Source organism: Phragmites australis, chromosome 4 (assembly GCF_958298935.1).
Source record: "Phragmites australis chromosome 4, lpPhrAust1.1, whole genome shotgun sequence".
Lineage (NCBI taxonomy): Eukaryota > Viridiplantae > Streptophyta > Magnoliopsida > Poales > Poaceae > Phragmites > Phragmites australis.
The window spans coordinates 1,878,159-1,985,529 of NC_084924.1; the positions used below are offsets into that span (position 1 = coordinate 1,878,159).

General features: G+C 43.2%; 14 protein-coding genes and 1 non-coding gene across 23 annotated transcripts; 10 read left to right on the top strand and 5 right to left on the bottom strand.

The window, feature by feature from the left end:
• Positions 1–1,842: 1,842 nt before the first annotated feature.
• Positions 1,843–5,347, bottom strand: LOC133915104 (uncharacterized). 3 transcript variants are annotated; one of them, XM_062358123.1, is made up of 7 exons: positions 4,906–5,346; positions 4,224–4,402; positions 3,338–3,659; positions 3,130–3,231; positions 2,435–2,583; positions 2,262–2,331; positions 1,843–2,074 (listed from the first exon to the last, which is right to left on the bottom strand). In XM_062358123.1, the coding sequence occupies exons 1-4, from the start codon at positions 5,314–5,316 to the stop codon at positions 3,130–3,132; spliced, it is 1,014 nt and encodes a 337-aa protein (XP_062214107.1). In that variant the 5' UTR covers positions 5,317–5,346; the 3' UTR covers positions 1,843–2,074; positions 2,262–2,331; positions 2,435–2,583. The 3 variants fall into 3 exon arrangements, with proteins under 3 accessions (XP_062214107.1, XP_062214106.1, XP_062214108.1); XM_062358122.1 differs by lacking the exon at positions 1,843–2,074 and having other exon boundaries at positions 2,088–2,331; XM_062358124.1 differs by lacking the exons at positions 1,843–2,074; positions 3,130–3,231 and having other exon boundaries at positions 2,088–2,331; positions 2,435–2,582; positions 4,906–5,347.
• A 99-nt stretch (positions 5,348–5,446) lies between these two features.
• LOC133915106 (mitochondrial import inner membrane translocase subunit TIM10-like) lies at positions 5,447–8,735 on the top strand. The gene is made up of 6 exons (XM_062358125.1): positions 5,447–5,604; positions 5,718–5,772; positions 5,852–5,904; positions 6,920–6,958; positions 7,248–7,317; positions 8,426–8,735. Exons 2-6 carry the CDS (start codon positions 5,731–5,733, stop codon positions 8,471–8,473), a joined length of 252 nt encoding a protein of 83 aa, XP_062214109.1. The 5' UTR covers positions 5,447–5,604; positions 5,718–5,730; the 3' UTR covers positions 8,474–8,735.
• Positions 8,736–9,275: 540 nt separating this feature from the next.
• Positions 9,276–14,893, bottom strand: LOC133915107 (serine/threonine-protein kinase BSK5-like). Its single transcript, XM_062358126.1, has 10 exons — positions 14,675–14,893; positions 13,938–14,164; positions 13,709–13,844; positions 12,981–13,114; positions 12,792–12,897; positions 12,596–12,681; positions 12,081–12,269; positions 11,473–11,634; positions 10,569–10,682; positions 9,276–9,852 (listed from the first exon to the last, which is right to left on the bottom strand). Exons 1-10 carry the CDS (start codon positions 14,739–14,741, stop codon positions 9,598–9,600), a joined length of 1,476 nt encoding a protein of 491 aa, XP_062214110.1. The 5' UTR covers positions 14,742–14,893; the 3' UTR covers positions 9,276–9,597.
• A 10,773-nt stretch (positions 14,894–25,666) lies between these two features.
• Positions 25,667–27,337, bottom strand: LOC133914060 (DIMBOA UDP-glucosyltransferase BX9-like). The gene is made up of 2 exons (XM_062357220.1): positions 26,770–27,337; positions 25,667–26,677 (listed from the first exon to the last, which is right to left on the bottom strand). Exons 1-2 carry the CDS (start codon positions 27,299–27,301, stop codon positions 25,806–25,808), a joined length of 1,404 nt encoding a protein of 467 aa, XP_062213204.1. The 5' UTR covers positions 27,302–27,337; the 3' UTR covers positions 25,667–25,805.
• Positions 27,338–34,537: 7,200 nt separating this feature from the next.
• On the bottom strand, positions 34,538–37,259 carry LOC133915108 (dolichol-phosphate mannosyltransferase subunit 1-like). 2 transcript variants are annotated; one of them, XM_062358129.1, is made up of 8 exons: positions 36,916–37,259; positions 35,990–36,089; positions 35,831–35,864; positions 35,674–35,750; positions 35,534–35,559; positions 35,116–35,280; positions 34,918–34,984; positions 34,538–34,820 (listed from the first exon to the last, which is right to left on the bottom strand). In XM_062358129.1, the coding sequence occupies exons 1-8, from the start codon at positions 37,020–37,022 to the stop codon at positions 34,716–34,718; spliced, it is 681 nt and encodes a 226-aa protein (XP_062214113.1). In that variant the 5' UTR covers positions 37,023–37,259; the 3' UTR covers positions 34,538–34,715. The 2 variants fall into 2 exon arrangements, with proteins under 2 accessions (XP_062214113.1, XP_062214111.1); XM_062358127.1 differs by having other exon boundaries at positions 34,918–35,032; positions 36,916–37,255.
• Positions 37,260–40,085: 2,826 nt separating this feature from the next.
• Positions 40,086–43,256, bottom strand: LOC133915111 (uncharacterized). The gene is made up of 2 exons (XM_062358135.1): positions 43,031–43,256; positions 40,086–41,187 (listed from the first exon to the last, which is right to left on the bottom strand). The coding sequence occupies exons 1-2, from the start codon at positions 43,118–43,120 to the stop codon at positions 40,438–40,440; spliced, it is 840 nt and encodes a 279-aa protein (XP_062214119.1). The 5' UTR covers positions 43,121–43,256; the 3' UTR covers positions 40,086–40,437.
• A 39-nt stretch (positions 43,257–43,295) lies between these two features.
• Positions 43,296–48,574, top strand: LOC133915110 (pentatricopeptide repeat-containing protein At1g74850, chloroplastic-like). Of its 2 annotated transcripts, XR_009909294.1 has the most exons (6): positions 43,296–44,850; positions 44,941–45,356; positions 46,227–46,541; positions 46,640–46,747; positions 47,150–47,707; positions 48,210–48,574. XR_009909294.1 is itself a non-coding variant. In XM_062358134.1 (5 exons), the coding sequence occupies exons 1-5, from the start codon at positions 43,435–43,437 to the stop codon at positions 47,484–47,486; spliced, it is 2,592 nt and encodes an 863-aa protein (XP_062214118.1). In that variant the 5' UTR covers positions 43,296–43,434; the 3' UTR covers positions 47,487–48,574. The 2 variants fall into 2 exon arrangements, 1 of the variants encoding a protein (XP_062214118.1); XM_062358134.1 differs by having other exon boundaries at positions 47,150–48,574.
• A 4,367-nt stretch (positions 48,575–52,941) lies between these two features.
• LOC133915112 (mitotic-spindle organizing protein 1A-like) lies at positions 52,942–54,999 on the top strand. Its single transcript, XM_062358136.1, has 2 exons — positions 52,942–53,313; positions 54,628–54,999. Exon 1 carries the CDS (start codon positions 53,028–53,030, stop codon positions 53,310–53,312), a length of 285 nt encoding a protein of 94 aa, XP_062214120.1. The 5' UTR covers positions 52,942–53,027; the 3' UTR covers position 53,313; positions 54,628–54,999.
• Positions 55,000–55,311: 312 nt separating this feature from the next.
• On the top strand, positions 55,312–62,798 carry LOC133915109 (calmodulin-binding protein 60 A-like). Of its 4 annotated transcripts, none has more exons than XM_062358131.1 (7): positions 57,357–57,919; positions 58,030–58,105; positions 60,082–60,134; positions 60,235–60,722; positions 61,038–61,198; positions 61,620–61,820; positions 61,934–62,798. In XM_062358131.1, the coding sequence occupies exons 1-7, from the start codon at positions 57,780–57,782 to the stop codon at positions 62,519–62,521; spliced, it is 1,707 nt and encodes a 568-aa protein (XP_062214115.1). In that variant the 5' UTR covers positions 57,357–57,779; the 3' UTR covers positions 62,522–62,798. The 4 variants fall into 4 exon arrangements, with proteins under 4 accessions (XP_062214116.1, XP_062214117.1, XP_062214115.1 ...); XM_062358130.1 differs by having other exon boundaries at positions 57,358–57,919; positions 60,232–60,722; XM_062358132.1 differs by lacking the exons at positions 57,357–57,919; positions 58,030–58,105 and adding an exon at positions 55,312–55,460 and having other exon boundaries at positions 60,232–60,722.
• A 1,826-nt stretch (positions 62,799–64,624) lies between these two features.
• On the top strand, positions 64,625–69,053 carry LOC133915114 (nucleobase-ascorbate transporter 6-like). Its single transcript, XM_062358137.1, has 14 exons — positions 64,625–64,998; positions 65,128–65,225; positions 65,372–65,548; positions 65,631–65,731; positions 65,854–65,929; positions 66,006–66,065; positions 66,148–66,332; positions 66,475–66,571; positions 66,666–66,752; positions 66,858–66,916; positions 67,015–67,106; positions 67,610–67,687; positions 67,779–67,939; positions 68,548–69,053. Exons 1-14 carry the CDS (start codon positions 64,899–64,901, stop codon positions 68,764–68,766), a joined length of 1,590 nt encoding a protein of 529 aa, XP_062214121.1. The 5' UTR covers positions 64,625–64,898; the 3' UTR covers positions 68,767–69,053.
• Positions 69,054–70,060: 1,007 nt separating this feature from the next.
• On the top strand, positions 70,061–75,954 carry LOC133915115 (ras-related protein RABA2b-like). Its single transcript, XM_062358138.1, has 3 exons — positions 70,061–70,220; positions 70,342–70,537; positions 75,153–75,954. Exons 2-3 carry the CDS (start codon positions 70,373–70,375, stop codon positions 75,633–75,635), a joined length of 648 nt encoding a protein of 215 aa, XP_062214122.1. The 5' UTR covers positions 70,061–70,220; positions 70,342–70,372; the 3' UTR covers positions 75,636–75,954.
• Positions 75,955–89,929: 13,975 nt separating this feature from the next.
• On the top strand, positions 89,930–92,533 carry LOC133915116 (protein NRT1/ PTR FAMILY 5.7-like). The gene is made up of 4 exons (XM_062358139.1): positions 89,930–90,205; positions 90,347–90,564; positions 90,689–91,212; positions 91,445–92,533. The coding sequence occupies exons 1-4, from the start codon at positions 90,073–90,075 to the stop codon at positions 92,292–92,294; spliced, it is 1,725 nt and encodes a 574-aa protein (XP_062214123.1). The 5' UTR covers positions 89,930–90,072; the 3' UTR covers positions 92,295–92,533.
• Positions 92,534–94,798: 2,265 nt separating this feature from the next.
• On the top strand, positions 94,799–95,706 carry LOC133915117 (Bowman-Birk type trypsin inhibitor-like). Of its 2 annotated transcripts, none has more exons than XM_062358140.1 (2): positions 94,799–95,012; positions 95,158–95,706. In XM_062358140.1, the coding sequence occupies exons 1-2, from the start codon at positions 94,913–94,915 to the stop codon at positions 95,421–95,423; spliced, it is 366 nt and encodes a 121-aa protein (XP_062214124.1). In that variant the 5' UTR covers positions 94,799–94,912; the 3' UTR covers positions 95,424–95,706. The 2 variants fall into 2 exon arrangements, with proteins under 2 accessions (XP_062214124.1, XP_062214125.1); XM_062358141.1 differs by having other exon boundaries at positions 94,809–95,012; positions 95,106–95,706.
• A 357-nt stretch (positions 95,707–96,063) lies between these two features.
• Positions 96,064–96,223, top strand: LOC133917232 (U1 spliceosomal RNA). The gene has a single exon (XR_009909636.1). It is a non-coding gene; the product is annotated as a U1 spliceosomal RNA (small nuclear RNA).
• Positions 96,224–97,510: 1,287 nt separating this feature from the next.
• Positions 97,511–103,972, top strand: LOC133915118 (D-xylose-proton symporter-like 3, chloroplastic). Its single transcript, XM_062358142.1, has 14 exons — positions 97,511–97,795; positions 97,917–98,014; positions 98,490–98,568; positions 98,648–98,707; positions 98,810–98,876; positions 98,966–99,090; positions 99,897–99,998; positions 100,073–100,450; positions 100,703–100,750; positions 100,891–100,953; positions 101,098–101,178; positions 101,436–101,534; positions 101,612–101,749; positions 103,511–103,972. Exons 1-14 carry the CDS (start codon positions 97,586–97,588, stop codon positions 103,643–103,645), a joined length of 1,683 nt encoding a protein of 560 aa, XP_062214126.1. The 5' UTR covers positions 97,511–97,585; the 3' UTR covers positions 103,646–103,972.
• The last annotated feature ends 3,399 nt before the right edge of the window (positions 103,973–107,371 follow it).

A 107,371-nucleotide genomic window follows, 5' to 3' on the forward strand; every position in this document is an offset into this window, starting at 1 on the left:
CTAGGGTACTGCTGTAATTATGTGATTATGCTCATTTGTACCATAATGCCCCTAGATATTTCGAGAATGTAGCAGGTGAGGGGGTATGATTTGTAAACAACACCTGTGATTGCCAGGTACGGGCTATAAATAGAGCCACAGTGCAACCGGAAGAGGTATCAAAAACCGTTCCGTCTCCAACACGTGTCGTTCTGAGTGCCATTCGATATCCCCGTATCCGAAGGCTCACCTTATCTAGGAACTCAGTCCCAAAAATAATATTAGTGATTTTTTCAGATTTTTGAAATTTTATTTGAGACCCTAACAATTGTTAGAAGTTATAAAAGTAGTATTTTTTTAGAGAATTTTAGTTTAAATTCTGCACATGCTTTTTGAGTGAATCTAATTAAAATGGGTTGCACATGGATTATGAAATACGTAAAAAAAGTTCTAAAATTTTGGAGCAACAAAAGACTAATATTTTATACAGAGAAGACAGAACAAAAAAATACTCATATGAACAGTATTGTTGGCGATATACTGTTCTAGCGGGAGGTGGTAAGAGAGGACGGTAAGGGTCTATTTTTAAAATCTTTTTATTTAAAATACATTTATTTAATTATTTATGTTAAAAAATATAAAAAAAACTTATTTAGTGTTGGCATATGTGGTTGGTGGAGCGGCCTGGAGGCAGCCCGTGGGCGTTGTGGCGCATGGAACGGCGGCTCGTGTGTTGATGGTGCACCAGGTGGGCTGCTGGAGCGTGCATGGTGGCCTAAGCAGGCAACGCACGGGCAAGAAGGCAGTTCGGACCTTATGTGCGTAGGGAAATTTGATGACACAAGGGGGTTCAGTGACCAACCTGGATAGATAATTCACAACTAGGGTGAATAGTCTGATGTTCTGTGAGATGGTATCGTAGTTTCGATCAAGCGCTGGATAGATTGACGTACAGGTGACAAGATATGTCATGCGGATGTGCATGAGATGCGTAGGTATTAAATTGTGACATAAGGTCACAAACACGAGGTGCGCAGGTGCCGAAGCGTGACAAGAGCTCACAAATACCGATGAATTTTCCAACAGGCGAAAGAGATGAGGCAGTCGGCTGTTTGACCAGACCTTAGATTGCTATTGTGATATTCGATGATGTGCATGGACTATCAATGGTGCATGATCGTGATGTGCATTGCGACTAATAAGAGTCCGATAGTAGTTGTCGAACAGTTTGCAGGTACATAACAGACAGTCCAGGGAAGATTGACAGACAATTCACTTGGAGGGTGAACATATGTTGGTGCAGGGTGGATAGATTAGTGACGACAAGCCAATCATACTACGATTGCAGAGATAAAGAGACTGACAACAACGACATAGGAGTGTGAGAGCCGGTGGTGGTTATTCTGTGTGGTGTGGCAACATGTGACGCGAGCTCAGGATGCAGGATGGCATTGGAGATGGCTTGCGTGCTTTCAAATCAGCAAGGGCACGAATCGTTTTGAGTTGTATGTACGTATTTTTGAAGTGTGGTTCGATGAGTGTGAAGAAGCTTCAAGGGCTAAATTGGAATAAAGTAGAGGTTATGGAGATCGTTACTTACAGCTGGAGTTAGTTACATATAGACCTTTGTGTTGTATTAGCGGTATATGTCAGAATTCTAATAGAACTCTAGGTGAAATCTTAATAGGATTGCTGCAATTAGATATTCTCGTAAATATGAGAAGAGGACCGTTGTTTATAACCATAACAACGTACCGATAGGTTCGTAGGGGGCAGCAAGTCTACCGAGAAACCTGAAAAACGACCGATATTGCTAGTTGGAAAGGAGCACCCGTAGTCATATCCCCAGATATAGGCTTTGACTGAAACTTATTAACAAACATCGTATCTCTGATGTCGTCTGTGATTATATGCATTATCTCGATAGATAAATCTGTTCCCACTGATAGCTAATTTCCTAACATGTTCGAAGCTTTTGGCCTAAGCAACACAATTGAGTTGGATCTCTTTCTACAAAGTCATCTCTGTCTGTCATCGTTCAGAAACCGAAGCAAGCCAGCACCCTCCAGATTGCTACATGCACACTTTGAAGTCACTGAAGATCCAGATACCCAAAAAACAACCTCTGATAAATTATGAGTTCTATTTCCATTTCAATTTGTTTAAAAATGAAGATAATGATAATAAAAATATGAAATAAATAGCCTACAAAACTGACAATGGCAACCTAAAAGTTGAAATATTGCTTTCTACATGGCAGAGTTAAGCGAAATGCAAGCAACCTAGTTGAAGTCGGTGATATCCCCAGTTCAATATCCTCAATATTTATAAACAGTTACGTTCCAGTAACTCCTGTCAAAAAAGGAAAAGGGAACACTTATTTGAATAGAATAAGGCCATTAAAATCCCACGTCCTCCTCTGCTAGCAGTAGACAAAAGTGGACGCAGAACTTACCGCTTAATTTTGAAAGCAGCTCATAGGCTAACTGTTTGTATTGCTGGTAACTCGGTCTTCAACAGCCTACCCACTGAAGTGCCTGCTTCATTCACTCAGGCCCCAGCTGAAGTATTGATAAAAGCTATTGATACTGCGATACACAAGCCTGCTCAGACATGAAACACAAAGTGAGAAACTATAGCAGGATGCCAAAAATCTTAAATTTCCTACACTGCAGCTAAAGTTTTGAGGAGCTAAAAAAGAATGAAAAATATCACGCAGAGAGGCAAACTAACATAAGATGGGAGTCCTGATATTTTCAGAAACAACAGCAAAATTCCTTATCGTACGATCGATCGTAAATAGACTTGGTTTACTCAAATGGGGGAGCACAAATCAGTGCAGTGCAATTATAAGGAATGCATGTTCCACCATATAATCAGGTGCGAAAATTGCATACTCCAGATATATCATTTCTTTTGCCGTCCTATTTATGTATGAAAAACGTCTAACTTCCTAAGTCAGAGTGTCAGACGTCCTTTTCTGATCACCCGATGCAATCAGAATAGGCTATAGTAGATATTAAAGATTAGTGTGCTCATGTCCCGGGATTCTTGAAATAATTAGTTCATGATGCTATTATCCACAGCAACCAAAACATGTTTGCCAACGTCAGAAAATTACGATTTAGAATAGTGTTCAGACCTCATAAGTCATAAGTTACTATCATTGCCGTCCGCTTCAACCACCTCAATTTGATCAAAATCTAGATCAACAAAGCTCTCTTTCCCAAAAAGTGTCAACCGAACAGTGGCCTATGAGAGGTTATACTTCTTAGATAACCAAATAATACCAGAAGAAAAGGTATTGAAAAATAATTACACAATTAGTTCAGTAAGATGAAGCTGTCACCAGACAAACCTTCTTATTTTTGTGATTGACTTCCAGAAGGGATCCGTTGAAGCTTGCGAAAGGCCCGGAGAGAACATGAACACTAGCACCAGGTGTAACAGCGCTGCTGCTGGTGCTACCTTTTGAGGGTGATTTCTTAAACTGTTTTTTTATCTTATTAATCAACATAAGTTCAGAATCTTGAACAGGTTTACTGAAAGACTCGGCATTTCCCATGTTCTCCATTTCTTCAAATTCTTTGTCAGCTTTCTCTTGTTCCTCCTTTTCTTCACTAATAATTGATTCAACTTCTTCAACTGGAATAGGTTTTGGCTTTTTAATCTGCCTCTTGCTGCACAGTAAGAATATTACTATGAAGACAGGTACAAGCAGTGCAAATCGGCAAAACTGAATAAAAGATCATAGAAGAGACTATGAGGATATATGATCTGCTGTAGCAGTATATATGTGTTTTGATTTGGATACTTCGTATACCATAATTCATACTTGTTACAATTACAGCAAGCAAATTATTGTGATAATCATTTTTCTTGCAAAAGAATATCATGTTCATCAAAGAAATATCTTATTGTTGTCAGGAAACACTTAGTGTGCATGTTGGTCACTTGATGTTAAAGGATGATTGTGCAATGACGGATGGCATATATTTGCTTCGACATAGTTACCATATCCATAGCAACCACTATGTTTTCGAGTCTGCCTAAATTTTTTTACAAGATGAGATGCTATCAAAGGTTAAGTACTCTGGTGTATAATCAACAATTTAATAATTCCGAAAAATAATATGAAAGTAGCTATCCACCTAAAAACAATAACCATAACAATGGTAATGAACAATATGTAAACAAAAAAGAACAGAAGGCAATGAATGGAATGAACTCAGGGATGTGCTCACATAGAACCAACTGTAGCTCCAATAAAGCCATAACAGCCCTCTGTGTCTCTGATGAAGTCATGAAGCTCCTTGTTTAAGGTGCAATGCAGAAAGACCAACCCAGGATGCAATGGCTTTGATTTGACACTGATTGAGCCACTTTTCAATCTCCTCTTGACTTGGATGGATGGATTATAAATCTGCAAATAACTTTTGTGAGAAATACAGTGCTAAAAATCATGATATGCAAGTGAAGTCATTCAGGTGGACTTGCACTAAGCCGTTTCCTATTAGGAATGATAAATCGGAGAACTTACAGGGTCAGCACGATCGGATTCATACCAGATCCTAGTAATCCAAATCTCACCACAATTAAGTGTTTACAGTAACATAAATCACAGACTAGAATTAATATAGATTTTCACAGTGACTATATTATCCAACTAGAAGAGTCACAATTTTAGAGTTTCGCATGCTAGATGTGAAATTCTAACAGTCGCACGATTACCGCACCATGATATTGCTCACAGCTTAATTGGCAATATCTCACGAACGTGATGTAACAGCCTACGAATGGACATCAATTCAGTAGAGTGTGTTCTTCAATAATCTTATTGGTCGCATCACGCTCACGCCAAGCGTTCGGCAAAAATGCTCGCGAGAGCCGTGCTTAATTAACGAGCCAGGAGGAAGCGAGGGAGACCTTGAATGAGACTTCCGGGTGCCGGCGGTAGATGGCCTTGGTGAGGAGGTCGACGTAGTCGGTGCCGGGCGCCATGGAGACGCGCACGAGCCACCACTGCGGTCCGAGCTCAGCAAGGAGGTCGAGGTTGAGCTCCTCACGCCACGTACGCTTCGGCGGCTTCTTCCTCCGCCGCGCCGGCTCGTGGATGAGCCGGTCCTGCACCTCCTCCTTCCAGTCCGTCGCCCGCAGCTCCCGCCGCTCCCTCCGCTGCTGCCGCCTCTCCCGTGGCGTCAGCTCGCCCCCACCCCCAACGCCTCCATCCGCGGAGGCCAAAGCCGATATGGTGACCGACACGGGAAGCGGAGACGGCGACGCCGCCGCGAGGGAGCAGCGGCACGGGAAGCGGAGGAGCGGATAAGCCAAGCTCATGGCGTCGTCCAGGGAGACCGGAAGGCGAGCAGCTCGGAACAAGACGATTAAAACGTACTGGGCTTACAGGTGGGTCCATGGTGTCAGTGGATACCTTTCGGGCCAGGAGGCCCATTAGGATGCGGCCCATAGGAGAAGGCGTGCTCTCCTCTCTGTTTCCTTCCGCCTCCCCCGACGGAAGCATAGCACAACCCTAGTCGGCGAGGGACGCTGGAGGCGCGCTGCTCTTCGCGTCTGGACATCCCAACGCCGCCTCCCAAGGATCTCCGGCCGTCGTTCTCCTGCCTTGTAAGTATATGCTTCCTCGTATCACTTCGCTGCTCTCCTCCCCCTACTTCTTGTTTGGATGGTTTGTTAATTGGTTCAGCTTTGCGTTTCTTGGTGCGTCCTGTTTTTTGCAGGTTAGGCGTAGCAATGGCTGAGAAAGGCGGGCCGACCAATTTGGAGAAGGAGCAGGTATATACATTCACCTTGATGCCTTTTTTGCTTCTATTTTCAGATTTATTGCTCATCCTGAGTGTCTTTGACTGAACAGATGTTTGGGATGGCGGAGAAGGAGATGGAGTACAGAGTTGACCTTTTCAATAGGTGAGCGATATGCTTCTTGCTTGCCTGATATCACTAATGTTACAAGAAGTATACCAATGCCAGCTGTTGTCTTTGTAGTTTCAAATTAGTACTAAATTAGAGATCATCATTACCTGGAAAAAGCAAAAGATTTGCTTGCACTTGAATTGCAGTGTTCGCCCAGCCTCCTACCGTCGCAAACTGTTATCGCTAGCATAATTCACCAATATTTGTTCACGCCCACCATTGCGTACAAACCAAGAAATACTGAAATCGAGTGAAAAAATATAGTGAGATGACCATGCTAACCCTAATCAATGCGAGGATGAGAGTAAGTAATTCACTAATGTTGGAGTAAATGCATGATGCACTCAAGGGCATAGCAGGAAAATGAACCATAAAACATCCTTAGTTACTGCAATGGACAAACAATTTGAGACAGATACTCCCGAGGCCATAGGCAAACATTGCGAAACGGAGGAAGTATTGTAGTAAGTTGTGAGCCAGATGATGTTTAATGCTTCCTTCAGACTGTCTTGCAAACTAGTCTGTCTTACATATGTCTAGTGGTTGCAAATGCTCTCCCTTGATTTCTTGGCAATACCAATTGTCATCAACAAATATGCATAGAAAAGAGAGAGATGCTGTATTTATTACCACCTAGCGGTTCCAGCAATAAATAAAAGAAAGATCATAATAAATCAGTATGCTGTTAGCACTCAGCACAGAGATGCTTCTCATAATTAATGATACTTTAATAACATCTTAACGAAGTAATTGAAATATGGTGACTTTTTCTACCAAGTGATATCTGCCTCAAGCGGTTAAGCTTGCATCCTTCAAACACACTCAAATATAGATAATGCATAGTTTTCATGCTCTTCTGAAAGTCTGCATGCTTATAGTAATAAACATTAAACATCACTACTCTTATATCACTCCTCTCAATCCAGTCCTTTTACAGGAGGAATAATTTTGATTGCCACTTAATATATGCTTGTTCTGAATTCTGATAGTGTCCTTGTGCCTTATGCAGGCTGACACAGACTTGTTTCGACAAGTGCATTGAGAAAAGGTATAGAAATAATCTGCTTATATTTTGCATCACTAGAAATCTTCAAATCGTTGTTTTATGGACTTGTTAGCACATCCTTATTTCAGTTTTAGTGAATAGCACATCCTTATTCTATGTTGATATATGAGGATAATCATATAATTCAACTAAGGTGGACAAGATATTGAATTAGAATGCATTACATTTCAAGCATGGAACTCGTTTTGGCACTTGTTAGTGACAACCAGGAAGGATTTATCATCTGTTAGATTTAACTATGCCCTTTTCTCTGGGGATTTTATTTCATCAGGTATAAAGAAGCTGAGCTCAATATGGGTGAGAACAGTTGCATCGATCGATGTGTTTCAAAGTACTGGCAGGCAAGTTTGTTGATACTTTTTCTCTTTGCTGATTCATTTTTGTGCTCATTTGGTTGCATAAAGTGTGTATAGCTAAACTTAGAGTATATTATACATGGCCATGCACTCATTAAATTTGTGAAATTTTTCCTTGATGGTGTCTTGCCTACTCTCTGATTTAGGTTGGAACAAAACTATGTAGTGCATCTGCTTATTGCGAACTAAGATAGTTTGTGATCTCCCTTTTTGGGAGATTCCACGATTTGCCACTAAATATCTTGTCATGTTCCTTATATGCAATTGTTGTGTCGATGACATGTGGGTCCAGGTCCCACATGTCATCCTCACAATGGATGGCATATTAGGGATTAGACAGTTATTCGGTGGCATATTGTGGATTTGTCCCCCTTTTTTACCACGATAGTTTTTGTGATCCACAAGCCAGAACCATGACTTAGGCTATTGGTTTCCTTTTACCTTTATTACTATCACTAATACCCTAACTTGTTTGGGACTAAAAGTCTTTGTTGTTGTTGTTGTTGATAGTTCTAATGCAGTAGCCTTCACTCTAAATCTACTTCAGAAATACGCGGCTCTTTTATATATCTGCTTGAGCCTTTGAAATATGGAGACAGGTTAAGATAGGCATTTGTTTGGTTTTATGTCTAAGGTTGTCATGCCTAACATTAGTCATGCTATAGTTACTTAGGTAAGTGTTTGATTGATTCACACAATCGTGGCTGCCAACTTTCTTATCATGGTTGCCACACTTTCTTATTGTGGTTGCCACACTTTCTCAGCCATATGGCTTACGTGCCATATACACATTTTCCTCCTAACTTTGACACACTTGCAGTGAGCATTTTCTTCGCCACCCTTTTTGTAGCGTGCCACACTTCACCTAACTTAAATGGCAAAAATAGGCATCAACCAAACAGGCTCCGAGATACAAGCATAGCGCAATAGTTTCCTTAATCCCTATTGCGCCACTTACTTGCATGTCAATAAGTTGGCTATAGTTTCCGCATTTGATTTGAGATACTTGCTGGTTTGTTTCTATGAATTCATCAATTGCTACTAATTTATGTTTCACCATTTGTAATCCCTATCTTTTGGGCATTCTTTTCAGGTGACGAATTTAGTCGGCCAACTGCTTGGGAACCGGCCTCAGATGTGAACTAAGCAGCACTAGTTGCATTTTGCAGCAGAATTTTGTCCCTCTGTTTCTCCATTTTGGTTGGTTTTAGAGTGTTCCCATTTGCTACACCAATACAGCACCTGTGACTTGCTTGCTAGTCATGGACCGCTCAAAAGGAAATCCCATCTCCTTCCCTTCCCAGTGACGTGCCTTGTCTATGAATCATGAACAGGGAACATGCATGTCATAATTTGATACAGCTTGAGAGAATAATTCTGTTGTGAAAGCTGGTCTTGTTTCATAGTGAACTGTATGGATGTCTTTCTGCTGACATAAGTTCTGGACTATTCGCAACTTTTGCTTGCTTGAGTGCCCAAGGGCCCATTATAGACTCAACAATCCAGGGTAATCAGAGTGCATTGTTCTCATTGATGTATTCTTCACCTGTTCTGTTAGTGCATCAGGGCACCTTATACGCATGGCATAGATAAGGTGCGATATTATGGTGTATTGCCTGCGGTAAAAAAAATGTACATTCATACAATATCCAACACAATTTTGATCATTTATTTCCGTTAAAAATATATATTTAATTCCAAATCAAAGAATAATTTTCACTCTCTTAGCATATGCGTAAGAGCACCTTGCACCAGAGATGCCCTCAGGCCTCAGGGATTAACCATAGTTGACGGGTATCTCCTGCCCGATACTCTGCTAACTAGTCTTAACCATACATGCACTTTGCTCATGGCTATGGAATAATTTTTAAGATTTAACTATCAAGCACAAAACAAATACTTCCGCAATATTATGTCATGAAGACTCCAGGTATGCCTGGTTGATCAAATAATTCAAAGTTTTTAAGTCTGAGGAAAATTTGGAAGTTTGTATATACATGAATTTTTTAAAATAAGATGAAAATTGTCACTTTACAATCTCGCATCAACAGAATGCTATGCGATACTAGTGCCCATTTCTGTATTCATGGATATATTGGAGGTGTAATAGCAGCCAACGTAGTAGGAGCTTCTTGACTTGTAGAACCACTGGAATACCGAAACAAGTTAGGGAATACCAAAAACAGCCCTACTGGTGGCAAGCATTGGAGTAGACCCAAAATGCAGGCGATCTAGGTACAAGCAGAGAAGGCATCACATTTAGGACTATACAGTTCTAGCTCTACTATTTCTTTCAGCTTCCAAAGCAGTGCCTTTCTTTAGTGCTTCATGGCTTTCTGTCTCCCTTCCCAGGCCAAGAAGTGCCATCGCCTGCAGGTAGCATCCAATCGGCCATCCGGGTGCAATGTCCTCAGACTTCTTTGCATCCTCTAGGCCTTCCTGCAGCTTGCCAACCACCATGTATGCGAAGCATCGTCGCGCCAGCATAGTTGGAGACACCAGTGCCCCTGAATCGAGAAACTGCCAAATATCCAATGACATAGATCAATAGCCTGAAGGTAGTTATATTCGATTCAATGACATAGATCAACTGCCAAATAACCATACCATAGAAGACATAGATCAATAGCAAAACACACTATGCCTTGCTACTATATTTTAGCATGCAGGTACAAAGCGATACATCCAGTGTTCAGAGTTTGAAGTTTAGGTCATCATTAGTGGAGTTGGAAACAAACCTGGGCATTGGTTACAACCAAATTGAATCCACCTATAAGATAGCATCCCGAATCATGAACAAACCGAAACTACCTAAAACCTGTCTTGGTAACAAGCATTTTGGGCTCCAACTTAGGAGGCAGAAATTTGGCCTATATGTTAGATTCAATTCAAGCCAATGGTTTGGGACTACTTCACATCTCACTTTCATGTCAATAAGACAGCTATTTCCTAAACATAAGCACAACAGTGCTAATAGACATGTCATCGCAATTTAGTCACAAAGCCACCTGACTCAAACCTCAATACAGTTCACTGTAACGCATATTAATTTACTGGCATATAGCGACCCATTAGAGAACAACAATCAGGTATATTACTTCTTAAACCTATTCACACGCCTTGTTAGAGGAAAAGTAACCTAAAAGTGACTGAAAAGATTGAAGAATTGAAATCGGACAAAAAGTACATATACAGGAAGGAGAATAATATTAATGCATCACATGATATAAACATACCCTTGAGTAACACTCGAGTGCAGTTACAAAATCCTTGGACTGAAAGGCATTGTCAGCATGCCTCTTAACAACAAAACTCTCAGATAGTTGGCCAATCCATGACTGGAGAGATATCTGCAAATTCCAACATTCCAAATGCATATGTAAGACATAACACCATCAAGTACGCTTTCCCTAAGTTCTCATTCAAAGCAACACTTCAGAAACAATTTCAGAAAACGACATTCTTGGTTTATAGCCAAAACTGGAAACGAGGCGAACATCAACCAGCCAGAATGGTGTGTTGTGGAACAATCTGTCTTGAAAAGATACAGCAAAAGTTCTCTTATAATTCTAGGGCTACAACATTTAAAATTGGCATGATTAATTAGTTGAAATTTACATGTAAGCTCAAAGTTCTGTCTCATGCAGAATGTGATGAGCACATGGATGGCATTGTAATTTCATGCATCCAGGATCAGTAATGTTTTATTAATTCATAGCAAGTGTCCAAAATTAAGCAAACCGGAGAAAGATAATGCATATTTATCACATTGGTGATCGGTGAAAATCCCCATCATATATCTATTTATCACATCAAAGCAGTATAAAACAGACTAAGATAACATCTACTTATTTTTTCTGTTTATCACAGACAAAAACAGTAAATATAAGGAAAGAAGCAGTATATAACACAGTTTGACAATGCAGAACCGTTGATGACAACCCCCACTATATATCTAATGATCATATAGCTTGGGAATCAAACTGGACTTGTTGCTTTCCATCTTATATCTCAAATTAAGTGGGTTCTCTTACTTTCGTCTAGCATAACTGGAATGATACTAGCTGAAAAATGTAAAGCACAATAGTGTCACAGCAACGAGTGTCCTAGGAGTAAGGTTTACTAGCAAATAGTTTTTACCTCAGAATTCGCCATGTCGTCCTCATTATATCCGTCATCCTGCAATATCTCATGTACCACGTTCAGGTCCGCTCTGGCAAAAGCTTTCCCAATAACAGATAACGAAGCTTGTTCTGAGTTTTCCTTATCATGTTGGATGCCCAACAAAGTGTGTGAAGGAGTCTGCATCAAAATTCAGTTAGCACTATTAAGCAAACAAAGCTATATAACTAATGCAATAAGTCAACCTGTTAGCACTATCAAAATTCAGTTAGCACTATTAAGCAAACAAAGCTAGCACAACCTTTGCGAAGGAGTCTGCATAAAAATTCAGTTAGCACCATTAAGCAAACAAAGCTATATAACTAATGCAATAAGTCAACCTGTTAGATAATGTCAAAAGAAAAGCCAACATAAAATGTATGGCACACAAGACCACCCTTTGTGTTCTGAACACATAGACTAAAGTATTTGCTTGCAAAATAACATCATATGTACTAGTTGGAATTTGCAATAGAAACAAATTTAATAGGAGACATTTGCAGCATCAATAATCAATGTTATATTGTTATATGAATCCAAGGTATAGGCATTAGACGGTGAAAAACAGCAGCAAGAAAGAACATTACAGAAGCTTCTTTCTGGAGACTTGCAAGACCAGACACTACTGCTTTCAGATTTGGCCTGTCACGTGCTTCATATTGCAAGCAACGGGATGCTAATCGCATCAAGTCAGTTCCATCAGAGTTGGAGACATGACCTTCCAAGCAAGAATCCATCAGCACCAGGAAATTCTTTCCTCTTACAAGGTCAAGTGCCTACAGAAAAGCAAAGCTAAAATCAATATTTACCTTGGATAAAATAGATCAATGGCAGCAGCTACAAACTAAGTGTCGACACAAGGAAAAAACATTAAGGCAACCAAAGGTTAGGGTAGAATGTTATTGAAAATTCAGCGATGTAGTTTCCCATTAGAAGAGCATTTCCTGTCAACTGAAGAGTAAATGCATACAAGGGTTACACTACAACGCTCACGTCTTATCTTTGGAGCACGCATTTAAAGCATACAGTCAGAACATATACATACACACACACTAAAGGAAACATGGAAAAACAGCACCCAACAGTGAGCAGAACAACTTACATGGCTTGGTGGAATGTGCTTTCCACTTAGGAGATCAAGCAAGATAGTACCAAAACTGTAGACCACACTCTCTGGACTTACTCTGCCTGTATAACAGATATCAGTTAAGAAACCTATAAAAGCCCGATTCCCTAAAGCTTTCATTTCATAGCAATAGTAAGAGTTGGCAAACTTGATATGTGTGTGAGACACTTACCTGTCTTAAGGTACTCCGGAGGTGTGAACGCTAAATTGGTACTGTAACTCTTTCCATCCCTGCTGTTCTTCATCAGACCAAAACACGATAGTCTGGGATTACCATCCTACAATTCACCATAAAAAATCAAAAGGATTAATGCTTTTGTATGAAAGGCCTGAGAGAAACTAAGGCGAAGTAGAGACTCACCACATCAAAGACGACCCTGTATGCATGCAGGTCATGATACAGAGCTCTCCCTTTGCTACTGCAGTAGTCCAACGCCTGTGCCACATAAAGTGCAGCCCTCATCCTCATTGCCCAGCTCAGTGGGTTTGTCTCCCCTGCCACGCATAACCACATGAGGGCAAAATGCAGCTATCATATTCAAAATGCAGCCAATTATAGAAAATCAACATGCTAAAAGCTCATAACCGCCAAACTCGCACATGCAAACCGCAATGAAAAGGTCATACAATGTAAACCCTTCCCGATAAGTACCATTCGTCCAAACCAACATATGCAAGTTAGATGCAATTAAGCTATAAATATCCTCTAGAAAAGGCGTAGAAAAATAATGACATGGATGCCTACCACTGTACCTCCAAACAAAACACTGTCTAGAAGCATTTATAGAAAATCAATGTGTTGATTTCCAGTTAGTATAATGTACAGAAATATCGCCAGACAAAACAAACAACTAAAGGATTGTGCAGCTGAAATTGCTTCAACCCTCTCCAATGGAAAACAACAATTCCACACTGGATATAGTATGTGACAAGCACACATCCTTAAATAAGGGTCCCGATCTTAACACCTTGATGCTACATTCGTACTACTAGTCTACTATCAAATCAGAAAAATCCCCAGCAGAGCCCAAATATACTGATTGCAGGTATTGTAAGAGGACAGCATGTAAGCAAAAAAACCAAACATACAGTGGAAGAGATGCTTTGCCAAGGTCTCATGAGGCATGAACTCGGCGACGAGCAGCCGCTCGCCACTCTCGCAGCAGCAGCCAATCAGGTTGGCCAGCCGGCCACCCCTCAGCTGACCAACAGCCCTCGCCTCCTCCTGCATCCACAGACATACAGCCATTCAATCAAACGCCACAAAGACTAGAGACAAACAAGAAATGATCCATGACACGAAGCAAGCTACACGGACCAAGAACTGGCGGGAGTCCGGCCAGGCGGAACGGCCGAAGCGCTTGATGGCGACGGTGCGGCCGGAGCTGAAGAGCGTGCCCCGGTAGACCACATTGGGCGCCTTCTCGCCGTGCTCCGACACGATGCGGTCGGGAGCGAAGCCGTCGGTGGCCGCCCTGAGCTCGTCGAGGCTGTACTCGGCGAACACAGGCACGCCGCTGCCATCGTCCTCGGCGGCGCCATTCTCTGCACAGGAAATCAACACCGGCGTCGGATCAGGACCAAGAACGCGAGCAGACACAGCAGCACACCTCAGAGCCAAGAGCATACACTTGTGATTAGCTACACATTGCTCTCCATCACGAGATTATCTGAAGACACGCAGAAAACTAAACGCGATTGAGTCCAAAATCTCGCGAGAATAGCCGAATTCATCGAACCAAGGAGAGAAATGTGTCGAATCAGCGATGAGCAGGTCGAGCAAAATAAGATTCGGATCGCTCTTCCAAACAAAACAACCGCATGGATCGGGGCCACACGCAACGAATTCCAGCGAGATCGACGGGGCCACCACCACAAACCAAAGCACGAAATGACGCCGCAGAAACGAACAACAAAAACAAAAGAGCGAACCCCAAATGCCGGACCAACGCCACCCCCAAGAAATAAACAGAAGCAGCAAGAGAAATAAACCATGACACCGAGAACAGAGTAATCCTCGCGAGACAGGGGTGGCAATGTGCGGTAGGTGGGTACCAAGCATCGGCGATTTGAAGTGGGGAGGCCACCAGCAGACGTAGAGCTTGGAGCAGCGAGCACCCATGGCCGCGTCCACCTAGATCTCGCGCGGCTCCTCGCAGCAAGCGACGGCTCCTTCCGCTCCACCACCACCGCCACCTCTCGCTCGCCTGCTACTGGTCGTAGGACTCGAATGGAGTAAGACTATAATACTTGAGAAGTGCGAAAAGAGGAGTGTGAGAGAGAGAGAGAGAGGGGGGGGGGGGGGGAGGGGAAATAAATTTTATAGGATGAGTTCTTATAAAAGATTTTATTTTTATGATGATTTTTTTTTCTTCTAATTATTAGATCAGAGAATATACGATTAAAATAAAATCTTATAAAGATTTTTCGTAGAAAGTTCCTATAAAATTTATTTAATTTATTTGCGAGAGGGAAAGAAAAAAGAATGATCGGGTGGAAGTTTGAGTTGTGGATCCAAGGAAGGTGATGGGCTTTTTGGTCTTCTCTGCTTTTAGCCCGTTGTTATCTGCAGCCTACTAATTTTACTCAACCTTTCTCCTCCACTTTATATACTCGCAAATTCTTAACTTTTTCATTGGAATACCGGAGTTTGCTCATCTTTTAAAATCATCAGTTACTATGGCTTGGTAATTGAAAGTTGGAATTCTTTGCAGGGATGAATTCCCGTGAATATATATATGTTACAATTATAGAAATTTATCTTATGGGAGTGTTAGTGTTTATATACTTTTACTAGTATTTGTGTGTGAGTTTGTGGAGTGTCATGCCACACATTATACATGCCACAAATTCTTAGACGTGTGTTTGATTCAACGTTATAATTGTGGGTATAAATTGATGATTTGCTACAAGTGTGGAGGACATTTTACTTGCCACAACTTTTGTGGCGGCCACACTTTGCGATAAAATGTGACTAACAACCGAACTTGCCTTGATTCCGCGTGATTGGTTAATTGACATAATATTTTAAGTTGTTATTGAATGGCATTTACATGCTACCAAATCAGTAATCATTTGTTGATTGGAGAAGAGCGCATGAGTGGGCATTTGTCGCACATGAATATTAGTAGCATGCGCTATTCGGAAGTGTTGACGTATGATATATTATGTTATTAAATCTAAATAGTCACTAGTATGTTTTGTGTTACATATATCAAGATTATGTCGTTGCAATCATGTAGAGGATTATAGTTTATCCACGTGTGAATGATAACACTGCAACCGCTATATGCATGATATTATCTTTGTGGAGTTTAAGCGTGCACATGATCGTGGTCTACCAATGACCATTGTTGTAGATAAGTGACCTCTAAATGGAAACCTTAGAAGTTAGAACCATGTGTACTTGTAACTGATATGTTTTCATTCTAAAATTCTCCATTGCCCAGAAGAAATAATATAGTAATAGCTTTGTATAAAAGATCGTCCAGGGCTCACTTAGTTGTTTACACTCCCATCACTCACTATATTTTTCTTCATCACATCATCACTCACTCCAGTCACCAAATCCATAGGCATCGTCAGCAGCCACATGACCACACTAACCTCTCGTCTCTTGATTCCCCTCCATCGAACCTACCCCTCCCGCCGTCCACTGCCACCATCAAACCGGATTGCCTCTCACCACCCCAGGGACACGGTGAACCCCCCTAGCCCTAACTCCCAACTTAAAACCCTAACCCTAACTTGGCAGATGGGTTTATTGTTGCTGGAGAAGAAGGGTTGGCCGGAGCACCAATCTTAAAGCCAATCGTGAGGTGCAAAAATCCGGTACGGAGGAGGCTAGAATCAATCAAGTGAGTTAATAGCAAATCCATTTTTATAAGTTCCATGTATATTTATTGGAACCCATATGAAATAATGTACTTCAAGGTTGTCAGAGTTGTGAAATTACCTTTTTAAATATTACCTTTTTAACTTAAAACCCTAACCCTAACTCAACAGATGAGTTTATTGTCGCTGGAGAAGAAGGGTCGACCGGAGCGCCAGTCTTGAAGCCAATCGTGAGGCTAGAATCAATCAAGTGAGTTAATAGCAAACCCATTTTTATAAGTTCCATGTATATTTATTGGACCCATATGAAATAATGTACTTCAAGGTTGAATGTGTCATAAGCATTTGATTCTATTTGGTATATACTTGAGACAAGATTGTAGGCTTCTTCGTGCTATCTAAGAATTAATGTGTAAATCTATCATAATTCAAGGAATTTTGGTAGTACCATGTCCACTACTCTGTTCTGTGTAAAACTAGCACATTTAGATATGCAGCGTAGTGGATACTAAGAAACTGATGCTAAAATTTATCATTTGAGTTAGCTGACGTGTATATTGGTGATAACTCTGATTCATATGAGTAGGTTCATATTTTAGTACTTATTAATTTCCACATGACGATAACCCTGATTCAAAAGGAGTAAACATTTGGTTTAGCAGTAACTAATTTCCTCATATGATTTCTCTTTCCATTCAATTTCTTCCTAAAATAGATGATCCGTGGTAACTTGCTGCTAGAGTGCTGACCATAGCTCCGGTTCAAAAGGAGTATGTTTGGTTTTAGCAGTTATTAACTTCCTTCCGCTACCTTCTTTTCCATTTGATTACTTTCTAGAATAGTTGATTTGCAGTACCAACGCAATGTGTGCGGTTGTTACCTTCCGTGCCGCTGGTATGTCGTGATCCCCTAACTTTACTAGGCGAACCTATGTGTTCAGCCGGTGGAGGAGCCATCGAAGATGGATGAAGGTTAGCATATAAGTGGTCTCTAATAGTAGTTCTGATTACTATTTAGTTCATTTTTTAATCTAATTTAGCAAAAGTGAATTTTTAGTTTATTATTTTTTAGTTTTAGGTTGACCAATGACTGAAAATACAAATCTTGCATTTCTAATGGAGGTGGCCGTTATCTCTTGGCAGTTTTCCTGTCGTTTCGTTAAAAAATTAGACGGAGGGATGTGAAATTCCGGAGGCGTAAGGGACGGTGGACAAATAGATACGATGTTTTCAGAAAAAGAAAACAGTGGCTACATTGGATAATTTAATTTGATATAGCCTGTCACAAACATACGCTTTCTCACTCATAAAACAGGTTCGGCAGTGTGAACCAGAGGGAATTGAGATCGATGAAGTCGCATGCAGCAGGCGCGTTCTCCAGCCAGATAGTCGTTGGGCACATCTGTGCAAGCACTCGGAGGAAGTCGCTGTCAGAATATGATACAAGTCGTCGTTAGTTAATCACTGTAACAGATGTCAGATGAACATCATGATCGTTTGGACCAGGACCGGACCAGTGGTAAAGACGACGATTCAGTATATGTTCAGCCCAGTCATAAATACATATTCTTTTAATAAGACATGATATCTAATATATAGCGTGACTAATATTTTTATTAAAATTTATTTATAAAATTTATGATATTATAAAATTATTTTCAAAATAAATCTATTCATACGACTTTAAAATTTCCAAAATAAATATTTTGAAAGATATTGTTAGTTAAAATTTTAAAAATTTGATTGAATTTTTTTACAAAACGTGGTGTATTTATAACTAGAGAGTATACCATTAGCAAAGCATCCACGACGCTATCGCCTTCGGCTACAAATAAGGTCGACCAGCTTGGCTAACTCAGTGGATAGACAGGCTTAAAGCAGCTGGGAAAGTCGATGCAGAACCGGCGAGTAAACAAATGGGAACCGATGCAGTTGCTTGTGACCAAACTGGTGCGTAAAGGGAGCGATCTCGCAGGGGTATAAGGAAACGATAGATGATTTTTGCATGAAGTCCACAGGTAATTAACAGGGAATTCGTTCACGCATCAACTAGCCCATGACAGTCGGTAAACACTTGCACTAGTTCGGTTAACAAATCCGGGAAGAATTACTAGTCTACTTTTTTAGTGCTGGATCACATGAGCACATTCCTTGTTATGAAACTCCGTGGACACTTCAAGCACTGATTGATTCCGCATGCATCTACACGTAGTTCATTTTAAGTTTATAGATTAAGATAATATAATTTAAGTATATATTTTTAGATTAAAATAAAAATAAAATGACTCAATCAATCAACATCGATATACCTATAACTTAGCTTATAATTTTATAAAATTATAGTATATTTAATAGAGCTATAGCGCCAAAAAAAAATTGAAACAGTATATTTCTAGCTCTAAAACTTGAGCTAAAGACGGTAGTATATTAAAGATGTTTAAGTGAATCATCTCATTTAAACTAATATAGATATTTAAACTATTTTTAATTAACTTATAAACATCAGGTTAAGATGAAGTTGAGAGCTAGAGCTCTATCGATCGTGATCGTGGGAATACCCCGGCTCAAAAACTGAATTTAAAGCTGTGCAGAATATACCCGTATTTTAAGATCAAATGCAGGAGCTAGCTTTTTGTTACCACCTTCGTGCCTTGGGGTCCGTTTGGTTGGGAGACAAAGTGGGATGGGATAGGGCCATCCCTGTTTTTAGGGATGGGATGATCCTGTTTTTTATTTGATTGGTTGGATGGGATGAGTCTCATTTTTGTTTGGTTGGAAGGACGAGGACGGATGAGGATGAGAATCATCAACTAATTATATTTTTTAATTTTAAATAATAATTATTAATAATACATTAATCAACATGCACCAACATGTATTAACGTTACTCTTGCCATAATCATTACTAATTAACAATAAAATATACTAATTAACCATAATCATACTCTAATTAGCTCATTAATTAGCAATAATTAGTACATTAACCTTACAAATTCTAATCTCGTAGTAATATGTACTTAATAAGTAATACAAGTATACTAATATCATTAATCATTTTACTAATGTGTATGATTAGCAAAGGTGGATGCCTTTATCCCATATATTTTGAGGGATATCTTCATCCAGCATATTGAGAGAATATTCCTCAGGAGGGATCATCCCATCCCTGCTGCCCCTGAACCAAACAACACAAAAACAGGGATCGCCCCATCCCATCCCACCTCATCCCTTGATTGGACGACAGAGAGGATGAGCAGGGCCCCGCGAGCCGAACACCGAGCATGGCCAGCAACAGGACTGCAGGAGCAAACAACCATCAGTCCAGCGATCCAGTCCATGACTCGCCGAGCCCAGGAGACCGCCCGCACGTACGCACAGTGGCACGGGCCCCTCGTGAGCCGCGCCGATTCGATCTCCCTTCTCGCTTCGCCCGAGACAACAGTATCACAGCGCAGCGGCGCATCCATGCTACAGCGTCCGTGCGTGCGGCCGCTGGGGCCGGAAGCCTTTTCTCTTTCCCCGTGCACGTACGAGAGCAGCAAATCTTTTGCCCCTGCTGCTGCTCCGCTACCGCTCGGCTCGGTGCTCGATCGACATGACCGGAGGCGTAAATGCCCGACCGACCGGCCGGCCGGCCGCACACGCTCACGTGCGTACGAAGCGACCGCGCGCTCGGGAGTTGTGCCTCCGATTCAATCCTTCCGCTCCGCACGCACGCTGGCACGCACGCACGCACGCACGACGGGGGCTCATCACTCGTGTGCGCCGTGGCCTGGCCTCGCTTTCAATCCCCTGCTAGCTTTCAACGGACGCAGCCCGTAGCTAGCAACGGCAGTTGACATTGCTGCATGAGCATGCAGCTTCCAAGCAGGCATGGATAAATGCTCGTCGATTCGGTCGCATTCCTGAGTCGTACTGGTACGTAGTACTGCTTCACCAACAACCAAACACCTGTTTCTGTACTGTTACCACCTCATAATCTGTCTCAGGCAGTGTTTTGCTCTGTTGATGAGCAGCACCAGATGACCAGAGCTCAGAGCTGTAAACCAATGAGCTCAGGAACAAACTGTACGCCCGTTATCCCGTACGAATGAACACAAGACAGATTGCGCGTCGGAGCGCTCCAGCTCGTGCAAGAACCCTTCGGTTCTTCACACCCGTCCGTCCATTTCTCCGTGATGTGTCGATCCTAGACCTCGACCTGTAGGCCTATCATATCCCGTACGTCCCGACACGGCGTTGATTTCGAGCCGAACCATGAATCTCACCTACTGCTGCGCTAACCGTACTAGCTCTGCTACAGTGCATGATCTCGCTGACTCAGGGCAAATCCGTCGGACAAGGCAGGGGCGTTGCGCACGGCACGGCGGCATGGAATTCGATCTCTTCGGCGCGCGTCACATCGTCATCGAAGCATAGCCGTGCGTCGGTGCATGCATGCAGCAGCTAGCTGAGCTAGGTGGGCGGGAGGGTGCAGCAGAGCAGGCTGACGCCGCGTCCGGCCAGCCTGCCTGCCTGCCTGCCAGCGCGCGCCGCTGGACTCGTGCCATGGAGCGGTTGGTTCGACTGCAATGCTACGTTGCATGGCATTGGCAGGCATGTTTGCGCGGGCTGCGCCAGCACGACAGGCACGCCGCCCCGGACGGGCGGGGCGGGCAGGGGATTCGATCGAATTCTCCATCCGCGCACGCAACAGCGACGTACGCACGCGGCCTGGGAAGTTGGATCGGTTGCGTCTGCTGCGTCCCGGTGAGGTGAGGTGGAACAAAGTGAGGCTGGGTTTGGGTTGGTGGCAATCATGGCCGGGGGGAAAGGCAGACCGCGCTGCAACCACTGGCATGTCGCTCTGCTCTCGATGTCCTGCTGCCCTGTCCTGTATATTCCGTCTCGTCGCAAGCACACAATATTCTACTACGACAACTTGGTGTTCTGATATCTCATGATGCGGTTAGATATGTTCGTGACCTAGGTAGCTGTAGAATCGGATCACAAGGCGGCGGCTGCTGCTGCTGCTGCTTTTTTTATTTGCATTTTTTTAAAACGAAATCAATGGTCTTTATCAGTATTTTGTTTCAGAATTTAGGACATGTCTGGGAAGGCGCTGGTTTTGTACTGGTCCTTGTTTTCGATGTGCCATCATTAGACATCTTATTGTGTATCAATGACATTTTGGTTTTTATTAACAATTTTACCATCAGTCTACCTAAAATCCGTTCACTTAACATTTTTTTTTAAAAAAAGAGCCCGGCCAATGATAGAGATATCCCATCATGCACACCGGACTAAGTGTCTGTTTGATTGAGTTGATGCTTTTGGAAAGCTGGTAGATGGCTTTTTACTCTAGAGAGACTGTTTTTGAAAAGCTATGAATGTTTGACAATATTGCTTTTCAATGGTCTGGCTGATGGCTTTTGAGCTGATTGGAGTGTACAATATCTGTAATACCTTTAACTGTTTTGAGTGTTTTTTTCTATAATAATGTTTTAATGAGTGTTCTTGATGTTCAGGCATCAAAACTGGCACATATAATATGTATGTACAAGAAATAGTATTATTGGAACACATACATAGTGATTATCCATATTTTCCGAGCTATTCAAAATAAACATTAGTCCTAAAATATGTTCTAATCATTCTCTTGATTACATAAACACAACACGATGACAAGGAAGTACATATAGCCTATCCTCTCATGTTCATAAAAGCATTGGTGATACTATCACGAAATGCAGTCGTGTCTTTTTCTTCATCTCCTTGGATTCTTCGTTCAGATGGTGTTGCTTGATCAACAGTAGGCATGTAGTTTTCATTCGTATCACATATATCAAAGAGATCATCTCTCAAAGCACTTTCTCGAATAAAATTGTGAAGCACCGTGCATGCATGGATAATCTTTGATTGCTTCCACATTGGATAACTTGGTAATTTTTATAGTATTCTCCACTTCATCTTTAGAACACCGAATGATCTCTCAATCACGTTGTGAAGCGATGAATGAAAATGGTTGAACACCTATTTTTTACACCTTGGACCTGGGCCTTGTCGAAATTCAGGTAAATGGTACTTCTCACCTTTATATGGAGAAAGGAACCCCTCCCGATTTGGATACCACGAATCAACAAGATAATATTTGCCTACAAATGAGATAAGTAGCTTTAAGTATTGAAGTGATGGCAACGATGAAATGAAAACAATTTTCAAGCAAATTTTATACCCTTAGGAGGAAATGGGAACTTGGTAGCATATTTCTCTAATGCAGCATTGAAGACCCTTGTGTCATGCAGCGAACCTGGCCATCCAACCACAATAAAAGTGAATCTCATGTCGAAATCACACACAACCAACATATTTTGAGTTGTATATCGATATCGACCAATATGTGCAGCCATCTCAGAAGAAGGCACAACAACAAGAATATAAGTGCTATCTATTGCTCCTATACGATCATTAAAGTGCGATGAAAAGCGATTATCTTCAAGTCTAGGATGCAATGCTCTAAACTCTGGATCTCTTGGTTTGACAATATCAACATCAAGATCATCCACACAGCACAACACATATGTCAACTTTCTACTAATTGTTTCAGTAGATGTTTGAAAATGATTCTCAACTTGGCTAATTGACTGTGGACCACCAAGAGTCCATAACAACATAGCCAATGATTTAGTATAACTCATACCTGTGGTTGACTTCAAACCATAATTTGACACCAATGTATTTTGTAGACTATCAAGCACATGCCTTGTCTTCCTGAACATTTTGTAACAAGCCTTAGGATTATTCAAAGTCTTGATCACTAAATCATATCATGTTTCATCTGTTTGTCTATAAGCATCTTTGTTTAAAAAAGTTTTACCATACAATAAGGTTACATATGATGCATGCATGCATTGCTGAATCATTTTATGTTGTTTCATAACAATCTCCAATGTTGCTGCATCATCATCATCAGAGGATGCAACTTCGGAATTATCATTTGAACTCATCTACAACTAAATACAAGTACAGGTTACACACTGCAAATAATGATAGAACAAGTATTATGCATGCAGGATATGACACAGTGGTAGAACAAGTCTCATGAGATATATTACACACTGAGTGTCAAGATTCAAAGTTATTACACACTGATAAATAGAAGGTCAAACAAGATTACAAACAAAGTTGAAGGCCACATTTCATGATAGGATAAATAGGATACAATAACATCTCTTCAACCAACTTCCAGGATAACTACTTCTTCTTTTCTTCATAGCATCTCCTTAACCAATTCAGCCTGCCGTCATTAGTCTCAAATATGAGGAATATTGCATGATTTTCAGCTTTAACAAAACCTTTGTAGTCATAAAATGCTCATCACTCCCTTCAGCATCCCCAAACTCTTTGGCTAAATTCATCACTTCCTTAATAGCCTCGAGATTCAAGTCACCTAGCAATGCCTTCGAGGTTACAGAATTAGAAGTGATCACATCATCTACCATACGGGTAAACTGCTTAACCATAAATTTTCCCCCTTTCTTGTGTGGGCTAGGAGATTTTCCCTTTCTCTTCAATTGCCTCCTAGCAATCACCTTCTTTTTAGTTCCTTCCTTGACCAATTCTTCATCATTCTCATCCTCATCTTCCAAATTGATGGCACCACTGTCCAGTTCTTCACCAGGAATGCATGCGGACAAACCAGAGACTTTGCTCTTATCAAATATGACTCAAGCTCCTCAAGATTTGCTGGTGGACCAAATTTAAGTGCCTTCTTCTCTCTATTTTTCTGAAATAACACAAAACAAAATGAGTTCAATGTGGCACGTAAAAGAAAGAAATTGAATTACACAACCGAAGCACATAATCGAAGTACCTGCGTGTTTCGTTCCCACCATTCATCCCTAGCTGTTATTGTCCCAAATTTTTTATCCCACCCAAGTCTAGTGTCTTGGAGGCATTGAAACCAAAAGTTGTACAAAATCTTCAAATTGTCCTAACGGTTTTTCAGCTGCTTAGTAGTGTAATCTCTCCCTATCCTAGTTCTAAACTTCTCAACTGCGCTGGCATAGCCTTTTGAGTTCAAAGACCCGAGAGGTTTGTTACCAGCCGTGATCTCCTAAACACAGATTTTGCAAAAGGTTATTGTGACATAGGGATCCCAATAGGCTACGCATTTTGCCTTCTCAACCATTTACATGAAATGAACAACTAGAATATGCTGCAACTACAAATGGTGATGAAAAAGGCACTGCATATACAGGACAATATGGACACATTACATGAAGAACAATTGCATCTAACACACACTAACACATTGTAATATGCCAGATATGCAAGCAATACTAGAGGCATAAAATTCGTATACACACGCTTTTGTGATAGGATCTTAATTCTCTTGCCTCTAGACATCAACTTTGAGAGTTTTGTTGTTCGGTGTTCATCTTTTCTTGTGTTTTTACAAGTTGTGATCTTTCGAGTGCTAAGATATATAGATTGATCTTAAATGAAACTTATAGTTCATATATCATCTATGGAGTCGTGTTGTCTCGATTTTTTCTTGTTAAAACTTTTTTCTATTTTTACTTCCGCTTGAATTTTGAGGTACGTTAGGTGATTCAAATAGAAAAAAAAATATCGATTTCACAAAAAATTTATTAAAATATCTATTCACCTCTCTCTAATCAACAAGCCTCCGATTATCATTATACACGTCCATATGCCTGCCTAATGATACATACTCTGTTCTAGGAGTACTCCCATCCATATGTCGCCACCGAGGCGACGGAGCGGCGACCGCCGACCGGCGACGCGGCTGATTCGAGAGAGACAGAGAGAGAAATGGCTGCCGGCCTAGTCAAAGGAGAAAGGAAGCGGGCCGGGGGAGCTTTTTCCAAATGGGCCGGAATTACACCAAGGGTTGGACCGTTGGACGGCCGTAATCTGTTTTCTGTGCTGTGACTCGTGGGCTACTTCTACTTATGCTAGCACACGCTATTGGCGATGGCGAGACGCCTGCGAATTTACAGGAGAGAGCATCCCGAATCCTGGCTCGCGTCCGATTTGAGAATTGAAATCATGTACGAGTAAATATGAATACTGCCTTTAAAATAGGCATGTGCATGCCTAATTGGTTATATATGAAACACAATAATTACAATGTTTTCAGCTAGTTTCAAGCAAGTTTTCAGCCGATTTTCAGAATTGAAGTTCATGATTCGGAACTAAAAGTTGGCCGGCACATTGAATTTCAGGCAAGTTTCATACTGAAGTTTCGCGTCCTGAAAGAGTTTCAGATGAGTATCATACGAAATTCATGCTTCGAGCAGAGTTCAAACACAAAAAATCACAAGGAACAGTAGGACGAAATGCTGCTTTTACAGGGACATCATGTGCATGACCAGCTTATCAATGGCCTGGCACGAGGATCCGCCCTTGCCGGTGCACTCCGCCGTTGCCTTCTTCAGCTCGCCGGCCCTCGCCCTCATCTCGGCTCCGCCCCTGTCCGCCATGAGCCGCCGGATGGCCGCCTCCACGCTGCCCCTCTCGAGCTCGCCGCCCACCTCGAACCCCACCCTCCACACGTGCTCCACGTACCTCGCGTTCCCCATCTGGTCGCCGAAGTACGGGCGGCACAGCATCGGCACCCCTTCGCAGACGCTCTCCGTCGTCGAGTTCCACCCGTTGTGCGTCCAGAACCCGCCCACGGCGCGGTGGCGCAGCACCTCCTCCTGCGGCGCCCACGCCACCACCATCCCGCGCCCACGCGTCGCCACCTCGAACCCCTCCGGCAGCTGGTGCGCGCACCCGCGGACCAGGCCCGGCCGGACCACCCAGAGGAAGGGCACGCCGCTGCCGGCGATGCCCCACGCCGTCTCCACCAGATCCCGCAGGCTCATGCAGGCCAGGCTGCCGAAGCTCACGTACAGCACCGACTCCGGCGGCTGCGTATCCAGCCATTCTAGGCAGCTCCGGTCCTGGCGCAGCAGGCTGCTCTCGGCGGCGGGGGAGAACTTGTGGAGCGGGCCGATATCGAAAACCGGCACGGCGAGGTTCCGCCGGATGTCCATCAGCTCCTGGCGCTCGAGCGCGTCGAACGTGTTGAGTATGAGGCCCGAGGAGGACTTCACGGCCGCCACGGCGCGGGCCAGAAGCTCGCACAGCACGCCCTGTCCGTCCTTGCCGATGTACATCAGGTCGCGCACTCGGTACGGCGGCAGCTCGCTCACCGGCGTGTCACGCTGCGACTCTGCACTGACCAAACGCGCACACATTGATCCAAGAAACATGGGGATGCATCACACATGAGCAAGCTAGAAGGGCATGGACAGGAGGATGTGCCTTGCACAGGGAGGTAGCCTTTCTCGCAGAGCATCGGGTGGGCGACGAAGCATGCGAAGGAGGCGGCGCTGCCGGTGCGCAGCGCGAGCGTGGGCACGGAGAGCCGCGTGGCCACCTCGACAATCGGCAGCAGGTGCGTGTCGGCGACGAGGCACGCGACGGCGTCCCTGGAGTACTCCTCCAGGACCGCGGCTAAGCGGTCCCGGAAGGGGGCCTCGCACGCGACGCTGAGAGTGGAGATTTGAACGACGACGTCCTCGATGGCGACCGGGGCCGGGCCAGACATGCCGTCAGGGACGGGGACGAAGCGGTAGTCCGGGTGGCGCGCCGGGTCCGGGGCGTTGAAGTGGGTGTGGAAGACGGTGATGGCGAAGCCGCGGGAGTGGAGCACGCCGGCGAGCCGGAACATGGGGTTGATGTGGCCCTGGAACGGGAGCGGGAACAGGAGCACGTGGCGACGGCGATGTCCTCCGTGGACGGCGGCGGCCCCGTTGCTCTCTGCAGCCATGGTTGGTGCCGGTGGTGGCGTCATGGCTTTGCAGCGTGCAGTCCTGGCAAAGATTGCTTGTGTTGGAGTAGCAACCAACCGGCCAATGCCGTCGGGTTACGATGAGACGCATATGACTCGGTGGACGAGTCACCTCTTCACTCCTCTGGATGCCCGCTGGCGTCACGTTGTCTCGTCCGTTCCAGTGGCCGGATGCAGCCCGATCGGTGAGACGCAAGTTTTATACTGAAATTTTTATTCTTAAAAATACAATTATAGTATCCCTATCACTTTTACGGTATTCTTTATTTTTTCATCTCCAATAGCTACTCCATTTCCTACATCTACTCCTCTTTTTCTCTCTCCAACCCCACCGTCAGCCTTTGTAAACAGTACTGCTACAGTAACCCGAACCGTGTTTTCCTATTCCGGACCACAGCCATTCTCTGTGAACAGTACTGCTACTGTAGTTACGGGTGCTACAGTAGCTCCCCAAATATGCAGCATCGTACTCCTCCGTAGCACTGTAGCACTCGATACCGATTTTGCTTGAGATACTGCAAATTTGGAGCACTTGCTGGAGTTGATCTTATTTGTTTCCTTAGCTGGTTCGATGAGACACAACATCGAGCGGCACAGGCTACTTGACAAAAACCGAAATTTTTTAAATTAAAAATTGTAAATATATGCACTAGTTCGAAGAATTATAAAGCTAGATTCCTATTGTCCGTTAAAAACATGCTTAAAAAAATTGCGTTTAAGTGCTCTCAAAATTTAAAATATTGTCTAAATAGTTATGAAAAATTATATGTTATATAGGATGCTATCTAGAACTATGCAAATCTACACCGAACTGAATTTACTATGCCAAAAATACCAAACGGTACCGATTAACTCGATTTGATTGATATTTGTTATTTGGTACGATCTTAAAAAAGAGCAATTTCAGGTGTCCGGTTATATCAGGAGAAACCAGTCACGCACTGAAAATACCAAAACAACCGATGCCTAGGCTAGTTGCCCCTCTGCTCGTAGCCTCGTAGCCCATCTCATCAGTAGTCTATGATCCAATACACCAATAGTCTGGCCCAACAGGCTAACACTCCACCAGGGTTCAGGAAGGTGAAGCATCATACAACACCAATTCGAGTACTCGACTGTTCGTGTCTCGCTCTGGCAGATCGCAACAGTGCCACTGCCGAACCCTAGCATGTGATGTGCGCTCCGTTCTGCACTGTGCTCTCTGCTCTGGTGCGCCATGCTGCCAAGCAGGCGCTCGTGCGCCGCGCTACCCAGCGGCCAACTTCGAGCTGCCGACTGGCCTGCACAAGGTGACGTCCAGTACTCTCCTACTCTTACTCTCCATCTATACTTAATACAACAAAGTCCATATATAAGATCGTGTAAATTTCTTGTTCCTTCGCTACGTTGTGCTGTTCAATAATTATTCCTACTTTGCTGTGAGCGTGACTTACTAACTTGTCACTTGTTCTCTGATTGTTTTGGCACTCCAGATGTCCGAGGCTGATGCTAGCTATCCTTCCTTCTGGGGCTGTGGCCAGTGATGGAGTTTTAACCCCCCAATGAAGGTGCAGCAGGTCATGAAACACCAATGGGTACCACCCAGATCAGAAATGTGAAAGCACCTCACACGGCTGGAAGATGTGCCAAGTGCAACTATTATTCTCAATTCACGTAAACTTAGGTAAATATGACATTTACCGATACCACATCAAAATACATTGGTATTAACCGAAACCATACCGTTAAAAAAAATACTACCGTACGTACCCAACAAATAACTCCGTATTAACCGAGCTATCGTATTTTCCGAAACAAAAATGGAAAAACCGAACGAATAGTCCTAATGCTATCATATAGCTCTAAAAAAAATTCAACTCAAACAATTACTTATGCAAGAGAAACAATTAATAAATAAATTTTAGGTTTCCTTAAAATTTGTTTTTTTTATACAAATCATATTTTTGTCTGAAACTTTTTGGATACCTACTCTCTCCAGTCTAAAATAAGTGACGTTTTGGGTTATATACAGTTAACTGTTTCAAACTTTAACTACAAATTATTTTTTTATGTATTGAGTTTGGATACTTGAAAATGATACGGGTAGATTTATCTCGAAAAGTAGTTTCAAAATAGTATACTTTTACTATATTTTATTAATATATTACAACAAAAATAGTGACCAAAGTTGTATTTTAGAGACCGTATCGATGTCCGGAACGACACTTATATTCAGACTGAAGGGAGTAAATGATATCATCATCTACAATACATAATTTTTTTTAGAATTTTTCATGACAATTTTGATAGTATTTTGAATTTTGGTATCATTGGAATCCATTTTTTATTTTTAAACCTTAATCTAGATTTGTAATTTTTCAAATCAGACGAATATATTTGCAATTTTTATTTCAAAAATATAAAAATATTTTTTTTTCCAAAACCAGCGTCGGCCGTGCACACGAGAAGAGGACGGCTGTGCTAGGCCGGGCCGCTCGTTGGCCCAGCAAGCCTCGGTAACGACGAGGCCCACCTACCTACCTCGGACCTGAGAGCGGAGAGGCCCTCCTGCAGAATCCCCATTCGGCAAGCGAGGGTTTGGGTGCTCCGGACGCGAGGAAGAGAAGAGACGAGAAGCGGCGCGACGGCGAGATGGCGGTGGGGGACCTGGCGTTCAAGGCGCTCACGGCGGGGCTGGGCGTGGCCACGCTCTACCTCGCCGCCACCTTCTCCGTCAACGTCTACCGCGGCCTCTCATGGCACTCCGAGCAATCCGTAAGCAAACCCCCATCCACACCCACACCCCGCTACGCCTACCTCCCCTCCCATCTCGCCCGAGCCCCTGTTTCCTCGTCGCTGGCGAGCCCTGGATTCGGAGTCTCCCAGCCCCTGGTCGACCAATTTTCACGCCTACCTATGCCGAATTCAAACACACTGATCCGCATGTTGCAGAATTAGTGACATGATGCGTGGGTCGGTTGGTGCCGAAGTGGGTGGCCGCGTGAGTGCTAGTAGCGTGATTGTTTGTTGTGTCGCTTGGTTGGTTTCCATTCCATTGTTGGTATGAACCAATACGACCGCGCTGATTCGTGTTCCGAACGGATGGGAAGAAACTGTCTTCCTCCGTGCATCTGTACCGCTGCTTCGCGAGTGTTAACATGCTCCTTCCATGATCCCATTGGGCGTAACTTGTTTTTGCTAGCTGCCTAGCTGTTTTTTTATACAAGCAAAGCAATCCGTGTTACTATTGCTTATTTCATTTCTCACTTAAGTTAGTTAGCATTGTTTTTTGGCATCAATGCTGGGTGGTGTTGAGTTGTTGTGGGTTACAGTAATGAACTACTTCGGATGTTGGACTTAGAAAGTAGTTCTCCATAAAATTTGTTAGTGCTCCAAGAATATGTACATTCGACATATTTATATTTACTCAACTAGTGATATAATACGGGTAGACCCCGATATGTATGAATGATCAAGTATCGAGTGCAGAGGTGATGTTATAGGTTGGGTACAATGTTAAGCTTTTTAACAAAGAAATTGTTGATTCTTGATGAATCTAAACACAACATAACCTTTGCTGTACGGATATTGGTGATATGGGGTAGTTATCTATTTTGGTGCAGTATATCATTCAAACACGTTATTGGCTAATAGAAATACTTGCAATGACAAATGGATGCTGGATAACTAGTCTGCTTTTCTTCAGAAGTGTGAAATCTGAGCGATAACTTTGGGCTACCTTAGTCAAGGTCTGTGTTTTTAAACATACCCTGAACTCCTGTGGTAGCATCTTGTGTTTGTCCCAATCTTCAAGGTGGTTTTCACTCTATTACATACTTCATTTCGCTATGTTGTTTCTTCTGAGCTTTGTGCTAACTCTTTTATTGCTGTACATTACAGAAGCTAGAAAAGGAGAAAACCAAAGGTTGAAAAGGATCGGCAATCTATTTTAGATGGCAGACACAATCAACCAAAAGGACCAACCAAAAATAGGGGGAAGGGGTCTTTTTTTATGACGGGTGATTATTTGTGCTTATTTTATTTACTGGTTTTGTAGACCTTTCAAGATTTCCAGACCGTTATTTCTATGTGATGTAAAATTCAATAAGCTTTATGGGATGATTACTCATCTTTACACACACATCGTTTTAGCTTTAGCAAATTTGTATCAACATGAGGGCATTATGAATGCCTTCTTCCCATAAAATATTCACTTTGGAACTGCTGAAAGAGCTGGTGTTAAGGTTCTATTTGAGCTCTATACCCAAAGTAAGAATTGGTTAACTACAGGAAATGCGTGTGTATTTAATTTTTATTTGCTTCTTTTCCCAGCATTGGTGCCAACTTTCCCGACGACTACTCTGTCTACTATAGCAGTAGTGTTATAGTGTGTTCACCTTAAACCAAAGACAGCCCTTCGAACATTTTGATTGCTTCGGAAAGCAGACGTCTGGCGTCCCATGACATCTCATTCACATTCAGATAATAGATGCAGCAAGTTCTGCCTTCGTAATCTCACTGGAAGCCTCGATTTGTCTGAAGGATATGTTGTCCATAACATGCTAAGTGAATGCATCTTGTCATTCAGATCACATGATTTCAATACTATTGTTACACAAATCTCCCCTGTAATGTAATGATTGACGAAAGATGTATGCCATTCTACTCGTCCCTAATTACTCTTTCCAGAAGCTTTAGACAAAAGCTCTATAGAGTTAACACGAAGACAACATCAAGTGGCAGCATTTAGTTATTCACTAAACGCTCTGCTTTTCCTTTTTCTTTCTTTCTTTTTCTTTTGAAAATTCTCACGCTTGGTCTGCTTTCAAAATTATCAGGATCTTGAAAATCATCTCATACTTCTTTCAAATTAGTTGCATGGCATTCTTTAGTAGCATGTGGGAAGCTGAACTGAACTAAAGCCATGGAAACTGAGCTGAAGCTCCGGAAGTCCGGAGTCCTACGTATGGCACTTCCGAATGCAATCCCGACCACAAGCCATCGGCCATCAACCGGTTCATGGCACGGACGCTGTTGCGCTGCTGGATCCGCCTCCAGTGACGGGAGCTTTTGGGGATGGAAGAACGCGAGGGTGCTCTTGCCGCGGGGCATGGGGGCGGTCTGGTCTGAGCACCGAGGCGGGTCCGCGGTGGCTGGAGCCGCCATGGCCGTGGTCGAAGCTAGAGCTTTAAAGATGTGAGTGTAAACTTTAACGTATCAATGTTTAGATAGTGCATATTTTTATAATTACGTGGTGCATAAGAGATGAAATTAAATTGTTGATAGCTGATATTTAATTTTTTTAATACCAGTGTACTCGGTTGTAGTACTGTAGCTTCACACATGGCCACGGTGACTGGCGAGGTCGTGGCGGCGACGGGGCCACAAACCGGGCGGCACAGTTCGGATCCAACGGCAGCAGGTTGCCCGCCTGAGTGTCGAATGTTGTTGACAACTTTACACGATGCCCCTTCGAATGTTTTTCATAAAACTTATTGTGACAAAAGATCTATTTGGCAGAGCTCATCTCTAAGAATTCTTAGAGCTATGTATTTTTTACTTTAAAAATTCGTAGTGTCGTAGTTATACGTACACTAAAAGTATGTAGATGAATCTTGTTTGTATTATAGACTAAAAATAATAACTTAAACCGTTTTATTATGCTCGTTTCTATTATAGATTAAAAATAGTAACTTAAAACACTTTATTATAACTTGCAACATTAAAATCTGACGTGAAGTTAAAAGCTAGAACTCTACGAAACAGGATCTAATAATCATGATCCAATATTTTGTAGAAACCTCCCTAATTTGGATCACGAACTAGCGCATACCTCCCGGTGCCGGTGACAAAGCAGTGGTCAGGGCTTGGATGCTCAGCGGCGGATGACTGATGTAGAGGGTGGCCAACCGGCACATTCAATGAGCGTCGGGTGTGAAGGAAATACGACGGCCTCCGTCGGTCCGTCTTGCATCATTGTTCGTCGTGGCCACTGCAGGGGCGGACCCACGGGGTAGTCCTGGTAGGCCCAGGACTACCCTGTCCAGCCCAAAGCCCGTTGAGGAAACCGGAGAGATCTTCGCTGGGGAATTTGGAGTGCGTTGGTCGATTGGTCGCGATTCCTGGGGAACTGAAGGAAGGAGGGGCGCTGCTTTGCTGAGAAGGAGGTGTTGTTTTTTTTTGGATTTTGCTCGGGCTCCGGTCGAGGAGGTAAACTCTCCGTTCTTCTCGTCGGTGGCCGACTCGTTTTCTTGGTGCTTCGATTTGGGGGAGATTTGGCTGGAACAGGGCGGGGAGCAGTAGAATCTGATGGTGTCAGGTTACGGTTCAAGGTTTGAGGGGAAAAGGAGGGATTTTTCTTGGAGGTTATGGTTCGAGGTTTCGTTCGTTTGGTTTGATTTCTTTTCGTGCGTTGTTGATTTTTGTTTGTTTTACGAGGTTGATTTGAAGGAAGCTTTCTGGATTAATTGAGAATTTGGTGAGTCGTTGGGTGGTTTTGGTGTGTGGATTTGGGTTTTAGGAAGCTTTTTGCCCCCTTTCTTGATGGTCTATGATGTCTATCTTCGTTTGCTCTAGCTGGGAGATAGTTGTGTAGTACTGTGGGTAAAACATTTTGTACAGGTTTTATCTGTATTATCTTTTACGATGCAACATTTATAATATTATACCGAATTATCGAATTTGTATTATCTTTTGTTAAATTTTATACTTTTTTTTATCGAATTTATAATCTTAAAAATTCGGATACCTACACTACGAAAAAAATCCTGGTCCGCCACTGGGCCACTGGCCACCTCTTCCGTGCTGTGCAGTGCTGATTCAGATAAAAATACCTAGCTCAACTCTCTCTATCATTTGTGTTTTGTGTTCCCTCGAAAGTTCAGTAGCCACGCATGTCTGATTGGTCTCGTTTTAACAAGGAAATTTTTGTTGCCAATCAATCCCATCTCTCAGGCTTGTATCGGCAAAAGACTGGTCTCTCCCATGCAAATCTTGGAATAATCTTTGTTCCTTCTTTGCCTCTTTGATGTACTAGCACTCAAGTGAATGAAGAGAAGCAGGTCGTAAGCTCAATTGTTCATCGAATGTAAAACTAAAATAAAAGAACAGCTCATCAAGAGGATCGAATACCCTGCCTCTGCAATCATGCACTGTTCATCTATCTGATCATGCGACATGAGTAGGAATGTAGAATCAACACATTCAACAACACTTCAGAACGCATACAGGGGATAAGACATAAATGACTGCACGGTTCCCTAATTTGCATAACATGTGTTAAATAAGGTACTGACAATCCAAAACTTGTGTACAATAACCCATTCGCAAGTTGAAACAATGTACTTTCATACAACTCAAGCTGAAAGCAATACATCAGTGAACTTCTCTATAACATGGGTTGTCCACGAAAAGTTAGACGCCTGCTGTATCTCTTCCCTTAAGTCGTGAGCAACAGATAGACGAGGCCTTTCAAATATTCAACTATCTCAGACCCACCAAGTTTTGAAACCCCAAAGACTCTGTCGACAAAAGTTATTGGAACCTGGAGAGGGGATGGCAATAGAAATTTCATTAACAGAAGACATTAGATGAATACAATCTTACACGAATGAAAAAAGGGACAGCAAACAGTGGCTTACCTCTTCAATGTGATAGCCTTTCCTAGTAGCCCTTACAATCATCTCCATCTGGAACACATAGCCCTTGCTGACACATGAAGAAATTAAATCTACCAGGACATCTCGCTTATATAACCTATTATGAAATTGATATTCATCAAGAAACAGTAATTGAAATTTTGTAAGGCGTTTATTTTGTTTGAGTAAAAGAAGGCACACCTGAATGATCCAGTCAAATCGGAAGCTCCAGGCTGTAGTAATGTCTGTGCAAGAACATTTGCTCCCCTGCTAGTCAGCTTGCGCATGAGATTCCAACCATGGACACCACCGTTCTTAACATAACGTGTGCCAGTTACAATGTCAGCGCCCGTTTCCTTTTGCTTCCTGGTTAAGGAAAGAACATGATTAAAAAGATAGATTTTTCTAAACCATTTCATTTCACTAGGCTTGGTGAAGGACCCAACAAGACCAACTGAGAAGCTTTGCTTCAATGTAATTTCAGTTAAATACAACCACTGTGACACTAATATCTTTTTATCATTAAAGAAATCTTCCGATCAATCAGACTGGGTAATATTTGTACAATACAAAAATCTAGATAATGGATGTGGACTAATATCTTCAAAGATATGCTTACCTAATGAAGCTTGGCAAGTACTTTGGCTGTTCAGAATGGTGGGGAAAAAATGTAGTTAGCAAACTAGGAGAAAATACTCTGAATAGCAAAACAATGTCAAATAACTAATAACAGAAATAAGAAAAGATGAAGATTTATACATGGTGAGATAGGTCCGCATCCATGATGACAACAAATTCCCCGGAGGCATGCTTTAACCCATGTAAATACGCGGTACCTGAATGTTTCCAGTTGCTAGTTTACACAAAAGGAAAGTGTAAATTCACTCAAAAACTTAAATGGGAGTTCTAAACTCACCAAGTCCTAGCTTCCTCGGCCTAGCTCGCAGTAGCTGGCATTATGTCAGGTCAAAGACATTGCAGTAAGCCATGGCACCGAATGAAGTCAATAAACAATACCACACCACATACACACAAACTTCTAGCTGAACGGGAGCATGTTTTTTAAGATACTTACAACACGATCTTCACCATATACTTGCTGCAATTGTTTTACAATGTCTTGAGTTCCATCTGGGCTACCATCATCCACAATAATGATCTCAAAGCTGACATCCCTAAAGTAAAATAAATAAATAAATCAACTTCAGGTTTCATAATATGAAAGAATTTGGAAATGTAATTATACAAATACAACAGCCTTGCCGTTCCACAACAGCAGTAAACGTTCCAGCAAACAATAGGATAGTCAATTGATGCTGATGGAATTCTAAGAACAGGGATACACAAATAGCCAAGACTTGCAAGACCTCGTGGAGATTAGTGCATCTGATCTCCAATCAGGAGGGCTTCTCATCACCCATTTGATATAGCTGATGAATTAATAACATGTTTTTCTAGTTTTCATCGTTGCAATCGAGCAAATTAGCCACACCCAGCACTAGGATGAAGGGTTTCTAGGACCTGAATGCTCCAAAACATGCAAATAGCAAGAGAATTGCTAATGGAAATCAGCTCTGGATTATAACAGGACATACCATCACCCTGAGAATGAGAATAACCGCTAACGTTTTAATTGCAAAAAAGTGATAATATAAAGGTGTTCTATGTGAATGACTGAATGTACAAGTGGAACTGTGGAACAATTAAGTGATCGTATTCTTTCTGCTCCGCATGGGCCTTCGGTTGGATCTCAGTGCAAGTAACATCTAAACAAATATGGGGTAGTTCCATCCACATAATCAGATCAGATCGACTCCTGTTAAGTGTTAATCCAATTTGTTCCGAGTTTAAGCACACAGAACCGAATCGCACCTAACGAATTCAAATCCGACGAGGTTCTCCAGCAAGCACCGAAGACGATGTGGCAATAACCATAACAGCAAAGCCGCACGGAGAAGCACAGATCAACAGTGCACGGGAGACGGGAGGGGTGGTGCTTACGGAAGGTGCTTGAAGATGAGGTAGACGATGAGGGCGACGTTGAGGCGCTCGTTGTAGGTGGGCACGATGATGCTGTACGCGCGTTTGCCGCCCGCCACCGCCTCCATCGCCGTCCGACTTGAACGCGGTGGATCTCTCCCTAGGGCGAGCCGCTCCGCCGGGATCCTGCCACAGGCTGGGAGCGGTGGAGCCACTGGCTGCGGAGGCGACTCCCCTAGTCACCGCAGCCGCTGTTGGGGAGGAGGACGAGGCCGGCGAGCTGAACGAGTCCAGACTTCGCCGGTGCGAACGATTTCCTTCGTGTTTTTTTCCCTTCCTTTTTTTGCGAGGAACGATTTGCTATGAATGAGCTTAAGGCCTGCGTCGCCTTTCTGGCCCAGGCCAATAGGGCAATAGCCCACAAAAGTATGCAACAACTACAGTTTTTTTCCCGATTCGATCCTAAAAAAAACTACAGATTTGATTGCAGCTGTATTATCCTTTACTCTAACTAATTAGAATATATCACATCAGTAGAGATAAAACTCATCTAAAAATCAGTAAAGATTAAACTCATCCAAAACAGAGTTGGTTTAGTCCAACATTTTTTTCGCTGATAAACTCATCCAAATTTAAGAGAATATTCCTCGAAAGTGGCCACTCACCAATGTCTATCCTTAAACTAAGGGTTCGACTGTTTTTCACTCGACTGAAGTCAGGATTTTTTTCAATCGATGTTGTGGACCGCACGATCGAAATCCAACGATGCTCGTTCTTTCTTCCTCCTCTCGGCCACCGTGTTGCTTTCTCCCTCACGTCGTCCTACGCTCCCCCGCTCCCCCGCCTCGCTCCCTCCTCTAACCATCTCTAGTGACGTCCCCACCACTGGGTCTGTCTCCACCTCCCTCACCACGCTAACCGAGGTGGATGTGATGCCCCCGCCCCAGCCTGGCCCACTGGAAGTCCATCGCTCGCCCGCGATCAGCAACATCCCTGCCGCCTCGCCGTGCTGCCCCTGCCCCCGCCTCCTCCACCTGGTCTGCTTTCCTCTTCAAAACCTATTTTCTAAGCCCACCGACCATTAGAGACCCATCGGCAACCCTCTACCCCGAAACCCTAACAATGGTCGGGCCGGCGCCTCGAGCTCACACGGTCGACTAAAATCGATTGAGATTTCAATCGATCAATGTGTAGTAAATACGTTAAACTAAACATCTTCGAAAACTGGATGGTCATATCTCATCCAAGGATATCCCATGAACCAAACACACCCATAGAGTCCGTGTTGGCCATTTTAAAGTTGAAATTCAATATCATTTGCAAGATAAAAAAGGATAAAGTTCAGGTGTAATCACTACATGACAAATCTTTGTCCTTTAGCGTTATTGTATATGTGAGGCGTCCAAAATACACATAATATTTTAGTAGGTTTTCAATGTCAAATTCACTCATATGCCTCTCTCCAACCTACACTTTTATTGTAAATGTTGCGTAAAACCCAATAACCATTATATCATATTAGTATAAGTTTCTATTTGTTTTCATGCAGTATAAAGGTGGTATGGAACTCCCATGGATAAACCACGATACAGTGAGTCAAAAGTTGAAGTCAATTTGGAGGAGTTACAGATATCTAATTTGCCACCTAAATCTTAAATCAATTATTTGGGCATCTTAAAGATCTCAAATGAAGAAAAATATAATTATAAAGTTGCAAATTTCATCGAGAGCTTCAATTTCCATATAAGGATGTCTCTATCCAAATTCGTATGAATTTTATATAATTTTCCAAAGATGAAATGTGCATTATGGGAAACAAAAACTGTTGACAGTACCACTTATTAGAAGATCTTGAGGAGCATATCTAGAAGGTATTTTGGAGGAGTAAACCATCAATCAACACACAGATTGGATATGCATGAGTCAGAAGGTTGGGAGGCTGTCATCATGTCTATTTAATGCCTCCAATTGCCACGGCTGGCCTAGCTCGTGCCATACAGGGGGGTAACATCAAAAGGTCCTCCACGATCCATCTCCATGCCGCCACAATAGAGGAGGATGCCCTAGGGTTCTGCCCTGGCCACCGCCATCGCCAGCGCCTTCACCATGTTGTCGCGGTCCTCCATCATCTCTATCACCACGAGCACTTCATCTTGTAACTAGAGAGTCCGTGGGCATCATCATTGGATTGTGTTCTTGTCATTTGTTGCTTCATACATTTGAGTCTTGAGTCCTCTGGTAGATTGTAAAACATTGTTACTGTGATTTACATGTTATTGTTGAGCCTTTTATCAGTGTTCAATTACATTTAGCTAAACATGCTCACTCTTCATTCCTGCATTTAAGAAATCCTCCATGGGTGAGATGCCATAGCTTCTTATGTTTTAAACATTACTAACTAAATGCACGTACATTGCAACAAAAATACAAAATATTAAACGTGATAACATCAAGTATAAACTCAAAGTATGGAGATGAGGATACGTCATAGAAGCATTACCGAACGAATATATTAAGCTATGCCGTAGTTTAATTTCAGATGGGATCCAAAAAAGAGGAGAAGATTATCCGCTATTTTTTCTCTTATTTTCTTCATTTATTTTTGTTAGTAAAATATATCTTATATTTGTAGCCGGTAACGAGTCAGGGAGGCTAGATAACAAAGGCGAATGACAAAAATAGATAAATTATTCAAATTTTAAGAGATTTTATTAGATGAGAGGAGAGTAGGAGAATATGTAATATGAAAACTAATTCGTGTTTTATATAGTAAAAATTATGTTGTAAAAAAGTTCTTGAAAAGTAATAATCATTTATTGATAACAATCTGACAAGTTTGTTGGAGGAAATTTTCAATTTACCACTGGACATGGCTTGGGCAATTCAGCGAGGGAGCCCACTGGCAAAAATAAAGATATTCTGTGATTTTTGTGTAAATGTTGTGACTTGTGAGGATAGTGGGAATGCTTGTGATGACGACAATAAATATGTGTGGAATCCAGCAATAACAATATAAATGGTCCAATCCTTTTTCTCAATTCTTTGACATCCATTTTAATGTTTAACATATTGAATAATTTGGTATTCCTATTTAAGTACTATGAATCTATGACGTTGATTCCACGTGCGCACTTTAATGTAAGCTAAAACCAGAACAACATTACACACAATTCAACAAATACATCTGATGCTGTTATTTCTGTAACTGATCTTGCACCGTTCAAGAAACTGTCCAAATATTCTTTTCCTCTAATATTGATATAATGAACTAAAAGCAGTAAATCCATACGGAAACAGAAATTACAAATGCAGGAGATAAGAATCCATACTAGCATATACACACACGACAGGAACGTAAGATGACAATTTCAGCTACCAAAATAAGAATGTTTGGTACTTTGTGTGCTAAGGTCCTGTTTGGTTCGGGCCTTAAACCAACCAGTAACATCTCTTTCAAACACATCTTGAGATACTGCCATCTCAATTTTGTGAAGGATTTCTAGCTATATTTTAAAGACTTGAAATTGATGAGGCCGAGAACTGCTATGAACTCTTGTGCCAAAGGGATCTGAAAGGCAACTGAGAAAACCACGACTCAGAGCCTGAAGATTTAGGAGAAGCATTTGTACCAGCGTGAGCATCTCGCCAAAACTTGAGAACATAAAGGCTCTCCTCCTCAGTACATCTCTTCAAGACAACACGTGATGCATACCCCATCTCGCTCATCAAATGACATATATCCAAAGGATCATTGTCTTCTAGGGCTATCATGTACAGCCACCCTCTTTCTGATAGCACCTCATGCACAGCAGGAAGAATCCTATCTATCACTTGGCGCCCATTCAACCCTCCAGCCCAAGACGATGTAATGCCCTTGCACCCAATTTCTTCCTGAGGTGTTGGCACATAAGGAGGATTAACAACTACCACATCAACCATACCAGCCAGATGTTTTTCAAGACCTGACACGATATCAGTAGCAATCAGATCTGCGTGCACGCCATGGGCTTCAAGGGTCACTTGAGTTGTCTCGACAGCATGTTGGTTGATGTCAGTTGCTAGGTACTGGGTTCCAGAGCCCAATTGCCTGAGCATGATTGCAAGAGAGGTGATGACATAACCACTCCCACACCCCACCTCCATACATAACCTCGGCTGTAGTGTCAAAAGTTGTGCTTTATCTGAGAGTAGTGCATCAACAAGGGCAAAGGAATCATCACATGGCTCATACACCTCTGGATGGCTCGCGACAAGCGGAATCTGTGCGGTGTTTAATGTCCTTCCTGACAAAGCCTGCAAGAACAAGTTATTGTCATGCAAACTAGAACCAACATTCTCTAAAATAAATATTGATAAAACACACATACATTTTTATCTGTTGAAAGCAAGCATAATCATTAGCAAAATGAAACAACCCAGTACATGACAAAACAAAATGGATAACTAGCTTTTTAGCGCTCCAACAGTGAACAGTTAAAAGGGCACCTTTAGCTAAATGTCACATAGTTCAGAACTAATTTTTGAGTAAGATCGCTAACTGCCCTAAACTGAAGGGGGACACCGTGGAACATATCTCTGTGTCGACCTCATGTTCACTGCAACACTAAAATCCCACACTTTGGGGGGAAAACATTTGGATAATATTTTACCATTTGTTTCTTGAAAAAATATTTTGGCAATCGAACGGTCCCTCCCCTACACCAAGAACACCGAGCAATGAAATCTATGTGTGTCGAGGGTTAGTCCTTGATAATGATTCTGAGGTGTACCGATTGATGGGCGCATGCGCAACGCTTGCGGTGTGTGTGTATTTTTGAGGAACGCAAAGAACACAAGGGTTATCCAGGTTCAGGCCTCCCGAAGGATAATAGCTCTGCGTCATATGCATTTTGTTATCAGTGTTTGTGAACTGGTTCCAGATGAGTCCCTCCTCCAATCCTAGACCCGTTCCTCTCTGTCCTCTACCAACCGGATCTTCTCCTCTTTATATACAAGAGGAGAACTTACAAGTGGGCCACTTTCAGTAGACCCATACCTAACTAGATATTCTTTTCTCAGGCTATCAACACACGGAGCATGCGTGCTGCACATTACGCTGGTGGTACTGCGTGGCCCATCCCATTCTCTTGGATACCTCCACTTTTACTTTACCTTGGTAGCCTTGCTTGTCCTCTCGCCGTGAACTGCAAGCTTATCTTCCAAGCCGTTCCGTCCCAGTATTCCATGAGCCCGCATGTGAACTCATCCACTTGTCTGGACGTTATGCAGACCCTGTCCTATCTGTCGCGCGACGTCAAGTAGATCCACAAAACCTCACTCCGTAGTATTTAATGCTACGGGGCGAGACACTACCCATCCGCGCCGGCCGTGACTTTGTTCGCTGAAGGAGATGCCTCGGGAGGGAAAACACTTAAGTAGAAATTAATAAATACGATTAGACATGTTAGGTATGGACGTTCCGCGACCAGCAAGGACCGGTCGCGGGATCACAATATATCGCAAGGAGGCTGGTCGCGCAAGCCTCGCGCTGGTCGAGCGAGCCTTGACCTAGTCGCGCGATGAGTCAGAGTTCGGGAAATATCTCCCGCCGGTCGCCATATCTCTTGTGGAGCCCATTAGCCAGGACACCCCTTACTCAACACTCCGACAATGGGAAAAAGCTTAAGCAACACATTGATGGCTACATGAGACAGTTCAACATGGTAAGGATGTGCAATAGTTATAACACACTATAGTCCAGCGTGCTGAGCACTGGTGAGACGCCTAACTAAACTAGCCATTGCAGCCGTCTCGTCTCCTATATTTGCCTAATCCCGATTGGTGTAAACCACCTCAGTAGTTACCGAGAAGGTCGCATACATGATTGATTCAGGGTTCAAATTTCCGAACCAAATCCTACTTTAGTAGGTCAGCCGGTTGGGGGCACCCGAATGCGAATGGGGATCAGAGCCGCCCTACAGGGGAACTACCTTGCCGGCGGTGCAGCAGCCATGGCAACGGGATACACAAACGAGCTCGATCCTAAATCCCACCACCTCCGCTAGGTTTCAACTGGTGAGATACGAGGGCTCATGTCCCGTTCCCAATCCTCTCGTGTCCCAATCTCGAACCAAAAATTTTAGTGGGAAGTGCTCACCTTGCCCCTGATGGGAGGCCCCTTCTCCTCTACGCTCGCGGGTAGCTCCGTGAGCTTCCCCAGCACCGCCGCACTGTCGCCGTCCGCCATGGAGCAAGGAACCGGAGCCTCGAGGGCGAGAGAGAGAGAGAGAGGGGCTGCCGCGAGATTTTGCGGCGGCGTGTCGAGGGAGAAGAGAACAGGGAGAGGTGCGAGGGCGACTCGCGAGTGGGCTGAGCCTGACCCGTCCGAGCGCGTCGGTCGGTTTGGCTCCCCTCCACACAAGCTCGGGCACGGGCGCGGCGCGACCCTTCTGCTGTGACCGACTCGACTCTATCCACATCGGAGGCAAAAATCTCTCCCCCAAAATCTAGGCGAGCCGTGGTGGAATCCTAAACCCGCCGCCGCGGTCGCCGCATGCTGGCATGGCGCTCGTGTCCACGGCTACCGTCGCGTCGTCGTCCTACCACTGCGATCTCCTCCTCTTCCCGACGACCAGGAGGAGCTGGCACGGGCCGAGGAACCGCGCGGGCGCGGGAGCGAGGCTCGCGGTGGTGGCGCGGGCGGGCGCCACCGCGAGAAGGGAGGAGGTGGTCCCCGCGGCGGAGGGGGGCAGAAACTCGTACGAGGTGGAGTCTCTGATCGACCGGCTGAGCAACCTGCCGCCGCGGGGCTCCATCGCGCGCTGCCTCGAGACGGCGCGGCACCGGCTCACCCTGCAGGACTTCGCGGCCGTGTACCGCGAGTTCTCCCGGCGGGGCGACTGGCAGCGCTCCCTCCGGCTCTTCAAGTACATGCAGCGCCAGTCGTGGTGCCGCCCCGACGAGCACATCCACGCCATCGTCGTCGGCGTGCTCGGCCGCCAGGGCCCCGCGCTGCTCGAGAAATGTCTCGAGGTCTTCGAAGACCTCCCCGCCGAGTCGCGCACCGCGCTCTCCTACACCTCCCTCATCGCCGCCTACGCGCGCAACGCGCTGCACGAGGACGCCCGCGCCCTGCTCGACCAGATGAAGGCCGCGGGGGTCGCGCCCACCGCCGCCACCTACAACACCGTCCTCGCCGCCTGCGCCCGCGCCACCGATCCTCCCGTCCCCTTCGACATGCTCCTCGGCCTCTTCGCTGAGATGCGGCACGACGTGTCACCCGCCGTGCGCCCGGACCTCACCACCTACAACACCCTCCTCGCCGCTGCCACCGTGCGCTCCCTCGCTGATCAATCTGAAATGCTGCTGCGCACCATGCTTGAGGCTGGCGTCTCCCCGGATACTGTGTCTTATGGTCACATTGTGGATGCCTTTGCCAGCGCCCGTAACCTCTCTCACGTAGCCAAGCTGTTCTCCGAGATGGCAGCCACGGGGCACACACCCGATGCCTCCGCGTATCTGGGGCTCATGGAGGCACATACCCGTGTCGACGCAACAGCTGAAGCGGTGGCCGTGCTGCGGCAGATGCAGGCTGATGGCTGCACGCCGACGGCCGCCACATACCGTGTCCTGCTCGATCTCTACGGGAGACAGGGGCGGTTTGACGGTGTGCGTGAGCTCTTCCGCGAGATGAGAATGGCTGTACCACCAGACACGGCCACATATAATGTGCTCTTCCGTGTATTCAAGGATGGTGGCTTCTTCAAGGAGGTGGTAGAGCTCTTCCAGGATATGCTTCGCACTGGGGTAGAGCCTGATATGGGGACCTGCGAAGGTGTCATGGCTGCATGCGGTCGCGGTGGGCTCCATGAGGATGCAAGAGAAGTTCTTGAATATATGACCAGAGAAGGAATGGTGCCTACTGCAGAGGCCTACACTGGCCTGGTTGAAGCTCTTGGCCATGCGGCTATGTATGAGGTCAGGATACGAACCCCAATATTGATAGCATGATCCTAAGATATCCCTTTTCCGATGAAATATTTTATTGGTGATCTTTTTGGTATGCAGGAAGCCTACGTTGCTTTCAACATGATGACTGAAATTGGTAGCTTACCAACTATAGAGACCTACAATGCTCTTGCAAATGCGTATGCCAAGGGTGGGCTCTTCCAGGAGGCTGAGGCCATTTTTTCTCGGATGAGTAACAATGCTGGCATTCAGAAAAACAAGGATTCATTTGATGCCCTCATTGAAGCATATTGCCAGGGTGCACAATTGGATTGTGCAGTGAAGGCATACATGGAGATGCGCAAGTCCAGGTTTAATCCAGATGAGCGCTCCCTTGAGGGAGTACTCAATGCCTACTGCATAGCAGGGGTCATAGATGAGAGCAAAGAGCAGTTTGAAGAACTTCAATCTAGTGTGACTGAGCCCAGCATCATTGCTTATTGCATGATGTTGTCACTATATGCTAGGAACGATAGGTAATGGTGAAGGACCTGTTGTCTTAATATTCTAAAATATCATGTTCTCTCTTGAAGATTGCTCATGGTTTTAAAATGAAAACATTAATGTTGACAAATAAGGCAGCATTATATTAGCAATGTGTTATTAGTTTCCTCATCAAACTAATTGGGTGTTTTCGAGGAAATAGGAATAGAGAGATTTACGAACTTCAGTCAGGTGTGCCAGTCATCTACTTTTGATATTGCTAATCAAAGTTGAAACAAGCAATTGTTAAATAAATTACCAATTTGAACAACCGACCCTTGGCCACTAAAGAAGGCCTAGTGGGACTGGGAGCACCGATCCATATGCTGGTAAAATTCCAGAAAATTTGGGTGAGAATTTATCAGATCAGGGGCCCTGATTCTTCTTCACCCCAATTAATACGATTATGCACTCATTTGGGTGAGAATTTTCAGAAGCTTACGATACTATTGGAGTTCTTTTGATGTGTTGATTCACACTTATGATACTATCAGTTTGAATTCGTAATTATTTAATGTTGTGGGCTTGGTTTCTTCCTTTTTATTTTGTGCGCCCCTTCTGATGCTTAGCATTCTTAAACTGGTCAGGGATGTTGATCTAGGTATGGCCTAGCCTACATTATTCTGGATTTCAGGCAACATTGATAATGGACAATGTCAAAAACATGTATTATCAGCTTAAATCGAACAATTGTCAAGGAAACAGTCAATATTTTGGATACAAGCATACTTGTGTTTATATAACTTAGAAGACACCAAAAATATGATCTTGTTTGGTGCTAGTTATAAGATTAATGTGCACAGCGCGTTCTCAATTTCTATGCGATGTGACAGGATTGCATCGTAATCAATGTGCATTTTCAGGTGGACTGATGCATATGATCTGCTGGAAGAAATGAAAACAAATCGTACTAGCAATACACATCGAGTAATTGCTTCCCTTATCAAAGGGGAGTACGATGATAGCTCCAACTGGCAAATGGTTGAATATGCCCTGGAAAACAGTACATTGGAAGGCTGCCACTATAGTTTACGATTCTTTAATGCTCTCCTTGATGTGCTTTGGTGGTTTGGTCAGAAGGCTCGAGCTGCGAGAGTTCTGGATCAAGCTGTAAAATGTGGGCTCTTCCCTGAATTATTTCGTGACACCAAGCTGGTCTGGTCTGTAGATGTGCATAGGTAATGCTATATTTCTCATTTGTAGACTTGTAGTATTTACCTTAAGCAAGCATATTTTCTATTTTCCGGGATTTACTCAATTTCAGTTTGCATATCAGGATGTCGGTTGGTGGAGCACTGGTGGCTGTGTCAGTATGGCTCAATAAGCTTTATGACAGACTAAAAGGAGGTGAAGATCTTCCCCCCTTGGCGTCTGTTGTTGTACTGTAAGCATTCAACCTATGACTTAAATATTCCTTTCGTATTATTGTCTTCTGTTGTTATGTTATGGTATATTCTTGAATTGCCTCTATAATCAGTTACTCGGTTGTTTTGATTGATACACAGAAGTACTTCTTGACTTTAAGCTACTGCAATAGTGTTGTTTGAACTTTAGATGAAAAGGGGGCTGTTGATAACTGGGATATATTGAAGCACAAATATTTGCAAAGCATAACAGCGCTTCATAGGAATTATTTCATTTTTATTCTAATAGAGTAATATACCATTGTTCCCACAATTAAATTTTGTGTTTCACTTGCATATAATTATCTATTTTAGTGAAAACATGCTTGGAATATTTTGCTTCTAGCCTGCTTTGGTCTGTCTGACAGTTCTTTGGTTACCAGGAGGGGAGAAATGGAGAAAAGCACGATTACGAGAGGACTGCCAATTGCAAAAGTTCTGTACTCCTTTCTAAATGATACACTGTCAGCATCCTTCCATTATCCGAAATGGAATAAGGGGCGAATCATATGCCTGAAGTCCCAATTGAAAAAGCTGCAGTCAGCCACAGATTCGTCAAATGGATGTGCCATAGTTGGTTTTGTCCCCATGACAAACTTACAATTGCCGTCTCCCGGCTCTAAAATATATACTAGAGAGTCCCAATCTGATAACGGTACTGCCCATTTGCCTGACGAACCATTGGTAGAGGAAAAGGAGTCAGAGCTTCTTGCATTGTGAGTTTGCCGATGTGATGGTATCTTTCTGAACTAAGGAAGACAGATGCAGAATAACGGTAACAAATTTGGAGTTTGGGCATTCAGATCTTCTTGTGCTATGGCATGGCCATATGCATATTTGCAGCGTGTGCTTTGCTTCAATTATACATGGCCCTCGCGAAAAAAAGAGGTTCAATTATACACAGTGAATACCACTGCAGATTCACATCTTGCCCGAAATTGGTGAGCCGCTGGTTCCTGCTAGCTTGATAAACAATTGATTATAAACTTCGAGTTGCATTTCAGGATCTAGCCTGATTGGTTTGCCACCTAACCTTGCCATGACTAAGATTAAGCATGCCACACTTAGGCTGCTACATATTGTTAGTCAAGTTTCAGAGTCTTTGCCCTATAAATTTTCGCCGCACTTGTGGCGGGAAAAAAGATTGTCATGGGCTTGCGGCGTGCCACAACGCAAAATATTCCCCACCCTATCATTAAAGTCACATTCTTTCTCTTTCGTTCTCACATTTCTTACCATAATCATCAGCACATGAGTCTCGTTCATGGTGGGAGCTCCGTAGATTCCTGGTCACCACGTTCTTTCCAGGTCCCTCTCTCTATGCCTTTCCTCTCATCTTGAGTCCTCCACCATCCCCTCCTCACGTTCTATTTATGCATAGATCTGAACCTTCACCCTTTGTAGCAATAGTAGCAACTCTTCTGATCCTTTTCTGTTTAGCAGTAGCAGCAACTCTTCTGATCCCTTTTCGTATAGTAGCAGCTCTCGACTCCTACCTCAAGTTCAGAAGTGCAGCTCATATAGAAGAGAAAAGGTGATGCCTTACCGGGTAGCTTGTGGATATTTGTCCTTATCTTTTAGTTCTGTTGGTTGTTCCTGTTAAAATTATTAGTGTTTTGCATGCTCCTTTTGAAATAATTGGCGTCTTGCATGCTCCTTTTATCTTCTCTGATGTTTTTTGCTTGAAGAAAGTGCTTGCATTAGTAATATATAAGTTAATTACTGATGATGGTTTACTTGTACCTCTTTATTAATTTGTTTTAAAATGTAAACACAACTTATGTTAGAAATGGGTGGTTTGTTTGTTCTGTGGATTTTTCTCCTATATTTTGTTTATCCCTATCATACATGTACTAGTATAGTAAAACTTTGATAAATTTTTTTTCTAGATGGGTGAGAGGAATTTGTATTTACACAATATTATATGAATCACTACTGTATGTGAAGGAGAAGATTGATTGTTGCTGTTACTTTGTGCTTAGCCATATACTGGTATATGATTCACATTCAGAAAAATAGGAGAAACCTGTTAAATATGCTCCCATATTGAATAGAGATATTAGACGGGAGTCACAGTTGAACCGCTTGTATAATGGAACTGAGGCACATTGCACCAATGAGTTGCGTATGCGAAAATTAGTTTTTCACAGCTCATATGCTCATATTAGATCACTTGGTTTATTAATGGACACATTGAATGTCACAGTGGAGGAACAAGTTGCAATGTTCATTTATGCTGTGGATCAAAATTGATCAAACAGATTAATTGACTTTGAATTCAATCGATCGAGAGAGACGGTTAGTAGGTACTTCAATACAGTTTTAGACGCCCTATGTCTACTTGCATGTGATCTCACTCGCATCACATCAACGGAGACACATATCAAGATAATAAGTAGTCCAGTCAGATTTTACCCTTACTTTGAGGTATGACTAAGGTGTTCGTCCATTAGTTTTCCAAGTATTGTTATAGGTTATGTCTCCATTTAATTATTCAACACTTGTGTCTTTTTTTGGGATATATAGGAGTCTTGGATGGTACTAATATACCAGCATCGGTCTCTATCCTTATGCAAGATAGGTTTAGGGGTAGAAAATCTATTCCTACCCAAAATATATTAGCAGCTGTTGATTTTGATCTACGGTTCATCTATGTTCTTGCTAGATGAGAGGGTTCAGTCTACGACTCTTATGTGCTTTAAGATGTACTATCACGTCCCACTGACCTTAAAATACTAGAAGGTAGCACTATTACACATGGCTCACATGTCAAAACTTGTTTCAGTTTTTACCTAATTGTAGCACACATATTCATGATGTAGGTAAATTTTTCCTAGCCGATGATGGATACGTAGCAAGGATGGGCATACTACCTCATATTGTGGTGTCTGCTATCACTTAAAAGAATATAGGGGTGATAGAGAGCTAGAATGCCTGAAGGAGTTGTTCAATCATTGCCACTCTTCGCTTAGAACAACCATTGAAAGAGTGTTTGGTACATTAAAGGATCGTTTTAAGATCTTTGTGAGCCAGCCATTCTTCCATTTGAAAACTTAAGTCAAAATTGTTATTGCTTGCTGTGCGTTGCATAATTGGATCCTAAAGGATGGTCCAGATGAATATGTATATGATGATGTTGCTTGGTATTTAGCCCTACCAAGGAGTAGGAGGGTCCATTGTGATTTGCAACAGGAGAGTCGGGAATGAACACGTAAACGAGATGCGGTAGCACAAAAGATGTGGGAAGATAAAGTAGGACAACTTATAGCTGAAGGTGTATCTAATATGTAGAAGTTTGATATATGGTGACTGCTTTTGTTTCCTGTTTGATCTTCCAGTTTGCTATGTATGTGTACACTTTGAGACATTAAGTTGTTCTATTATTTGCACTGCATAATTATTTTTTAATTTTTTATGTTCTATGCTGATTCAACTGGGATGACGGTCAGAGTAAGTTCATGTTGGATTCGTGCATTGATTACATGAAAGATCAACATGATGGATTTAAGTTTAAGAAGCAACATCATATGAAATATGTTAATGCCTTAAACAAAGAGTTTGCTATGGGGTGACAGTTGCTCAAGTTGATCGTCACTTTAGGTACTATAAATAAAATTAGAAGTATGTCTCGAAGGCTTTGAGCAGCAGTAACAACGTGTTTGATGCCACTAGATGCATGGTGATTATTTTAGATTCTGAAAAAGCTAATATCAATGTATGTGCAATTTTATTTTCTCTATAAAAGCAATTGCAAAAATGTATATGGCAAGGTTAGGTAGCAAACCAAATATATCCTAACTCTTTTTTACATGAAATGTATGATAGGGCTAGGCGCTTGCTCTGTAAGCACATTAAATTCTTCCATGAGATGCATGAGTTATTGATAGGCAATAATGCTGATGGTTCTCTTGCCATTGATCAAGATACTTGTATGAATGACTGTGATGACTCAGAGAGTGGTGATTCAAAGGGTTGAATGACATGAGTGGATATGCACTTCCTGAAGATTTAGATGGTGATGATTTTGATACTTTGCCATTACCATTATCTCATATAGCTGGTGGAGAAAAAAAACTCATCTAGCACTAGTCAAGCTGGTGCCAAGCGTTTAAGAGGCGTCAAGTCACCTTCTAATAAGCCAAAAAAGTCTAAGAGCCATTTCTCAGAGTTCACTGAATAAATTAATTCCACATTGCTATCACTCTAGAAATTTCTCAATACTCTTGCTCCTTAAGTGCCCCAACCTCCTAACCCTCATGCTAGATTGTGGGAGAGGCTAGAGGCAAAGACAATTACCAATGATGATAAAATAGTAGTTAGTCAGTATCTTGCTCATAAAAAAAGAAAACATCTTAAAGTATAATATTTACTACCATTGTCTGATGAATTATATCCAGACTTTGCTTGTAATTTTACATCTATGTGTGTAGTGTCATTTGAATGTCTATTATTTTCTTTGCAGAGTAATGATGCATTTGGAATGACATTGTATTTCGTTATCCTACATGTATTTGTTGAAAGTTAAAACAAGTTCAAACGTGTAACAGCAGCAACATAACATCAAGAGAGGGTACCAAATGTGAAGACAATAGCTCGCCTAACACTTATAAGCTGGTACCAAGCGTTCAAGAGGCGTCAAGTCCTCCTCCAAGAAGTTACCATACACGCATATATATTGTAAGAGTAGTTATCGTACAAACACACATGATATAATAATTTGTAATAGTAGTTACCACACGAGCATATGTGTTGTAAGAATAGTTACCACATAAGGACACACATTTTAAGAATATTTATCACACAACACACACATTATAATAATTTATAAGAGCAGTTACCACACAATTACACACGTTGTAAAAGCAGTATCACATAAACACATATATTGTAAGAACAGTTACCACACAAGCACGTATATTGTAAGAATTTTTAAGATTAATTACCACACAAGCACACGTGTTGTAACAGCAGTTACCACATAAACACACACGTTATAAAAATTTAGAAGAGCAGTTACCACACAAGCGTACATGTTGTAATAGCAGTTACCATACAATAAATGTTAAGAGAAGATATTCTTATCACTCTAATTTGTTTGGATGACTAAACCCACCGTTGAGTATAAACCAAACACTGCCATAAATTTTTGCCAAATAATTATGTACCAATCCAAACATGTGTCACACAATATTTACCATAACTAATATGTGGCATGACTACAAACTAAACACTCCTATTTTACCATAAAATTAGTCAAGCCGCAAGTGTGACTAACATATAACCTTAGGTATGGAAAATTTAGTGGCAAACCAAACAAACCCTTAGATTATGTATGTTGTTGTTAGTTGCTCACTTGCTCTGTATCTATGACATTCTTGTCCGAACTCACTTGGTGCACCGCAACTCTGTAAAACATGATAGCCTCTTTAGCCTGATAAGTCACTATTAGTGGAACATTTCTACTGTTGATATGCTCTGAATCCTAATGAAAATAGTGAGACATATCTACTGTTTTATTTTTACAAGGGTCATCCTCATGCCAGATCTTTCCACGCAAATTGCCACTTGAAAAAAAATGATGTTGTATGTATGGTGTTGATGTTTACCAGATATGTGAGGGTCCGGTTGGAATGGTGGGACTTGGGCGGTGGCAATGCCAAACACTGGAAGGGAAGAAGGGTTGGGCGATATATCCCACCCATAACATATTATGAGTGGCGAATATATTAGCATATTAGGTTGGGAACAGGATTGTACGGGGAGGCAACAGTGAGTGTAGGAGCTATGCTAGGTAGGCGCGAAGGGTGTGCATGAAACTCTACCATGGATTGGTGGGATTTAGGCGACGCCGAATGCCGGAAAGGGAAGAAGGGAGGGGTGACATGGATGATGAATATATTAACATGGTGAGCTAACATACTAGATCGGAGGTATGATTGTATGGAGGGTAACAGTGAGTGCAGTAAGAATGCTAGATAGGGGTGCTGTAGAGGGAAAAGATGATGGCTAGTAAAGAAATGGGTTAAGCCTTTATAGCAACCTGCATATTCAAGTGAGCTTCACAAAGAATTCCACATTCAGACCAGGAAGATCCGGCTAAATACTGAATGTGGGGTCACCCACCGGACGAAGCCACTGGCATGTGGGGCCGTCAGTCAAACAAGGCTCTCAGCCTCTCATCAGCCATCGTGCTACCGCGCGCAGTACTCAAACCAGAGAGCAACTACCTACCAGAGGCCGGAAGCGACGGCGCCGCCGGAGATGGAAACGGAGGCGGCGGCGGCGAGGCAGGCGAAAGAGTCGCTGGAGCTGGCGTTCCAGATGTCCCAGATCCTCGACACCGGCCTCGACCGCCACACCCTGTCGCTGCTCATGGCCCTCTGCGACCGAGGCGCCAACCCCGAGGCCCTCGCCGCTCTCGTCCGCGAGCTCTCGTCCGCTGCTCCCCCTACCGCCGCCGCGGCACCCGCGCCCGTGAACAACGGCACCGCGGTACCGACCCCGACAACTGCGTCGCTGTTCCCCTCCGGCTTGCGCCATCCCTAGGGTTTGTGAGCTCCCTTCTTCCCCGATGAGATTTCTTACCAGTTATCACTAGATCTCACGATATGCACTTAGGCATTTCTGAAGACTAAATATAGGATGTAACATTTCCTTCTGTTGAGTAATTTTTCTTCGGCCACAGCGGCTTCCTGGTTTGTGATCTGCAAGGGGATAATGCATGTACGTTGTGTAAATAATTCCTACATTTAGGTCATGGATTTGATTCAGATAAAATGTGCATTTTCGTATGACGTGACTGCAGATATGGGTTGACTGTAAGATTCAGACTTAATGTCTCTGTTTTGTTCAAGTAGGGACTAGGGATAATTGTTAGTTTGATGAACTGTGGAGATCGTCGGTTGTTGTTTATGTGCAATAAGGACAGTTACACTGATTTCTGTCTCAATGTTCCTTGTTCTAGAGGCTGCCCTCTTAGCCAATCTTTCTTGAGCAGTGGTTTTGTAAGGGTGTAGGTGTGCTGCAGTGACAACTAGATAAATCGATCGATTAGTCATTTGTGTACATTGGTTGAGAATGCTATCCCATCCATTGTTCTATGATTCCATCATCATGGAAGTTCATGCTGTAGTAGAATGCCCAAAAGTTAGTTCATTGTCCTTGGATACTTGATCAGGTATAAAGGTTATACTTGAGGATGATAGGTTGATCAGATTTGATGTTGTTATGTTTTTGTGTCTCTGACAAAAATAAGCAGTAAGTAGTCAAAATTGTTGTTCATTGCAATTGTAGATTCTATGCTTTGAGTAGTTATGAACATAGACAATCAATTTTCATACAATGAAGCAATGTGATGTATGCGAGTTGGCTTTCCCACGTACCGTTTCTTTTGTTTCCTAGTGCTGCATAAGTCTAATAATCTTATCACCACACCACGTGATAACATCATAATTCAAGTAGGTTAATTCTTTCAATTGTGGTGAATATTAACTATAGATCTTTGATATCGATACTGCCCGGGATGAAATTATGTCTTACAACGATGATGCTCTCACACCAATGGCCCTCATACTGACTGATTTAAGTTGCAAATTGCCTGTACTGTTCATTTGGCATTACCAAATTTAGTGGAGTGTTTCAAATTTCAGATGATGTGCAACCACTATGAGTTTTTGCTATCTGTTACTTCAACAGTATCTTACTTCTTATGTTGTTTTGGATTCGTCCATAGAGTTATTTTGGCAAAATCCAAACTATCAGCAGCATTTTATCTAGTGCATTGAGACTTGAGACTGCCGAATTTTATCCGGCCCTTTTTCTCTTGATGGTGATGATATTTCTTGCATTTGTGCTTAAGCAGGTACTATCAAAGACTGGATGGACGGAACTGATGTGGTTGATTTGAAGTCAAAGAGGCAAATTCAACGCTGGAATTGCTGGATGAAAAGGAGTCACCATCTTAGGGAGGATGTAAATCTTGCTTTACAAATTGCATTTGTGATGCTCTGGCTGTTGTTTCGACAAGAAAGCTGTGTAGGTCATAGAGCTACTGAATTGACGTATGCTTTACTAGATTTGCGCGGGTTAAGAGTAGTAGTCATGGGGGGGGGGGGGGGCATTGTCTTTTCATTTGTCATCGGGCTACCTCCATCGGTTGTATATGTATCAGTTGGAAACCCGGCCTTGCGTTAACTTCTTTGGAAAAGGGAAGCTTTATAAACTCGTAGTCACATTAAGAGCCTGTTTGTTTCAGCTAGAGATTCTGAAAAGCAGCTTATAAAAGCTGGATTGTGAAAAGCTGGATTGTGAAAAGCTGGATTGTGAAAAGTTTTTAGACTGTAGATTCTAAAAAAATTTAATGGACAGTTTAGTAAAATGGACTTTCACAATCTATCAAAAGCTAAGGAAAACTAGCTTCTCAGATTCTCACAATCCAACCAGCAGATTTTAAAAAGCTATAATTAAAAGCTGCCTGTTTGTTTCAGCTTCGGATTATAAAAGCTGAAAGACAGAATCCAAAGCTGAAACAAACAGAGCCTAAGATGATTAACGCACAAGAGTCCCTTTGCATTATCATGTGCTTATCCTGTGATGAAGGTGTCCTAGCCATCCATTGATCGAACACTCATTTTCAGATGACAGTCGAAAGCTACGAGGATGACATCTCATCTCTGTGCCCGTGTCCTGTTAGAGGTGCATTGTGATACCATTTTACTGGTGCCCCACTTGGCTGTGTTATTCAACATCCTACTCTCGATTTTATTATCTTGTCCAGAGAAAATATTAATAGTCTTTGTACCATTCTTGCAAGTATGCATAATTAGTACTCCTTTGGATTATATGTCGTTTTAGATAAGATATTATCTCTAATGCATAGTTCTAACTACTATTTTCTAATATAATATATTTATAAAATCTAAGATAAATCTACACATATGATTTTAAAGTTTTAAAATTAAATATTTTAAAAGCGTAGTTAGTCATAGTTTTAAAATTTAACTAATTTTTTTTCTAAAATGATACCTATTTGTGGTCGAGAGAGTAGATTCGATCAATTCTTGTTCGCAACTCTTGCAAGCTGTCCAGGTTCAATGCATCGAGTCCGTACTGCTTAGGTACTGCAGGTTCAATTTAACTTGATCGGGTCAGGATTTTGGGGCTGAATCTAACAAAACAATCTGTTCGACTCGATCAATTTAAAAAAGAAAAGAAATGAAAAGAAAAGCCGGCTTGGCCCGATCCGACCCGACCGGCCGCGACTGGGTCGGTCCTTTTTTTCTGGTAGTGGCTGACTAGCTGGTCTGACACCATACGTGGTCTAATGGGTGGCCTGGCCCAGTGACATGGCACCGATTCATTTAGACATGTCTCGTGCTCAGGGTTAAAAAACCGATGGTAACCGAATAAAAATTACGATAACCGAGTAAAAATTATGGTAACCGAATTTAAATTAAAAAAAAATTCAAAAAAAATCTTTAAAAAAATTAGACACAATTGTAAGGCCTTCTGTGAATTTTTTTTTTCAAAAATAATGTCGTTTACATCATATTTTATAGGGAGAAAGTTTGAGAAAAATAAAAAAAGTTAAGCGTGCGGCTCAGTTATTAACTCATGCTAAGGAAAAGTTTAACATGCAAACACATATTTTTTTTGAAACGTATCTTAAGAGGATCTTTAAAATTGATTTCACTTTATTTAGAGTTTTATTAATTTCTCTATGATTTTTACAAAGTTCACAAGCATAAAGTGAATATGTTAAGAAACAACACTGTAATTAACTGTTTCATGTCTACTATTATTTTTCCTATGTAAATCATAGTATAAATAAACTAATAAAAATGGTTTCACTAATTTTTGAGGTGTGATGGGTCAGTTATGAATTAATCTAGTCGCAACACATTTATACAATCATGCATGTTACAATAACTAATTCATGATTTCATGTATTTTTAAAAGATATAGGATCATGTAAGAAGACTAAAAAATTAGTTTCATGATTTTTGGATTAGCAAAGAGTAAACTATGCATTTAACTTGGTTTAACAAATACAATTTCTCACATAAAATTTTAAACTTTTTTATGAGTATAAATACTTTTATCATGTAGATCATGTTACAAGGAAACTAACAAAATTTGTTTCATTTGATTTGAAGCTCAGATGAATTAGTTATTGATTTTACAAGATTGAGATAATTTTTAGGTTTTTTTTGTTGAACTTCACTGAAAATCGAGAAAACTGCTCGATAAATAAGAAAACCGAACGGTTACCAATAATACGAAAAATTTGAGAAAATCACTCGATAAATCGTAAAAACCGCTCGGTAACCGGTCCAAACCGACCGGTTACCGAACTGCTAAAATCGTGATTTTTTTTCTAAATTTCAAATTTTACCAAATAAATTTTGTCCAATCTTTTTTGAATTTTCGACCGGTTACTGCGGTAACCACAAATTTTCTGTTACCGTCGGAGCTCAGTAACTAAGCTCCGGTCGTTAAGTGAACCGTGCTCGTGGTATGAGAGGTTTAATGTTGTTTTTTTCTTGTTAGTTTAGTAACATATGAAAATCTAAAAAACTGATAGATCTCGTACAGAAGACATAAACACCTAGTCACTGTATAGTCATCTATTTATATGTTAAAGATAAATAAATTATATAAAATCTTATAAAAATAAAAAAAACTTAAACGGATCTAACCGTATCAATCTAGCGTGCCGTCACTCCGACCCAGATACAGTCGCTAGCCGTATCGTAGCATCTGACCCGTTTATTTTTATGCCGTGTCTGGACCGGTCGATTTTCCATGCCTCAGACTGGCCCATTAGACCCGATCCAGTTTGTCATCTCGCCCCTCATGGCCCAACTCCCGCAATTTCTGGTCATTTTCTAGAGAGAGAAAAAACATTTCGAGGGAAGGGGTCACGCTGTGGCCCTGTACGGTGCGGAGTTAGGTCAAACCGCGGTTGTCACGCGGGGGGCGAGGCGAACCAAGCGGCGATCGTGGTGGCCGGAGATGTCGCAGAAGAGACAGCCGGAAGAGAGCGACGGCCCGCGGCGCGTCGGCGGCGGCGAGCCCAGTGGGAGCTCCTCCTCCTCCTCCCTGCCCCACCGCCCCGGCGAGACGAAGCGTCAGAGGGTCCCCGCCCTCCGCGAGTAAGCTCTCCCTTCCCTCATGCTCTCGATTGAAACCACCTGGTTTGGATCGTGCCGACGCGTTTACGTCGCTCTCTGATTCGATGCCGTGGTGGCTTGTTCTCCTGCAGTGTGATCATGGAGGTGATGAGGAATACCAGCATCGAGAGGTTCTTCATGGCGATCGAGCCCCTCATCAGGAGAGTGGTGAGACCACCTTTTCTTTTGTTATTTGCCTCATTTCTCGCTCCCATGGCTTAAAAAATTCATAGTGTTGATCGATTGGTATGAAGTGTATCCTTTAGGGCAATTAACTATTTGCCATCGTTATTAGTGGTATGTTCTTAAATACCATCCTACCGAAAAACTTCAACAAATTGCCACTTATGCCCATTGGAATGTTAAAACTTTGCCATTTTTAGCTGACGTGGCAGAATCTTTGAGGAATATTCCTCCCTGTTATGTAGCGATGAGGCAAAATGTCTTTTATGTCCTTCTTCATCTTTCTCTCCTTCTCTTGGGGTGATGCCAGTGGACAGCGGCTTGCGGCGGCGGTCACGCCTGATCTGGTCGCGGTCCACGCCTTGGTCGATCACCGGCCACCGACAGCGCGGCCTTCCCTTCGTTGAGCAGGGAGGCGAGCTCCTCATGGCCCCGTGTCTTTCTTTCTTCTGACTTCCCCCTCTTACTCCTGTGATGTCCTCGCCCTCTTTTTGCGTCTCAAAATTTTGCTATTCAGCGGGAGGAGAGAGGAAGAGAAATGAGAGGAGAATGAGGAAATTTTCCATGCAAGAGTTGCTTGCTTTTGGTTCACTAAACCTGTCTGGATTTTGTTGAGTTCTTGCAACAATTTCCCTTTGTGATCAGTGCGGTGTGTGTTCTTGATGCTTGGATGCATGTAGCCTAGCAAGGTGGTGTGAGTTTTGGCAAGAGTTCCTTCCGGGGCCCTTGCCGTCGTTCATGCCCTGCAGGAAAAGAAGCTCCTTTTCGGATCCCTTCGCCGCCTCTCGCCGGAGATGGTAGGATTCCTCTAGATATTCCACTTCTTTCTCGTCTCCGTTCTGCTCTAAGGCCATGGCGGCGAGGAGCTTGTCGGGTGGGGTTCCGACACCGCCGCTTGTTGTTCCTGGACCGACGTCGCCTGCCATCTTGGGAGTGTGGTTGGGTTGGATCTCTCTAACAAGAGTCTACATGACGCCATCTCCTCTTCGATCGCCTCCCTCGATGGCCTCGCGCCGCTAAACCTCTCTCAGAACTCGCTGCGCGGCCTGCCGCCGGCAGAGCTCGGTCGACTCCTAGGGCTACGGGTGCTCGACTTCAGCATGAGCCCATTCTTGGCGAGTGGCGAAGGCTTCTGGGCGATCGAGGTGGTGAACATCTCCTTCAACAGCTTAAACGGGTCGCACCCTGCTTTCCTTGGCGCGATCGCCTTCACCAATGGCATCAACGCCATCGCGCTCTGTGTTGCGCCGGTCAGAAGAAGGGGAAGGGAGAAGAAGAAGGGCATTTCAGTCAATTTGCCCTAGTATCCAGAGGAATATTCCTCTAAGATGCTGCCACGTCAGTGGAAGTGGCAAAGTATCAACATTCCAATGGGCCGGGTGACAATTTGTCGAAATTTTTCGGTAGGATGGTATTTGAGAACATGCCATTGGTAATGATGACAAATAGTTAATTGCCCCGTATCCTTTGGCATGTTTGTCCTTTCCAGGGTTATGATTGTCGGCAGAGGAGTCTCCTAATTAGCCGTAGGTTATACTGATGATTCATAGCACTGTTGCAAACTCCCTCTGTGTCTGCTGCCAATGACACTTGCTCAGATCGATTCGAGTCATTCAATCCCTTGAAAAGCTGCAAACATGCTATATTACTTCAATCATTCCCAACATAATGTATTGAGCCATACAAACCTGCAAATTTGAACTGAGAATTACCAAATTCTATGTTTCATTGTAATTAAAGTATGTTCTTGTTTAATTCCCAGATCACTGCTTTGAGAAGCTAGATTTTTATGATTTTATCTGTATCGTATTAACAAAGCTTTCGTTCCCGGTTTCCATTTTGTGTCCAGCCGTTCCTATTCAGAAATAATTTTACAGTGCATACCGTAGCCAGTGTTTGTCTTAAACAATGTGTTTGTTTTAGCCGTCCAGAGATGGTTTTGATACTTTATTCAATTCTAGGTAAAAGAAGAAATTGAATCGGCATTTACGAATCATGCCATTATGATGACAAGGTATGGTGTTTTAACACTACTTTTGATCATCACCATGATTTGCGTTGGTCACTATATCTCATTATCTCTAACAACTTTATTTCTTAATATTCATTAGAAGTGTCACAGACACTGTTCCATGTACATCAAAGAATTTGCAGCTGCAATTCATGACTAAACTTTCTCTTCCAATATTCACTGGCTCCAAGATTGAAGGAGAGGGCTCCTTAAGTATAACTATTGCTCTAGTTGATGCTTTGACCAAACAAGTTGTAGCACCAGGCAAGGAGTCCCTGATGAAGGTTGAGATTGTAGTTCTTGAGGGGGATTTTGAAGGTGGAAAGGACGATAACTGGACAGCTCAGGAATTTAACAATAACATTGTTAGAGAAAGGGAAGGTAAAGGACCCTTGATTTCTGGAGATGTGTTTGTTGCCCTTATCGGAGGCGTTGGAACAGTAGGGGAGCTTTCATTGACAGATAACTCCAGCTGGACACGGAGCCGAAAGTTCAGGCTAGGTGCAAGAACTGTGGATGGCTGTTTCAATGGCACAAGAGTACAGGAAGCAAAAACCGAATCATTTGTGGTAAAGGATCATCGAGGAGAGTGTGAGTTTATGCATTGGATTTTTAAATTTCAACGCTTAAGTTATCTTTTTACTTTGCTCTGTTGGACTCATCCTAGGCTTCCGATCGATTTGGCATAGTGGCATTTAATTTATCAATTGCATGGACAAATGTAAAATGTGAATTCCTTTTTTGTACTCTATACTTAGTAGAGCATAATATTAATGATAATAACCGAGCAAACAGTATGTTTCCGTACCTGAAGGATTTTTTATCATTATGTCTCTGTTGACTTGAATACTTCCTAAACGACCTAATTCGATTCCTTATCTGGCATGTTTTCCTCATGTTGACCAGTGTACAAGAAGCACCACCCACCATTTCTTGAAGATGAGGTCTGGCGCCTGGAGAAAATTGGCAAGGAAGGTGCTTTTCACAAGCGTTTGGACAAGGAGAAAATTGTTACTGTCAAGGATTTTCTCACCTTACTACATCTTGATGCTCCTAGACTTCGAAAGGTATCATTCTGATCTTCGTTTCTACTTCTGTTGTTCTCCATGCTTCCAAAGTTGGGTGCATCTCGTGTGAAAATGGGCTAAGTGTTGGAAAATTTGAAATTTTGTTGCAAACGTTCTTTTGATTGTTGCAAATGGAGTTTATAAATGTTGCGAGGACTGAATGTTGCAACATTGTTGCAGCAACATTCAGTCTTTGCAACATTTCGAAACAACTCTTGCAACAAATCAAAACAAGGTTTGTATGAAATGTGATAGCCAGCTGATAAATGAGATATGAAGTTAGGAAACTGGATCTATGTAGGGAATCTATATTTTCAATGAAGCAATTGTTTTTCTTGTGGAAAGGAGGTTGTTGCATATGGTAGTTGTGGTTTAGCAAAGATGTTTATTACTAACCTTGCTCTATGTTCAAATCATGCAGATATTGGGTGGTGGCATGTCAACAAAGATGTGGGAGGTCACTGTCGAGCATGCAAAAACCTGTGTTCTCACTGACAAAGTGCATTACTACTATCCAGACAATCTAAACAAAACTGGTGTTGTGTTCAATGTTGTTGGAGAAGTGAGAGGGTTAATATCTGATAAGTTTGTTTCTGTTGATGATCTTACTGAAAAGGAGAAGGTATTCACGTTTCATCACTGTCTTAAGTTCCTTCGAACAAGTTCACCTGTTTTCCCTCCCCCTCCACCAGTTTTGACCTGGACCATCTGTATTTACACGTTTGCTATTTTCAGGCTGAAGCACGTGCAGCTGTGAAGCAAGCATATGACCACTGGAAGAATGTCTTAACATGTGACAATGAAACGCTTGTGGAAAATCCTTCGCAGCTCTTCAGTACGAGATCTCCATTTTTTCATGAAAATCAATATAACCAATTTCCCACACAAGTTGCTACTGATGATTTTTGTTTGAGTCATTCAACCATACCATCAGCTGACATTTTCTCTATGGAACCTTCGACTGCCTTAGACCCTTGTGCAGTGGACGCTGAGGAGAGCAATGAAAATCAATTTCAGTCAGAGTTACCCACACTTGGTGGCCATGAAGCACCTCAAGAATCTCAGACACTGGAGAAGTTCTCTAACTCATTGGTTTATGAGGACTGTGCCACTCATCCCTCATTCAGTGAAAGCTATTATAGCTGCGCAGATCCCAGCATATCCTTTGACACACAAGATCTTGGCGCTGCACTGAAAGGCTTCATTGCAACCATATCGAAGCCCAAGGCATATAGAGGATGGAGGACATTGTCTTATGTGTTAGGATGGATATTCTATACCAAGAAAATTGTTGCACTAAAGAGAAAGAAAAATGGGAAATGAATATTTTAATTTGAGTTTGTCTTGTTTAGTTAAACTGTGAAATATAAGTGGAGAGTAGATCATGCACAGAAGAGTCGTTTGTTATCTTTTCTTCTTTTTGGGCACAGTTGGCAACCTTATCTGCTGGTTTCATCAGCTGTATATGAGCTTTTTTATCATTAAGGTTTCTGATAAGTGCCTGTAAATAATCAGATGCAGTTTTGTACAGGGTGAGAGATATGCTGATATGCATATAATGTGCAAGTGTTGATGATGTTTTGGCCGAGTTTGCACAGTATCTTCTGCAGTAGGAAATTACTGTTGTGATGAAGCTATCTTTGAGATGGTTATGTTTCTGTACTTGAAAAAAGTTCATTTTCTGTCCTAGGACGGAACCTCTCATTCAACAGCCATATTCTTTTTCTCATTGTTCATCTGTTCAAGTTTGATTTGGTGCTTTTTCAAGAAAAGATATGGACTGCCAAAAAAAAAAAGGTAAAGAAGTCGAGCTGAGCTGAACCCCCAAGGGCCCAACTATACAGATGAACTGTACGAAATACTCCAGGTAGCAGTGGATGTTGATTAGAGGCTCAGAGAGACGTTGGGAAAGCACTAAAGTATTGCATAACCACCGTAAGACCCAAAGGAAAACTATAGAAAAGACACAGGTTTGGCATTCATTCGCAGTTGCAGTAGCCAACGTCTTTATTCTCTGATGACTCCCTGCCGAACCCTGCACCCAATCATAACATGACCGTGTGATTTGCAGAATCATCAGAAAAATAAGCTGATCTACGCCTAACCTGTGGCTCGTCCATAACCTCGTTTAAATTACAAGTGTATTAGTTTTTTTATGATGTGTGGGCCGGTCGGTTGATTCGTTGCTGCTGAGATGAATCCAGCAGAGTGACCACACCACCCAAGGGCCAAGGAATAAACAAGCGAGAAAGAGAAAGAAACACGAGGAGGTTCCCTAGATCCTTTCCTTGCAACTTTCGCCTTGCTTCTATGTCCCTGGAATCAAGTGTTCGAGTCTCCGTGTGGATCCCCGCTCAGTTTTAACCATCAGTTTTAAACATGGTGACACTCGATTAAGCATCTACTGCTATTTCTGTCGTTCTCGTGAGCACTACTATACGTACAACTTAGAATCGGACAGTTGAAACCATTTGAGGTGGTGGCTCGTAAGCACATGCAATAGTTGAAATACATAGTTGTAACATGGTTGTACGCAATTGATTGTACCTGGACCATTTTACTTTGTACAATAGAATCATCTTTTTAGTTAGATCTCTGATCCAGTTTCATCTCTAAGCTACTCTAACTTATTTAGGATAATAACTATTGTTGTTGTAGTAGTAGTAGAATCATACTTCCTCCGTTCAAAAATACAACACACATTTTATTTTGGAAAGTCAAACTTTACATATTTTGATTAACAATTAATCAAATTATAAGTATATTTAGTGTATAAAAATTATACAACTAGAATCATATTTCACACTATATTAGTTTTATAGCAATAAACTATAATGAGCTGGTGAAATGTAGTTACTGCACCTTCTCGCTTCAATGTGGCTCTCTCATTCGTTTCTCTTCCATCTAATCCATCCCGGGGCTCATCTAATAGTTCGGGGAAAGCCGGATGAAGCGCCAACTGGAAACGAGGGCACCTGCATGCAGCATGCGTGATTGTGTTTGAAAAAACAGGATCGCCACGCCGCGCCGCTCGCAACGCAACGCAACGCAACCACCAAACCGCCGGCGGCCGGCCTCTGCATTCAAACGGGCACGCACGAGACTCTGGCAGGCTGGCTGGCTTTATGAACGCATGCACGCAGAGGAGAGGACGGGCATGGCCATATGGCATGATGGCCGTAATAACTCGGCGGCGACGCGGAGCAACCACCGCAGTACTAGACTACTAGCACTAGCACTCCGCACCAGTGCAGGAAACCACGAGCGGACGGCAGCACATGAAGCCGAGCAGAGGGTGGGAACCGAGCTTGACGCGGTGCCGTGCGGCGAGCTCCGGTTACGGAGGTGAGAGGAGCCGTCGGCCCGGTAGGTGACTGGGCGTCGCGTGCGTGCGTGTGTGTGGGGTGCCTCCTGCGTGAGTCATCGCGGAGTCAGCGCCTGCGCGGCGACGACATCTGTTTTTGCGCGTGCGCAGCCGCTGCCCTGCCGCGGCGCGTGCCTCCCCAGTCGCACCGCACCGACCGCTTCAAATCGCGCACCGGGAGGAGGCGCCCGGCTCACTCGGCTCCTCTTCTCGCTCCTCAGTGCTCACCTCGCCCATCTCCTCTGCGGCTCACTCACTTCACACTCCCACGAAAAGCGAGGAGGAGGAGGAGGAGAAAGAGAGGGGAAGTACTAACAAACAGCTACTGCGAGTGCGATGGCGGCGCCGGCGCCGAAGCAGGAGGAGCTGCAGCCGCACGCGGTCAAGGACCAGCTGCCCGCCGTCTCCTACTGCCTCACCAGCCCTCCCCCATGGCGTACGTCCTCCCCCATCCCCTCCATTTCCTCCTGCATTTCCTTGCTCTGCTCCTGTCGCCGCCGTTGGCTGCGCGCATTGGTTCTGGGATCCCTCGGGTCTCTCTTCAACTGACGGCAATGCGATGCAGCGGAGGCCATCCTCCTCGGGTTCCAGCACTACCTCGTCATGCTCGGCACCACCGTCATCATCCCCACCGCGCTCGTCCCCCAGATGGGCGGCGGCAATGTACGCCCCTCAAATCTCTCTCTCTCTCTCTCTCTCTCTCTCTCTCTCTCTCTCTCTCTCTCTCTCTCTCTCTCTCGTTGTGTGACTGTGCTGCCGCCGGCGATGCGCCGAAGCCTGACGCGAAAGCTCGCTCCTTTCTCGGGCAGGAGGAGAAGGCGCGGGTGATCCAGACGCTGCTGTTCGTGGCCGGGATCAACACGCTCATGCAGAGCTTCCTAGGCACGCGCCTCCCCGCCGTCATCGGGGGCTCCTACACCTTCGTCGCGCCCACCATCTCCATCATTCTCGCCGGCCGCTACAACGGCATTGCCGATCCCCACGAGGTAGGTCGCCTTCTTCCCCGCGTGCTTCTGTTGCGTTTCTTTAACAGGTCTCTGTGCTGATGTGGTGGGCCTATGGCTGCAGAAATTCGTGCGCATCATGCGGGGGACGCAGGGCGCACTCATAGTGGCCTCCACCCTCCAAATCATCATGGGGTTCAGTGGCCTCTGGCGCATTGTCGTCAGGTTGGTCCCACTCTCACTCTCACTCTCCTCAGGTTTCAGGTTCCAAGTGTTTTGATGAATTGATCAGTATACCTTCTACGATCTATCTGTGACAATTCCAGTTTCTTGTAATAATCTTGCAGGCTGCTCAGCCCGCTGTCTGCGGCACCCCTGGTCGCGCTTGTTGGATTTGGGCTCTATGAACTAGGATTTCCAAGTGTAAGTCTTTATACATGTACATTATGTCCGCAGGTATTTTACAATGGGGAGGTAGCAACATTAATTTGCTCTACAGGTTGCCAAATGTGTAGAGATTGGTCTTCCACAGATTTTACTGCTGGTTGCTCTTTCTCAGGTATGATGCATCAGGATGGCTGTTGTGTGATTTAACTGTAACAGCTGCTGGATCCTTATGAACAATATGTATTTTTTTTCAGTACGTACCAAATCTGGTGCCCTTATTGGGGACTGCCTTTGAGCGCTTCGCCATCATAATGTCTGTTGCTGTTGTGTGGCTCTACGCGTTCTTCCTGACTGTTGGTGGCGCATATAAGAATGCTGCACCAAAAACCCAATTCCACTGCCGTACTGACCGAGCTGGGCTTGTTGGTGGCGCTCCATGGTAATACCTTGCATCTTTTTGCATGTTGCTTCCCCTACTGAAGAGCTTTATATGTTTGCATACTTATCTATTATAAATGGTACATTCTGCAAAGAGCCTGCTTGGGTACTGAATTGTTAGATTACTGATCTACAATTTGTAGGATAAGTGTACCTTATCCATTTCAATGGGGAGCACCAACCTTCGATGCTGGTGAAGTTTTTGCTATGATGGCAGCTTCTTTTGTTGCTCTTGTGGAGGTATATTATTCAGATAAATGTGTGATATTTACAGCTTTCTTATCCTAGACCGTATTGAATTCATCAAGCTAATAATACCTACTGCATGATGCAGTCTACCGGAGCATTTATTGCGGTTTCACGGTATGCCAGTGCAACACCATGTCCTCCTTCTGTCATGAGTCGTGGTATTGGTTGGCAGGTATCATCTAAATTCCTTCATTGGCAGTTAGTGTATCTGATAATTTGAATCACATGTCAGCATTTTACTGTCTAACCTAATTAATTTGTCTATGTACCATTCTAGGGAGTTGGTATTTTGTTGGGTGGCTTATTCGGAACAGCTAATGGATCCTCCGTATCTGTGTAAGTATATTCTAGATGGCTGCTGCAACTAGTGTTTATAGTGTGATCTGAATACTATTCAATATTGGTCTGAGATACTTTGCATTGTTCTGGAACAGCGAAAATGCTGGGCTACTCGGTTTGACACGCGTTGGTAGCAGACGTGTAGTGCAGATTTCTGCTGGATTTATGATCTTCTTCTCTATTCTTGGTAAGCCTCATGCTTTGATGTCATCATGTATTCAACTTTGGCCTTCATACTTTGTGTTAAGCAACAATCTTTAAGGCTGGAATCGTCGCAAAAAAAAAAAAAAAAAAAAATCTTTAAGGCTGGAAGGTGCACAAAAGTTTAAGTTCTAAAAGCGGGATGTTCCCCATGATCTAACCTATTGCGCATCTGTTTCCTGTAATGTTCTAGGTGAAGTTATTCACTCGTGCCTAACCATTGCAGGATAAATAAATAAAGCAGAACTTAGAATCAGTTCATCCCCAGAAGTTTGACTAAAATTAAACTAGGCCATGCTGTCACATGAATTATACTAGTGAAAGCTAGAGGCTGAGTAAAATGTCGTCTCATTTCCTTCAGTTTTGGAATTATTTAAGCTTGTTATCTGGACAATACAATTTAAACATTTCATACATGCTCCTGTCCTGCTCTTCTGACAATAATTATCAGCTGTATCTGATGGTAGTGGTTTTGTGCTGCCTTTGTAGGGAAATTTGGAGCTATTTTTGCATCAATTCCTGGCCCAATTATTGCAGCTATATATTGCCTTCTCTTTGCATATGTTGGTATGTAGCACGAAGCAAATTTTAAACAATGCATCTTTTTTTATGACAGTTGAATTATGATAAAAGCAATGCATTGATCCTGCACAAACAGGTATGGCGGGGGTTGGGTTCCTTCAGTTTTGCAACCTGAATAGCTTCCGAACAAAATTCATCCTGGGATTCTCTGTGTTTATGGGTCTGTCGGTGCCACAATATTTCAATGAATACACTTCCGTCGCAGGCTTTGGTCCAGTACACACGAATGCAAGATGGGTAAGATCAATTTCAAATCAAATTCCGGTCTTCTTACAATGAGGGCAACAAGTTGATACACTTATATAGTTCTATACTTCTATCAAATACTCATTTGGCATACTAGCTTGCACAATGAAGTTCGATATTGAGCATCATACTGTATAGACATCATGCATCTGTGATCTGTTATTCTGGTGCTATGCTTGATCCTTGTGTTTAATAGTTGAGTAACCAAACAGTACTTGGCAGTAGATGACTATTTTTACACTGTATAATACCAAAGCACCCTGGTATGTTCCGTCCCATAATCTTGGTGATGGCACTGTATAATACCAAAGCATCCTGGTATGTTCCGTCCCAAAATCTTGGTGATGTCACTCAATCTGCAAGTTCTATAATAAGTGTTGTCTGTTCACGCGCAAAAAAGAAAAAGGAAAAAAATAAAGAGTGTTGTCATCAGTAAAGAGTGTTGTCATCAGTGAAGTACCCTAGTAGGTGTTAGAAGTTCTCTGCTGACTGCTGTTTAACTTTGCGCATGTTTGAGTTTCGCCTTCTAGTAATTTAAGTGCTTTGATATGCTGAAGAGCTGCAAAATCAACTAATGGTTCTCGTCTGCTCATGTCCAGTTCAATGATATGATCAACGTGGTATTCTCGTCGAAAGCATTTGTCGGAGGTGCTGTAGCTTATTTGCTGGACAACACCCTGCACAGGCATGATGGCACCGCGAGGAAGGACCGGGGGCACCATTTCTGGGACAGGTTCAGGTCCTTCAAGACAGACCCGCGCAGTGAGGAGTTCTACTCCCTCCCATTCAACCTCAACAAGTTCTTCCCATCTTTCTGATTCACTGTTTGTAACAAAAAGTGTGTGTGGGTGGGGGGGGGGGTAACATTGTAAGATTAGTTATAGGCCTATTGGTGAAGTGATTTTGGCAATGCCACGTTGTTGTTTCTCCTAATGTTTTGTACCTCTGAGCTCTGAATCTTGTAGAGCTCAATGCAAACTATTCTGAAGGGATGGAGAAATGCATCAGTATTTTTGGATGTAAATTGGGTTGGATTGAGTTAGATCAATTAAGTAAAAATGCCTAGCTTCTACCTTAGTTGTGATTCTGATTTTGATTTTAACTATATTGCTGATGCTCCTGCTATCTGGGAAACTTCTTTTTCTTCAGAGGGATCAGCTAGCTTGCTAAAAAAATAATTCATGTATCGGATCATCAGAGAGCGATGGTACAAGCTGCACATACGATATGGTAATAGAATGAACTCTTAAACATGACAATGCCCAAAGAAAAAGAACAAAAGTGAAACTAATGCAGTTGTTTTGCCTTGTCGCCAGATTTTAGGTGCCCAGCTGTTGGCGTAATTAGGTGTTGCAATTTGCAGTTTCAGATGGTTTCTGCAAAAAAATTCATGTCGCTCTTTAGATCAGAAAAAAAAATCACAACTTTTCAGCACACATTGCGCGTGCTACCAAGATGCAAAGAAGGCGCGGTATGAACCCACACAGTCACATGCCACGGTCATAGTCAAATGCAACTGCTCAAATCTACCCCAAACTTCTACGGCTGTTGAACTGTTAACGAAGCATCGCACTGTTTATATGAAAGTATTTTTTAACATAAATCCACACATATAATTTTCATATAATAAAACTAAATATTTTAAAAGTTATTAATAGTCAAAGTTTGGGGTATAAAAAGCCAGACCATTTCAAACTCTTTGAAACAGAATAATAAAAATACAAAAAATGGTGAGTAGCACATGATTGAGTCGCCCGCACGACCTCGTCAAGTACCAACGACTAACATGCAAATATTTTTTAAAAAGAGTAGAAAGTGCAAACTAACATGCAAACATGTGGGGATTATTTCTCTCTTTTTACCGATTACGAAAGCGTGAATTAAACATGGTGTTTATACGAGAACGTTGTTTATTCCGTACTCCACTTCAGGCGCAGAGATCTGGCGTGTTCAAAACCAAACCCTTTTTTTCAAAAAAAAAAACTTTTCGAAACCCGTCAAACAACAAACTAAATTCAAATTCAAATTCAAATTCTGTGATGGGACCCTCAGTTATTCCTCAATTATTTAACTTTTAGCCCCTCAATAATTAATTAATTGTTTCCCCTCCCTGCCGCGCTGTTCGCCCACGTCTCCGCTCGTTTCGTTTCGGTTTTCTTCCTCTCTCTCTCTCTCATCAAGACATCATCGTCGCCACCTCCTCTCCGTCTCCATCGCCTTCGGCCTCCGCCTCCAACAAATCCATCCACCCGCGAATCCACTCGAATCCGAGGTACGCACGCGCAACTCGCTGCGATTCTCCCCCATTTCGCGACCCGATCGATTCGCGCGGCGCGCATCACCGTTTTTTCTCCTCCGTCTTGAGTGGATCTTGGCCCGCGTGCGTGGTGCAGGATCAGCGGCGGCGGCGGTGGTCGGCGGGCCATGGCGCACCGGTTGGACAACGAATACGACTACCTCTTTAAGATCGTGCTCATCGGCGATTCTGGCGTCGGCAAGTCCAACATCCTCTCCCGATTCACCCGCAACGAGTTCTGCCTCGAGTCCAAGTCCACCATCGGCGTCGAATTCGCCACTCGCACCCTCCAGGTGAAGCCACTGCATCCCTACCCTTCAATCTCTTGATGTGGAGTCAAGGGATTTCGCGCGGCCATTGCCTTCGATGCGTTTTGGTTGCGTTGGATGCTCGTATCTGTTTTCATCTGAGGCGTTTGTTCCCGCTTGGAGCCATGGAGACAGACATTTAGGATGATAATTAAATCATTTGTGGTTGACGGTGCCCTTGGAATGATTGTGAGAATGTAGTGGACTCTGCGCGGTACGAGTTTCAGCAATAGATCAGATCTGTATTTTTTTCTTGTGTTGCCACAGCAACGCTAAATTTCAATTTCCATGAGTGGTTTTAATTGATCAGTGGGAGTTAACATTGGTATGGATAGTTGTGTTTCATTCATTCATAGAAGAAAACCATGAATTATAGTTGGGAGGTATGGATAGGGCTTAAATTTAAACTGCAGACAACAGCAAGCTGGTTGCCATGCAGTACTGGCTGCTTTGTCCAATTTTTTATTCTTACTGCAGTTTAAGCTCTAACTTAGTGATCATACAAGTGGTCATATGATGAATTTTGACATAAAGATTTGCCTTCAACATTTTTCGCCTAAGCTAGTGAACTGGTAGTACTGCTATCAAGTGAATATTGTCTGAATTGAGGATGCTGAGTTTAACATCGCAACAATTCGAACCACCACCACCACCATATGGACATTTAAGTTATGTTTAGTTGCATGCGTGTTGCTGACATGTCCTTTCAATTTGTATGTTTCTCTGCTTTTCTGTTTAAACTCCATCCAATAAGCATGCATATTTTGTTGCAGTGCTCTTTTGTTTTGTCTGTCTCAGAAGCATATGTAGCTGTTATCCACTTTTTATTTGGTTTATATGTCTCATTATCCAATGACAAGTCAAAGCATGCACTTGTTCGTTCATTACCTTTTACTGTTTAAAGATATAATAGTGTGAAGTTATTTTTAAGTCTTGTATCCAAGTTTACTGATTTGATTTTAATCCCAATGGAACAAATGTTTACAAACTGGTGGCTAAATGTATTTCTGCCAGATTTTATTTTCAAGTTCACACACATTGTTGGCACCTTTACAAAGCATACAATAGCATTGTGTTTATCATCGGGTGATTATGAAGTTATCAAATGTGAAACTATCAACTTTACTAAATGGTAACAAATTGGTTTATTCAACCTGGTATGAAAATGAGCAAATTGCTGCGAGCATACAAGTGTATGGATCTTGGCCAGGAATATTTCAGAACATGGTACTATCTGCTAGAATGGGTATCCTGAGTTCATGATTGTGACTAGTGATTGTAGTGAAAGACAAACAACAACAACAACAAAGCCTTTCAGTCCCAAACAAGTTGGGATAGGCTAGAGATGAAACCCATAAGATCTTGCAAGTCTAGTCATGGCTCTGGCACGTGGATAACTAACTTCCACGCACCTCTGTCCATGGCTAGTTCTTTGGTGATATTCCAGTCTTTCAGACCCCTCTTTACAGACTCCTCCCATGTCAAGTTTGGTCTACCTCGACCTCTTTTGACATTATCCGCACGCTTTATTCTTCCGCTATGTACAGGCGCTTCTGAGGGCCTGCGTTGTATATGCTCAAACCATCTCAAACGATGTTGGACAAGCTTCTCTTCAATTGGTGCTACACCAACTCTATCACGTATGTCATCATTCCGAACCCGATCCTTTCTTGTGTGGCCACACATCCATCTCAGTATGCGCATCTCCGCTACACTCAACCGTTGGACATGTTGCCTTTTAGTTGGCCAACATTCTGCGCCATACAACATCGCAGGTCTAATTGCCATCCTATAGAACCTGCTTTTTAGCTTCTGTGGTACTCTCTTGTCGCAGAGGACGCCGGAAGCTTGGCGCCACTTCATCCATCCGGCTTTGATTCGATGGCTCACATCTTCATCAATTTCACCATCCTTCTGCAGTATCGACCCCAAATATCGAAAGGTATCCTTCTGAGGTATCACCTGCCCGTCAAGGCAAACCTCATCCTCCTCGTGCCTAGTAGTACTAAAATCGCACCTCATGTACTCAGTTTTAGTTCTACTAAGCCTAAAACCCTTCGACTCCAAGGTCTGTCTCCACAGCTCCAACTTTCCATTTACCCCCGTCCGACTATCGTCGACTAGCACCACATCATCTGCAAAGAGCATACACCATGGGATATCACCTTGTATATCCCTTGTGACCTCATCCATCACCAAAGCAAAAAGATAAGGGCTCAAGGCTGACCCTTGGTGCAGACATATTCTAATTGGAAAATCATTGGTGTCACCATCGCTTGTCCGAACACTTGTCACAACATTATCTTACATATCCTTGATAAGGGTAATATACTTTGTTGGGACTTTGTGCTTCTCCAAGGCTCACCACATAACATTCCGCGGTATCTTATCGTACGCCTTCTCTAAGTCAATGAACACTATATGCAAGTCCTTCTTTTGCTCCCTGTATCTCTCCATAAGTTGTCGTACCAAGAAGATAGCTTCCATGGTCGACCTCCCAGGCATGAAACCAAACTGATTTTTGGTCACGCTTGTCATTCTTCGTAAGCGGTGTTCAATGACTCTCTCCCATAGCTTCATCGTATGGCTCATCAGCTTAATCCCACGGTAATTAGTACAACTTTGAATATCCCCCTTATTCTTGAAGATTGGTACTAATATACTCCGCCTCCATTCTTCGGGCATCTTGTTTGCCCAAAAAATGAGGTTGAAAAGCTTAGTTAGCCATACAATTGCTATGTCTCCAAGGCATCTCCACACCTCAATAGGGATACCATCAAGGCACATTGCCTTGCCTCCTTTCATCCTTTTTAAAGCCTCCTTGACCTTAAACTCCTGAATCCTTCGTACAAAACGCCTGTTGGCATCATCAAAGGAGTCGTCCAGCTCAATGGAAGAGCTCTCACCTCCTCCATTGAACAGCTGGTCGAAGTACTCTCGCCATCTATTCTTAATCTCATCTTCCTTCACCAGAAGTCGATCTGTCCCATCCTTGATGCATTTGACTTGGTTGACATCCCTCGTCTTCCTCTCACGGATTTTGGCCATCTTATAGATGTCCCTTTCCCCTTCCTTCGTGTTTAACCGCTGGTAGAGGTCCTCATACGCCCAACCTCTTGCTTCACTCACTGCTCGCTTTGCGGTCTTCTTCGCCACCTTGTACTTCTCTACGTTGTCAACACTCCTGTCCAAGTGTAGGCGTTTGAAACATTCTTTCTTCTCCTTGATAGCCTTCTGGACATCCTCGTTCCACCACCAGGTATCTTTCGCTTCGCTTCTACTTCCCCTCGTCACCCCAAACTCCTCGGAAGCCACCTTCCAAATGCAAGTCGTCATCTTTATCCACATATTGTTTGCATCACCTCCTTCCTCCCAAGAGCCCTCCTTAATTACCCTCTCCTTGAAAGCTTGAGCCGCTTCCCCCCTGAGCTTCCACCACTTCGTTCTAGCGACTTTAGCGCGCTTATCCCGCTGGACACGTATCCGGAAGCGAAAGTCAGCCACCAAAAACTTATGTTGAGGGACAACACTCTCTCCAGATATCACCTTACAATCTAGGCAAGCACGCCTGTCTTCTCTTCTCGAGAGGACGAAATCGATCTGGCTAGAGTGTTGGCCACTACTAAAAGTCACTAGATGGGATTCCCTTTTTTTAAAGAGGGTGTTAGCTACGATCATGTCGTAGGCTAGAGCAAAGCTTAAGACATCCTCTCCTTCTTGATTCCTGCTTCCATAACCAAAGCCCCCATGCACCCCCTCGAAACCTGTGTTAGATGTACCCACGTGGCCATTGAGGTCACCTCCTATGAAGAGCTTCTCGCCAATAGGTACACTCCTAACCATGTCCTCCAGGCCTTCCCAGAACTCCCTCTTGGTGCTCTCATTGTGGCCTACTTGAGGGGCATACGCGCTGATAACATTGAGAACTAAGTCCCCAACGACCAGCTTGACCAGGATAATCCGGTCCCCTTGCCTCTCGACGTCTACCACTCCATACTTGAGGCTCTTGTCGATCAAGATGTCTACTCCATTTTTATTTGTAGTTGTCCCCGTGTACCACAGCTTGAAGCCGGTATCCTCCACCTCCTTCGCCTTCTGTCCTTTCCATTTGGTTTCTTGGACGCATAGGATATTAACCCGTCTCCTCACCGCTGTATCAACTAACTCCCGTAGCTTACCCGTCAGGGACTCTACGTTCCAGCTACCTAAGCGGATCCTACTTGGCTCGGCTAGCTTCCTTACCCTTCGCACTCGTCGAGTCAAATGCGAAGACTCTTGCTCATTTTTCACTACACCCGGGCGCCGATGTAGCGCGCCACTAAGGATGCGACGACCCGATCCTTGCCCACTTATCACCGTATCCAGATCAAGATACGGCGCGCCACCAAGGGGGTGACGGCCCGGCCCTTGCTCATTTAACACCACATCCGGGTTCCAATGTGGCGCGTCGCTAAGAGGGTTACACCCCAACGATTGTAGTGAAAGACATTAGTTTTTTTAATAAAAAAACTAAGTTTCTGGGATCAGAAACTAAGTTGTTTCTGGGATCAGCATTATCATTCTGTTACTTTTTCTGATTGCTTTTGGAACCACATTACAGATAGAAGGTAAGACCATCAAAGCTCAGATATGGGATACTGCTGGGCAAGAGAGGTACCGTGCAATCACAAGTGCTTACTACAGGGGAGCTGTCGGTGCACTTTTAGTGTATGACATCACAAAGAAGCAGACGTTTGAAAACATCCTGAGGTGGCTTCGTGAACTCCGCGACCATGCGGACTCCAACATTGTCATTATGATGGTTGGTAACAAATCTGACCTTAACCACCTGAGGTCGGTTCCAGAGGAAGATGGTCAGGCATTAGCAGAGAAGGAAGGCTTATCCTTCCTTGAGACCTCAGCACTTGAAGCTCTTAACGTTGAGAAGGCATTTCAGACTATCCTCTCTGATATCCATCAGATCATAAGCAAAAAGGCACTTGCTGCCCAAGAGGCAGCAGGCAGTGGACCTCCGATTCAGGGAACCACCATTAATGTTACCGATGCATCTGCGAACACGAGGAGAGGGTGCTGTTCTTCCTAGGTGCAAACAAAGAACTGGCGATGCTGCAAAAGGAGAACTCTGGTGGGGTTGTAATCATAATTCATACTGCTGCAAAGAAATTTCCCTTTCAGGTAGATATCATGTGTAGTTGCAAAATTTTGGTAGAGACCACCGTTTGGCAGACTTACTACAGTTTCAGAGCAATGTCGTGTTTTCATTCAGTATGCTTATCCTAATATGGTGTTAATTATTGGAAAAGAAAAATCAGATGTTTCTTGTCTTTCTACTTGAGAATGTGTATTATCCAACATTTCTGATTTGTGTTAGGAACTAAAAGCATATCCATCCCATATTTCCACGCCTTGTTCTTCCAAGCTGCACAGCTCATCTATTCTTCATGGTTTTTGCTCCTTGGTGGTCCTATTTGTTCACTCTCTTTTTGCTTGAACTACACTACTGCGTGTGATCTCCCTTCTCACTTGAACCATACTTCAGTTAGTTCGTGAATTGTGATTCATAGTTGTTCCATTCTGGCAGAATCAATTCTCCGATTTAGCATATATATATACTTCTTTTCAATTGCACTGTTAAACTGCATCTTCGCTGTCAGTAGCGACCATGCATCACTCGCGCTACGTACCATAACATGCTTTCAAACTTTAGATCTATTCATATCTGGCTTTATATCCTTATATCATTCTCATCTGATTCATTTCACGATAATTTATCCCTTTCGAGCGACAAATTATGCAGATGCCCGGTCTTTCAGAAATCAACTTGATAATATCAGAAAATTCGAACATTGTTATCTTTAGAACCTTAAAAGATAAGGCTGGCCAGTGTCAGTTCCCTGTGAACTGTGAGTATACCCCTTGTTTCTGCCTTTGTAAGGACCTTACATCACTCTCTCGGCTGATTCATTTCGTGCCAACTTTTCGTTTTCTGGGAAGACAGCATAAATTATGCAGATGCCCAGTCTTTCAGGAACCAACTTGGCAATATCAGCAAGTTTGAACAGCATCATCTGAAGAACCTTCAAAGATAAGGCTGGGCCAGTGTTAGTTTGTGATTATACCCCTTGTGGTCTTGTGACCTCAGTTTGTTGGGAAGGACATGTTCTATTCACACAAAATGTCAGGTCCATCTTTTCAGCCATGGACACCGACACAGATGCTCGCAGAAACAATGATAGCAAATGATGAAATCGTGCAGGTCTGTCAACTGCGGAGTCACCTCCATACAACAGATTCTCGACGACGCAACGTTTGCCGAATTTTGTTCTGTTCCCATGCCAAGAATGTGTACAGTTATTGACCTGCTTTCTTCACACTTTTTGCAGGCCAAAGCAGCTCTAGAAACCTCGGCTCAGCTTTCGCTCGTTCGATCCAAATACACTACATCTCTCCAGGTCCAGTGGCAGGCAGGCTTTGGCTTTGATCGTGATCTATTGTGCAGGTGACTATTATTCATGTGTTTTTAATTGTATGTTCATCTGTTCCTTTTCTTCTTTTCCGATGCTGAATCTTCTCAGGATTCTACATTTTGTTGTGTGCTCCTGCATAGTTGATTCTCGGCTGAGCTGGGCGAGCAGAGGCTAAAAATGCTTTGAGAAAACAAAGAAGCATCGCTGTACACTAGCACAGCTTTGGAAGATAAACGTGCCGATTAACCGGACCCAACTTACCCTTGATGATGGATTGAGGTCAGGCGCACTTTGAAGAAGCGAGTGCGTGTTTGATACAAGAGCAAAACGTAACTCTTTACTGGCTACTACAAAACCCCAAATGGTCCTATCATGAATTGCAAGAGCAATAAGGTTACCTTGTTTTCAATTACAAGCATGACGCACAAGCGCACACACATGCCACTCCGTATCCACACCACACTTATGCGCCCACCAATGCGCCCTCTATACATACGTATAGATAAAATCATTGAAAGCACTCACGTGTGTATAAATAATGAATACCGAAATTTAAAATTCCGTGACTATAGTCGTACCATTACGTCTTCACCACCCATCAAAAGATAGTTCCTGCTAATTTGGCTCTCCATCTGTTACATTCGGATGCTTTGTACTTATCCTATTAAGTAGATTTGTGAAGGAACCACCTTACCTGTCATGGAAAAGAATGTACATTCCACGATCTCATATGCTTGTCCTCATCAGAATTAGACTAGACCCAGCTGAAATTCACTATGACCAGGCTACTAAAAAAATCCACTTGTGGCTAGGATGCAATCTAGCACTAAATAAATAATTAAATAGTTAGTGTGCCAATTCCTCTCTAGATGCAGATCTAATCTAACCAGTGTAGGCTATGCATTGACCTGGAGATTACCCACTAAACTTGGAGCTAATCATTTAGCTGCCATCATGAGATTTTGGTTGGGAAATTCCTTGCTCCACAACCAGAGACACACAAGTGAAATGACCACTGACGGTTCTAAGAAGACATCAGCAATAATATAGTTCTATAATTCTATTTAATTTTAGGGCACATGTCGACTAGCATTTCGGATTGCGCCAGCGAGCGACACGTGGATCGTCACCTCTATCCAGTGATGCGCCCCTCACTAACGTCGGCTTTGCATTTGCAGGATGGTCAAAGCCTGATAGGTTCACACAATCTACAGAAAGCACAATGCCGATATGGTATCATTTTCAACACGCCGAATTGACAGTAGTTTGGAGTGTTGGATGACGCTCATGTATAATGGGAGAGCACGTCCACTGTGGATAGATTGATACAACTGATCTTCCTGCTCCCACAAAGCGTGGACCTGCCAATCGAAAGTTTTCGATGTAGCTTAGCCAAAGAGACGTTCTACGCACGAGCAATTCAGTTACAAACAGTCACTGACAGGTAGTCTCTACCAATGGCGCGATTTCAGCTGGACCTGCATACAAGTGACCGGTCCTGAAGGTCTTGCAAAACAAAAAAAAGTTTGTGCCCGGCCGGAGCTGCTTCAGGTGGCTGAAAGCCTGCATTAGGGTAGCAGTAGTAGCACCCACTAACTGAAATTCCGGCTCCATTTGTTTCATGTGCTTAAATTAGTTAGTTGGAGACAGTGGCTAAAGCAAAGCTGAAGTGGAGGCAGCAAAGTGTGGAGTCCATCCATCCATCCATCTTGTTTGTTGGCAATGCAATACAACGCTGACGTACGTTTGTTGGCAATGCAATTGCATGTATTGTAACCGGTTCAGAATTTTTTTTCTCGAACATACAGGAGGATTGTGTGTCTTTGTATTAAAGAAGAAAGAAGTAACGGGCATTACAACATATATAACGAGAACGAATACCACTCACAAAATAGCATGGGACAAACACAAAACATGAATCAGGCTTAAAGCCTGCAAACTACTCGACTTCTCGCGACATCGAAAGAGCTCTGGGTTTGCTTTGATAGTGCTAGGTGTGCTCTAGCAACTGTGATAGCCTCGTGGCACCTGCCAAGCACCACAACTTTGCTTCCTCTCTTGTGAAGCGAAGCACGACGGCTACTCCGGACTGCCCACCTGAACACATAATCGTTGCACTGTTTTCATATAGCCCAGGCCACTAGCATGCTGAGGGAGTTCATGCCCTTGCGCATGCTGTTGCTGACGCCTGTTGTAGCCCGTTGCCACCAATCGATGAAGATGTTGTCTTGAGGCCGAGGCGTGTGGTCTTGAAGGCCAATATCCGTGAACACAGTGTGCCAAACTTGACGTGCGAAGAAGCATCTCGTTAGCAGGTGTTGTGCTGTTTCCGCCTCCTGGTCACATAGCTAATAATACCTACTCTCAGATAAAGAATTTGTAACATAAAAGTGCTCAACTCTTCCAAAGGCAGCGTCATGGCGCGAAACAAGTGTTACCCTCGAAATACAGCCGGTAGACTGAGCACGCCATATATGTCCCGGTAGATATCAGCCTCCAGGCATGAGCATCAGGCACACCTTGTTCAAGGGTACTGGTTCAGATTTTATTCCCTCTTTAATGCAACCATGTAGTTCTCCTGCGTGTCTGACAGTTTGCAAATTGTTAGGCAAGTTTGATGGAAGTAGTTTCTGCTAAGAGTTATGTTAGATGGGGCAAGTAGCGATTAACTGAACTTGAAGTAAATAGTTTGGAAGATTTATGTGCAGTAGAGGTGACAAGACACAGTTCAGAATTGGAGTATAATTTGTGAAAGGATTATCTCGGTTTAAATATGTAAGTGATTAGCTGCAAACGCAATTGACAGATCCATGGCACGTCAAATTATCATCTGCTCTTGATGAGAATTGCTGTGCTCCACTACTGCTCGGTGCTCCTTTCCAATCAATCTTGGTTCCTCCATGTTGCCTAGCACTCTAGCTACCTTTCTTTTCGGTCGACAAACTGTACTGGAGCAATCACATCCATGATCCAAGTTTGACTGGATTTGAAAGTTCAAACACTGATGACCACTCGTATGCTTACTGCTTACATAACCAATTCTTCGTTAATTCTTACGAATTGCTGCATTCTTCTGTGTTGTAATTTGTAAACATGGTAGTCTGTCAAAAACAAAAGAATTGGCAGAATCAAACTTCCCCCATAGTACTAACTAAAAACTGTGTTTTATTTACAAACATATGTCCACTTGCAGTTGTAGGACCAGAATAAGGATACTGTTTTTGCAGAAATAGAATGCCTTTCTACCCATAGCCTTCATGATTAAAGAGATTCAAGGGGCAAAAGAAGTGGCATATCATAAAGAGGAGGAAAAGTAATACCGGATGACAACTCAAACGGGAAAAACATAGGAGGCAAAAACCTATAATGGAGTATGGCAATATGGCACAGTTGTTGCTTACAGTTACTACTGCTACTTCGTATCACTTTTCAATAATGTTGCTATATATTTTGTATCAACCGAAACCAGTTACTATTATATTTCTAGGGAAAAAATTGGTACAAGATCACCCATTTACTTAGAATCACTTTTATGCTAATGATTACAGCCATTACAAAATCTCTTGGTCAGATCAATGCCATCCGCTTATAATATTCAGGTGGCATTGGCTACCTAGGAGATATATTCAGGAATAAGAATGTGTTGATTAAAATGCACTATCACTTCTGGTTGACCCCTCATGTTATATAGCCTTCTAGATTTGCCCACTAACACAATATAATAATTAGCTCTGAAACTAGGCTTCTTTACCAAAGCCAAGAAAATTGACCAAACACAATGAATTTGAAGCCCGACTGAAACTCAGCCCCGCTTGAGCACACAAATGAACTAAGAGCGAGAAGTTACCGATTTGCTTCTCTAGATCTAGCTTTTTCGGAAGCTAGCTTCTAAGTCTAACAATTAAAGTTGAAGCTTGACCAAACAAATCTCGTTTAAATCTCGGTCACATATGCTACAAGATTTGCAAAAGACTATACCAGATAAATCTCATTTAACTACTCGAACTAGTTTCTGAGAAGGATGACAGTGAAGTTTCGAGAAGGAGTAAGAGACAAAAAATAATAAAATTCTTTAGTGATAATTTCGCTGTGTACCTTATAGATGACACTCACAAGTCGATTTCAAAAGCATATGTATCTCTAGATGCAAACTACTAGAAGGAGTTTGTTCGGAGCGAGATAGATTCTATTCTCACCAACAGGATTTGGGAAGTCATAGATCGACCTTATGGTTATAAACCTGTAGATTGTAAGTGGGTATTCAAGAAGAAACTTAGGTCTGATGTTACTATAAAGAAGTATAAGACTTGACTTGTGGTCAAGGGTTATACCCAAAAAGAAGACGATGATTTCTTTGATACATATTTGCCTGTCACTCGACTGACCACGATAAGAGTACTACTTTTCTTGGTTGCCTCACATGGCCTTATTGTTCATCATATGAACGTTAAAACAACTTTTTTTAATGGAGAGTTGTATGAGAAAATATATATGGATCAGTCTGATGAGTTTGTAGTAGAGGGTTAGGAGGACAAGGTATGTAAGTAGCTGAAATCTTTATATGGCATCAAACAAGCCCCTAAGCAATGATATGAGAAGTTCGATAGAACATTAACATATGCAGGCTTTGTTATTAATGAAGCTGATATATGTGTGTATTATCGCCATAGTGGGGGTGAAGGAGTTATTTTGTGCCCGTATGTTGATAACATCTTAATTTTTGGAATAAATCTTGATGTGATTAATGATGTCAAATTATATATGTTTAGAAATTTTGATATGAAAGATCTGAGAGAGGCTGATGTAATCTTAAATATTAAGTTGATTAGAGGTGAGAATGGAATTACACCTTCGTAATTCTATTATATAGAAAAGATCTTGAGCCACTTTGGCTACATGAATAGCAAGATCGCTCAAACACCTTATGATCCTAACTTAATACTTCAAAAGAATAAAAGAATTGCTAGGGATCAACTAAGATACTCCCAGATAATCGTATCACTCATATATCTAGCTAGTATTACAAGGTCTGACATCTCATTCGCTATGAGTAAATTGATCTGGTTTACTTCTAACCTGGGTGATGATCATGGGCATGCGCTTGATCAAGTCATGCGCTACTCGCTTGGTACTATAAATTTTGGACTTCACTATACCGGGTACTTATCTGTACTGGAGTGTTATAATGATTCAAATTGGATATCTGATATTGATGAGATCAAGGCTACAAGTAGATTTGTATTCACTCTTGACGGTGTTGTTGTTTCATGAAAGTCTAGCAAACAGATCATATTGACGAGGTCAAACATAGAAGCAAAACTCACAGTGTTAGATACATCCACTATTGAGGAAGAATGGCTACATGAGCTCTTGATGAATTTGCCAGTGGTCGATAAACCGATACCGGTTATCCTTATGAACTGTGATAACCAAACGGTTATTATCAAATGAACAGTTCTAAGGACAATATGAGATCCTCAAGACATATAAAGAGAGGATTGAAATCTGTTAGAAAGTTGAGAAACTCTAGAATGATAGTGTTGGATTATACCCAAACGGCTAAAAACCTGGCAGATCAATTTACAAAGGGACTATCACGAAATGTGATAGATATTGCATCGAAAGAGATGTGTATGAGGCCCATGTGAGTTATACAGTAGTGCTAACCTAACCTACGTGATCAAAGATCTTGTGAATTAGGATCTGGGAAGAAGAAGTTATTGGTTAACTGAAGGAGAGTACCACACAACCCACTTGAGTAAAGATGCAAGACTCTCGAAATATGTAACGCAGGTTGGCTATTGTCTTAATGTATTCTGATAGCTTTAATTAGCGAAGATGCTAACCTACAGGGTATTCTTAAAAGAACATACCTATATGAGCCTGATTGTTTATCTTAATTTATGAGACTTAGGTGATCTCTAATAAACTCATAAAGATGCTGTCGGAGAGTGAACTCCTGTCGCAGGGATCCCGAGAGACCCCTTTTTAGAGATTCGGCCGGGGGGATGATCCTGAAAAAACTTGTTTGGGAAATAAGCGGGAACGGAAATAAATGCGATGGCTGGCGGGAGACGATCACCCTAATGCAAGAAAAAGTGGGTACGCCGGGTTTTAGACAGGTTCGGGCCGCACGGAGGCGTAACACCCTACTCCTGTATGAACACTATATTTATCCTTGAAGGGAATTCTTCAAGGAGGTCACTGGTTCTAAGGGGAGAGCTGTTTACAAAGAGCTTGAGGCTCTTATGTTCTAGCTTAACTTGAGCTGGTTCGAGTGTCTGTCGATCTATCTTTGGCCTGGTTCGTCGGAGATTGTTGGTTGTCTGGTGGTCGAAGGCCTTTTTTTCTCCTTGCTTTTAGTGTTCTCCATCCTTTCCTTTTATAGGCGCGCCGACCTCAACATATCCTGAATGGGAAAGAGGGGACACGAATGCCAAGGTGCCACGGAGAAAGGCGTAATCATTTCATTTTGGCGAAGTGACAGGGGCGGTAGAGAAATGCGGCGCGCATTCGACCACCAGCCGCTGCGGAAGCCTCGGGGCGCCCTAAAAGGGGCCCACCGGTCAGCCTCAGAGGTGCCCAGTGCGCCCACCCTGTCTTGTTCTTCTGCCAGGGCAGGGTGGCAGGCGGAGTGCTTCGATTCTGGCAACGTTATCCCGAGGCACCTGGATAAAACGGGACGGGACCCGTGCATTTAATGGACCCACGGCCCCTGCTAGTGCATGGCAGGGTCTGACACTGGGGCGTGGGCAGCTGAGAATGTCAGGATGTCAGGATGTCAGACCGCGCGTGCCTATTAAATGCGGCATTGGGCCTTTGACTGGATGACACCCTGACGACGGGACCCTTCGGGTCGTTGAATGATCTTGCGCGAACCTTCGGGGCACCGAGTCCTCGGGGGCTGCCACGTGCAGCCCCGAACACTCTCTCCCGAGTACTGCGGTGGGACCTTCGGGGCACCGAGTCCTCGGGGGCTGCCACGTGCAGCCCCGAGCACTCTCTCCCGAGCACTTCGGTGGGACCTTCGGGGCACCGAGTCCTCGGGGGCTGCCACGTGCAGCCCCGAGCACTCTCTCCCGAGCACTTTGGTGGGACCTTCGGGGCACCGAGTCCTCGGGGGCTGCCACGTGCAGCCCCGAGCACTCTCTCCCGAGCACTTTGGTGGGACCTTCGGGGCACCGAGTCCTCGGGGGCTGCCACGTGCAGCCCCGAGCACTCTCTCCCGAGCACTTTGGTGGGGCCTTCGGGGCACCGGGTCCTCGGGGGCTGCCACGTGCAGCCCCGAGCACTCTCTCCCGAGCACTTCGGTGGGACCTTCGGGGCACCGAGTCCTCGGGGTGCTGCCACGTGCAGCCCCGAGCACTCTCTCCCGAGCACTTTGGTCTTAGTATTTGGACCCTGCAGATCATCGGGGAACTAGGGTGCTCGGGAACCAGAGGCGGCGGCCCCGAGCACCTTCTCCCGGGACTTAGCTTTTTCTTACCTCGCAGGGTGGTGACATGTGGTGGATAGCCGGCCTGGCCTCGGGACTTAGGGACCTCTGGTTCTGAATACACCGACAGATGCCATGGAGTGCGACTTATATGCTCCACCAGCGGTAACCTACTGACAGCTAAGTATCAGTTATGACTTTAAGTGAAACTTGCTTGAACAAGACTTGCAATTCAAAGCTTAGTCCATTGTCCAAGTTATGAATGAGTGTAGTTTGATGTTCTAGGTGGACATTTAACTTAACAGTTTCCACTGAAATACTGGTATATCAAACAGTATTGAGAAAAAAATAAATTTTTGTAGGACTTTGAGACCTGATGGGGGATTGTTAGAATATATGGGCTTAGCCCATTATATTAATATAGTTTCAAATAAATCTCAAAGGCCCAACTATATGAGAGAGATGTATTTCTTTAGTCTTACCTTACTAGTGGATGTAGATATATACCAACTTAAAAGTGTTTTTCTCCTCTACACACTTAGCATGTGTGGATAAAAGGACTAGAAGAGCACAAGTGCACACTCGCTCGTCGAGCCAGACCGTGGCTGGGGCGAGGGTGCACGGCACCTACGTGAATGGTTCGTCGAAATCGGATCCAGTTGCTTGAGCAGGTCCGGCTTCCTTTCGTGGTTTTATTACTTTTTGCTGCGTGGGCATGAAAGTGCATCTAGCCCCTATGTGTGGTTTTGGTAATTAATGATAATACCTATGGACTAACAATGGTGTTGAGTTTGTTAGTAGATTGTTCCATAGGTGATGCATGGATGAGATATGCATGAGCTTTAAGTGAATGGGGAGAATGAAAATGCATCAAGATGAATGAGCTCAAAGTGATGCTCGGGTAAGTGATGACAATGCCTATGGACTAACAATCATATTGAGAATTGCTATTAGGTTATTCCATAGGAGATGCATAAATGATGAAGCATGGATTCTTTGAGAAATGCCATGAGTTCAAATGATTGCATCAAAAGTCATTGAGATTTTAGTGATGCTCATAAGAAGAAGAAGAAGCTCAATAAGATTAGCAATAAGCTTGAAGGCTAAGTTACTTGTGGAGATCAAGTAACTAAAGGTATGCTTGTCAATAGAGTTTTATAGACTAACCCGTGTGCTATGTGTTTAAGAATGAGTGGGGTTAGGTTCTATATGAAGATTGACAATATGCTTGAAGGCTAATAAGTTACTTGTGGAGATCAAGTAACTTAAGGTATAAATGTTGTCATTTAAGTTTTATGGACTAACCCATGTACTTTGTGCTTGAGAGTGAGTTGGGGTTAGGATTCATAAAAAGGCATAAGTTGAATTGAAATCATATATACCAAGAGTGAAGAACAAGAGTGGACTCCATATATGAAAAAGTGAATTCCTTAAAGATGTCGAATACAAAGTGGTTTTCTATGGCAAGACGGTGAAGGGCAAGCAAGACTCGGCTGCGATGGACCATCCGTGGTGAAGGGCAAGCAAATGGCTTGGCGCCGAAGGACCAAGGCGGTGGTGAAGAGCGAGTGAAGGCTTTGCGCCGATGGACCGTGCGAGGCCATGGGAAGCTATGGATGATTCACATCAATCATATGAAGGATCAAGAAGAGATGGAGTGAAGAATATATGGAAGTTGGCAACCCTCAAAGTTTGAAAGAAAAAGAAGCGGTACTTGAAAGTTTTCAAATGCTCAAAGTGGTTCAAATGAGTTTTATCTTTGAATTTGAGTATAGGTATGCCGCACTATTAAGAGGGATGCAATGTGAGCTAATTGTCGTGTCTCAGTGCTCAAGAGTTCCCAACCAAACCCAAAGTGAGAGTTTATTGTTAAGAGTACAGAGCGGAAAGTGTGAAAGTGTCCAAAATAGGTTTTGGAGTGTTCCTAATTTGATCCTTTGTGTTTTAGGTCATGAATTCAGTTGGGATGTGTAGCCCTCTGAATAAGCTTTCCATAGAGTCCAAAATCGTCGAAATCGGACTCCGGAATCAAAAGTTATCGCCGTTTTTCGGAGGTCAGCTGTGCTGTACTCGGAGACTCCGGTGAAGACCGGATTCTCTGGTACCTGGAGTGGCCGGAGACTCCGGTGTAGGCCGGATATTCCGGTAAGTTCCAGAAAAGAGCCCAACGGCTAGTTTTTTGAAGTGGGCTATTTATACCCCACTCACCCCATCCTTTGGGGCTGCTGGAAGGGGCACGAAAGAACACATTTTTAGAGCCAAAAGAACCTCTCCCACTCCATTCTAGTGTGTGATTTGAGAAGAAAAGTGAGTTGGGTTGAGAGATTGGAAGATTGAGTGCAAGTGAGCTAAATCCATTCTTGAGCACTTGAGTTCTTGATAAGAAGTTCTCGAAGCGTTTGTTACTCTTGGAGGTGAAGCCTCCTAGCCGGCTAGGTGTCGCCGGTGAGCTCCCGTGCTTGTGGTGAGCCGCGGAAAGTTTGTGAAGGTCGATCTCGCCTCCGGAAGGAAAGAGATCAAGTTAGTGGAAACCGAGCTCAAGTGTGACCGAGCTTGGAGAGGAAAGCGGTTGAAAGAGACCCGGCTCGTTGGAGCTTCCTCAACGGAGACGTGGGATTCACGATGGTGAATCTGAACTTCAGGAAACAATTCTTTGCGTCTCCTATCTTGTTTCCTTACTTTTATGTTCTTACTCAAATCTTTGTGCATATTGCTCGATCTACTTGTTTGTGTGTATTTGAGTGTAGGTTCTTCGTGAATCTACTTGGAATCATCTCCGGGAACACACGACATCACTTGGTTTGAGCTAGAACTCTCTACTCATTTATTTCATTCAGTTTCGGGCTCAGTTCTGTACAGAACCCGGAGAATCCGGCCTTTACCGGAGTTTCCGGACCTGTACACACCAGAGTATCCGGACTACACCGGAGTCTCCGGTGAACAGTAATTTCAGGCATATAAACAGTGTTTTCAGCCTTTTTCAATTTAAGTTTTATTGCATATCTCTTGCTAGAATTGAGTAATTTTTGTCACCTTAGGATTGTAATTTCCACACTTCTTTAGGGTGATTGTGCACTAGTTGAGCCTAGCATATTTAGGTTTTTCTCTTGTGAAAAACTCGTTAGTTTATATTCCGCTGCAAGTTTAGGCCAACGGTAGAAAGGGTTGAATTTTTGTAAAAACGCCTATTCACCCCCATCTAGGCGACATCATTGTCCTTTCAGCGCAAACGGATAAATATATGAAAATTGTGTCGGTCAAGACTCTAATCGTAGTGGCGTAACCAACTCCGATCGTAGTGTGTCTCAATCGCGTGACCCTCCCTCTATATATATCTGTCAGCCACCGCACAAAGGTGATGAGTAAGTTGCATGTTTGCAATTAGTGTTTTGCCAATTTCTCTCTACTGCACCATCACACGTAGATTATTCCATCCCGCTACGCCAGCGTGCATCGATGAACGAGAGAGCAGATCTTCGGAACCCGTTGCTCTTGAGATTCTGCATCGGGAAAGAGTGAATAAGGTTTTTAGTAAGCGCTCGTTGTGACTGCTCATGATTGCTTCCTCTATATCATCATGTGCTACTTCGTCTATATTGCCATTGTCGTCATCGTCTGCTACATCGAGATCAACTTCGACTACTTCATCTTCATCATCGCCTACTGCATCGACATCACGGGGCTTCTGCATCTCACGTCGTCATCGGATACATATATTGGAATCCTACTAAAGTGTTTAATCAAGTGACTAGTCGATATACTATTCAAGTATTTTAGTCGATATATTTCTCGAGTGAGTTAGTCAAGATACTTCTCGAGTATTTAGCCGAGGTTGATTAGGGTTGTTCGAATTCTAATAGATTCTACTCGAATTTTGTTGGGGCTCGTGTGAGCTAGTCGATAATTAATTATTTGTATCTATTCATATTCATGTTATATCAGAAAATAAATTAAATTAAATCTGAAAGTGATATTATTTTGAACAGTTTTTTTTGGGTTCTGCTGAGGCTAAAAGCTCGGCCTCATATGTTAGTATAACTAGCAGATTGGCACACCTACGTCGCGCCTTTTTTGTTGTTGCACAGAACATGACAAAAGAAGACTAAACAAATTAGATTCACCAATTTTAGGCATCTCAATATTTATTTATGAATTGATTAATATTTAATATTTTTATTTTGTTAAGGGGAAAACAGTAGTCTTTTTATGCATGCACATAATTTTAATATGTAGACGACAGTAATACGAACCTAACAAAATTTGTTTCATTTTTTTTTTAGTTTTAGATATTTTTCTGTGCATTTTAGATTATTTCAGCCGATTTATCTGTATAACTATTATACCTTTCGCTATTTTTTGGAATTTCTAAAAAATTGTATTATACGGATACATATATGTATACGTATACAGATACATATATGTATAAGTATATATGTGTATACATACGGGGTCCCACATGAACAGTAGCTACAGTGGTCCAGGGATCCCAGGCACTTTAGTATAGAGTAATTGATTTGTGTGAACCAAACGATCATATACCTGGGCGTTAACAACGTTGGACTCACTTCAGCACAGTCAAGAGATCCAAACGCAGCCTACGTCGGCAACAGCCAGATCCAGCCATCCAGATCCAGTCAGATCCTCCTCAGCGTGACCTGCGGCTGATGGCATGCATTTGGACCTCTGACTTCTGTGAGAGAGACTGAACCGGCGAACCGGTCTAGCTGACAACAGCATGTCTGCTACCGTTTGCGGCTAGCCTTGATCGCAGACACACCTGATCTCGTCGATCTGCGAGACGCTATCAGCAACAGCGAAACATCAGGCATGTGCGGAAATGCACAAAGTCAGAACCTGATATCTCGAGTTGGAGATTGATTCAGATGCACGCACGCAGCTCTGTCTTGTGCTAGCCTGATTTCTCTGTGCACTATATATAGTATCTTCTTTATCTGTACCTAGCTATAGCTGGTTCAGTTCATGACAATACATCTACTGTCTTTGTGATGAACAGAAGGAACTTATTAAGAAAAACAGGAGATACTGTATAATAACACCACATAGATTTACCAATACTAATTCTTTTTCTCGAGCACGTGGGAGATTTCTGTATTTTGTATTAAATGGTGAGAAAACAAATTGTAAATCTATGAGGTGGACTTCCAGTAGCGTTCTCAATAAACCACTCCCCTTTTGCTTTGACTTGCTGATATGACATGCCACCACACCCCTCTTGCTTGTGACCTGTCTTCACCGAATAATTGCCAAGTTAATTCCGTCCATGGATTCGCCTTTCACCCAAAAAATAATAAGACCTGCCTTTCCCTGATTCGATTCGTGCACATCGATCTCCTCAACAGCGACCAGTGGTGCCGCAATTGAGAGCGCCGCTGCCTCACCTTTTTCTTCCCCATTGTGCCATTTCCCTGCTCATGTCGTACCCCACATAGGGGGTTATATAAGGGCCCCCTCTCTTTCTCAGCCTCAAAACAAGAACAACGCTGTTGTTCCATTGCTAGAGCAAGAACTGTACTCCTCCCTTGACTGGCGAGGAAAGTCAGGTTCGTGCCTTTAGATTGGAGATCTCGCCATCTTTTTCCAAGGATTTGATTGTTAGCATGGAGAAAGGTTTGAGGGTTGGTGCTGACGAGGACCACGAGGAATGGGTGCACGATTCATCCGTAGATCACCGTGGGAGGCCTCCCCTCCGCGCCGCCACCGGGTCGTGGAAGGCCGCAATGTTCATCATCTGTGAGTCAAATTGAGTTACAATGTACCGATCAGTTTTTTTTTTTTTTGTAGTTTCTTGCTGGGTTGATGTACAATTCCCTTCCCAAGATGGTCACCGATTTAGTTTCTTTTTCCTTAATTGATTCCTTGTTTGGCATGCAGTGATTGAGTTCAGCGAGAGGTTGAGCTATTTCGGGATCGCGACGAGCCTGATGATATACCTCACCAAGGTGCTGCAAGAGGAAATGAAGGTTGCGGCCAAGAACGTGAACTACTGGATGAGTGTCACCACGCTGATGCCGTTGCTTGGCGGCTTCGTCGCCGATGGGTACCTCGGGAGGTTCTCCACCGTCGTCTTCTCGACCATCGTCTACCTACTGGTGAGCTCTCCCTCCTCCCCCCTCTGCGCATTCGGTGCTTGAGAGAAACGTGAAACCACTTGAACAAGCGACCGCTTTCTTGCCGTCGGAATGGCTTCATGTGTGCTTATGCTCCGCCTTGCAGGGTCTGGTCCTCCTGGCGACAACGCAGTTGGCGCCACGCCTGAAGCCTGACCACTCGCTGCACTTGCACGGGACGTTGTTCTTCGTCGGCATATACCTGGTGTCCGTCGGCACCGGCGGGCACAAGCCGGCGCTGGAGAGCTTCGGCGCCGACCAGTTCGACGAGAGCCACGCGGCGGAACGGGTACAGAAGATGTCCTTCTTCAACTGGTGGAACTGCGCGCTCTGCTCGGGCGTCCTGCTCGGCGTCACGGTCATCGTCTACGCCCAGGAGCGGGTCGGCTGGGGCGCCGCGAGCGTCGTGCTCGCGGCGGTCATGGGCGCCTCGCTCGTCGTCTTCCTCGCCGGGTGGCGGTTCTACCGGTACAGGGTGCCGGAGGGCAGCCCGCTGACGCCGCTGCTGCAGGTCGTCGTCGCCGCCGCGAGGAAGAGGCACCTCGAGCTGCCTGCCGACGCTGGTGAGCTGTACGAGGTGAAGCCGCAGAATATCAAGATGAGGCTGCTTTGCCATACCGACCAGCTTAGGTGAGAACTGACGTTGCTTTCTTTGCACAAAATAAACGATCGTGAAATGCAATCACTAGTCCAGTGATGGCGATTCGAGTTATTTATCCAATTTTGCTGCTCCTGGATGAACAAATCTGGACGAAATCTTTGAAAAGCAAATGGAACAGTGACCATTACGTAATCGTGCATGATCAAGGCAGAAATGCTGGCCTTTTTGTTGATGGTGCGTGATCATATGTGGTACGTGTAGGTTTCTCGACAAGGCGGCCATAGTGGAGCACGGCGGAGGCGAGGAAGCGCGCGGGCCGTGGCTTCTGGCGACGGTGACGCAGGTGGAGGAGACGAAGCTGGTGCTGGCCATGGTGCCCATCTGGGTGTCCACGCTCCCCTTCGGCATGGCGGTGGCGCAGGTGTCCACCTTCTTCATCAAGCAGGGCAGCGTGATGGACCGGAGCCTGGGCCCGCACTTCGTGCTCCCGCCGGCGTCGATCTTCGCGCTGGCCGCCATCGGCATGATCATCACCGTCGCGCTCTACGACAAGGTGCTTGTGCCATACATGCGGCGCGCCACGGGGGGCGTGCGCGGGATCAGCATCCTGAAGCGCATCGGCATCGGCATGGCGTTCACGATCGTGGCCATGGCCGTGGCGGCTGCCGTGGAGAGGCGGCGCCTCAACGCCGCGGCTCCGGCGTCCATGTCGGTGTTCTGGCTGGTGCCACAGTTGGTGCTGATGGGCGTCGGCGACGGGTTCGCGCTGGTGGGGCTCCAGGAGTACTTCTACGACCAGGTCCCCGACAACATGCGCAGCCTGGGCATCGGGCTGTACCTGAGCGTGATCGGCGCCGGCAGCTTCCTGAGCAGCCTGGTGATCACGGCGGCGGACCGCGCGAGCTCCCGTGGCGGGCACGCGAGCTGGTTCGCCAAGGACCTGAACCGCAGCAGGCTGGACCTCTTCTACTCGCTGCTCGCCTGCATCGGTGCCGTCAACCTCGTGTTCTACATGCTCGTCGCCGCCAGGTACTCGTACAAGACCGTCAAGGGCGCCGCCAGGGTCGGCGACGACAAAGCCGGCGACATTGAGTGCGCCGCCGCTGCTTGATTCTTCATCAACCAGCTAGTTAATTGGCAGCTAGCAATTACTCCGTAGTAGATAAAGGTGTATGATAATATGCATGTCGTGTGATCGTATCACTCCAGCTATGGTGCATGCTTGGGAGGATCGCTAGTTGCTTGGAGAATGCTAGTGGACGGGCTGAAATGCTCAGTTGATGGGCTGAGCTTGGTCGGATCTTTTTTATTTTTATATTTTAAAAAAATCGAAAATTATAAGTATATGTGTTTGTTAGGGACCTATCGTCCTTCCAACATCCGATATATTTATAATTTTAGATTTAAAGTATATAAAAATGAAAAAATGTTTTACTTTTTCCTGGATAGGCTCGTTGTATCAAAGAAGGAAGTCCGTCTGTTTGGGCTACACAACAACAAGATTTTCCCGAGGCAGATTTCTGGCCCAAATCATGGGCCTCAACAGGCCTTCTTGCCCTCCCTTCCTGCAGTTCCGGACATGGCAATCCGGCATGGCGGGCATGATTAGTAAAAGACACAAAATCATAAATCCATGAAAAGCAACAAATTAGTAATAGGATTTGGAAAAATATTGAACTAGTTTTTTTCAATTTGTTGAAGTAGCTCTTAAAAATGTGAATCAAAACATTTCAAAATACCGAATGTATATACAAGACACACAATTATAAATCAATGAAAAGCAAAAGATTAATAATATGATTAGGGAAAAACAAAAACGTAAAAAATTACATTTGGGCCGCGCCAATTTTACTTGATAGGCCATCTTCTGGGATGAAAGCCAAGGTGGCTCAGTGGCCTTGGTTGCACGGTGGTCAAGTAAGAGAATGAAAAGCTTCTAATCAGATTACTAACATTTCTGACCACTAACACATATTGTATTTGGGGAAAAGTAAAATTATTTGAAGTATTATATTGTATATTTTAAAATTTTTGAAGTAGTATATTTTCTATTCCATTCTTCAGGTCAAGTAAAATTATTTGAAGTAGTACTCCCTATAATCATAAATACTTGCCGCTTCGATTAAGATCTAAGTTAGATTTTTAAAACTTTGATTGTTAATAGCTAATTTGAAAATATCAAACTTATATATGTAGAATTGTCTTTAAAAATATTTTTATATTTTTATTAGATATTATAACTATATTTTAATAGAAAAAATAGTCAAATTTGTACATCGATGATCATAAAAAATCAAAAGCAATAAATATTTATGACCGAAAGAAGTACTATCTTCGTTTTCTTTACTTATTGCTAACTTTTTAGCTGTAACAATTTTAACCTTACGTTTTTCTAAAAAAAAATTTATAATACTAATGAAGTATATTTCATAACAAATCTAATAATACGAAAGTTTTAAATATCTTAAAATTGTTATAATAAAAAACTGATAATAAATAAATGAAAACGGAGATGGTATATATAGAGGGAAAGTAAAGCAAGAGATAAGCAGGTGCGTTTAGCACTCGGTCTAGGCCCAGCAGCGCAGCCGAGCAAGAGAGGGAGGAAGGAGACGCACCGGTGATCAGTCTCGCTGGAGCGCGTACGTGGACGTCCTTATCTTTTTTCGACATCCCCTCGTCGCCGCGGTCCCAGACTCCCATCTTCTGTGCCCTTGGTTTCGTATCTGCTTCCATGCTGCTGGTCATGGTAGTAAGCAACAATACCGTTACAACTGAATTCGTGTGGAATTCGGGAATAAGTGCGTCCGGTAAAAATGATGTTTTTTTAACTTTTGGGCGTACACATAAATCATACTCTTTCCGTTCTTTTTATTTGTTCTTTTAGAACCTGTCCGGTCAAACTTTTAAAAGTGTTAGCACTAACATGTTTCAAACTATTAAACTTGATTAAATGAAAATTGTGCTATTGGATTTATCTTTAGAAATGCTTTAACAAAAATATAAGTTTATTAGTATAGATTGATCAGAGTTATATCTTAAAGACACTGAAAAGTCAATAAAAACAAATAAAAAAGAACGGGAGTAGTAATGGTTTCAGCTGTAGCAGTACTCTACTCTGCAAAGGTAAGGTAGGTGTGCCCCCGCGAGCGGCGGCATAGAAGATCCGGGTTGCTACTGCACAGTGAAGAACAGCTCGGCATGGCCCACGGAAGTGGCGCTACTATTTCCATCGACCTTATCAATTGCGCGGCTCGGCTCGGTGACTCATTTCCGCTTGTGAAAAGGGCCCGCCACACTCCGGCTGCTTATCAATTGCACGCAGCCCCCTCAGGTTATCTAGATTAGAGCAACAGCAAACTATATGGACCAAGTGGCTGCTTCGTGGAGACACCAGACATGGGCAGAACACAAGAGGTGGAAGCACCGAAATTCCGTCAGAGTCCAGGGGTTCTTACCCAATTCGTTCATTCGTTCGTTCGTTCGTCCATCCACTACCACCTGCTCGCTAGTCAGTGGGCGAGCATGGAGGGGCACACGGCTTTGCGCCACGCCTGCACACGGCTTTGTCCGCGACGGGACCCTTTGCTTCGTCTTCTTCTATAAAGAAAGCTTCTTCTTTTAGCCGCGTACAGTCAGACAGATAAGGAACGACACCAACCGGGAACAGCCAGAGCAGAGGAGGAGGCTCGCCGGTCGCCACTAATTCTTGCTACGAGAGAGGCAGACATGAGAGGCCAGGTGTTCTTCCTCGCACTCGCTCTTCTCGCCGTCGTCGCCCAATCCAGTAGCAGGCACCACCGCCACCACGGCCATGTCCGAACCAAAGGTACCGGATTTTTCTTTGTTCTTGCTCAAAAGTCGCTTCTTTTTTCGCCAAGCGAATCGAAGGATTCAAGATCAGATCGGTCTTTCTTGCTAGGATATGCATCAGTTTAGCTCACCGGGTAGAATCAATCAATCTTTGGTCGCAGAGCATGGAGGGGGAGGAGGAGGAGGGGAGCTAGCGCGGCCGGCGAGGGCGGCGAGGGCGTGGCCATGCTGCGACGACTGCGGCGGGTGCACCAAGTCGATCCCGCCGCAGTGCCAGTGCCTGGACGCGGCGCCCCGCGGGTGCCACCCGGCGTGCAGGGACTGCGTTAAGTCCAGCCTCAGCGCCGACCCGCCGGTGTACCAGTGCATGGACCGCGTCCCTAACTTCTGCCAGCGCCGCTGCACCGCGGCCACCGCTGCCCACTGATTGCTGTTGACGCACCAACCCACCCACCCCACCACCGGCGGCGAATCCCATCGTCTGAAGGCCAGCTGAAGCCCTTAGATTTTTTCTTTTTTCTGTGTGTAAAGAGAGGAGGAATCTGATGGGCAACCAAACCAATCTTGCTCGCTGTGGTGCCCTTTTTCTGTTGTTTTCTTTTTTTGACTCGACAGTATCCCGTAATTGCTGGCTACTGGCTACTACTGCTTGGTTGACTCTTGATTGTGATGAGATGAGCATGGCAAATCGCTAAATTTTTGTGACTAAATTTCCTTCTCTTTCCGGTGTTTGTGCTTGGTCATGTCATCGAATTCGTAGAATAACAACAAACTGGTGGATGTTTCGAAGGGAAAATGCAAAAAAAAGACAATAATTCGGTACGGTGCGCTTACCAGAGAAAAAAGGATCAATGATTTTCTTTTGAAACCAGGATAACAGTTCCACTTGTGCAAGCCTTAAGATAAAAGTGGAACCATCGGCCCACAAGAAAATACGGCCCGGAAGTACTCGGCGCCGGGGCACTGAGGAGAGGAGAAACCCTTCGGTTTAGTACCACCTCGGAAGCCGCCGTCAGTTGCGTCTTGATCTCTTGCTATAAAATAAGAGCCTGGTGCTCCTTGGCTCCATACTTACCTGGACGGGGTCGACGGGCGATCAATAAGGCTCGTGGTCTAGGCCAGTGGCCCACATTGCACTTGGTGGGTGCGCTAGCTTACCATCTCCCCAAGTGGGAGAGTGGACGTCGTAATTTGTGGTAGAGGGGGTACGCGTTCGCGCGGCCCCTACCAATTCTAAGAAGTTAAATTGTAGTCCAACAGTCATAAACCTAAAATCAATAGAGTACAATTTTGAATCATTTTCTTCAAAAATGATATTTTTAATAAATATTTAAACTTAATATATAAAAATAATTAATATTTGAATTATAAAATACTCTCAACGTTTAGAAGCATTTCATTTTGAAGAAGTCAAACGTTGAAGAATATTTAATATATATATATATATATTATATAATTAGGTTTATAAAATACTCTCAATGTAGAACTCCTCATTTTCGAAATTAAATTTGACTAAATCTTTCTCACAAAATATATCTATTATTTTTGAAGTAGTTGATTGCGCGCAATTTGGACTGGAGGCGGAATAAGTATAATATTGTTAGTCACGTGTTACGAGTATTTAGTTAGCCCCATGTGTAGACCAGTGGCCTATGTTGCACTTGGCCTATGTTGCACTTGATGGATGAGCTGCCTTAGGCTCCGTTTGGTAGTATTATTTGGAGTGATTTCACGTGGGAATTAGCTCTCACGCTGCTAAACGTTTTGTTTGGAAGTGGATTTCGCGCGGGAATCACTTCACGATCTGTATTGCGAGGTGGGAGTTGAAAAATCTAGCTTTCACCAGATTCTCGATTGATTCTTCTCAATTTTAACATAATATTCTCTCAAAAATCACTTCCACCACTAACATACCAAACGATTTTATAAATAGAATCACTTTCACCTACTTCCACCACAAAATCACTCTCACCACAGAATCAAAAGCTCTACCAAACGACCCCTTACTATCTCACTAAATGGGAGAGTGTAATTTGTGATCGAGGGGTACGTATTCACGCGGCCGCTACCAATTCTAAGAAGTTAAATTTTAGTCCTCCAAATCATGTGTAAAATCTATTAAGTACTCACAATCATAAACGTAAAATCCGAAGAGTACATTTTGAAATCATTTTCTTACGTGTACAATAAGCAATTTAGATAAATGATATTTTAATAAGTATATAAATTTAATATATGAAAAATAATTAATTGTTAAATTTTAAAATACTCTCAACGTTTAGATGTATTTTATTTTGAAAAGTCAAACATTGAAGAATATTTAATATATAAAAATTATATAATTAGGTGTATAATTTAAAATAATTTATATATTTTGTTAGAAAATTTAATTAAAATTTAACTTCGAAAACCGAGGGTAGAAGAAATATATCTATTATTTTCGAAGTAGTTGATTGCACGCAATTTCGACTGGAGGGGGTGCTTAATAAGCATAATATTGTTAGAGCCACGCGTTACGAGTATTTAATTAGCCCCACGTGTAGGGTGTAGGGCCACGCGGCGAAGCTCTGAGGCGCGGCCGAGCCAAGCATGGCGACCTGTGGCCTCCTCCCCTCACTAGCTGCGGCCAGCGCCATTCGCGCCACCTACACTAACCACCCGCTCCCCTGCCGCCGCCGCCACTCGCCTCTGGACCGCCGCTCCCCGTCGAAGATGGGCGCCCGCACCTTCCACGTGTCGCAGGCCGCCGACCCGCAGCCGCTCCTCCGCCCCGCCGCCGCGGGACACCCCAGGCTCCGCGTACGGCGCCCGACCCTAGCCCCACCGCGGCTAAACATAGCCGTTGCTCGCCCCTGCTATTCTGGGGAGGGAAGAGCTCTGGTTGTGGTGGTGGTCTGACGAGATGGAGGTCGATGTGCAGGTGCGGGCTCACGCGCAGGGCGAGGGCGATGATGCCGGACGTGGCGCCGCGGCGGAGGGGGAGGCGGCTGCGTTCTCGTGGGCATCCGTCATCGTCCCGTAAGCTATTTGTCGGCTTGGATAATGGCATTTGGGGGTAATGTAGAGTGCGCTAGGTAGACTTAGAATGCATTTCTAGTTTGATTCTTCCTTCCATGTCGTGTTGAATCAAACGTATTGAGGATTAAACCTAATCCAAGCCAAATTAGGGCAGTGGCGTCGACGAGTCGAATTGTGGAATAGGTTGTTCAATAGATGTGCCTGGTCCGGCGTGTTGAGGAGGATACAGATGTCAAATTTGGGCATTAGCGATGAACCATATAGTAGAATTAGCCTGTAGTTAGTGCATTGTAGAAAAGATGCCACATGGTTTAACATTGTGTTCTCTTATGTTGCACAAAGTACTAGGATACATGATTTCTCCTTGTCAAATTGTCATGCAATGCATGACATAAATAAATAAACAAAGAGGAAATCGCAAAGCCTATCGAGCTTGCAGCCTTTCAGTACTGATGGGTCATTGTTTGGAACCTAGGTTCTTGTTCCCTGCATTGGGCGGTCTCCTTTTTGGTTATGACATTGGCGCAACCTCTGGAGCAACGATCTCTTTGCAAGTCAGTCTCTGTCTTGGTTGTTTAGCAATTTATTGTAGATGAAATTCCGTCTCTCACTGTCATTGGGTTTATTCCTCAGTCTGCTGATCTCAGTGGCACCACTTGGTTCAGCCTGTCATCTGTGCAACTAGGCCTTGCGGTAATCCTTCGGAAAACTTCTGTGCTTCCTAAGTTCTGTCTTCTTCCTTGGCCTATCAAGAATACGGTTGCACTAAATGAGTTTTCTTTCCACCTTTTCTAGGCAAGTGGTTCACTTTATGGCGCTCTTGGTGGCTCCATTCTTGCATACCGCATTGCAGATTTTCTAGGTGAACTGAAATGCTACTGTGATTTAATTTTCCATACTGTATATTCTTTGATAATGAAGTGAATAACTTCTACTACCATCTTGATACAGGAAGGCGAATAGAATTGGTCACAGCAGCTATGTTATATATTTTAGGTGCTTTGGTCACCGGATTTGCCCCTAATTTTGTAGTTCTGATCATAGGTCGTCTCCTTTATGGCATTGGTATTGGTTTGGTGAGTAGCTGCTAGCACTACTGTTTAGTATACGTGTAAATGAAAATTTGGGGACTTATAGTTGGATCTTTGTTTAATCTGAATAGTAACATGTTTTAGTATGTTTTGGAATGTGAATGGCTCATTGCTCCATGAGTGGGAATCAGCATTGCAAATACTCCTATATGATTTCTAACTATTCATTACCTATGATATTCTCTGTTCTAGTGTCGTGATGTCTGATCATAGTTTTTTCGATATACTCATTGCAATCGGAAGGGACAGACATCCCTTCCGACAATTTTTTAGTAGGGAGGAGCCGAACCTGTGCTCCCATCTTGACCCCAGGAGGCTCCTCGGTTTTCTGATATACTAATTATTTACTGAAGTGCAAAACAGTAAAATTAATTGATGCTCATGTTTATATATAATTATTTATGAAATAACTGGGGAGCATTTGAACCTTCCTGATTTGGAGATGGTTGGGAATTATCTTATTGTGCATATATATCATATCAACTTAGTGATTAAATCCATCTTTTGGGCTAAGTTCTGTAATTTTCAGTTTGAATTTCCAAGGTAGTTGGCACTAGGTGTTTTTGTTTGCAGTATTTACACTAGTCTGTTTGGCACCAACTTAAAACATTCACAACTGGTTAAATTGTTGATGCTTTGTTAAAAAGGCTCAACAACAACTGAAGAGGCATACAATTACAACGAGCATGTTCATACTCATATTCAACCTGGTTTGGGAGGGATTATAGACCAATGCTGTCCTATTACACTGCGGTGTTATGTCGCTGAATCATCATGTTGCTCTGTTCCAGGCAATGCATGGTGCCCCTCTTTATATTGCAGAGACTTCTCCTCCACAAATACGTGGAACATTGATATCTTTGAAGGAGCTATTTATCGTGTTAGGAATACTGGTATCTTTCCTTCCAGATGCTATACTTCGATGTTCCCATTTGATGCCTGTTAACTGTTAATGTAATTTTTGCAGTTTGGATACCTCATAGGGAGTCTTGAAATTGACACTGTAGGAGGATGGCGGTACATGTTTGGTTTCAGTGCTCCGCTTGCAGCTATAATGGCCATTGGTATGTGGACTTTACCACCTTCACCAAGATGGCTTCTTCTCAGGGCAGTGCAAGGAAAGGGATCTGTGGAAGATAATAAAAAGAAGGCAATTCAAGCCCTGAGAACACTGAGGGGCCGCTCAGCAAGCGACAAGGTTTTGGCAGATGATGTTGATGATACCATTGTCTCTATTAAGGCTGCCTATGCAGAACAAGGATCCGAAGGAAACATTTGGGAGATATTTGAGGGAGCTAGCTTAAAGGCCTTCATCATTGGAGGAGGGCTGGTTCTCTTTCAGCAGGTCCGTGTTCTCTTCAGCCTGCACATATGCAGCTCAACTGAATCTAAATTCCAGCAATGGTTTTGCCATCTTTTGTTTTGAAATTTTCTGGTCCTCCCATTCTATTTTGGATTTTTCATCATTTCAAAAACTGAAGCATGCTCCTTGGATTTTTCATCATTTTGAAAAACTGATGCACGCTCCTTCATTTTGAGTGACAACCTGATGTTGATGGGTTGATGTCATCACTTAATCTAAACTCTTATTTGGCAGATAACAGGCCAGCCAAGTGTTCTATATTATGCCGCTTCCATTCTTCAGGTACATCTGTTTTGGTTGAAATTGTTTAGTGGTTTCTTTTGATGCAGAATATATAGAGGTCGGACTACTATTGTCTGTTATATGCATTTCTTCCGTGCAATCAATTCAATCTCTCCATGTCTAAAGTATGTCTTCTGTAGACTGCTGGGTTCACAGCTGCATCAGATGCTGCTAGATTGTCAATTTTGATTGGGCTGTTCAAGGTAATGCTAAGGAGCTACATCAGTACTTTATAGATTATTTTATGTTAGCTGTTTTTCATTTATCATGGAATGTAGGCAAAAATACTAAGGCGCTTACGGTTTCTTTAATTCTGAGTGTATGTGTAACAGTTCTATTCTTTGCAGTTGCTGATGACAGGTGTTGCAGTATTTAAAGTTGATGATATTGGAAGGCGCCCGTTATTGATAGGTGGTGTTGGTGGAATTGTGAGTAATTATTACACTTGTTTTAAGTTCTATGGATTACATGGAAAGTACTCCCGTATCCACATATTTGAACACATATCCCACAGTCCCACTTAATGTGAATACTGAACAATATTTTAGGTGCTCTCTTAGTCTAAATTACGATGATATATGTTAAAAACTTCTTACCCTTTGTGCATGTTACATTAAGCATGTAATCAGTACAAGGTATTCCTAAATTCTGACTGAATTGCCCTTATATTCTCTATAACCTGCAGGCTCTTTCACTCTTCCTACTAGCCGCTTACTACAAAATTCTGAACAACTTCCCCTTTGTTGCTGTTGGTGCTTTACTTCTATATGTGGGCGCTTACCAGGTTGGTGCTTTCCTTCTGTACAAGGAGCCTGTTGCTAGCAGCCTGGCACAGCAAATTTATACACCCTTTTGTTTCAGGTCTCATTTGGTCCAATTAGTTGGCTAATGGTGTCTGAGATCTTTCCACTCCGAACAAGAGGACGTGGGATCAGCCTCGCAGTATTTACAAACTTTGGCTCAAACGCATTGGTGACATTTGCATTTTCACCCTTGCAGGTATTGCTTATCAAAATTGCCATTTCCTTGTGTATATTTCATTGTTTAGATAATGGAATACTTCATATCTCAGCCTTTACATCCGAAGATGTACTCAGTTGATACTTATTACAATGTTGGAAACTGCAAGCGGCAAATGGAGGTCTAACAAATGATCCAATGGTTCCATTACAGCAGTGGAAGAATAACATTAAAATCAAATTCTATCGCTAAACTTCCAGCCATGTCTGGCGAAGATCTCCATTGTTGAGGTCTCTAGTAGCCTACATTCATCGCGCATACTGTCCCGCTTCTCCACCTTTTGCGCATACAGCCCAATGTGTACCTCGGAAGATTACCTGCAAATAAGATTCAACTTTTGCTTTGTCAAACACCAATCATTCCGGCTGAACCAAATTGCCCAACATAAGGCACTTGCTCCAACCAAAAAATGTTTTTTAAGCTCTAATTCCATCCCATTTAACCATGACCTAAACATATTGGATACACTAGTTTGGGGTCTCAAACCAAATGTGGTTTGAACTGTTCTCCAAATAAGCCTAGCAACATGACATTTAAAAGATAAGGTATTGAATGCTTTCATTGTTATTATAGAAACAACATTTTTCACTACCTTTCCATTGTCTTTTTACTACATTATCTTTGGTGAGAATGACCCCTCTTGATTTTGATAGGGAGTTTAAGTTTCCAAAAATTGCAATTGTTTTGACTAATGTCACTATCAATTACAGTCTTGTACATAGATTGGATAGAAAATTGTCCACTCCGATGTAAAGACCATATGAATGTGTCCGGTTGCCCATTTAGTTGTACCATTGCAACTTTGTCAACTAGATCTTGCCAAGCTCAAGTTTGCTCCCCACAAGTGCTCGGCGAAAGGAGACATTTAGTGGGTTGAGTTAATGACATCTTCTACTGTGGCATGTTTTCTATTGACAATTTTATATAAGATGGGATATTGCTCACTAAATGTACTAGCTCCAAGCCATTTGTCCTCCCAGAATCTAACCTATGTTCCGGTTTGTAACCTAGACTTTCCCAGACTGAGAAATAAAAGCTTAACACTCATTACACCTTACCAGAAATGTGAGTTGCATGGTTTCTTTTTTACTTGAGCAATTGTCATATTACCAAGGTATTTGTTCCTAAATAATCTTTGCCACACCCCATCCTCATTTATTAACTTGAAAAGCCATTTGCTCAGTAGACATTTGTTCTGGATCTTAAGGTCCTAGATTCCCAGCCCACCTTGGTCCTTTGGTCCACACAAAATGTTCCATTTAGCGAGTCTTTCTTTTTGTGCTCATCACCCTGCCAGAAGAAATTGGATCTGTAGTAATCCAACTTCTTTAGAATTCCTTTTGGAACTTCAAAGAAAGATAGCATAAACATTAGTAGAATGCTAAGAAATGAATTAATAAGGACCAACCTGCTACCTCCGACAAGTGTTTGACTTTCCAGCTACTCAACTTTTCATGATGTTTTAGTCTCTTCAAGTGGAGACCCCAAATTGCATGAACAACTGAACATGTCAACATCCACTACTTGTGCCCTATGAATCCTTCTCCAGCAATAGCACAGAAGCTCTTTTGTGTCCTTGCCCGGTTTTGCAAAACTCAGCCTCTTCTCTGGTCCAAACTCCGGACTAGTGTATTTTGGCTGTCTATTCCAAATGCTGTTGTTAGTTTGTTTTACCCACAAATATGCGAACAAACTATATGCTCTTTTGCCAACAATGTATGCCTTTTATTTTTGCTACAGGAGATCCTTGGGCCAGCCAATATTTTCTTCCTGTTTGGGGCCATAGCGTTGCTGTCCCTCGTGTTTGTGATCCTCAATGTTCCTGAAACAAAAGGCCTGAGCTTGGAAGAGATCGAATCTAAGATCCTGAAGTGAAATGGCAAGGTCAAGGCCGTACAACCCAATTTCAGACTTGAAAGCTCGTTGCTATTTTCAAACCGGCCGCTCACAGGATCAGAGTGCATCAAAGTTTCAGACTTTCAGCATATGTACACATGATACATCTCGGTGTAAAGTTTTCCTATAATCTTTTGCTCTTCGTGCAACTGGTATTTTTGTACATGCATTTGTACAAGTTGTCCACTGTGATCTCGTTCCGAAGCAGCTGTGACTGTTGCGTACTTGTGTCCATGCTGTAACATGCACGTCACTGTTAAAAGCTGGTCAGCTGCCGTGCTGAGGAGGACGTTGGTCAATCGTTGATGTGGAATCTCTCTTTACTACTGCTGGTGTGTGCATGTGCGTGATACGCTGCCTATGGTGTAAATTGAAATTGTGCCTGCTGAAATTGGTTGTATTTGAGGTAAAAAAAAGGAAATTGGTTGTATTTGATGAGTTGGAGGCTTCTCTGATTTGCCAAGTAAAGTTGGCAGTGAGGAGCCATCAACATCGCTATTACTCCCCCAGTTGCGTGTGCCGCTAGACTTATTAGCATGACTGACCAAAGTGTATCACAATCAAGGGGCCCATCAAGCAACAGTTTGACAGACAAAGACACCGTCTTTAGTGTTTGCTGTCATCGAATAATAAGTTTCTGGGATGAGGCGTTTTTAACTTGCTCGTGTCAAGATGATCAACCTGATGTATCTGGACCGTATCGCGGCCTCCTGGGGGCAGTTAAACACATATTTTTCTTGTATAGAGTATATTTTAATAGGATCTTTAAAATTAGTTTCACTTCAGTTAGAGTTTTATTAATTTATTCATAATTTTTACAAAGTTAAGAAGCATAAAGTGAATATGTTAAGAAATAACATTGTAATTAACTTTTTCATGTCTACCATTATTTTTCTTAGATAAAACATAGTATAAGTAAACTAATAAAAGTGGCTTCACTAATTTTCGAGGTGTGATGAGTTAGTTATGAATTAATCTAGTTGTAACATATTTATATAATCCTGCACGTTACAATAACTATTTAATGAGTTCATGTATTTTAAAAAGATATAAGATCATGTAAGAAGACTAACAAAATTAGTTTCATGATTTTTGGATTAGCAAAGAGTAAACTATACATTTAACTTGGTTTAACAAATACATATTCTCACAGAAAATATTCAACTTTTTATGAGTATAAATAATTTTATCATGTAGATCATATTACAAGGAAACCAACTGTCGAGGGTAAATTCCTGACAGTGATTTCAGGATATGTCAGATGGTGGGTGCGTGAATGGTATTTCAGGGAGTGAATGTGTCTATGTGTATAGACGAATATTTCGGGGACACCAGAGGTTATACATGTTCGGATCTTCCGGAGTATAACAACCCTACGTCCTGTTTTTTATGTTATAGTTGAAAGTGCCTAGAGGGGGGGTGAATATGTTTTTTTGAAAATTAAAACTAAAATAGCGGATTAAATCTGCCGGATACTCCGGTGAAGGTCGGATACTTCGGTCTGGTCCGGAGTATCCGGTCTAGTCCGGAGTCTCCGGTCTAGTCCGGAGTCTCCGGTCTATACAGGAAATCAAGAACAACTATGAAATAAAGCGAGCAGCTAGAATCTAAAGTTGTAGCTATGTCTACTAGTTATCACAGAGCTAAAATAACAATTAAAACTAGTAAGATGATCACTAAGGCAACTTATATGAAAATTTACAAATTCACACGATTAAGTAAATTGCACAAATAAGAACGCGAGATATTATCCCAGAGTTCGGCCACCTCACAAAGAAGTGCCTACGTCTCCGTTGAGGAGCTCACAAAAAGCCGGATCTTTTCCAACTCTATCCTCTTTTAACGACCACAAAGATCAAGCTAGAATTTCCTTACTCAATTTGAAGTTGATTACAAATTTCCCGTGGCACTCCACAAAGATTGGGTGCTCTACGGGCGACGCCTTACCGTCTAGAAGCACAAAGCTTCAAGAGTAAATATCACAACGAATGCTCGAGGAAGAACTCAATGCTCAAGTGGCTTAATCTCACTCCAAACCCAAACTCACTAAATTTTGTAAACTTTGCAATAGAGGTGGTTGGAGGGACTTTGAATGCTCTTAAAATGCTCAAGGAGTTTAGAGTTCACCAGCAACAGCAAGCCTTTAATACCATGGGGTGTGGGAGTATTTATAGCCATCTCTTAAAAACTAGCCGTTACTGTTCTATCAGACCTGACCGGAGTATCCGGTGAACACCGGAGTATCCGGCCCCAAATCCAAAAATGGTGTCAGAACGGTCACAGAACTTGTCAGAACTAGCCGTTACAATTCTGTTAAGTTACCGGAGTCTCCGATGAACACCGAAGTCTCCGGTCCTGACAGGGCTTTCAAAAAGACTAAGTCCGGAGACTTGTTGAACCCTCCGGCCTCTCCAGGTACCGGAGTATCCGGTGAACACCAGAGACTCCGGTATTTTTATCAAAAAGAATAAATACTAACTGAGACACCCCTGCCGGAGTCTCCCTCGGAAACTCCGGTTAAAATATTTTCTCCTAGCGGAGTATCCGGTGAATACTGGAGACTCCGATCTTTTTCAATAAAAATAAAGACTTAACCGATTGACCTCTAACGGAGTCTCCCTCGGAGACTCCGGCCTCAAAACTCACCAACTACCGGAGTATCCAGTGAACACCGGAGACTCTGGTCCTTCTTTAATAAAAATAAATCGGAACCGAACACCCTCTGCCGGAGTCTACCTCAGAGACTCCGGACTCAGCCTTTTGCAAAACTAACCCGGTGTCCGTGGGTGAGTGTGTCTCTCAACTTGTTGGTTCTAAAGGATATCTTGAGCATTGAGACACTAATCAAGCAATCAAATGCAACCCTCTTAATAGAGCGGCTATCCTAGACTCAATTTTAAAAATAAAAGAATTTAAATCCTATTGAGTACTCCTAGTTCTTCTCCTTTCTTTTCGACAGGCGTCAAACGTCATATGTCTTCTCAACTAAGACTTCTCAACTAAGACTTAAACCTTTTCATGACTTAGATAAACATTAGGTCCTTAATCGTTTTGTCATCAAGAAGCCAAAACCCACTTAGAGGGTCTAGATGCACTTTCAATAGTAGATCTCACTTGGTTACAACGGTGTTCTAGCAGATTGCCGGAATTGATCTGTCCTGGTTACAACAGGGTCCTCATCCCTTTATATAGTAGGAAGAGGGAGAACTAACATGTGGGCTCTACACAGATGGCATCTGCTCATTCTAATATCTAACTCAGATCATCATTACGAAGTACCGGACACGCAACTTGTTCTGATAGCATTGTATATCGTGCTGCCGCGCGTCGTCTTTGTCTGACCCGTAGAACCTTATCCTGCTGCATTTAATGCAACGGGACGGAACGGTGCACTTCCGCACCGTCCCCATTTGCTTGCCTCTGCGCGCCCCTTGCATCATCCACGACTTTATCCGTCGGGGCCGGTGCCTGGTGAAGAGAATCGTTTGGGCAAGTGTCCAATCTGGTCCCACGACCAGGGAGCTAGGCGTGGGTTCGTGTAAAGGTGTAATAGATTGATCGCTGGAGGCTTTGCACTGGTCAGGGTAGCTCATCGAACGATTAGATTTTTTTTTAAAGATGTTCTCTTGGCTGTTTGCACCCTACGTGGAGCCTGTTTAGCTAAGGTACCCTTTTACTTGATACACCGACACTAACAAAATTTAT

Bases quoted from the DNA above. Each gene is read 5' to 3' on its own strand.
- LOC133915104 (XM_062358123.1), bottom strand. From the start codon at position 5,316: ATGAGCTTGGCTTATCCGCTCCTCCGCTTCCCGTGCCGCTGCTCCCTC. The intron at 4,403-4,905 runs GTCTCCCTCGCT...AGTTATTTGCAG, and splicing joins ACCCGGAAGTCTCATTCAAG to ATTTATAATCCATCCATCCA. The intron at 3,232-3,337 runs GTTTGTCTGGTG...AACCTCTCATAG, and splicing joins TCAATCACAAAAATAAGAAG to GCCACTGTTCGGTTGACACT.
- LOC133915106 (XM_062358125.1), top strand. From the start codon at position 5,731: ATGGCTGAGAAAGGCGGGCCGACCAATTTGGAGAAGGAGCAG. The intron at 5,773-5,851 runs GTATATACATTC...TTGACTGAACAG, and splicing joins CCAATTTGGAGAAGGAGCAG to ATGTTTGGGATGGCGGAGAA. The intron at 5,905-6,919 runs GTGAGCGATATG...TGCCTTATGCAG, and splicing joins AGAGTTGACCTTTTCAATAG to GCTGACACAGACTTGTTTCG.
- LOC133915107 (XM_062358126.1), bottom strand. From the start codon at position 14,741: ATGGGTGCTCGCTGCTCCAAGCTCTACGTCTGCTGGTGGCCTCCCCAC. The intron at 14,165-14,674 runs GTACCCACCTAC...TTTCCTGTGCAG, and splicing joins CTTCAAATCGCCGATGCTTG to AGAATGGCGCCGCCGAGGAC. The intron at 9,853-10,568 runs GTATGTTTATAT...GATATTTGGCAG, and splicing joins CACTCGAGTGTTACTCAAGG to TTTCTCGATTCAGGGGCACT.
- LOC133914060 (XM_062357220.1), bottom strand. From the start codon at position 27,301: ATGACGCCACCACCGGCACCAACCATGGCTGCAGAGAGCAACGGGGCC. The intron at 26,678-26,769 runs GCACATCCTCCT...TGGTCAGTGCAG, and splicing joins AGGCTACCTCCCTGTGCAAG to AGTCGCAGCGTGACACGCCG.
- LOC133915108 (XM_062358127.1), bottom strand. From the start codon at position 37,022: ATGGAGGCGGTGGCGGGCGGCAAACGCGCGTACAGCATCATCGTGCCC. The intron at 35,865-35,989 runs GTAAGTATCTTA...ACATAATGCCAG, and splicing joins TATATGGTGAAGATCGTGTT to CTACTGCGAGCTAGGCCGAG. The intron at 35,560-35,673 runs GTATAAATCTTC...CATTCTGAACAG, and splicing joins ATGCGGACCTATCTCACCAT to CCAAAGTACTTGCCAAGCTT.
- LOC133915111 (XM_062358135.1), bottom strand. From the start codon at position 43,120: ATGGCGGACGGCGACAGTGCGGCGGTGCTGGGGAAGCTCACGGAGCTA. The intron at 41,188-43,030 runs GTGAGCACTTCC...TTGTTCTTGCAG, and splicing joins GGCCTCCCATCAGGGGCAAG to GCTTTGTCAGGAAGGACATT.
- LOC133915110 (XM_062358134.1), top strand. From the start codon at position 43,435: ATGGCGCTCGTGTCCACGGCTACCGTCGCGTCGTCGTCCTACCACTGC. The intron at 44,851-44,940 runs GTCAGGATACGA...TTTGGTATGCAG, and splicing joins GCCATGCGGCTATGTATGAG to GAAGCCTACGTTGCTTTCAA. The intron at 45,357-46,226 runs GTAATGGTGAAG...GTGCATTTTCAG, and splicing joins CTATATGCTAGGAACGATAG to GTGGACTGATGCATATGATC.
- LOC133915112 (XM_062358136.1), top strand. From the start codon at position 53,028: ATGGAAACGGAGGCGGCGGCGGCGAGGCAGGCGAAAGAGTCGCTGGAG.
- LOC133915109 (XM_062358130.1), top strand. From the start codon at position 57,780: ATGTCGCAGAAGAGACAGCCGGAAGAGAGCGACGGCCCGCGGCGCGTC. The intron at 60,723-61,037 runs GTGAGTTTATGC...CATGTTGACCAG, and splicing joins AAAGGATCATCGAGGAGAGT to TGTACAAGAAGCACCACCCA. The intron at 61,199-61,619 runs GTATCATTCTGA...CAAATCATGCAG, and splicing joins ATGCTCCTAGACTTCGAAAG to ATATTGGGTGGTGGCATGTC.
- LOC133915114 (XM_062358137.1), top strand. From the start codon at position 64,899: ATGGCGGCGCCGGCGCCGAAGCAGGAGGAGCTGCAGCCGCACGCGGTC. The intron at 66,066-66,147 runs GTATGATGCATC...ATTTTTTTTCAG, and splicing joins TGCTGGTTGCTCTTTCTCAG to TACGTACCAAATCTGGTGCC. The intron at 66,917-67,014 runs GTAAGTATATTC...GTTCTGGAACAG, and splicing joins AATGGATCCTCCGTATCTGT to CGAAAATGCTGGGCTACTCG.
- LOC133915115 (XM_062358138.1), top strand. From the start codon at position 70,373: ATGGCGCACCGGTTGGACAACGAATACGACTACCTCTTTAAGATCGTG. The intron at 70,538-75,152 runs GTGAAGCCACTG...ACCACATTACAG, and splicing joins TCGCCACTCGCACCCTCCAG to ATAGAAGGTAAGACCATCAA.
- LOC133915116 (XM_062358139.1), top strand. From the start codon at position 90,073: ATGGAGAAAGGTTTGAGGGTTGGTGCTGACGAGGACCACGAGGAATGG. The intron at 90,206-90,346 runs GTGAGTCAAATT...TTTGGCATGCAG, and splicing joins GGCCGCAATGTTCATCATCT to TGATTGAGTTCAGCGAGAGG. The intron at 90,565-90,688 runs GTGAGCTCTCCC...TCCGCCTTGCAG, and splicing joins CGACCATCGTCTACCTACTG to GGTCTGGTCCTCCTGGCGAC.
- LOC133915117 (XM_062358140.1), top strand. From the start codon at position 94,913: ATGAGAGGCCAGGTGTTCTTCCTCGCACTCGCTCTTCTCGCCGTCGTC. The intron at 95,013-95,157 runs GTACCGGATTTT...CTTTGGTCGCAG, and splicing joins CGGCCATGTCCGAACCAAAG to AGCATGGAGGGGGAGGAGGA.
- LOC133915118 (XM_062358142.1), top strand. From the start codon at position 97,586: ATGGCGACCTGTGGCCTCCTCCCCTCACTAGCTGCGGCCAGCGCCATT. The intron at 100,451-100,702 runs GTCCGTGTTCTC...CTTATTTGGCAG, and splicing joins GGCTGGTTCTCTTTCAGCAG to ATAACAGGCCAGCCAAGTGT. The intron at 101,535-101,611 runs GTTGGTGCTTTC...CTTTTGTTTCAG, and splicing joins TATATGTGGGCGCTTACCAG to GTCTCATTTGGTCCAATTAG.